Source organism: Daktulosphaira vitifoliae, unplaced genomic scaffold (genome assembly GCF_025091365.1).
Source record: "Daktulosphaira vitifoliae isolate Bord-2020 unplaced genomic scaffold, ASM2509136v1 Scaffold_2, whole genome shotgun sequence".
In the NCBI taxonomy this organism is placed as follows: Eukaryota; Metazoa; Arthropoda; class Insecta; order Hemiptera; family Phylloxeridae; genus Daktulosphaira; species Daktulosphaira vitifoliae.
The window spans coordinates 17,266,903-17,378,135 of record NW_026099573.1 but is presented as its reverse complement, the minus strand read 5'-3'; the positions used below and the strand labels follow the sequence as shown (position 1 = coordinate 17,378,135).

Sequence of the window (111,233 nt, the reverse complement as noted above, 5' to 3'; positions counted from 1 at the left end):
TATTATAAGACATATTTAATGTAAATTATTAAAATTATTAATACAAATAATATACATTTTTTTTAGAGGCTGTTAGAAATAACAATAATCCAGACCACACATGTGTGCGACTGAATTGATTATTGAAAAATCTATGGTATAAGTGTTAACAAGTACTCTTTTAAAAGTTTAAATTATACACAGAATGATTCACTTATCATGAACCACTTAATTAATTGAAAAATAAAAATCATAATAATTATTTTAGCTTCGATGCGAAGCTGAGATGGTATTAATTTTACCATGATGTGTTTTTTTATTAGTTGTTCTTATAGTTTAATGCTTCTCTCAATTTATCAACCATAAAGTTATTTTTATGTTCATCCCTTATACCTGATAAGAATGTCAACTTAAATTTTTCTAATGACAACGCCCTAAATTAACTAACACATTCAATAGATAAGTTCATAAGTGAATCACCATTAATATATTATCTAGATATGCAAAAGTTTCCTTTATTTTTTTATTAAATAAATCGAACAATATAATTAAATTAAACTAATCATTTAATTTTTCAAGTTTGGATATCTAATAATATTTATACTTAAGTATCGAGAAATATATCATTTATTTATATTCATAAAACATCTAGCGAATTATTTTTTATATTATTTTAGAAATATATCAATTATAAATTGTGAGAATGTAATAATTGCTACCAAAGTACATTCTGAGAATATTTTAAAATATTCTGGTTATATTCTAGATATATTTCATTTTTATGTTGGATATTAAGTTCGGGAAATAGAAGGTTGTAAAACTGATCACATAGGTTTAACAATATAAGAATGGATCATAAATATATTTCGTTAAAATCAATCATTTTTTTGAAACATTGAAATTAAAAGATCGAATGCCCTAAATTTGATTTGTCATAACATAAATATGTTATGTTCTTCAAGATGTTCAAAGACATTTTATAAATTATTATGGTAATGAATGGCTAAATCTCTTAGTTCTCTCTAAATGTTTACAAAGTGTGTTCAGAAAATAACGGGAACTTTCGTTTTTTGAAAAAAATATTTATTTTTTCGTCTACACTAATGTTATCGCCTTCAAATAAGTCCCCATTAGATATTATGCACTTGTGCCAACGCACAAGTGAATATGGAGGTTGGGGCATCGTTACAGTATAGTTTTTCGCCAAAATTTCACGATCTAGCAATGAAGAGTGAGCATGTGCATTATCGTGGTGTAAAAGTCGTGTATTGTTTTATCACAAATCCGGATGTTTTTTTTCGGATTGCTTTACGCAAATGGCGTTGAACTTGCAGGTAGTACTCCATATTGACCGATTGACCTCGTGGCAAAAATTCATGATGCAATACGCCTTTAAAATCGAAGAACACAGTGAACATAACCTTTCCTTTCGATCACACTTGTCGACCCTTTTTTTGGTCTTGGCGATCTAAAATGCCTTCACTTGGATAATTGAGCCTCAGTTTCGACGCCGTATCTACGAACTCATTCTCTTCATCACCTGTTATTAAACGTTTCAGTATTTCTGCATCGTCGTTGACTTCATTAAGTGACTCCTGAACAACTTTCATTCATTGCTGTTTTTGTTCGAAGTTCAACAATTTTAGAACAAATTTTGTTGCTACGCGTTTCATACCAAAAATATTCGAAAAAGTTTCATGGCATGATGAGCCAATTGATATTCCAACATCATCAATGACTTCTATGATTGTGATTCGGCGATCATTCATAACCATTTCTTTAACTTTATCCACGTTTTCACCGATTGTTGATGTGCTGGAGCGTCCGTCATCTTCAACATCTTGAAAACACTATACCATTCGTAAATTCTTGTTTTACTCATGGCAGACTCACCATAGTTTGTGTTAACATTTCACACACTTTGTTACGCTTTATTTCATTTTTTACGCAAAATTTGATACGAATCCTTTGATCCATTTTTTATAACAAACGAAATCACCGAGCTCATAAAAACACATCTAACCTTAGCGGCTGCCATTGACAAAGTAATAAATGAATCCAGTTGATAATTTTATCATACTTAAGAGACATGTGTAAAAAATTTGATAATCAGACTCTCCAAACACGCAAAATTTAAAATTTCCCGTTATTTTCTGAACGTATGAAAAAAAATAAAATTTGCTTAATAATGAAACATGTAGAAAAATCATTATAAAACCAATGTGATAAATATTTCAAATGAAAAATTATATCATTTTCTTTCTCCTTAAAATCGTACAATGGTAAAATTTATTTATATAAATAAAAAATACTTAAGAAGATTAGCGGTCATCTATTTGTTTTTGTGTAAGTTAACAGCAGTTAGTTTACATGACTATAATCCTTTAGAGTAATTAAACAACTATTAATATACAAATGTCACACAAAACACGGGACTTTAATAAATAATGTGTAAAGGAATTTTGAATAATTAGTTCGTTGAGAAATAGTAATATAATTATAAACGCGGGCGAGATATTTAAAACCGTTAATAACTATATTTTTTATATTAGTAGCGTGGGTAATTGAATAATTAGACGTTAGTAGTCAGTAGTTAAAACAATTTATTACCTTTCGTAGAAAAACCACTTGAATTTTAGATACATTTTATGCATTAACAGATTTAATGTAATAGTATACGATTTCGTTGTTCATGTAGTACAAAATATCATATTGGAAGTATTTATTCAAAATAATTTTTATAAATTTCTATATTTACATTCATTACTTGTTTATATTATTATTCTCTTGATAAATTTACTAAACAAATTTGTAAAATTAAAATATTTATCTTGCATCGTTTATTTTAAAATCAACTCACATTTTCAACATTGACACACATAATAAGAAATTTTGGTACAAAAGTTTTATTTTTTTACTTGGAATAATGAAACAACAAAATCTTATTTCCACGGTCTGGTATACAAAAACGGTATATTCGTCCAAAAAATTCCGAAAAAAAAAAAAATAATTGATTCAAACTAAACGAAGTCGGAACAATATTAATTAAGTCAGAATTCGCGTTCCCATTAACTCGAGTCGGAATTAAACAAAGTTATTAACTCAATAATCAAACTAAAAGTTAGTTATAGAATTTGATTCAAGTGTACATTTTTTAAGCTAAACATTCGAATTGAACTCCAGGTTATTTTTAATTTTGATATTCTCCCAAGCTTGTTTTTAGGGAAGGAAAATAAAACGTATACAGCTCGAAGGAACCAAATCGAACCCCAACACCGCCGAGTTTATTTGGTTTAGTCCCAATTTTGAACATCTCATCGTATAAAATAAAATAAAATCATAAAAGTGACAGATTAAAAATACGAATGACTCACGATGTTTACATATTTTAAGGCAATTTGTTTCTCGAACAGAAGGTTATTTTCCAATACCAATAAAAATAAAACGGCGAGGTTGAACTTTCTTTGACCCACCGCTCCCACCAAAATAATATGCTATGCGTTGATCAGTATACAATTTGACATGGAAAAAATTAATAATACGCCGAGTCGGTAATATACATGAAAGAATTGAATACACCCAAGTGTCAGAATGTAAATAGTGTATAATTAGCACAGTGTGGTTTTTATAATAAAAATTAAACAGTAATTATCATCGATATAATAAGGAATTCCAGCAGAATTCTTTGACAATACTTTTCAGTTTTTCTGATATTTTATCAAATAACGCTACTTCGTACTTGTATTTTAATATATTCTGCGCATTGATTCGCGTCTAATGCATCTCTAATGACTCAGAATCCACGTATAAATCTCTCATAAGTCATTGATTTCAAACACGGACGTACGATCACAGCAAGTACTTAATTTCCGCTTGGAAAATGTAATTAATAGCAAACAAGTACCTATAGATTGTTTATATTGCCAGAGATAAACGGCACATATGGAACCGGTTGTCCCCACCAAACTTGTACGCTGCACCCAGTTGGACGATATGTTTCAGAATACACCTGTTGAGTCGTAAAGCCGCACAGACGATCCAACAACAGTACTTGTTTAGCGTACACATATACTTGAGCGCCGTATGTTGGAGTGTTCTTGAAGTTTGTTAATCATTTTCATTATAACTTAAACATCTCGTGCAATATATCGCGTGTGCAGTTAAAAGTTGACTGTGATAATAATAATGCAAAATTTGATTTAAAACAATGGTTTGAATATAATGATTTGTCTGCTTATACAAGTATGTATTTTATTCGAAAATAATAAATAATTTTTGAGTAGTGAAATCCGTTTAAAACACGTCTGTCGATAAAAATAAAAACTTAAAGTACACTATAGATGAGATTAATATTCATTGTCTAATCTAAATTTTGTCGCGAAATTTAACGATACGACGTGGGTGATTACTGTTAAAAAATGCACGCAGCATCTACTTTCTACACATGACCGTTGACCATGACATTGCGTGCAGTGTATCCGGTTATCTGAGAGAAAGTTCATACAAGAGTTAGTAATAGAACTACATTATAAGAGTTTGTTTACAGGACAAAAATGCGGAGGTACAGTTTTGTTGGTTTGCATTTTTTGTTGCTCTTGGCATGTGCAGTGGCCCAAGAGGGCAACCAATTAAGTTGTAGTGATGATAACACAGCAGTAACATGGACTTGTATTGCCGTTGTCGTGCTCGCCCTTTTCGTTGTCGGCATGATTGCTTGGAAGCAGCGAGGGCAAAATACATTGTTTTATCTGCCCTGTTGCTGGAAACCAGAGAAAAATCTAGTTTTGGAAACTGTCAATGATAAAACAGAGAAAAACAAAGGTACATTTCCATTGCATTTAAATCACATTAGCACATTTCTGTATAACTGTTTAATAACACGAATATATAAAAAATAAGTAATTGTATGAATTTGCGTTTATAGCGTTATTTGGATATTTTCTTTACATGAATGATAAAACCATTATTAAATATACAGTCTATCCTAAATTCACGAGTAATTGCAACGCAATTAAAAACAATATTGATTTGAAAGAATTGTCTTAATTTATTAAAGATAGAACTTTTATCTCCCTTTTTTAACGCATGATCTCATAACACTTAAAAGTGTTGTGAGAAATAGTTTTAAATATATGTGTTAATAAAGTTCTTTCAATTTTTGATAGCACTTATTTTCAACTACGTCGTTCTTTCATAAGAGGGATAAGATTTAGAGATAAGAGTGTGCGTGTATGCGTTAAAAACTTCCATTACTCATATGTGAATTTTCGAACATTTTTTTTAGTGTGAAGGCCTTATCGTAAATGTTTATACAATAACAATAAAAACTCGAAAGTATGATTCTCTGAAAATCATAAATTCTGATATCAGGGGGAAAGCGTAATGAAACCTTCCACTTTTATGTGAATTAATTAATATATTGTCTCAGGCGCCCCAATTATTACGCATTTTGTATTAAATAGACAAGAGAATGACTATGTTGAAAAAATATTAACACTTTATTATACTAAACATAAAAAGGTATATTATATTTTGAAATGAATAACTCACATTTTTCTGTAAATTTAATGTATTTAATGTAAATTAGGGATATAAGTAGCACAAAATTAAACTATTGCACAAATGTGAAAAATTTATTTATACACTAAAAATCAACCGTGCAGTTCCTCTCAATAAAGTAAACGATTTTTTTATACACTGTGATAAAATGGTCGAAGTATAAAACAAGTATAATTTTATAGCCAATATTCAACCACAATACTACTTACAATTTTTCTGCATTAAATCGAATACACAATGAGACCAAACATAAATTATGAGATTAATAATGAAAGTTTCCGTTTGTTTTAAATTTATGAAACATTAAACTGGTTTGGTTAGAACTTCAAGTTTATGAAAGATTGTTCAATTTATGTAAATTAATGATAATTATAAACATTTATGTTAAAAATTCTCCCCTAATATTCTATTTTTTTAATTCAATATGTTCTTATAGCCATTTACTCAAAAAATGTTAATTTTATACATTAATATAAAAATGTCATTAAAATTTATCAAAATATATTTAAAATTAAATAGGATTCAATAAGTGAACTTAAACAAGAAAATTTGTTATTGCATAAAAAATAATGAAAATTCTAAGATTTATAAGCGTTTTATATACTAATTCCATTATATTTTCCTTCAATATATATGTTTTATTACAGACTTAAATGGTGCTATTCAAATAAGGTTTAAAGCTAGTAAAAGGCTGTGTAAACCACGAGTTGTAGTCATATGAATGAATAATTGCTTATAGAAAACTATTAATCAATATACTTTCTCAACTAGATTTTAACACCTACCTAAAACATACACCTATTAACTAATTAATAAATTAGTTAATAAGTATATGACCTAGATGTAATGATTCATTTTGTTCGAAATAAATATATGCTTGCTAACCTATTAATTTAATAAAATTTTACTCGCAAAAATATTTGAGATAAATAAATGATACAAACTCTCAGATTTGATTACGTGGTAAATTTTATTCAAGTAAATTATTTGTTTGACGTCTTACATTCTCAATACATTTTAAGAATGATCTTATTTGATAAGTAGAGAAAAGATCCTGTATTTGTATCTTAACTTCAAATATTGGAAAATTTTTAATTTCCATATCCTAATAGGTTAACATTTTTGATATTATATATATATGATGATAACATATTATCATATGTTATTGATATTATACTTGATGGCTAAATATCGATAATATTTTTCGTAAAAAAGTTTTTTTATGATAAACTCGCAGATTTTTTAAAAATAATAATCAAAAACCTAATAACTATAATAAAAGATAAGTAGTAGTAAAATTCTTCAAGTAATTAAAACTTCCTGGCGACCAACTAAGCAAAAAAAAAATAATGAATTTAATTACATAATAACTGCATAATAATACAAATTTAAGGTGCAACTATTCTTGAATAAAATCTTCTTTAATTAACTACAAATATTTAATTTTTTATTTAATACTCATAAAAGAATATTTTAAACACATACAACAATATTAAATGGCATCAATTCAAAGATAGCACGTATTAATATAATAGGCGTTCATTTTTATACGCACTTTTATGTTAATAATTTATGTAATTGATAAAGTAACGCAAGTATTCTTATTGTTCATTGCATTACTATTGTTTTTTTTTAAATTCTTCCAATAGCATTGAAATTTATCGTTTTTATTACCAAAACAATTAACAACTTATTGTTCAATAAAACAATGACTAAGAACTTTATTGGCTTTAATTATTTATGTCATGAAAATTCACATTTTTGTTAAATATAAAATAAAAGCCCTAAAATAATACACTTACGTTACCTATTCCCAAAATATGTGGTATTTAGTATTATTAAATTATAGTTAATATTGAGGACGGGTCTTGGTGATAATGCGAAGCTGTATCGATAGCTAAAATCAAAAAATACCTAGTGGGAAAGTCAGCTTTTCTCAAGATTTAACTAAAAATAGTTTTTTTTCTATATTTTTATGACGTATAAATTAAAATAAGATTAATTAAAACAATTCAATTCCCATAAATGAGCATTCATTGTCATTTGTAAGTTTTCGATTAATACCAAAATACTGAGTTTATTAAATAGATTTTCATAGAACCAGTGAGGAATATTAAGTTTTTGGTTTTTTTCTTATATTACATAAATTCTATTTTAAGAAAAAAAATGTATTTTCTATGTCTGTTTGATTGTTATAATCTTTTAATATAATTTTAGAAGTCGAAACAAATAAGAAATTTAATTGAATTTAAATAATTACTCTAAAAAATATAAATGAAATATAATTAATCAATCATTATTTTGTACAAAATGTCTATTGTGTAATCAACTAACTCAGTTATAACTGCAAATTAACTTCCTTGTTTTGTTTTCGTTGTATCTAATTATTTTAAGTATTATTATGCTTCGTTTATTTGTACAGTATTTTACAACAATATCATTATTTTTGTTGTGATTTGTATCAAACGTTAATTATAACTAGAGTGGTAAAACCCACGATTAAAAAGACAGTTTAATTATTCGTAATCATTTTTTATTTTCTTCTCTAAATATTTATACTGAAAGTGAACGTATGCATTTATTTGTTGATAGATAAACCCATATATGATCACCAACATACAAAAAAAAATCATAAACTAATTAATGGTTGGAATAGTATTTTTTTACAAGTTTAAGAAGTGTATATTTTGTCTATTTAGGTGGATAGCTGAAAAAGATCGCAGTATTAAAAAATTATTTTTAACTTAGATTGTTGCAATTGTTATTTTATTAAAAAATACATTTAGTAAAGTTTACAGAGATTATAATCCACAAAATAATTTTTAATATTTATTCTGATAACTTTTGTATATTATAGAACAAAATTAAGACAATTAAACAATAATCTATTTTTTTTACAGAATATAATTCAACAGAATACGCAATTAATAATGGAAATTTTGGTGAAATAACTCCTGTGACGGCACAAGTGACTATAAAATTTGAAAAAACATTAGATAATCAAACTGTGTCAGAACACCGTTTTCTAGACGAATTGCAGTCGTTAACCGCACGTTATCCTGGAATAATTGTTGATGTTGTGCCGAATGATATAGCAAAAAACAATAACAATTCCGTTAAAGAAGGTATAACAAAATATTACCGCAATGCGGTATCAGCGATACGAGAAGTTACTCGTTCCAAAAATAATTCTGTTGTTGTTATGGAAAAAACTACCACAAAATGCAGCAACAACACTGCTGAACAAACATTAGATGAACCTGATGGTAAACGTGAAACGGTCATACAAATTACAGACGATATAAGCCATACCGCACCTCAATATCATAGTCTAGAATATTCTGCAGCTGAACAACCTAAAGAAGACCGCTTAGGAAAAGTTATGATTGATGGAGAAGTTCAAAATAGTGTCCACGACCAAGAAAAACTGCCTGTAGATGTTTTGAGAGATAATGAAAAATCGGACGAAGTTCCGCCTGATGTAGAAACCAAACAAACAGGAAAAGAATTACCAAAGAACGAAATGAAATACAATGGTGAAGTTTCATTTATTAACGAAAAGATAAATATTGGGGAAGACTTAGCTGGTAGTAAAAAAACACATAACGATGAAATTCAAATTATTAGCGAAAAGAGACAACCTGAAGAAACTTTGCTTACTAGTAATAGAAAACATAATTTTACGATTTCAATTAACGAAGAGAAGAATGATTTCAAGGAAGTTCCTTTAAACGACGTTAATAATCTGCAGCATGATGAGCCTCTGGTAAACAGTGAAAATAATCGTCGTGAGGAATTGAATGGCAAAGAGAAATCGCCGCCACCGCCTCCACCGCCTAGAAAACATAGTTTAGCATCAGAATCAGTGAATAGAACTGTTGCATTAGGTAACCGCCAAGAAATTGAAATTGAAAAATCACCGTCATCCGACCACGTCAAAGTTGTTGACAGTATAAATGAAAATGATGAGTTCGCATTGGATAATACAGATAATAGTACAGTAGGCAGTAGCATGGAAGATGGTGTTTCTTATAATATCAATGATATAACCGACAGTGGAATATTAATTGAAGACACTACTATACCATCTTCCGATGAAGATATGGATAACATTTATCCAGTATCGCCTCGGAGGCCTATTAGCTTAAACGGCGATATTCAAAATGATTTCCATGATATTTATGATACATGTGAGGGAGGTAATAAGACTATTGCTTCAAATAATGCAACACAAACAAAAAAACAACCAATCGAAACTCAACCAATCACATTAAGCAATAATTTTAAGTCTGAATCAAAGTCACCCGTAACTCCTGATATCAAAGAGCATCAATCATTTTCAAAAGTGCTACACACGTCAGAAAATTCACCTTCAGAACAACAAAAAATCTCTGCATCCACTACAAAAGTACCTAGAGTAATACAACCCCATAAATCTCCCATTGCATCTACTAGTACGATACAAGGAAATCTTGTAGTATCACCATCTAAAATTCCAGTACGTAGATCGTCTTCTGGAAACAATGGTTTAAGTGTAACAAACACACCTAATATGGCACCCCCTAAAAAATGGACACCGCCAACTAACAGCTCGGTGTCAAAATTAATTAACACCTAATGGTTTGTTTTTATTATAGTTGTAGAATATTATTCTAGTGTTAAACAAGGTTTAAATAGTTTTTTAAATGCCTCCTAGGTATAAGAATGTTTTTTATTGCCATATAATGTATTTTAGTTATAAATATATATTTACCTATATAGATTTAATTACAGTAAGTTTTAAAAATTATTAAAATTGATTATTTTATATTAAGTTACTAATTTATTGTATTACCTTAATAAACTGTATTTGTGCTTTTCTACTTATCAATTAACTAATTCTTATTAATTGTTCATTTGATTACAGATAGTAATTATAAAAAATAATGTTATATGTTAACTTATATTTTACAAAATATTATCAGGGATACAGTGCAAATATTTATTAAAGAAAAGTCACTCAAATTATTTTATTATTTTTCTATAATAAATATTATGTATAAAATTTATTTCATAAAACTTGATATTGATTTGTATACTTTAGAGCACAAGAAATTTTATTAAATTGTAAAGACAACGTTTTAATTATTTTATAAAGTTACTAAAAGCTAGGCCAAATTTCTCTGAAGAATTTCTAATGACTCTTAAATTTTATTTTCAATAATTTATAAATGTATTAATAACCAAGTTCTAGTTATAATTGAACCATAATAATAGTTAAACTATAGATCCAAACTTAAAAATAATATAACTGATGTAAAAGATAGAAGAAATTGCTTTAAAACTGCTCTATAGCTTATAAAATAATAAGATTGCCACTATATGAATCGGAATTAATGGTTCCTCTAATTAAAACATACATTGCATAAAATCTATTTAGAAAATCCTTTGACTAAGAATGCATAAATTCATAATGTCATTTTAATGCATTTTTATTAAAAATACAATTTATGTAAGGCTTGGACAAAAAGGAATTTACTTTCGACCTTATGTCGTTAATTCTTGTTTGAGCCGCTGGCTTAATTCTTTTTCGTCTTATTTGTTCCTACATACTATTCATCATCTACCAGCCGCTCCAAGTTATTTGAATTAACAGTCAAAAGAAACACCAATGTATACCAGACATTCTTTTACATTTACTTCATGAAATCAAATACAAACCGGTTTTCTCAGCTAGACTTCATTTACAAATTTTTATGATACGAATTTAGCATTACAATATATTTAAAATCAGGTATACTTTATAAATGTCGTATTATCTATAATAATGATTATATTCTGAAAGTATATATAAACAGTTTTCAAAAAACCTTTAATAAAAAGTATCATATAAATTATTACATGCTATTTAAGACTTCATTTGTAATACAATATATAAGTTATATAATTCACTATGATTATTAACTTGGGTAATAGTCAAATAAGTTATACTAAAATATATGTAATAATTTTTTTTCTTAAAGTATATTTATTAGCCTTAATTCGACGTAAGTTTAAAGAAATCAAGTTTTTTGAAGTATTATAAAAAATTAAAAAGAAAAAAATCTGATTAGATGATTATGTCCATTCCACCATTTAAGTAAATGATCGGATTTTCAAAAAAAGTATGTTGAAAGTAAGATAACATTTTAATATGACCACTGAAAATTCTATAAATGATTTTTAGACTAATAAATCAATAGCTCCAATTAACAAAGTTTTCGAATACTACTTATTTTCATCTCAAAGTATTTTATATTAGCCATAAATTTATGTAGGTAAAAGCAGTCAGGTATTCGGAATATTATCAAGAATTGAAAAAAAATATTTGATATGATTTTCAAGACCCATAGTTGTTTGGTTTTTCAAAATAATATATCGTCAGTAATGCTAATGTACGAAAAGATATCAATAAAAAATTCTCATTAATCCATCCAGTTTTCAAAAAGTAATTTCAATATTAAGTGAAACTAAAATTATTTACTTTGACTATTTTATGACAACTGTAATTTTTTGGGACATTTCCCTTTTCATAATCATTTCACTTTTTATGTTTTAAAAATATTTTTTTGTTCTAAAAAAAATTTAATTAACAATAGAAAAATGTTCAAAATTGTTGAGAGACTAAGTTGCTGACATAGCTTTACATATTGTTTTATTGTATTGCATACTTTAGTGTAGGATGGTCAATTTTTACTACTCTACAGAGTTGTTAAATATTTGTTTAAAACATCCCATAAGATCAATGTATATTTTGAAATTTTGGGTGTTAAAAATGTGTCAACCCTGCTAACCTAAGGAAAATTTAGCAAACAAGTTTATGGTTAAATAAACGATGAAAGTCTTCTCAAAAATAATTATGTTCAAAATAGTTAAGCACATTAATACTGATAACTCTCCGCATTATTTTTTATTACCAAAATTTTATACGCTGGTACAATAGTAAATATGGAAAAAGAATAAAGTAATATAAAAGAAAGTAATTGTTAAGTTAAAGAATAGACGTTATGCTCACCCACACTTCTCAAAAGTGTTGCCTCTATTCAAAAATACGGCTTAAATTATTCTTAATTTCTTTAGAAACGATAATTTAATATATTTCTCTACTTAAAATACTCATCAAAATATTGCCAAATCATTTCATTTTTAAACTTTTTTTATGAAGAAAAATATTTTTTTCTAGAAGGACTAAAATCACGTTAATTACGATGTTAACTTTAATGGGATTTACGAGTTCCCTGCATAGGTACTCCAAGATGCTATTTAGTGTTTTTTTTTTTAATTCCTCTCAGTAAAAAGTTAAAAAAACTTTATTTATTAAAGAAAAAAAAATTACTTTTGGTATGAAATTACTTAAATTAACATCATTAACTATGAAATATCAAAATGACAGTACTAAAATTAAGACCAAAAAAATATAAGAATTCTTTGAAAAATTGTTAAGCTATTACCTCGATTATCTACTCTCTTAGAATATATAATCGTGGGCTATTACATACTGCTCTATTCAAATATCATTGAAAAATGATTAGATCCGTATATGGACTATAAAAATATGTAATTGAATTTTTATTAAATATCGATAGTATAATAATTATTCTAAAATTTATGTTAATTATTAACATAAATTAAAATTAAATAATAGTACGTGTTACAATTCTATACCATATGGGTGCCAAAGATGGTAGCGTGTAAAACATCTGCTTTTATAATTTTAATACACACACAATATAATTAACCATATAATATATATTTTGTTATATGTTTATAGTGTCAATATTACTACAGATGAGATTATCTTATTTGTGATAGCACGTCTATTTGTAATCAGAGTGGCCGTAAGTACAATTATTATGGTATTCATACCATATTCTTACATGAGGTACCATATAACATAATAATTTTTATAATACACTAAATATTTGAATTCCTAATTTTATCACATCTTTCTGTTACTGAATTTAAATTAATAAATGTACTTGTTTTTATAAATACATATTTTAAAATTCTATATTAAAAAATAAATATAATAGCGATGAAAAATAATTTAATCAAAAACCAGGCAAAAAATATATGGAATTTTGAAAAAAGTACTATAATTTTTCAAGTTGGTAACATCTATCAACCCTGTTTGCATGCATGTGCTCACTATCATGAACAGTTAAAGTACTGAATAAATAATTGTGAAGTATCTAAATCCTACAGAATCTTTCAAATCAAAATTGTTAAAACTATGGAAGATATTTCTTCCGAAGAAATTGTTTCATTAGAATCGAAAAAATGTAAAAATAGTAAGAAAGGAATAGTTTATTTATCAACAATACCCAAATATATGAATGTAACTAAAATCAAAGAATTATTAGAAGAATACGGAAATATTGGAAGAGTATTTTTACAACCAGCTACTAACCGTAATTAATTAATAAATAATTTTATTATTAATTATTGATGTTATATTTTCTTAAATTTTTTATTCTTTAAATTATATAAAACATTTTTATAGCTAAACTAAAGAAGAGGCCTGCCAAACATTTCACTGAAGGATGGGTAGAGTTTGAAAAAAAAAAGGTTGCAAAGCAAGTAGCTGAGTTACTAAATGGAAGAAGAATCGATATTCGTAAAAGGTCTAAATATTTTGACAGTGTATGGAACTTAAAATATTTACCAAGGTATAGGTATTACATATTTTTTAGATATAACATTCGTAAAAGTTATTAATATTTGATTGTGGATCAATGAAACTTTATTTGAAAACTATTTATATTATAAATATATATTTATTTATAAAAGTAAGTATTTTATTTATTCATCTATGATATAATTTTTAAGTTGTACAAATTCATAACTAAGTTTTTTAATTTAAATTATTAAACATTTTAGCTATCATCATTTTCCACTTTTTTATACTTTTACATTTTATTTAAAATAAAACTAAAATTCATAGGTTGGGTTTACCAATTTAAAGGTTCAAGTTTTATCCTATCTTCTTTTGTGTTAGTATGCTATTAAAAGTCAGAAAATTAATCTGTAAAAATTCTACTTAGAATTAAATTAAAATAAAAAAAACTATTTTTTTACCTACTAGGGGAATATTATATTTCAAGTCATTTTTAGTTGCATAATTTTTATTATTATAAACCGGTTTAAAAAAGAAATGTTGTATTATAAATAATTCAAAATACTAAAAAACATTTAAATATTTAAGTAAAAAAGTTTTTTGGACATATTATTTTAAGTAAAATAAGTTATTCTATTGATAAAAATATTTGTTAATAAATAAATTGATATTTGGATTAAGTTTCCTCTCTACTTTTAATTTTAGCAATAATTTAAAAATAAAAAAATATATTTAAAAATTACCTAATGAATAATTACTATTGATTAGTAATATAATAACTATTCAATTAATAGTTTTCATTTTTTAGATTCAAATGGGTTCATTTAAATGAACGATTAGCTTATGAAAAAGCTGTTCGAAAACATCGTCTTAGAGCAGAAGTTTCTCAAGTTAAAAGAGAAGCTAATCATTTCTCTTCAAATATTATTAAAAGTGAAAAAAATAGGATTTCTCGGTGTTCAAATTTAAATGTTCAACAAAGACAAAGACAACCAGAAGACATAATTATTAACAGCAAAAAAAACCAAGATTCAGAATCTAGAATAGATTTTTTGAATAAATTATTCAATTGAATTTTTCAATGTGTTGTGCACTCTTTTAGACCATTTAATTTAATTTTTTTATATATGTACATATACGTGTATATAAAGTATTCAATAAGTTTAGAAGCCTATTTTTAAAACCACTATTAATTTTTTTTATCTATAATTTTTAGTGAGATTAATTTAAGAATAAGATACATCTATTATTAAAATAATATTACACGTTCAATGTATAAAGGTGAAAACATACTCTAACTTAAGAAATTTACTAAGAAAAAAAAATGTATGATTTAACTTAGTTAATTTACTTTTTTTTAATCAAGCTATGGGTAATAGTTTGTCAAAGATATAAGGAAAAGTATTTTCATTATTACAAGAAAAAATTTTTTTATTAGCAAAAAATTAGGTAATATTAAAGGGCGCAAAATAATTTTCACTCCCATATATTGACATTAAATTAATAACACTTTATTTTAAGTCATTAACTAAATTATGAAAAACTTAAAATTAATGACTGAAACACTTCTACATTTATAACATTATTAATTATTTTAATATACAAACAGCATTTCCAAATTTTTCACTATAAGAGTCATATTATACGTTTTGACTATTGACCAATAATCATCCAGAATTCAGATTATAAGAACATATCCACGTCCCAGTTGACAATTATACTTAATTTAAATGTCCATTAATGATAGTTTTATATACCTACCTATGTATAAAAATAAGTAAACAAACTTGAAATAGATATTTGTACTTAAACTTTTTATAATAAATTATTTTAATTATTAAAAAGATATACTTTTTTAACTTTAATCATTACTTTTTTTAGAAGATTAAAAAATTTCAAATAACTTGTTATATCAACAAAAAAAATTGTTTAATAATAATACTATTTATTTAACAAAAATATTATTGGACGTATATCGATAAAAAATTTAGAGCTGTGGCAAAATTAGGGTTTCTTATGGAAATATTAGAAAATTTTTCACTCAATCTCTAAACTAAAAAAAAAAAATTTTATCTTCGCTATATAATTATTTTTGTTATAGTTAGACAGCGTTGAATACAGATTTTTTTTCTATGAATTAGAGCAAGCAGAAAAAAAATTGCATTTGTAAGATTATTCCAAAAAAAAAAAAAAAGTGGTTTTCAATTTAATACTGAAACAACCCCAGTCAATTTTCAAATATAGTTATACTATCATTATCACCCCGTAATTGTCAAGGAAGTTACTAAATGACAGGACTCTAGTCCCCTTTTAAGTTTATCTGGATTCAACAATGTGGAGGAAATAACGCCAGTGTATTTATTTACATTGTTCATTTTACATTTAAATTTGATTAATGAAGTACTTTTGTATCAATTATTGTATTTAAATTTTAAAAAAAATGTCATATTAAAAATCAAAATATTTTATTTTACATCCAAATTGATACTTATGAGACTAAATTTTACAAAATTTAATTTAATAATTCTACTTGTTCTAAAATTGTATTTATAGCAAATAATAATAGTATAATGCGGGTTCTGAGCATTTTTCAAGATAACATTTTACTTTTTCTTATTTATTAAAATTCTTTCTTATAATAATACTCCTTGATCATTGTAAATACTGAATATAAATTAAACTCATTTAAATATTTTCACTCTGGAGAAAGAAAATAATAGATTGAATAACTATGATAGAGATATGAAAATATTATCAGGAGAGAGAATGGATATTATGTATAGCTAAACATTGACTAACTATTTTTAGTGAGTAAAGAACAGTTTAAGAGTTAAAAAACAAGCATGAGCTGGTATTAACTGTGACCAAATCTATGACGATAATATTTAATAATAAAATTTCTAATGTGGAAAAATAACAATAAAACAAAGAAATATAATGAAACAAAATTTTCTGAACCATTTGACATATTTTGAAGGTAAAGCAGACTATTTACATTGCCAAGCACTTGGAAAAAGTTTACGAATGAAAAGAAAGAGAATAGAAAGTCTTTAAAAAGAATAGAGTTAAAAGATAAAAGTAATAAATTAGAAAAGAAATGATAAAGTCTACTATTTCATAATCCAAAATACCTACATAAGTAGAAATTCAATGGAAAAGAACTGATTTTCTAAGAGAACTGGTGAAAGAAATGAGAGATCTGATTTTATAAATAGAAAATTTGGCTGAGATAAGACTTGAAGATATAGCTAAAAGACTTGTTTGGGAATCTGAGGAAATTACATAAGATGTTCTAAAAACAAATAAACAAATAATTTACTAATACAAAAAAAATATTTAAAAATTAATATTGCTGTAGAGTACATGTAAAGTTATCAATTTATTTTTACATTTTTTTTATCTCGTACTTTAATGCTAAAGATGCTAGTTTTTCTGCCATACAAGGTTTAGATTTTTTTTTTGGTAAATTATTTTTTCTGTTTACCATAGGAACAATTTTTCCATTTGTTTCATGTAATTTAATATGTCTTTTATAACATATTTTATACTTAAAATCCCAATCACATCCAACTACATCACATTTATAAATACGTTCTCCATGTCCAACTTTAATATGATCAAGGAGATTTTTATTCAATGCAAAAGTTTTATTGCAGCCTGGTTCAGTACAAGGGAAACAAGGCATATGTTTTGTAACATGTATTCTTATTTGAGACTTGTGAAGAAATTGTTCATTGCAGTGTTCACATGAATAAGGCTCGCAATGATACTTTTCCATATGTTTAGAATATAACAACCAATTGAACTCTCTATGAGATAATGGACAGTCGGGCATATCACATTTAAATCGGTCATGCCGAAGAGAATGTCTATCAAGATCATGATTTGTAAAAAATTTTTTTCCACAAACTTTACAACAATGTCTTCTTATGCGTTCTATAGGGTTTTTTATTCTTGCTTGATGTCGTTGTAAACCCCATTTAGTATTGAATAGACGATCACAATGATCACAAGGTAATGCTTCTTCTAAACGAGGCTGGTTTTGATGAGCTTCAACTATATGTCTTTGTAAATGTTGTTGTCTATGGTAACCACGATCACACATAGGACATCCAAATTCTTTAATTCCTCTGTGGCGTTGAATATGAATACGTAGACGATATGGACGGCTAAAGCTCAATGAACAATTTTCAAATGGGCATAAGTGCTTTACCATTATAACTCAATTTTAAGCCTATTAAATAAATACAAAATTATAGAACTGCTAAAACATCAACTAACTTTTCAAAATTTAGTTTACAGTTCCTATTAGAAGTTTAAATAAATTTTTAATGTAAATTAAATGTATGTATTAAATAAATCTTTTAGGAGTATATATATATATGAATAAAAACTTAATTATCTAAGTTTTGTGTTGGGTTTTTAGAATGGTTAATAAAAATAAAATCTTACTTTTATTCCTAAGTTCGTGTGATGATCACAAAAAATATCAACAAATACAGGTAAATATCATTAAATAAAACAAAATTTCTGAGACGTGGAAAACCAAATACTTTTGTACTAAGTAATTTATAAAAATGTATTTTTATTTTAACTAGTAATAAGTTTAGAATGATATAATAGATTTATAAATATATATATAACGATAAAACTTTGACATGAAAAAGACTTAATTTACTTATTAACTTATTCAATATTATATGAAAAACACGATAAATGCAACAGAAACATAGATTTTACTTTGACGATAAAGACCTATTGAAATTTAATCGTGCCTCCATCTTATCAATAATAATATAAGAACAAATCTTCTTTTTTAGAAAAAGATAACATTTGCCTGTTGTCATTGATAAAATTATATATGTATCCAATACAAAACAAGACGTAACAATACATTCCAAATCCTAAATCTAATATTCAAATGCCAAAATTAAAAAAATTAAAAACCTTTGTAAGTAAAAGTGAGTGTTTCTATTAACAATTAAAAATATTTTTAGTTTATAACTAAATATCTGTTTTTAATCAGCTTTTAATTCAAATAAAAATTTATTTTGTAAATTGACTAATTTTTTAATTTGAGTAGGAACATGCTTGTATAAAAACTCTAAAAAATGGACCATTCAATCGGACCACCAACAACATCAGCTAGAGTAGGTGGTGTAGGACCTCAATGCTATGTTTTAAATGGTACTGCTACCATGCTTCATCAACAGCAATATACTGCTGCAGTTCCGCTTTTACTACCACAATCTATTAATTCATCAACTACCTCACCTCCTTACAACATTCATTCAAATCATCGAAAGTTAACACATGGTAATACATCTGACAATAAGTTCATTAATGGATATAATCAAACTTATAGTGTTGTTCAACAAACACCACAAGTAGTATCTGTTATTACACAACGCAACCACAATTCATCAATTCCACATACTATTAATAATAACTATTACCAATCCAAAGTCAGTAATACAGTTCAATTATCAAATAATGCAAATACTGGTAATACATCCTCCAATTTGTATTACTTTGAAAGTAATGGAGCTACATCTTCTCAACCTCAACCAATAGATCATCATGCTCATAATAGTAACCGAGAAGGAGCCCAAATGCGTTTAAAACAAAATACTACACAAGTTTCAGCATCACCACAATCTTATTACAACGAAAGACTTCCTATAACAAATCGAAATAATATCTCTACTATGTCATCATCTTTCTATGATCTACAACGCTGGCCACAATCTCAAACTCAAACACATCAATATAATAACAATACAACTCAAGTACAAAATACTTATAATAACCCAAACTCTTATTACAGTGGTTCTGTAAATCTTTATAATAATAATGTACAAGTACAAAATCAACAAAATGTTGTTGCACCAATGCAACAACAATTAACTTCTTTAGAACCATCATCAAGAGTTGTTGTACCTGATATTGAATTAGAACTTAGCCATCTTGTATCTATTCCGGTTAATAACAATTTATCAAATAACGTTACATCACCTAGTCTACCAATTGTCAAATGCTCAAAACCTTCTTTTATGGATAGTTACCTAAAATTTTTAAATGGAAATGAAGAAACACGTGAAAATAATGTTCCTCCACCTGCTAAAAAACTTCTTTTACCACTTGCTCAACATAGTGCCAAACCGTTATCTGCTAGTACTAAAAAAACCACATCACCAAATAACCATAATCTAATTAAAAATAATACAAAATGCAACACTTCAAATTCTCTAACACTGGATGATGATCCAAGATATTTTCCTTTAGCAAAATCTACATGCCGTTTTTCATCTTCAGACAGTGATGATGACTGCTGGAGTAAAAAGTCTACTACTACAACTTCTATGAATACCACTGTTAATAATGTTCGTAATTTAAAAAGTACATCAAAAAATATATCATCAAAAAATATGAAAATAAATAAAATAACACCAATTTTGGAATCAAAAACCATAAGTAAGTAATGATTTATTTTTTAAAAAAATTGTTTTTTATCTATGTTTTAAGTTATAAAATTTAAAAAGTTTGTTATTGTATTTTAAACTTGTTAACTTTTTTTTTATGAAGCTTAAATTAAGCTTTATAAAAAAAAAATTACAAATCAACAATAATAATTAATCTAATACTAGAGTTAATTTCTTGAGATGACAATAAACTGAAATTGTGAAAAAAAGAATGATGTGACTAAGTCAGTGGTAACATGGTAATATCAGTTTTAGTATTTTTTTATGTATTTTTAAACTCAAAATAATTTCAAAATAATATTCTTTCAGAATATTTATAAACTTGCTAGTTTAATATATTGATATATAATGTATACAAAAAATATAAGATTCCAACTTTGTCAGTCCTTTTTAGATTTGTATAATTATTTTCAAAAATGAATGACATTATAATCATATATTTTAATTAATAGAAACTCAAAATCGAACATCAAGCCAGCCAAAACGTCGACAATCATCACAGCGTTTAGCTAAATCTAAAACTGTAACTACAGTCAAAACAGCAATAAGGAACAATGTGGATGCAACTGAAGAGTCTGAAGATTCTGATATTGATCCTGCATGGACTCCATAAAATACATCGTATTTTACAAATGATAATTATTATTTATGAACTGTGTACATGGGTTATTTAATTGTTATATTGTGGTAAATTATTTTTAAACCTGGATACTGCATATTGAAAAAAATTATAATTTTAACTAATTTTCATATTTGAAAATTGTTTTGGCATAAAGTATGAAATGAGATTTTTCAAATAATTACTTTAAATCATTAATTATTCATTTAAATGATTAATATTTTTTCCGATGATATACTTCAGTTTTTTACTTCTTTTAAAGAACTAACTATAATTAAGAATGTTTAAAAAAAGGTTAAGCTCTCCAGGTAACATATTAATGTTTTATAAATTAATAAAAGAACTACAGTAATCTTTATCTTAGATTGCATAACTTTATTGATTGTGTAATCCATTTTTAAATTAATAAAAAAATTATTTTATATAAAAACACTTCCTAAACTTTACAACTATTTCAAGGTACTGCACCTCTATGTTACTTTAAATTTCTATTTTTAATTTATATGTATTTATGTATATTAATGATGAAAAATAAATGTTTTATTGAAATAATTGAGTTATTATTTGATTAATTTAAAGATATTTATTAAAAATTAAAATGTGTTTTATTAGTAAAATATAAAATTGGTAAAGATTATTATTATATGTATGAAAAATACAGCATAGATGAGAAATTCTGTAAGAACTAATTTCTTGAAAACACTGTTAAGGTACATGATTAATTATTTTTAATATAAAAATAAGCACTAATTTATTTATTTATTTACAATTACTATTTATATATACACACATATATATATATATATAACTATAATAAAGTTGTAAAAACAAAATAGTTTTTCATCTAAATAATAAACTTAACAATAAACATTTTTTAATAAAATATGTGCAAAAAGTATGACTAATCTGTATTAAAAAAATTATCAATTAAATAATTAAGTATACGCCTTGTATCTCTCAAATACAAAATCTATCGATTAGTAGTCCATCCACGCCATATTGATGCTATACTTGCTGCAGTACTTGCAACAAGGCCTGCTCTTACAACACTACTAGTTGTCTGTAAAGCCATTTGATTATGATCAGCAGGGTATTCAACATTCGGAACCTAAAAATAAAATAAAAATTTAATTTTAGATGATCCAAAAACATTGAATAATTCACTCACAGCTTCCCACTCATAATAATTGTCATCTTCAGAGTCAGAATCGCCACTAAATGAATGTAACTGCATAACAATTTTTTCTTCCAAAGCATTACATAATTTTGCATCAATACTCACTGAGTCAATCCTAAATTTTAATTTATACTGTAATATAACTATTAAATTCTGTTTCATATTTATTTAAATTTTGGGGCAATAGTAAAATAGAACTTTTTAATAATTAAATTAAAGCAAATTCTTAGTCAATTAAATTAGGAAAACACGGGGCTAAAAATATTTAAAAAATAAATAAAGTCACTTGTTTATCATACACTCCAGTATAGGTAATTTTCAATGCAAGTAATAAATTTTGACATAATTCAGATGCATTAAAATAAAAAATTTCAAAGGTAAGCTGATAAGATTTGTAAGAAAAATCAATTTTTATCATTCAATTAATCATTTATTTTATATACTACAACCTGTGTATCATTTAATATTTTAAATTCTACAATAATCATTCATTAATAAAAATTTGAAAATAATGAGATACATATTATACAAAATCTTTCACAATTAATTTAAACATTACAAAAATAAATATGAATAACATACCGTCCTAAATCACTGACATTTGTATTAAGTAAGTGAAGTAAATTTTTCAATGTGTGATCAGGACTCAATAATTTTGGATCAACATTTTGAGAGAAACATAAATATAAAATATTTGCATTTAAATGGGTAACATATTTTGAAAATTTTATTTCGTTTAATTCATTTCCACAAAATTCACTAAAAAATCAAAACAAATTTAATAGATTAAAATGATCTGTTTTAAATTAAAGACAAAACAATACCTTATATTTTGTCGTCTAGGTAAAAATATATCAAGAAAAAATGATAATTGTTTAACTAATTGAGAAGTATAGGTCAATGCAGCACTAATTGTACAAGCAGGATTAGGTTCAACTAATGATTGATGAAAAGCATAGTCTTTATTTTTATCTGAAACTATAATAAAAAAAAAATGTAAAGTATATTAATTAATTGTAAATTAAATTTAAATATTAACCCCATTCATAATATGATGAATAGTCTCCATTTGCTGGTAAGGTAGGAGCAACAATTCTATATCCAAGTTCAGTTTGTCTTGACCATTCATCACAAGTATCAACCCATTGACCACATACATATGTTAATTTAGAAGCTTCTGCTAGAGCATTACTAATACTACTATTTGCCTGTAACTCTTCACTTCTAAAACAGTAACATGAAATGTTACAGCTACTAAATTAATATAATTGTCAAATTTTTATTTTACTTACGGTATAACAGTAGGATGTACTTCATCTAAGCAAAATATATGAGTCACTAACTGTTTAATACGTGTACGTATTATGTTTTTTAAATCAGGTTGTATAGTACACAATTCATTAGTTTTTTCTTTTAAAGTTTCTTCTTGCCCTTTGGTGAAATCTTCTAGTCGAACTACCCGCCTACTATATCGATCAACTCTCGATTTTTGACTATCTATTTCAGTTTTTAATTTTTTTAAGGCACTTTTTTCTAGAAATATAAAGCAAAGTATAAATTTAAAAAAAAATGTTTTAATGATTACGTGTTTTAATAATACAAAATTAAGTTTATGCAAAACCTACTATCTAAAATAACTTTATTTTTATCCATGATTGATAAATTTAATAATTTAATTTTCTCTTGCAATATGGATACCTCACTTCTCTAAAAAAAAAATAGTTTTGTATCATTATAAAATATATTAAATATTAAATAATAACATCCCATAAAAATTTATATATTTTAAATTATAACCCTCAACCAGTTTATCTATTTGAATACAATAATGTGTTTAATTTAAATATTTTAACATACAAAGTTTTCTAGAACACTGAGAGTTGTTTGAACCTTACCTTAAGTAAAGTGTGATGTTTTTTGGTAAATAATTTGGTGCATTCTGTTTTTAGTGATTCGCAACTGCAGACAATATTTTTAAACTTTAAGTGCATTTTTGAAAACCTAAAACAAAAAAATTAACTGTAACATTATTTTATAAAAATGCATATCTTAATATATAAACAGTGTATGTAATAAAATTTAATGATCAGTTACATTTTTTTAAATTAATTTAAGAAACAAAAAGTACATAATGAAATGTATTACATGTGATTCATAATTGTAAATAGTAGCTTTGTTTACAAATATTTTTTAATAAACTCTACTTTCAATAAAATTTTAATTGTTTGCTTAACTTATAATATAATATTTAAATTCGGTCCTTAAAAACATAACAATAATCATTCTCATAATTCAGGGCGAAAACAGTTATGTTGTTCCTAGTAATATTTTACTAATTGAAAAGTTGCTTTAGATCTTATTTAAACAGTAAGGTTGTTTTGTTTTTGAATAATGATTTGGATAATAATATTTTAATAATGCATAAAATATTACAATGAGGCTTAAATAATAAAAAGAAAAAATTAACTACTGAATAATTTCAAGAGATAAAAAAATGTTTGGTAAAAAAAAACATACATTAATATGTGTCCTATATACAGAAAAGTACACAATAGAATTTTAGATTTTATTGGAATTCGTTTTTTACTGAAGTTGACAATTGACAATTTTCAGTTCCCTAAAATCTTATAAGCTTAAAATTTCAAACACATTACTTACCTTCCTTTTTCCAAAGAAGAATGACCAAAATCACCATTGCTTACACAATTTTGACAATAAAATTTTTTTTGAAAATTATGACACATAGGGCATTGTTCAGTACTACAACACCATTTTTGATTGTTTTTTCTAAACTCTCGTACATTATAAATGTCAGTGACTGAAGTATTAGTTTCAGTTCCTAGTTTATCCATTAGATATAAATTTATATAAAAAATTAAATATAACTATAATATAAACATAAAAAACGGTTTTAACATAGATTCTAAAATAATTTTAGCAAAAATAAGAACCCTAGACAACTATAAGAACAAAGCATCATTTATGAGGTTCAAAAGTAAGAAGTTAAGTAAAATGTCAAGATAATGTTATCAATCTATAAAAACATCTGCTATTTGTTATCAATTTATTTTAATTATTTTTTGAGTAAGCTAAAATTTTAATTAACTACATTGTTCATCTAACATAATGCACGAACATTAAATCATTTATTAAGATGCAGAGGAACACAGCAGTTTTAAATAAATTTAAGTTAAATAATTTACATATCGTTTTTATGAAAATCGATTAGCCTTGATATAAATTAAAAATATAGCACAACTATGTAATGTAGGATTACGGATAATTTATTTTGGTGAAAACTAAAATATTTTAATTTACTTGTGTTTTCCAATTTTGAATGTAAAACACGAAGGTTCCTTTGAGACCATATGTGTCTTACATAAAGTATAATATTGCTAAATAGAAATTCGATTCAAGCAACTTTTTTTTGAACTTTTGAAATTTGTTTCTAGATAAAGTAGTGTTTAGAAATATTCCAGGAAGAGAAAGGCACTTAAAATTTCAGCATTTATTTAAAAAGATTTAAATATTAACTGTCTCTTAAAAATAGTTGAAAAGTTAGAAGAGGATCATATTTTTATGATGTTGGGCAACAGGAAATGAAATTTAAAAATGTGAATTTGTGGTCGGAGATTCATATACAAAGTGTTCAGTAAGTAACGAAACAGATCAATTGTTATAAACAGTGAGAGCCCTTTCCTTACTTACTGAACTCTCTAAATATAAAAAGTTTGTTTATGTTTGGACATAACTAGGCACGTCAAAAAAATCCAGGCTCCATACAAATAAAAAAAATTTTCAAAATTTAGTTTCGACATTTTTAAAATAACTTTTTTAGATATTCCTCTTAGCTAAAAAATCACAGACTTATTGCAATAATTTAAGTTACAATTTACTGAAATATCAGTTGTTTATAAACAAATAACATAAAACATTAAATAGTTATTAAAATACATTGAAGTATTAAAATTTTTATTTACATTCACAAAAACTTAATTTATAATAAGTAAATTTTACTTCAACCCAAAAATATTTTTAATATGATTTTTAATAAAACACCTACTTTAACATGATTTTGATGATGATTTAATTTCACGATGGTCCCTACAATCCCCGAAAAAGAATTTTAATGTCAAATTTAAAATTAATTTTTTTTTGTAAGAACTATAATAAAATTTCTAGCTATAAGATGCAAGTATCACAAAACAACAAAAAAGGTATAATTATATTTAATATTATATTAACAATAAATTAATAATTTTTTAATTTGATCTAATAGTGTCATTTTTAGACAGTGTTACGCTTGCAGATGCAGTTTTTAATTGAACTAAAATCAAGAGGTACGTAACTATCGAACCCATTATCTGAAATAATATCAAATGATAGTTTCAAGGAAATTTTTTTAAAAACGTACATAATATACACTCACTGAAATAAACATGGCAAAGTCAAGCTGTATAAAACCATAAATAATAAAGTCAATCTTTAAGTCTAACATTTCTAGAACAAAGTCATTTACCTGTAAATAAAACTTTAAATATAGTAAACTATTTAGTTCTTAAATTAAAATAAAGTAAATTACAGTAACTGATAATCTATGTAAAATTTTTAATTTTCAAAATTGAAATTAATTAAAATCCCATACAATTTTCAGTCTATTAATAAACAAAGAAAAAAACTATTTGTATTAATACACAGAGTTCGGATTAAAAAAAAAAATAATTCCTTGAGAATAACTTTATTAAAACATAAATTTATTAATCATTTTTGCACTGATAATTAAAAAAAAATACTCACTTTTTTTTTAACATTACATAACAAAGAGTAACATTCATTGTTTTTCTGTTGCAACATAATTGGAATTGTGCGAGCCTGCGATATTTTTAAGCAATTTAATGTGTGGTATATTAATTAAAAGTTATTTATAAGTTAAACATTTATTATTTAATTATTATAATCAAATATTTTATAAGTTACAAATCACAAGTTCAACAATAGTTTTAAATTATAACTAATTGTTCAACTTAAAAAATTAATATTAATTAATGTTCTGTTGAAAATTTTAATGCATCATAATAACACTAAAACCATAATTGAATTTAAAGCCAAGAGAGGTGCTAAAAAGGCTATTAATTAATTATTAATTAGTATATAAATGATTCTTGTAAAAGCATGAGATAAGCAAAAAAAAGGTCTTAGCCACCTCTTTAAAAAAATCTTGTCGATGTCAAATTTTATGAGTATGGCATCACGAAATAATAAAATAGAGAGAAAAACACTCCAAGCCTGTGAATGGGGAGGTCTGTTTTTAATTTATTTATGTACATCCATTAATAATAAAATATTACACCTCGTTTTTACCAAAAATATGATATAACAAGTCATTTAAAAATTATTATAAACTTAAACGTTTTATGAAAATTAAAATAAAAAAATGATCTCAAATATTATAAGAAACAGCATCTAAACTTCTTTTAACAGTGAATAATGAATATTTGTAAATTAATACCCCAACGAAAAGATAATTTCAATTTTTGAAGAACATTTTTTTATCATTGTTTTATGAATCACATCCCTTAATTCCTGAATTAATATTAGTATTAGAAAACCAAAATGGTATATAATGACTAAGTTTTTTTGGAACAATAATATTTAATAATTTTAACGTACTTGTTCAGAAGTTGTGTAACATACATACACTATAAAAAAAATTTGAAATGCTCTCACAATCGATTCGTAAAGACAAGATAAAGTAATGCGAGATGAATTTATTTCATTAGACATCAATATGTTGTTTGCAGCGAGCATCATAAAAGTTATTCCATATACGTTGTCAATAATGCATAAGAACAATTGAGTTTGAAACACTTTCATGATTATTATGCAAGTCTTATGTATATCTAAATACATTGATCGTATAGTTGAAAAATCATTATGAACATAATGGCTCGATGATGATAGACCGTATAAATTTATAATTTTATTAATTAATACATGCAGTAGCCTAAAATTAAAAATCAACAAGATATATATTAAACTGTAAGATGTAAATTGCTATTAAAATAAAAAAAGCGCATTAAGCTAAAGTTTCGTATTTTGGAGCGGAATTGAGGGTGTAAAGTTTTTAAGTTCAAACGCACTAGGGTAAACTTCCAATTGCCCGTGTTAAACCTGCTTAAATAAAAATTAAAATAAAATGTTTTATTACAAAAAATAATAAAAATATACATATAACTTTCATTAAATTATACTGTATATTTTTTTGCATTCTATACAGTTAGATTATTATTATTATTTTCTTACTGTATTTACTATATTTCTTCTAAGACATGTATCAATTGATAGTAATGTTTAATATTTAACTGACCTTTTCGTTAAAAGTACATTGTTCATAAAAATATTTGTGACATAACAGTTGGCTGTAACCGACATTGTCTGTATTACAGTCGTCACTACTAAGTTGTACCATTTATCGTTAATAAACTCCAATATTTGTATATACTTAAGAATGAAATGTACAGCCGCTAAGCATAACACCCATATACTTCCACGGCGTTCTATTGTTTGTCTACTTTGAATCAGATATACTCTGTCAAATTTGTCGTGATATCTACGCAACCTCCTTAAGTTTTTGGTTTGTAGTAAGGTCAAACTTAAACTTGTTAAACTCAGCACACACGTTGTCAACATTTGTATTTGACTGGTCAAGCTTCCATTATTGACATACATAGTCCCTGTGACTAGTGACACAATAATATCGATAACCGAAAATATTTGCAATGTCAGCAGAGCAAACATCACAACCACTGAACAATCCATGACTGTTTTATTGTAACTGACTTTTCCGCTTTCTATAGTTGCAACTATTATTTCTTAAGTACCCGCTCGGTCAATATCGCCGTGAGTATGACTTTGAATAAACAATTGAAATAAAAGGCTCGAATGTTATCGATCATCCGGCATTCTGACGGGTCAGGTTTATTGTTGAAGGCTGGTGGTCATAAGTGACAGGCTGTTAAGTCATCGAAATCACTTTATTATAACTGTCGTCGCGTGTCTCTTCTTATAACTTAATTTTCGGTGAACGTTCAAGGTTCAATGCTTGCGAGCAACACTTTATGCAAGCCATAACGGCTAGACCGAAAAAATGAATGACAGACGTTGCAGACTAATGCAGAGCATGTATGGTGATGTAATAACTGATAATAGCATAATGTGTATTAAAATTGGTCGACAGATGCTGGTGTACCCTCGTGACGCGAAAGGTTGAATGATATCATAGAAAGAAGGTCAGGTATACAGATCTTAACCAATTTATACGGATATTCCGCATCTACCGGTTAGTATATAACGTTCAACAACTCCGTTACTACACTAAACCGTATCGTGGATTACATTATCGGTATAAGTGCGTTGATTGAATAATTTGTTCTTCAGCAAAATAGAACTTCAAGCAATTTTCTTTACTATGGCAAAGGTAAGACGACTTATAATAACTTGAGTTTATTTAACTTAATTTAATTTAATAAAGTTTATTTATCTCGTCTATATTAAACATTTTAATTAATCTATTTTAAACAAATTTAAGGGTTACATTGAATATAAGAAAAAATCATTTCAGTAAAATTTATAATGAATTATAAATTTATCTCGATTTTATAATAATAACAATATAAAATCTATCATAAAAAAAACATTGAGTTGTTTTAAATTAAATATTTATTTTCTTAAATAATTGATATTTAATTTATTTTTGAATAAATTATAGTGTAAACTTTGAATTATTAAACTTTATATTATTAATATAAATTTATTTGACACATTTAATTATTACGTACTCGCTACATACAAAGGGTAAAATGAACAAACTAAATTTGTTCGCTTTAAATTTATCAAAGTTAGTTAATGTAAAAAACAGAATACAATTTACTTTAATTATTAATGTAATATTGTTTCAGAAACTTTTAATCGTCGCATGTTTGATGCGATTATGTATTTGCGAGCCATATGGTCAACCTGGAGGACAAGATTCGTCATCAGGTTCCAATAAGTATGGACAACAGGGAAATCCTGCTGGTGGATTTGGTTTAACGAGCCAAAATGGTTATGGCTCAGGAAATGGATTTTCTGGCCAAGGTTTAGGTGGTCAAAACGGAAATCAAGAATCTGGTTATGGATTTGACGAAAATAATTCCGAATTAGGAAATAATGGCGGATTCGGAGGAAACAATGGATATGGCCAAAGTGGTGGTCTATCAAATATTAATGGTAATGGCAGAGGCAATGGCGCCGCAAATTATGGTGGAAGAAATGGAGGATCAAACAACGGTGCATATAATGGTGGCCGTGGTGGTCTAACAGGAAACAACGGTTATGGAAACAATAGAAACGGCGGAAGTAGTTCAGGTTACGGCAATGGCAACAATGGCTTTGGAGGAGTCGGATCACAAAATAATGGCGGAAACGGAGGTTATGGTAATGGTGTAGGAGGATTTGGTGGTGGTCAAGGAGGAAATGGAGGATATGGCGGTGCTGCTGGAGGTTTCAGTAATGGTCTAGGAGGAATTGGAGGATATGGCAATGGAGCAGGTGGAATTGGTGGTGCTGCTGCTGGAGGATTCGGTAATGGTCTTGGAGGAAGTGGAGGATATGGGGGTGCTGCTGGAGGTAATGGACGATATGGTAGTAGTCTGGGAGGAAGTGGAGGATATGGCAATGGTTTAGGAGGATTTGGTGCTAGTCAAGGAGGAAGTGGAGGATACGGCGGCGCTGCGGGAGGTGTTGGAGGATTTGGTGGTAGTCAAGGAGGAAGTGGAGGATATGGCAATGGTGCAGGAGGATTTGGTGGTAGTCAGGGAGGAAGTGGAGGATATGGAAATGGTGCGGGTGGATTTAGTGGTGGTCTTGGAGGAAGTAGTGGATATGGAAATAATGCAGGAGGATTTGGTGGTAGTCAAGGAGGATATGGCAATGGTGCAGGAGGATTTGGTGGTAGTCAGGGAGGAAACGGAGGATATGGAAATGGTGCAGGTGGATTTGGTGGCAGCCAGGGAGGAAACGGAGGATATGGAAATGGTGCAGGTGGATTTGGTGGTAGCCAGGGAGGAAGTGGAGGATATGGCAATGGTGCAGGAGGGTTTGGTGGTCTAGGAGGAAACAGTGGGTATGGTAATAGTTTAGGTGGTTTTGGAAATAATGGAAATTTCGGTGGACCCAACGGAGGAAGTTTTAATCCAAATCAAAACGCTCCACCAGCTGCTAAGGTATCTTTCAACAGTAACTATGGCAACTCTGGCAGAGGTCAAGGCCAATTGGGTGGACCTAATGGACTTGGTTCACAAAACGGAGGTTCTTTCGGCAGTCAAAGTCGAGGTGGACCCGGATCATATAACAATCAATTAAATGGAAGCCCAGAATCATATGGTAATCGTTATGGTGGAAATCCATTAAATGGTCAAAATGGAGGAAGCTCAGGATTGTATGGCGGTGCTTCTGGTTCCGGACTATACGGAAATGATCCAAGCAGTGGTGGTTTTGGTGGAAGACAATATGGTGGAAATGGACGTGGTTCAACTGGTGGTTACTAGTAAAATTAGGTGAACCATTTAGTTCGAACAGAATAGTTGTTTATTAATGTAATAAACAGCAAAATTAAAATATCTAAATTCTAAATTATTTGTAAATTAATATTTATTTATTTATATGAAAATGTTATTTCATTATATAAATGTTTAAATAAATTATTTAATTTAAACTATAACTAGTTCTTTTATAAAGTAACTTTACTTTTTATGCTGTTGTTTCGAAAATATTTATACATAAATCATCTTATGAAATATTTTTTTCATGTTGACAGCATAATACAAAAAATTTAACTTCACATGTTAAAACATAAATACATTGTTTTATTACAATACAATATCAATTAAAATAAAAAACAAATAACAATATAATTTTAATAATAAAACATTACGAAAGACAGGTTAAAAAAGAAATTTTATTTGAACTAAGATTTACAACATTAAGATGTCTATTATCATAAAATTGGAACGTAGGCTCATTTTGATTAATAATGAAAAAAATGCTGCATGACGGTCAAATATATTTGTGATGTTTGTTATTGCATATAATTTCATACATTATGCTTCCAATATTATAAGATACTATACAAACTTTGTGTTGAGACAATCGCAATGAATAATTATCTGAATCAATAATTATAAAAATAGTTTATTTTAATGTGATACTTTTTATCGTATTAGCAATGTAACGGTTTACTTGAACTTAGGTTAAAATACTTATGTTAGGATTATATTAAAAAAATAATTTTACTCTGTAGCTATATAGTAAAAATTAACATTTTGAGTTAATACACTACCGTTATGATTGAACAATATGTTCATAATAAATGTTTTTAACGATTTATAGGATTAGAAGTATATAATAAGATTAATATTAGGTAACATTAATTAACTGCCCTGAAGTAATGCCTAATGGCAGTTCCAGGATGTCCCACAATAATGTAGGGTGTGAAAAAAAATATATTAATTAATATTAATGTTTTGAAATGATATCTATTGTTATCAAATGTGAAGTTTACAATATTTAGTAGTATATCTAGGCTTCTTCAATTGGAGTAAAGGTTAAAATTTTAAGGGTACTATTTTTACTCATCTACCCTTACGAGTGTCAAAGACAGAATATAGAGTGATCGGCTTATCATTAACTATTCGATTATTCTCTTTATAAATACAATATTGAAAAAAAATGTTATTTTTTTAGTAACATATATTTATTTATTAGCTATTAAATACTATTTAGTATCATCCCTTATAATTAATAGAGATGTCAACTTCATTTTTAAAATGGCAACATTCAAAATTTTCTTTTTTATTTTAAAATAAAGGTCACAGCAACAAAGGTCATTGATTGTAATAACATGTATATCAAGTGTATATTACAATAAAATAGCTATTTAAATAATTAGATTAGGTTAACAATGAGAGTGAATAAAAGTTGAACACTATAACAAAGTTATACAGATATTATATTAAGTCAAAAAGTTCGCTNTAGATTAGGTTAACAATGAGAGTGAATAAAAGTTGAACACTATAACAAAGTTATACAGATATTATATTAAGTCAAAAAGTTCGCTAACCTTGAATAATTTTGTTGTCTATCGTAAAGAGTTAAAGGTGTTGATTCAGTGATTGGAAGAGGTGGTGAGGTATCCCTGCGATACAAAAAAAATTAGCTTATAAAATAGAAAATTATTTAATTCAAAAAATGACTATCCAATAATAATATAATAAATAATAAATGTTGGATCAGTACTTCAGAAGTTATTCTCATTTTTATACTTAGGCAGGTGGAAGAGTACGAATGGAAAATGTCTAGTGATAAAAATAATAGCAACCACTCTACACCTCTATTTATTACTTTAAATGTTAATAACCTTTAAAATACTGGTCCAAAATTTGTTATCAACCAGTCATTTTTTTTAATTAGATAATTTTTATATTTTATAAGGACCATTCATTTTCTTTATTGCAACATTATCAATTAAACAAATAAGTTAAATATGTATATTGCCATTTGAAAATATTAAGTATCAATATATAATATAAAACCAACCTATGCATTATGAGAGATGATCCTAAAAATAATTAATAGCTAATAAATTAAAAAATTTATGTAACTGAAAAATATCAAACATGTATTTTTTCAAAGTTGTATTTATTTTTGGAGTAATCGAATGGTTTATGATATACCAATCATTTTGTAATACAGGCACCCTAAATTAATAATTAGGAAAAAATATATATATCATATAAATTAAATTAAATCATATATAATATTATGGTTTAATCTAAAATACAATTTTAAAAAATCACCAAATTGTTTTGGTGATTTTATGTCGATTGAATATTATAATTATATAATTTTAATCTATTTATAATTTCATGACGAATTGAAATTGAAGAGTTTGCTGCAAAAAAGAGGGATCTACACTTTTGGAACATTTAAGTGTGTATAATATTTATTTAATATGTGTGTAACTAGAAAAAAATATATTTTGTGATGGGGCGAAAAGGACTATACCTCTAAATCTTTTTTTAATACGCCTATGGTATAAAAACTGTTTATTTATAACAATATTCAATTAGGTAAATATTAAGCATGTTTAACTATTAAATATAATAAGAAAGTTTTTTAAGCTCTAATTTTTTTTTTTTGTAATGATAACTCTTACTAACAGACAATGTATCTACACTCCACAGTCAAGTAGCCCCGTTATTTTGTCGGGGCTTAGAACAAACGATTATATGTAAAAAAGGTCATCGTTTGATGATAAAAAAAAATTTTAAATATATTACAAAGATTAGCAATGGACCTATGCATAAGATTAGGATAAATATATTGTTTATCATTGTAATGCTATAGTTAATATAGTTAATATTTAAAAATTAAATTATAATTAATTTTTATACTTATTCATTAATTTATTTTTTTTAATAAGTGAAATTTATAATAGATTACAAACATCATTGCCAAAAAATTGCGAAAAATCTGTAGAAAATAATATATAAAACTAGAGGAAATTGTAGTATTTAAATATATAGACATTGTAGTTTTCTAAAACTATCTAGTTTCTCATAAATTTTTAACGAAGTGTTAGGATGATAATTTAATTTGTTCTATTTCTAAAAGTATTTATAAATAAATATTTAAACAAAACTTAATATTTAGGGTGTTATGATAGCATTGAAAGGTTTTAGAACCCTAAAACCTCACCAGATTTTGTAAAAGACGCTAAATTAATACAATCCGTGACACTGTAACCATTTTTATTATTAGATTTTAAATCCAGTAATAAATAATTATTTAAATATAGTAATTATATATTAATATAGGATAGCACTACATTATAATAGGTACTGTTTAGTATAGATAAAAATATAGATACAAAAACAAATTTACTTTCACATAATTCTAAGTTAATTTTTATTTGTACACACAGTTAAAGATATTTATACAACTATTTTTAACCTGTTTAGAAACTTTTTTATAATTATTTTGTTAAAATTACACAAAATGAATTTTATTATTGATGGGTAAACCTAGGATAATCTGAGAATATATTTCCAGATACATCCATTTTTTTAATAAAAAATAATACAGTTGATACAAAAATGAAAACAATTTTAACAAAACACAATTAATTAGTTTTTTTCTTTACATCACTGTTAGAACACTGTTGCAGATTAAAAAAAAATTAGTAACTTGGTTTGAAAGAATTAAAGAAATATTTATAATATGTACACTATAAATATCATAGACATAACCAAATTATGTTGTCTCTTAAAACTAGTTGAATACTGATGATATGAACAACGAAAGTTAATTAATTTCGATTTATTTTAAAACAGTTTATTTTTAAATTACATGTAAAAAAAATAATCGTAAGACATAAATTGCTTAATATTATACTTTTTTTGTTTTCAATTGAGTTTGTGGTTGACATAAAACTAAAGAGGTTTTTACTCGTGTATTTGGGTATTGTAACATAGATATATTGAACTTGTTTCATTATGATTGAATGATGTTTCAAAAACAGACTAAGAATTACAAAAAATAACGTTTAAAACGTGCTACAAAATAGCACATGTAGATATTGGTTTTGTACTACTTTGGGTAATGTAACACGAAATTAATAACGTAATGCGTTATTGAAGAAGCATTAAAACTAGATCAGTCGTCCATTATTAATAATACAATGGTTTCAAGTGAGCGGTAGGTGAGTTTTGTTAAACGCTTTGCATATCATTCAATAGATTTATCAAATATACTAACCATAGGTTCGTAGCAGTAGCAACACAGTCATTGCGCAATTGGTACATGTACTGCGTGCATATATACACAGGGCTGTCGACAAGATCGAGTGAAAGATGAGACATGTCGTGTCATTATTATTCCCATCATCTGTTGAGTCCTTGTTCGATTGTAGCGTCCCAACTCTTTTATGCGACGTTCTCATTAACAAATCCATCTATGATATCTTGCACAGGACTAAGATACTCCCTAAAACACCTTCAATGCTTTAATATGTGGCTCCCTACTCATCATACGCCATTATGTAAAATATCTCGTATCATCACCAACCATCGACTATATAGACCGTCGGTACATCCCTAACAGCATTACTTACAAATCGTTCATCAACCAGTGAGTATCACTAACAATTTCATACTCGTACAATATGAAGGTAAGAGAAATTTATTAATAATCATTATTAATAAAAAAATGGAATTTGGATAATATACTTACTGTCTTTTAAGAATTTAGTTGTTTAAACAAGACAAATACTCTTTTAAATTTTAATATTTATGACTTCGAACTTTTTTTATTAACAATTTTTAATAAAAACTAATTTTTTTTTTTTTTTTTGAATATATCGCAAGTTTTAAATTAAGTATATCATAACATGTATTTTTTTTTTTTAGAGACTGAATATAATAGTAAATTTTAACTGCAGAAGCTGAATATTTTTATTCATATTTCACAAAATATCTAAGAATACTTGTTAAAATTACTTTATTTTCTTATGTAAATTTAGAGAAAAAAAATTATTATTATTATTACTTATTCAATAACTATTTAATATCTGATAAGTAATTACACAAATTAACTTAAAAAATATTTTTAGTGTGCACTTTTGTTGATTTTATCAATAACCTTCGTGGTAGCAGAATCTCAATCATACGGGAGCAATGGGGAAGGTAGCAGCAGTGGAGGAAATAAAAATGGAGGTTATGGTGGTAAAGGTCAATATGGAGGAAGTGGAAGTGGTTCATCGTCTTTAAGTCCATTTTTCAGTGGAGCAAATCAATATGGATCTCAATTTGGAGCTGGGAACCGATTTTCTTCATTAGGATCTAAATTCGGAGGATCCCGAGGAAGTTATGGGGGATCTGGATCACGTAATAGTCGTTACGGAAGTAACGGTGGAAATTCAGCTGGTGGTTATGGTGGATCATCAGTTGGAGTAGGTGGTGGATATGGCAGCGGATCCTTTAGTGGTAATGGGGTTGGATACGGTAGTTCATCTTCCGGAGGATTAGGTAGTGGATTATCTGGAGGTTATAGCAGTGGATCTTTCGGAGGTAATGGAGGCAGTCCAGCCGGCGGATATGGTGGATCGTCTTCTGGAGGATTAGGAAGTGGTTCTTTCGGAGGTAGTTCAGCCGGTGGATATAGTGGTTCGTCATCGGGAGGATTAGGAGGTGGATCATCTGGAAGCTACGGCGGTGGATCCTTTGGTGGTGGTTCATCTGGTGGATATGGTAGCAGATCCTTTGGAAGTATCAGCGGTGGTTCAACTGGTGGATATGGTGGATCGTCTGGAGGAGGAATAGGAAGTGGATCTTTCGGCAATAACGGAGGAAGTTCAGCTGGTGGATATGGAGGATCATCTTCAGGAGGATTAAGTAGTGGATCATCTGGTAGTTACGGCAGCGGATCTTTCGGTGGTAATGGAGGAAGTTCCGCTGGTGGATATGGATCATCTAATGGATTTGGAAATGGTGCTTCAGGTAGTAATAGTGGAGATGGTTTTGGAGGAGCTGGTGGCTTAGAAAATGATCCTCTTTCAGTAAGTTTAATTAACGTATGAATATCAATATACTTTTATTAGTAAATTAAATAATAAATATTAGTAAACTTTAGTTAATGATAAGTATTGCATTTATAGACTAAAGAATGTGTTTATAGAATTGATAAAACAATATAACATTTTCATAGGAACCAGCCAATTATGAATTTTCTTATGAAGTTAATGCGCCCGAATCAGGAGCTATTTTTGGTCATAAGGAAAGTCGTCAAGGTGATGAAGCAACAGGTGTATACCATGTACTATTGCCAGATGGCAGGACACAAATTGTAGAATATGAAGCAGATGAAGAAGGATACAAGCCAAAGATTACGTACACAGATCCAGTTGGAGGATATGCGGGAGATCGTCAATCTGGTAATGGTGCTAATGGTCAAAACGGCGCTGGTAATTATGGAGCAAATGGTAATTCAGGTAATTCTGATGGTTTGTATGGAAATGGAAATGGGGGTAGTTCAGGTAATTATGGACAAGGAAGCGGCTCTTTGGGAAGTAGTGGTATCGGAGGTTCTAACGGAGGCCAAGGTAACTCGTATGGTGGTATTGGAGGTTCTAATGGAGGCCAGGGTAGTTCATATGTTGGATCCAGTGGTAGTGGTAGTTTTGGTGGTAATTCTGGAGGATCTTATGGTGGATTAGGAGCATCTAATAGTGGTTTAGGTGGTTCTGGAAGCGGAATAAGTAGTTCATATGGATTACCAAGTGGTTTAAATAATGGTTTAGGAGGAGGTTACGGTGGATCTGGTAGTTCAAGCAATGGATTGAGTAGCTCATATGGTGTACCAGGCAGTAGTAGCGGTAGTGCATCAGGGGCATACGGTTCATCTAGCGGTTCTGTAAATGGTCTAGGAAATCGCAACAGTTTAAATAGTGGATCATCGTCTTACTAATTTCTTTTTATTGCTCAAATTTAAAATGTCTTGTCAAAGAATTCTATGGGCGAAATATAATTAATATCATATTTGGTTCAAATTAATTTTCGCTACTTACTTTATAATCTATTGTTTAAATTTATATATTGTATTATACTTGTGCAATCATTATTTTCTTTGTACTTAAAGGATAATATTAAGATAGATTATGTTGTTTTAATTTATTCTTCAGTAACAAAATTTGTTATACATTACAGAACTGAATTTGTATTCTTCGTTAACTTTAACTATTATTCTTGAAATCTTGACTATTCTGTAACTTCGTTAATAAATAGTAATCATATACCTCTGTATATTATTTGGAAATATATGTGACTATAATGTATTTTATTTTGAATTAATAAACGTATTGTTAGTTATTGACTATCTACAATTTGATTCTATGTATTTTAATAAATAAAAAAAGTTCCTATATAACTCATCAGGAGATATTCTTGTTTGTATTTTAGAAATCGAGTAGTGATTAAGGTTAAAACAACATTATTCAGCTTGTTTACATTATCAAATTTTACAATCATAATACACATTTCATATTTATTAGTCAGAATGTTATAATAATGACTAGGAAAAAAAATGTGATAAGTATAATTAATCGTAGGAATTTCTTGTTTCAAAAATAAAATGGACACATCAATAATATAATAACATAAAACTCTTTGAAAATTAAAATTAATAATTTTAAAATATAAACAAGACAAAATTTTACTTTCATTATTTTTACCACATAATAGGGTATCATCAATATTTATATCTAATTCTATGCTGTATAATGCATAATTATTTGTCCAAGTACTAACTAAAGTGTATTAACTAATTTATTTTGATAGTATTTATTTTAATTATGAAATAATTTTCAATATAGATCAAATATAACATTAAGTTTTTATATACTTGAAATAATTGACAAAAAGTAGAATCAATAACATAATGGTATCCATAACTATCTGGGCGTGTTAAAAAAGAGAAATTAATGGAAAAATATTATTTTTTAGTATTTTATAAGAAGATTTTTATAAAATTACACAAGTTGAATTTTTCTCCTTATATAATTTGATTTAATTTTTATACTATCCTAATTCATATATTTTTTATATTTTAATTAGTTATCCTAATTTATCTCATAATATAATGTTTCCCTACTAATGAAATTGCAATGTTTGGTTTGATTAAGTATTAAGCAAATAGAGACCAATAGAAAATATGTTTGGACATATTTAACCTAAAAATATAATTGACCAAAGTTGAAAAATTCTCTTTACAATAATTATTTTTAATTTCCAATATTCACTTTTTACAATTTTTGGTAACATAAAATATTAATTTATTATATAATACACAAAAAGATAACATAGTATTATAACTATTATACTTTTTACTTTTCCTTATAATTGTCAAGCTAATTATTATTAAATAAAGGCTATAAAAAAAAAAAAAAACACAAGAACAACAATATAACTTAAATTATTATTCATAATAGTTCATAAGCTATAAAGTTTTAAATCAGTTTTGATTAAATAATTATAACAAAAAATAAATAAATATTCAATAAAAAAGAATCATATTCATATGTATTCTTACAGTTTTTGCTTTTAAATTTTATTTAAATATAATTATTAAAATGATTTATGATTACAGTATAAATAATTCATAGTTCTAAAATATTTTATTGTATAGTATATTTATGAATTAACTTAATGTTAAAAAAGTTGGGATTATAAAGTATTATATAAAGTAAATTGTCAAAGTAAATCTATATTTTATAGTATAAATAACAGTATTTAGAATAAAATTAATTAGATTGATTTTTTCAAGTACTCGTCAAATAAATAGAGCGACAAGCTAGGATCAGGGTTATTTCCAATCAAATGTTTCAAATCATTTGTATGACCAGATAACTCTCTTACGATACTTGAATGCTTGTGTACAAAGTTGTTTTCCAAGTAAGATGCAACCTAAGGACAAAAAAAACAGTATATAATAAATGTACACAAATTCTTATACATAAAATGTTTTATACATTTTAAAAAAATTTAAAATATACCTCAGGATCATGCTCCTTTTTACGTGTAACCTCAGCATGAATATCAAAGGCTTCAGAAGCTAAGCGTTTTTGCATATCAAGTGCTTTGGCCATACTTCCCAATTCATACATTTCATAATCAATAGCCTAAATATTTATCATTTATTCAATGTGTAATAACAATGAATATAAAAGATACATTCAGGGTAGAATAAATCTAACTGATTATATGTACGATGAGGTGACACGAATGATGCAACATATGGGTGTCTAGTATACAACTGATTTATTAAACAAAAAGATACCACCGAGCAGCGTTAACAATTCCGATAAACCAGTTCAAATACATATCAACTGACAACTCTAACTTTTCATACAATAAAAATTTTGTTGAATTTTTTTTTCTGAATTTATATTTGCTCAATAAATATTTATTTCAAATTGTTGTTATCGACCCATCAAAATTTTTTATAAGAAAAAGGATAAAATTTATCTATTTTGAAATATTAAAAAATTTAAAATATAAAATAAAAATATTTCATTATTAATAAAAAAAATACAGCAAAATGTTAGTTGTGTCAAAAATTATGGCCAGTCAAATTTGTTCCACCCTCTAAATATTTTAAGAAAATATTAATATAAACCTTATCACTTTTATCTTCACCGATCATACGGAAATCCATATGCCCTCCACGTTTTGTTATAAATTTCACCATATCAATAGCTTGATGCCAAGTATCATCAGACAGTTTTCTATATAATTTCTCAAAACCTTCTCGGTTTTTTTCATAGTTTCCAAAATGAGATGACTGTAATTTTTTTATTACAATATTAGTTTAATATACAAAACTATAATATATAAATAATTGGTTGTAAAATAACACCACTAAAACAAAACTTTTGAAAAAACAAAAATATTCAGAAATGTAAAAAAATCCATTTACTTGAAATACTAGTAAATGTTTTTTAAAGAAAAGAAATTTGAAATTTTCAATATTAACTTACCATTAATAAATATTGAAAACTGCGCATGATGTGCTTATTTATGTAAGATTGGAAATTTACAAGTATATCTTCTCCTTTTAGTGCACCATACTTTGAATTACAGTTTTGTACCTCTCCACCTATGCATTTATTTGAGAAAAAATTATATTACCATCAGGGCTTGAAACAGTTATAAAAAAATAGGTATAAGATTATCGGTTTTGTAAAAAGTAGTATTTAGTAACCACTTTTTCAAAAATTAAAAAGAAAATTAAATTAAATATTGACTGCTTAAAAACAAATATAATTTTTTCAAATACAGGTAAAAATCGGTTAAAAATAAAAAAAATTTTAAGCACTTCTTTTTACAAACAAAAACAATTTTCAGAGGGAAGGGTGACTACAATAATGAATGAAAAGTTAAGAGTTTTTCATATTTTTAAGTTCTTTATTAATTTATTTTAATGTTATGCTCATTAGCTAATATATCTGATTTTGTATTAGATATCTATTTGATTTGTTCTTTCGAAAATTCTCTATAGTAATAATGTTAAAACATTTATAATTAAATAAAACAATAATTTTAATTATAAATTATTATTGAAAATTAAAATTTTTCAGTAAATGAGAACAGCTAATGTGATATTAGATCAAAAATTGAAATATTAAGGTAAATAATTATATAATTATTTAGTTTAAAATGCATTGGTATTGCCACTTTATTCATAAGAAAATTTTTTACTACTCTCCTTTCCAATAGTATCATTAACTAATAACTATTTTGTTCATAGGAAGTTGACACAAAATTAATGCTGTTGTGATAATAACTACAGTGTTACAGTTAAACATTTGTTCCAAGGAGGAATACATAAAAAATATTTCTTTACTCCCTCAAACGAAAAATAAATTGTACCTTCACAGTGTAATTATTTTTTTTCTTTGACTAAATACTTTTTTTTTACTTTTGTTATATTTATGAAAAAATTATTCTAGTAAGAACAGGAATAATGGTAAATACGAAAGCCTTCATATAAAAATAGTCAAACCAATAGCTTCCCCAACCTGAATAACTATACTAACCAACTAACCAACTTACCAACTGGACTACAAGCTCCAACAACATCGCTGTAACAGTATTCAGCACTAGCATAACCAATGCAGACAATAAATATTGCTAGAATCTTAATTTTCATTTTTTCCTAAAATACAAAATATTAAACAATACATTTAGTTGAATATAAATATATTGATGAACATTTTAAAGTTAAGTACAGTATGGTAATGGACTAATGTAATGGAATTGAGATATTATTTAAATTAGTATTCATTCATATTCGACAATAAAAAAATTCCATAAAACCAATAAATCTTAAATTTGGCACAATAGATTGTAAAGGTTCAAAAAAACCCACTAAATTTATATACAAGGTACATTATAAATTATAATATTAAATGATAATTTAGTACGCAAGTCACATAACTTTATAATTAATCATCAAACATTAAAAAAATGAAAATTCAATTTCCTGTTAACCAAAATCAAATTTTGAATTTTGAAAAGGAACTTAAAATGTGTACTATAGAGGTTAATAACTCTGATAACATTAATTGGGTGTTATAGCTTAACATATTTAATAATTTTTAATCGATTAAAAATACTGTCATATTTTAAATAATTAATAAACTAATAAATAATTCAATAATTAAACTAATGTGAACAATTAACATTAAGTCAAATTAATGAAAGTTTAAACATAAATTTTCAAAAATCTTTGTGTACATATTAATAAATGAAAAATAGTTTATTAAAACGTTAGACAATAAGTAACGTTAGACTAAAATAATGTCTTGAAGATAAAATAATAATATACTTACGGGTTCCTACTTTAATTTCTTAAATAAAAATGTCCAATGGTACGGACGAATTAAGAAATGTCACAAAACAACAGTACTGCACAATTAGATATTAACGACCAAATATTATAGAGTAAGAATTTCAAAGTACAATAAAAAATTATTATTAATTATAGATAAGACGCATTTGTAAGTATTTTCCACTCTGCAAGATTAGCAAGACAAATAACAGTGTTACGATTATGTACGTATAGCGAAATATACTTACAGTGGCCACTAGGCACATGCACTTACAAAGAACAAACACGCACACGCTCGTCTAGGAACAGACAAAAGACAAGGTCGAAGTGGGGTACTGATAACAACAGAGTCTGTCATTTGTCAATTATTCAATTTCATTGTCGTCGTCGTTCTCTGTTAAGGAATGATCAACAATTTATAAAGTAAATTTTGGTTCATTATTGTTTTCTTGACCATTTTAATTAATAGTCTATTAATCATAGATGTTGAAGTCATTTCTATGTAATAAACAAATATAATTTTATATTTTTCAGTATTCGGAATACTGTCAATAATTTTTATCGCGCTGAAAACTTGAAGATTAAAAATGTTAAAAATTACCTTTTTTGTCGTTGCAATTTTTGTGGTGGTTAGTGACTATCAAGTCCAAGCTAAAATGCAATGTAAGTATCCATGTTTTTTTAAATTATTTTTATAACATTTTATGATAAGACAGGTTTACTTATAGGTAAATTACCTAAGGTTCAAATTCCTGATGACTGGATATCTATGGTTGATCCTTGTACAAAAAAATTGAAATCACAAGTCCAAGAAGAACTAATTGCGTCAATGACATATTTTGCTATGGTAATTTATTATTTATATCTATATTCTTTTATGAGACACATGGATGTATAATAAATTAATTTTTAATTTGCTATCCTAACAACAACTACACATATTTGCAAATTCTGAATTTTTATATATTATATTATCAAAATAACTAGAATATTTTTATATATTTACTCATACTCTATTATTTAATGAGTAAAAAGTGGTTTAGTTTATATTTTAGTAAATTTTTATAAGATTTTTCAATTATAAATTATATCTGAAAATAATTATTTTGCCAATAACTAGAATAACATGAATATATGGATCTAACATCTGAGTCTATTAGATTTTATAGATTTATTACACTATTAAGTCTATCTATTATGACTTAAGTTGAAAGCTGTGTAAATATATTTCTATACAATCACGTTTTTGTTTATTAATGTTTTAAATTTTTCTACTACAAATAAACTATGTTGTTCTATTAATATTTCTATAAGAGCATTAAATCTACGCTCTAGTAGCATTTTCCTAAGACTTCTGAATATATTTTACTATTATTAGTAATGTCAACATTTTATAACAAAGATTTAGAGAATTTTATTGTTTTTATGACCATTTTGAAATTCAATTTTAATAACTCTGTTGTATAACAGAAAAATAAACTTCATTTATTTATAGAAGAAAATTATACTTTACCCTTTGACTTACAGTGTTGTCTAGTGCATTAAATGTTTAAAAAATATTTTGTTTTGACTCTTGTTTCTATTTTTAACTACAGGTATTTTGTTATTGTACATAACTTATTAATCATCCCTATTTATAAACAATTGTATAGTAAGTTTATTATATATTTCATTTATACTGTCTCTCTTATTAAATAATGTAAGCTAAAATCAAATATGAAATTTTTAAAATATATTTATGTACAATTTAATGAATCTCCTATTTTAAAAAATAAAAGTAATCAGTGTGCATAAAAATATTTGTTAATATAATAATTTAGAAACAAATAAGTTTGGTTGGATATTTGCCATTCTTTGAATATGAATACTTACTAAACAATGTAATTATATTCTTAGTCCTAAATTTGTAATGTTCATTGATGCCAATTTCCCATTTTATTGATTCTTGCATTTTAAATGATTTTTTTGTTAAAATATTTACTTTAACTATAAAGTAATAAAAAAAAATAGTTATCATATGTTTTGATTTTTTTACTTGAATGAAATTTTTAGTAAGTATAAGGGACTTTTGAGTTGAACAATATCTTTATTTATTCATTAGTTGACTTATATATCCTATAATAATATTACATTGTCAAAATAAACATCTATAAGATAATTTTAAAGGCATTATTTTATATTAGTAAGTATTGTTTGTTTCTAATTAGAAAAGAATGCATAGAAAAAAATATTTGGATGTATTAATTATACTATATATTAACTTTTAACTGAAGTGTATAATACTTGTTGTACCCAAGCTATATTATACTTAATCAATAATTGTTATCATATAATTATTTTTTAATGGACTTCAACTATTATATTCTTCTCTAAGCTTATAAAAATTAATATAGAGAATAAAAATTGTACCATAGTTATATTATGTATATAAAATTAATGTTAAAAGTTTTAGGGTTTTAATTTTATCATAAAATAATAGGATAAGGTTTATTTTTATTTACTAAAAATTTTTAAGCTATATTTTACCTTCAGTATAAAATTTTTTATATTATTTGAATTGGTATAATTATGTATAGGGAGCACATTTTTCAAAAGACACAGTGAATCGTCCAGGATTTGCAAAAATATTTTTTGAAAGTGCTAGTGAAGAACGAGAACATGCCATTAAAATTATTGGGTATTTATTGATGAGAGGTGGTCTTACGCAAGATATTAGCCAACTAATTCGTGACCCTGTAAGTTCTAAATAATAAATATTTTAATGAAAAATTGAGTAGTAAGTTTTCAATTAATTTTTATAACAAAGCAACCACTAGCTGAAACATGGGCCGATGGATTGAGTGCATTAAAAGATGCTTTAAAATTAGAAGCACACGTAACTCGTAAGATAAGAGACATTGCTAGTGTTTGTGAAGAACCTGGACGGGAGGGACAAGATTTTAATGACTATCATGTAAGTAATTACAACTTTTTGTGTTACGTGACTGAAAACCTCTAAATTACTCATCATTTTTTTATGAATGGATTAAAATATTTAAGTATATCTTCAGATAAATTCTTTAGTTAATTACTTTTTATTAATTATCATTTGAAGTGTTCCTGAAAATCACTTAACATTTATTTATATTAGCCATTGATTTATGATATAGTGTATCTATCTAATTATTTTTTTATTTAGAAACCTGTTATTATGCTAACATACTAGTTACTATATATATAAAATTTAAATAAATTAAAAATAATAAACCATAAAATTGTTTATTTTTCTATGAGTATATTGATTAAAAAATTGATATTTTTAAATGTAAGTACATATTTATAGAAAATAAATTAATTCAATAAAGATACAAAATAATAATTTAAAAAAAAATCATTTTTTATAATATCATGCCTTTATTATTGAAAGTAGCATACATTATAATCAGGCATTTCTCAATTTTTTTATTTAATTGGAAAAATTTTGCTTAATTATATTTAGGTAAAAGAATTCTATGGCAAAAATAATTAAATTTATATTAAATTAGAATTTGAATATCTCTCCTTTTATAACCACTTGCATATATCTGTATTTGTACACATATTTCAACTGTAATTAACAGGTGTTATTAACACTGTAAATAACAGTAATGTTATTTACAAATTTAATTATACAAATATTTAAACAAATGATTCATTTTTTATACTATGAAATCATGTCATAAAGTTTAAATAATTTTGCCTTTCTTTTAATTATTTAATTCTATAACTCTTAATAGTTTAATAGTGTGAGAAAAATATATGAATACTCAATGTAATTACAAATGATTATAAAACATAAAATATGTTATAACACATTTTCTTTGTATTTACATAATAATTATATATATTTTTTTTTTTTTTACATCTTCAGTTGGTTGATTGGTTGACTGGAGATTTCTTGACTGAGCAATATGAAGGCCAACGTGATTTAGCTGGAAAAATATCAAATCTAGGTAAAATGATGGATTCTCATGGAGCTCTTGGAGAGTTCCTCTTTGACAAAAAACTGTTGAATGGAGAGTCATTGTAATTGTAAAGTAGCCTTATTATAGCTCTATTTTTTTCTATTATATTGTATTTATTTTGTATAATTATTATTACTTATTTAATTTATATATATATAAAAAAAAAAAAAAATTATATTACCAATTTACAATTTAATCTTATGCCATATAATTTGAATTTATAATTTATTTCCATTTTATTATTACAGCACTTGTTAAAACATAAACAAGTTGCTACAAAGTATATTATTTATTAATCATTACTATTTGAACAACTAAAATATTATTACTTTTATCATTAATACGTAACTTTAATTTTACAAAAAAAAAAAAATTATAAAATGAAAGATTAGTGATACTTTTTTTTTTTTTGTATAAAAATATCTCGATGTTGACTGTTGGTAAATGTTCAGTCTAATCATTATTTTAGATTTAACACTAGTATCTTATTCAATAATAATGAAATCAAATGAGCAGAACTGTTTAGAAAAGTTTTTTAATTTATTATTTTCAATGTTTAATAGTTGAAATTATAAATGCTTGTTTGTTTATTATTCAATTCCAATTATTTTTATGTTAGTTATTGTTACAATCTATATTTTTTTTTGCAAATAACCCATTAATCATTCATTCACTTTTTAGAATTTATTTTTTATTATGATTAATTTACACAGTTAAAAGAGGATATTAAATAGAGAAATGAGACATTTGTATAATTAACAACATATTATGTCAATAATTGTATTTATTTATAATCAATATACAAAAATATAATAACATAAAAACATTTTCAATATATCAATATTGAGATGTTTTATAAATAAATAAATTAAAATTCTAATTTTACTATAAAATCATTTCAACAAAAATAATTATCATCTATCAAATAATACTACTTCTGTAAATTGACTAATATTCTAAAATTAAACAAATTTAATATAAATAACTCTTTTCTGTATATTATTTTCCTCATTTTTACATGAAATACTTAGTTTATTATTTCAATAAAGTTAAGTTGTAATAAAAAGGAAATCGTTTTTATTCAATAATTTTGTTAAAAATAAACTGTAGTTACTATTAAGGTTACAAGTAAGCTTATTTTTTATCTTATAATCTTATTAATGTACATAAGCTCAACTTATTTTATGGGTTACCGTATAAGCCTGATATGAGTAGTTCAATAAACTGTTAAGTTATATATAAAGTAAAAAATATTTAATTTTTTTTCACTCATAAATATTAAACATTAAAAATAAATACCACACTTGATGCCTACTAACCAATTTTTATCAAAACTAATTTTCACTAAATAATACATTGCATCTTCATTCCAAACAAATTTACTATAAGATTTAAAATACAAAATATTTTGCCATATTAATTGAAATGGCCATAAACAAAAGTATTATTTTTTAAATAATACATTTACTCTATTTGAGCTGTGCTTTAGTTCAGATCTTTTATTAAAAAATATCACAATAGTTTTAATTTCTATAAAAAGATCTTAAAATTACTTAGAAATAATAGGTAATTCAACATTTTTATTTTGTTGATGCCTATGTCTAGACAAAAACGTTTGACTATGCAATAATCCTTGGTTCATTACTCTTTGATCAACTGATTCCTGCATTTTCATTTGTGCCTAAATAAAATAATTCTTTTTACATCATTTTTTTTAAATGTAAATATAATGTGAAAATCCAAAAACTATATTCGCCATACTTTCTATACTTGCAATTAAATTACATATAATTGAAAAAAAGTAAATTATAGTAGATATCCAGTAAAATGGGAGACAAGGCATTTTTTAGTTTAGTATTATTTGATATCCGACATTGTTTAAAATTACTATTGTACAACATTGATGCATATGTGAACAAATTAAAAAAAAAATTAATATATCTACCAAAAATTACATGGTTATTGACTTAAATGGTTGATTACTCAATGTTACCATAACATTTTTAATATCACGATACATTAAACAGGCTTTAAATTAAAATTATGTAAGCACTCTGTTACTATGCAAAATATAACAAAATCAGCTAATTTTACTAAATATTATGATTATAATTCCCAACAACTCCTAGAATCGTGATTTCATAGTTTTTCTTTTTTCATCTTAAAATACATTATATTAGCTTTAATTATTGTAGGGTCAGAGAGGTAGGTTTTTTGAAACATTGTCAAAAATTGTTCATATGATTTTAAGTTATCACAGTACCTTTATTAATGATTGAAATTTTCAAAAAAAACATGTCAACATATAGTCAAATGTTTGAAGTATTATCAATAATAATTTCACAATAATCCATTTAGTTTTTAAAAATATATTTAAATATTAAGTGAAAATTAAAAATACCAACTTTGAATGTTTTATGACAACTGTAATTTTTTGGGACATTTCTCTTTATTACTGAGGGGAATTTTTTGGTGCTTCAACTAAATACTTTTTTTGTGATCTTTTAACAAATTGTAAAACAAAATTAGTCTAGCAAGAACAGGAGTAATGGCGTATATGGACACAAAAAAAACAAAGCTAATAGCTTCTTTGTTACACATAAAAAGTATTATATAATTGTATAGTTATTTCTGACTTACTAGCTTATAAAAGGCTGTAGCCATTAATTTTTCTTCGTAGTCTTGTGTTACTTTATAATTTTCTTGTTCCTTCTACACAAAAAATATTTAAAGTTTAAAGAAATTTATATAAAATATTAACTACCTTTAATTCAGTAATTTCTTTATTAGCTTTTAATAACTTATTATGAAGAATATTTGCATCACTATCTGATGCCAGTACATTTTTTATATCCATTGATTTGACAACAAATTTTGCTTTTTCAATACATTTTTTATTTTTTTCTTCCCATTCTTGAATTTCTAAATCTTTTTGATTTATTGTAACTTGAAGAAGATTTATCAATTGATCTACATAATTTAAATTAATAAATTATATAATTTTTTACCAATATTTAATATACTCCTTTAAGATATATGCACACCTTTTTCAGCTATTGTAGCATTTTTCTCTTCTATGTCCATTGATCTTGTATCTTTTTCACACTGAAGTTTACTTTGAAGCTCTTTTACCTTTATTTTCCACTCATTTGAATTATCTTCTGAGTGTTCTTTTAATTCAGATTCCAATTCCATTATCTTTTGATTAGCTTTTCTGAAATAATTATACAATGTTTTCTAAAATTATAAAGTCTACTTACATAAAAGAAAATATTTTCAAAATACCTATTATCTAATCTCAATTGGTTATATTGTTGTCTTGTGTTATCCAATAATGTTTGTAGTACAGTAACTTTATCTTCTTCAGGATCTTTCTGATTCATTTTTAGCATTGTATTTTCATGTTGAAGCCGGACTAATTTTTGCCTAGAAAAAATATTAAGATTAAAAATATTCAACATATCAAATATTTTACTTACTTTAACTCCATAACAGAATCCATATCATCACCAGTAGTTGCTTGAGAATGATCAATAACACTACTACGTTTTTGTTGGGTTTGGCAACATTTCAATTCTTCATTTGATTCTTTTAAAGAATCTCTTTCTACAATTAATCTCTAAAAATATTATAAATTAACACAATGCAATTTCATTTCAACAAGTAATTAAACATTGTATTACATCCTTTTCTTTTTTCAAAGTATTCATACTCTCAATTAGTTTTTTAGTTTCAAATTCTAATTTATCTGATTTGTTTGTTTCATCATTAAGTGATTGATGCAATTCAGTTACTTGTTTTTTGTAAATTTCTAATTGTGATTTCCAAACAGAGGATTTTTTTATCTCCTAAAATTTAACAAATTAAAATTATAACATTCATTATATGATGATGATGTGAAATTACTTGTTCTAGTTCCATATTTTGTTGAATATAAGCTATATTTTTTGTTTCTAATACTTTGACTTGTCTTTTTAGATCTCCAAGTTCTTCAAGTTTCTTTTTGTATGATTGTAAGGTTAATTCATATTTCTCAACTCTATCAGCAGTATCTCGAAGAATATCTAATTCGTCTTTTAATAATCTGGCTTCACCAGCAGTTTCTTGTAATTGCTCAAATTTTAATTTTAAGTCAACTATTTCTCTTTCTTGTGTTTCAAATTTTAGTCTAAAATCATCTCTAGCTGTAATAATATAACACATATTATTTAAACAATGAGTTTAGTCAATATTATATTAATAAAATGAAATAATATTAGGTATGATAAATTTTTCAACAAAGTTTTAAGCTCTATGGGATAGATCTATTGCTATATATTGTACATGCACCTTCATATGAAAGTAAATTAAATTTTTTTTTTATTCATAATGTAAAACATTTATATAACACAATTTTGTAAAAGAGAGATTAAGAGATTACAAAATAAGCATTTTACTTTACTGTATTCATAGAATGGCATAATTATATAAATAAGGTTTAATCAAAAGTTAATTATACTAAATAAATAAATAAATATTTTTTCATTTTTGAGCTATTATCGCTATATTATTAGTTATTAAGATTAAACTAAAATATTTCCAATAGAATTATATACATGTCTCAGCTTTGTATAATTCTTCTTTTAATTCATCAATTTGCCTCCTCATTTGTCCATTTCCTTTTAAAGGATCTTCAACACTTTCCAATAGCCTTTCTTCCAAATGTCTTTTTTCATCTAATATATATGTTTTTTCTTCTTGTAGTACGCTAATCTAAATACAAAATTAGAAAATTAAGATTCATATTATTTTTAGCATTTATAAAATACAGATTAAAATATTAATAATAATTTGAATAATTTATAAAAGAATATTTTATAAGATAAATAAAAATTAAAACTTCATTTATTTACCAATGTTAGCCATTTATAAAGAATGTTTAATTTTTTTTTACAAATAGAGCCTTGAAAAAAGGGCTAATTAATTGTTTTTTAAACAAAAATGGTAATAAATAATAAAACTAGTTTAAATGAATTGCTTCAGTAAAAATTATAAAAAATTTTGAATTACTTGTGAATCAAGTTCTAGACAACGCTGAGTCATTTGATCCCGATCTTTAGTAACTGCATGAAGTTCATCAATAAGTTGTTGAACTTGATCCTGTTGAATAATATCAATACTAAGACTATTAGTAAAACTGCTTTGTGTGTGTCCTTGAATTCTTTCTAAATCCTGTATCGACTGCATTATAACAGTTTGAGAATTTTCATCCATTAACCTTATCTTTGTAATAAATTCTGAAATACAAATTAAATTTATTTTATCTTAAATTAAATTAAAAAACACAAATATAAAATCATCGTTTTTAAAATTAGTTAAATAAAATATAATTTCCATTGATTTATTTTAGTTCTTGAATTTTTTTTTTTTGTTTTCATTCATTAGAAAAAAGAAAATAAATTATTGTGATCAATATTTGTAATATTGTAGACCAGTTCTATTATTTTTTTTATAAAACTTTAATTTTAATAAAAAATTAAAGATAAACTATAAAAATCTCACTAAGAGGATAACATTTAAGTGCAACAATCAACTATATATACTAACTATATACAATAATACCTATATCAACTATACATTTTTTTATTTATTAAAAGAAAAAAATTAAATAACCTTAACAATTATGGTTAAGTGTGGTAAATGTAAATTCATTTTTCCCATCAAATATTTAGCAGATTTTATTTTAGAAATCAGCAACTAAAAACATTTTTAATTAGTTTAAAAAATAAAATAAAATACCTTGAGCTTTTTGACAGTTAACAGCACATCCTAAAATAAGTTGCAGCAAGCGAGCTAATTCTAATTTATTTTCTTCACCACCTAAAAGGTATAAATAAAAATTATGCTTGATCAAAAATATTTTATTTAAAAATCATGCTAGAAACATATAAGAAAATGTGAACATAGTTAAAAAGATTTATTTAAAAGTTATGTAGTCTATTTATACAAAAATTAAGATAAGAAAAATGCCAATCTATGTAGTAACATGTTTCACTTAATAATTAATAAAATCACAGTACAATTTATTATTAGATTCTAATAATAAATCAAATTAAATTTCCATAACAAGGTAAGACATAAATATTTTCACAAACTTTGTTCTTAGATAAACTATAATTAATTTTAAACATCTCTATTATATATAATATATAATATAATATAATATATAATTAACAAATAATTTTAATACAACAAAATATGGATTAAAAAATAGAAAAATACTAATTTTTAATTTTTTTTAGTCTCTTTTTTAGATGTGAAGGAATAATATAGATTTATAAATTTTATTGATAATTTATAGAACAGATATGAACTGAAATAATATTTAATCTTTATAAAAAAAAACACCTGATTTTATTTAAAAAGTAAATCTAACATAAGATATATTTTACGAAATATAATTACCTATTTTAACAACATCTGGAGCGGAAAAGTTCCCTATGTGTTGAGAATCATTTTCTTGATAAAAATCATGAATTTTTTCTACTATTTTTTTCAAATTACTGACCTACAAATAAAATATTATACTGAGAATTTTATTGATAATTCAGTCAAATATTGATGTCATGCCACTTATTTTAGTGTAATTATATCAATAATTTATAAACAAAATATTTAAAAAATATATATATAAATAAATAGTATTTGGTAAAGGTATATATATAAGATTTATAACAAAAATATTTAATATATTTTAAAAATCTTTATAGTGTCAATATTATTTTTAATTCAACATAATTTTAGAAGCCTACAAAATAGTATATAATATTTCTACTTATATTAATTATATAGTTTCTAACTTTAAGTCTCCAATTACTTCCAACATCTTTTTTAATTTTTGAAAACCAGTTCTCATCAAAACATTCAGGTGCTCTAAAATCAGTATATAAATATTTGTTAATTTTATTGGCAAATATTTTTTACTTAAAACTTATAAAATATATCACACTGGGCACATAACTCTGAAGTTTTCATAATGTTTTAATCTTTAATCCAAACCCAAATCTTAAATTTAAATAAATAGCATAATTAAATAAAGGTTAACAATGACACCACATAACTTAAATTATTATAGATCATTAGCTTAAATTAAATTTCATAAATGTGCCAAAAAAACAGCATCTATGCATTTTAATGCATTAAATATAATTAATGTATATATTAATTTATGTTTTTTACAAAATTATCAGTAACACATGTTAAATAGCTAATCCATTAAACTAATCCAACAGTAAAGAAAAATTATAAACTCACATTTGATTAAGTGCCTCAGCCATAGCAACACCGTCAGATATATCATGTAAAGTCCGATGAGCTCCTTTAAGGGAAAATGTTTGTAACTTAACAAAAAAGTACACATTAGTTATTTTTTATCAGATAAAAAATAAGAATAGTTTATAGACAAATTTTAATTAGTAAATCATATATTCATTAGTTTAACATATTAAAACAATAGTAAACAAATATATGATTATTTATTATTTGAAGAATTATTAAATTTATTTTCTTACATACCCATTTCAATAATACATTGCAAAGATCTTTTTTTTCTAAACCAGACTCTTGAAAATTCATGATGTGGGAATTAAATAAAAGCTATATAAATAATAAGTTATATAAAAGCTTGAATATCAAAATAATTTAAAAAATCTAAAGGATATTATTGACCTAAAAATAATTAGAAATGTGCAATAACTATTAATTGAAATGTAATTATTAATTTGAGCACATCTTCATTCTTACAAAATACCTAAAAATCAATTTTTTCAAATATTTAAAATCATTAACAATCATTTCACAATTTTTTTAATTAATATATTTGACAACAATAATTATATTAAATTGAAATATTTCAAAACTATAGAAGCAACTTAAGCTTAAAAAATAAACTTTTTGTTATTGAATAACTCCTATTTATTTTTTTATTTCATATCAAGACAATGTATAAAAATATTGCCATGAATTAGATATCATTTAATGATATCTATTTATGATAGCGCCCACTCTCACCACGAATTGTGATTATTAAACTATCTAAGCGACCCGTAAGTTATGTTGCCTATTGTTGGATAAAGGAAAATTAAATTTTTTTATGTGTTCAATTATTTTCAATAAACCATAGTTGTTAATGAAACAAGAATAGTATAGTAAATTTAAAGGTTTTTAATTTAATAAATAAATAAACTTAAAAATTAACTTAGCTCTTCAAAAATACTTAATCAAGTTAAATCCAAAAAAAGTATTCTAAATTATTAAAAAAAGAAAATTAAGCACAACAACTTGGCTCTTATTCTTTGAAACTATGACATTTTTATTGCATAAGAAAGTACATAAGTAGATAATGTTTAAATTAAGTCTACAACAAAAGACTAATTGTAAAAAAAATTCTATCTTAAAAAAGTAAGTCTAATAAAGTAATGATATCAATATTTTAACCAAGTCTACTCATTTTTTAGCTAATATCCTACTTTTATAAGCAACATTGCCAGAGATGGACTGAAATATTTCTGTGCTATAGAATAGTGTCCAGGTGATCATTGTTTTTACAATAAAAAAGCGAACGGGTAGAGTAGTAAGAAACTGCTGCGGCCACAATTATTAACAATTAATTTTTTTTTTTCATAACAATTCATTGGCCAATAATTGGTAAAATGTTTAGAGGAGCTAGAATTTTAGGTTAAACTCGTGTCTAGATGCGACTGATAAGTATAAAATAACAATAGATACGTAGAATGTCGGAACACTAACTAGTTGGAGTAGAGAATTAGTAAATGTATTAAAAAGGAGGAAAGTCAATATTTGTAGTGTGCAGGAAACTAAGCGGAAAGCGAAAGATATAAATAAGGGGTATAAAATAGTATACTTAGGTATGACAAATATAAAAATGGTATAGGAGTAATAATGGACGAAGAGATGAAAAGCAAAGTAGTAAACGTATTCAGAAAAAATGACAGAATCATTGTGGTGATATTAATTGTTGAGGAAAAAGTGAGTGCCTTAGCACCACAAGTAGGATGTGATGAAATAAACAAGGAGGTGTTTTGGAGAGAGATGGATGAGATGATGCAAGTAATACCAAATAATGAGGATGTGGCGATAGGTGACGATATGAATGGACATTTGATAATGCGTGGCGGGGATTATCTGAGGGGAAATTCAGTCCAGGTAATCATTTTGTTCAAGCCATATTATACACAATAACATTTCTGGCAGTGAAGGCCAGAAAACCATTTTAGCAGTAGACTCTCTCGGTAACCTAGCGGATCAAGCTGTCCCTGATGAGAGAAGAGGGTATGATTTTAGCGAGAAAAATGAAACTAAAATAAGAGTTCTAGATTTTACTGTAGTTAAGACCTTTTGTAGGAAGATGGAAGATATAACTTATAAGAGTGAAAGTAATAAATCACAAATTAATTATTTTATGTGGAAGAGAGAGAGTGTAAAGTTATGGTATAGAGGAAAGAATGTATGGAAAAATAGAAAGAACAAAGGAAGAAAGTCGTGGATTAGTTAGTGAAAATTAAAAGATGAAAAAGAAAAATTCTTCACCTAACAAAGGTGAAAGAAAGAATAGTGTAAAATGTCATGGGAAATATAAATGAAGATGGAATAGGATTGTAAACAATACCGCAAATGATATTATAGGTGAGAGTAAGAATAGAATGCCTGGAAACAAAAAAATAATAACAAAGAAACGAGGTGGTAGGATGAGAAATTTAATTAAATTATAGTGAGGTAGAAAAAACAATTTAAAGTATCGCAGAAGAGTAGAAGGAGAGAAGATTGGATAGAGTACAAACGTTTGTGTAAAGAAGCAAAATATGCAGTAAGTAAAGCAAAGTGTAAGAGATATGATAAATTAGGAAACAAAGGAACGTGAAAAAGAAAATTATAGATTAGGGAAAACTAGAAAGAAACCAAACGACCCAAAGATTTTCTAAATGTATGGTGTTCAAAAGTTAAAGTGTGTACCGGTCAAGTTCCCCACATAGCTCGAATCGCATTACCCCTCTCCATGTAATGACGACACTCGTGTCCGGCACTACCGGCAGTTTGCCGTCACTAACTACGTCGGTGTACGCGATTAAAGTCGTACCGAACCGTTTGGGTCTGATGACTCGTGGCCAGTGAGCTGGTATAGTTTTTTTTGTTGGGTTTGTGTCAGCCTGTATAGGCGAAGCCCCAACATACGGTTACTAAAGGTTCAATCCATATTTGGAGTTGGTGTCCTTAACGTCCACACACTGGTGGTGTTCCTTTTCTGTGGTATTGTCAAGTTAGTGCGTCTTGTCAATATAAAATTAATCGTGGCATTCAGGATTGTTGGCGTCGGCCAAGAAGTATTGTTGTGGAGATGTGTCAAGTGGCTGGGTGATGTTACTCCTTTTTCTTATTACTTAATGTTAATATTATATGTAATTATTTAATTTGTGTATGATTAAAAGAATCGTATCATTAGTAAAAAAAATGTGTAGATTGTGTTTTTAGCCTATTATTCGTCTGTGTAAGTAAACCCCCGATCCGTCATTTATATTAAGATATTAACTTAACGTTAAAAGTATAAAATATTGAAAGAATTCACTCTGGGATTTGTAAAGTTTCAGTACAATATATTTTTACATATAGTACATAAAAATTTATAATAGTATGTTAACAAATGATGAGGATGTGAAAAAAAGATGAAAACAGTATTTTGAAAATTATAGAATGATAAGTATCTAAGAAATGCTTTAAAAGTCATTACGTGGATATTTAATTGCAGGTATTTGAATATTTTCCGTGACAAAATTTTCAAAACACTCGTTAAAATAAAACCTAGTATATGGTTAAAAGTGAGGTACGTCTCTCCTCACTACTATCAAAAAACTTCTTTATGATTATTCGAAATACATATAATTTTATTGGTAATTAAAGCGTTTTAAATTGTGTAGTAGTAATCGTTTATTTATGTATTTACGTTAAGTACTATTCTAGGTTGTCTATTAAAAATAAGTGTCATACAACTTTAATGATACGCCCAAAAAGCATATATTTCGAAGCCATCAAAAGTTGAAGTAACAAAATTTGTTATACTGTAAAAACGAGCCAATTTTACCCATAATGCCGGCAGAGGGCAACGAGGTCGTATTTTACAAGTGTATGAAAACGAAACAGTTACTGTTCTTCATCTATGGCGATTTTAGGTCTTATAGGAAAAAACACAAATGTTTAGAATAAAAAATCAAATATTGGAACTACTAACGGAAAGTTGGTAAAGTGATATTTTGGCGGCTCTCTAAATATTTTTTGTTAAATATAATGTTAAAAAACATGATAGACTAGCAGTATTTTTTTATTATATTGAATACTATTGCTTATTTTCATTTTTGTGATGACATATATTTTTGTTCAATAGACGTTTTTATAAAAAATTCTTACAAGTGGATGTGTTATTCTGATCACACTAATTACGCGCATAGTTAGAGCGCGCTGTTCTCCCAAACGGACGGTGCCTTTATAAAATAAATATTTATTTCTAGAATATGTTAATAAATAATTTGTTGTTTGTATACATGTGTAATGGTCCCATAGATATTTTTATTATCTTAATTATTTTTTCAAATTTAGCCATATGCTCATTTAATAATTTTTCACCAGAGATACTTATTATTTTTGTCCCAAGGTTAACCCTGGATACTACTCCCAAGGACTACATCAACATAGTATAAATAAAGGCCAATGCAAGACGTTAATTAAATGACTACTCAAGAAGCAGTCACATCGGTTTATACTATTATAGGGTTTATGTATTAGATGTTCTTAATTAATTTCGTGTTATTAAAAGTAATAATTAATTAAAACTCGTTTGTTCGTTCTATTTATTTAGACCTGAGTTTTATTCTTCCTTTACGCCATCCCGGCTATTACACATGTAAGTATAATAAGCTATGACTGTTACTGGAAAAATTTTCAAAGGGAAGGAGTAACACCAATCATAAGCGTAGGGTAGACAATTTTTTGGAGGAGCGAAACTTATTTTTTCCTTCCAAAAAATAATTTCTTTAAAACAAAACATATAATTATTCTAAATTTCTGGAGGTCTAAGCCTTTTTAGTTAACCTCATCCGACGCATATTAAACAAAGTCTTATATTTTCATATAACAGGTACGCGTTTGGTGCCAAATGTACACAAAACTAATTGGGATATCTTGTTCAAAATGAGAAAACAATATAAATACGAGTATATTGTCGTGATTGATAACAATAATAGACTATTTTTATTAGTTCACACGGGTGATACGATTACACAATAGTATACTAAACAACATTTATCGTGCACTCGTGTACTTTTGTACGATAATAGCATTAGATGTTTATACATACATTTGTCTCAATACTAGTGTTGTTCGATGACTAATAGAGTTCCTATTGCAAATTTTGTTTGGTAAATTTTTTGTTTTAGACTATTAAAAATTTAATTATTAATTTTGTCTTCTTTGATCTCCTTAGGGGGGTAATAGAAATGTTTTTTAAAATTCCATTACTAAAATATTACATATGGGAAATTTAAGTAAATAAAATTTATTTTTTGTATTAAACTTAAAAAATGTGTAGTATAGTCAGAATCCAGCGTAGTGAAGAAAAAATATTTTTTTAATTAGTATTGATTGATATCTAACAGCCATTTTAATCACTTTATTGTTAACCCTACATTGTTTCATTATAACATGAACAAATTAAAAACATTTAATTACCCGCTAAACGAATATTTTTCCATTCTATAATTCTCTTCAATAAATTATGATAAATATACTGAGTAAGGCCATACAGTATGTTTTATCGTATAACTATTTTTAACTATTATAAGTTTTAACCAAACGCATGAAAGCTAAAATAACGAGAATTTTCTTGCTACTTTAAACTGTTATATAAGTCTATTCTATATTTTATTTAAATATTTTTGTTGCGTATACATTTTGATTAACAAGATAACATTTACATCGACGTAAATTTAGAAATCAAGTATAATCATATATTTTAAGCTATCTCATACACTTGTAAAAACGGAATAAAGGATGTTATCTGAGAAATTTAAATCACTGATTGTTTCTAGTATCAATGTGGGTGATTTTTCCTCTATAAATAGTGACGACTGACCCAATCTTCATCCTAGCAACGGTTGCTAAGGCGCTACCTACGTCATCCCTTCGATTATTACATTTAGTACTATACTATGCCAGATATCCTTCAGGGTGTGATGTTAAAATATTATCATAATATTTCTAAGAATGTATAGCAATTCAAACAATATTATTCTATCCATGTTTCTCAAGTGCAATTTTAATAGGAATAATATTGATTCTTTATATTTAATTTAAAATAAATTTGTGACAAAAATGATGACTCCTGGCTTATGGCCATGTAAAAATCTTGGAATATAAAATTATTTATTTTCAACTTGCGATACTAAATAAACGCGGTAAACGTGTAAGTAAATTATTTTAATTAACTATTATTGTTTTCTGTTCTACAATCTATTCATGTGGAAAACGATTTTATTCTACTTGTACTAAGCAAATGATACTTTGGAACATTATTTAGAATTATTTCCCAGTACTGTCATAAAATCTGTTTTTACAATTTTTTTTTCTTTTTTAGAGTTTAATAATTATGCCAAATTTAAAAATAACTTATAAATTAAGCACATGACGTAAATCATTTAAAAATATTTTATAGATTGTTATCTTCCATCAAAGTTTTGTTTCAAGGAATGATCATATATCTGCTTGACATCTCAATAATATTAATGGGTATATTTCATGGTAAGTAAAAATGTTAACAATTAATATTAATAAAATTAGATGCTACATAATTAAAGAATTAAAGATAACATATATATAACAGAGGCAGACTTAGACTAAAAATCTAGTCTCGGTTTTAATCGAACCATATAATTATTATTCATTTCATATGTGAAAATATAATTAAATTTTCGTTTTTAACCAAATAAAAAATAGGCAATTTCTATAATTTCTATAGCAATGACAAATGTTTGATAATGTAAGTAAAAGATTCTTTAATCATGAGAGGAACAAGGTTTTTTTTAATACACTTTAATAAAAAATAAATTTGTTAAGTTTTTCGAGTTGAAAAATTTATCTTAAAATGGATTTTATAATTTTTTTAAATAAAATTTGCACTACATAATAGTATTACACTACATATAGTTCATAATAATTGTGTCATCTAAATTAAATTTGTTGTTAATTCTTACTTTAGGTACGTCATGTATAAATTGTTTTAAGTGTTCTTCATTAAATGGAAGTAATACAGATTGTGAAGATCCTTTCAACCCTGCAATGTCATCATATATAGAAAAATGTATGGTTCCTAAAAGAGGCCATGTTGGTATGTTTCCGGCAAATTTCTGCACTAAAATAGTCGGCACAAATGGTAAGAATAAAAAATAATCATTACTCAATAACTATCTAAAAGGATTAGGCCGTGCCGGTCTATACAGCCGTCCTTGTGTAAAATGTGGAAAAGCAATTATAATCCTTCAATCGATGATTTCCGTTTATGTGTTTTCAACACATTATAAGTTTGGCAAAATAAAAGAAAGTAATTTATATTAAAATGACGTCCCTCGTCGTTATCAAATGTCCTTATTCTTTAAACATTTTTAACGCTTGGTTAGCACGTCCTTGACATTACCTGTATAACAGTAAAAGTATTGTAGCTAATGGCGCGTTTATAAGAAGGTACGGGATATAAATCTTTCCCATTAAAAACTTATTATGGTAGCTAGAAGTGTACGCAAACTAAAAATCATATTAAATCGTTTTTTAATTTTAAGTTATAGGCTAAAAGGATGCGCAACATAGAAGAATTCTTATCAGTGCTATATGGTAAAAATAGAACGTCGTTAAACGCACAACACCAATCCTCACCTTTTCTTAATTTTTAAATATTAATATCTCAAAAATGTTACAAGACAGGTTATGGACCAATCGAAGTTTTATTTAACCCATTTAATAATAAAAAAAACGGTAGCACAGTGGGGTCGAGGCACAGTGTAGACAAGGTNAAAACGGTAGCACAGTGGGGTCGAGGCACAGTGTAGACAAGGCATAGATGGGACAAGTATAGATGATATTTGACAGTGATTAAAATCACTATCATAAGAAACGCTTCGATGCAAATCTGTAGATAGCCTTTCATTTAGAGAAATTGGTGGATTATTCCAAAAGCAACATCAACTCTTATTTCTTTGATTATATCCTAATTAGTAGTTCTTTGATTTTAAAATATAATATATGAATAAATACTAATTATAATTATTAAATTTAGTATGAAATTGATATTCAATAATTTAATATTGTAATTTAAACGGAGAAATTATAAAAATAATAAAGAAGTTGTATTTTGCTTTATTTTTACGTGTATAAAAATTTAAAGGGTTTGATACAATAAATTTCAATAAAAACTGTTTGTTACTATAAATAAATGCACTGAACTACAAGGAACTTTCATCAGTAACAAAAATATACCATTCTAAATCAACTTTTCGCGATGTTTTCAAATCTGCAATTAGACTTTTTCTATCACTTCTAAGTTTTAATATTATTAAAAATTTGCATCGAAGCTAAAAAATTGGCTATTTAAGCTAACTCAAATTTAAAAATTACTTTTTCGACTTTAAAAAAGTAAAAAAAATTTAATAAGTTTAATTTCTTATGTCTTATGAACTTTATTCTATGTCAATTAAATTATATAATACTCATGAAAGTCAATATATTCTCCTAATAAGATATTATAAAATAAAATAAAATACAAAACCTAAAATTTTAATAGAAAAATAGCATATTTTTGAATACGGTAGCCATTTGCGCATAGAAGATAGGGCGTCGGGACAAATTTTTTTTTTTCATTTTATAGTACATAAAATAAGCTTTAATTTGATATATGTTTAAAAGACGCAGTATTTCTGGAACATTTTCAAAAATTAAGTTGAAAAAGTTAGTTTTTGTAAAAAAGTTGCTATTTTAAATCCCCCCCAATGAGCAGGTTAAGTGTTAGATTTTCAAAAAATGATATCAAATGAAAGGGAAATATCTAAGGTTTTAGTATAAAAAAAAATTATGTTGATTTGTTTATTTTTGAAAAAGTTAAGGAAGTTTTAAGAAAAAAAAGTGAAAAAAATGACAAAATTTACCGATTTTTAAATTTGTAATTTTTTTGGATATTTCCCCCATTTGCAGGGAACGAGGGAAAATGTTTCAATTTTTAAGGGTAATGTCTTCAACTAGATACGATTTGTGATCTTTTGACGTATTGTTGAAAGAAATCGGTCCAGTGAGAGCTGAGAAAAAGTGGCAACAGAAAAAAAAAAAAAAAACACATCATAGTAAAATTAATACCTTCTCAGGTTCGCATCGAAGCTAAAAAATAATAATAACATAATATAGTTCATAAAAATAAATCAAATTTTAAACTGTTTTTATAAAAAAATCATAATTTTATGAAAAAATGAGAGTTTAATATATGCCTGTATATATATACAGTGTCCCATGATGTTCTGACATCTTTTATAACTTTTAATCCAATTATAATTTCGTTGAATTTTTTAATAATTAGAATTCGTATTCTTAGAATACGTTTAAAGTATATTTTTCATTATTTATCACTAATTAGAAAAAATAATCTAGTTTTAAATATCTCTATGTAATTATAAATGTACACTAAACATAAATGATAGTCGTAACAGCTAGTTGTAAATATAATAAATAAATCTTATTTTTCTCAAAATTTTGAAATATTATAATTTTAGGCTTTTTCTTGTAAAAAACATTTGATGATCCGATAAATATCTTGGAACATTATGAAACATAGACAAGTACTTGATGAGTACTTATCTAAAAATTATAAAAGACCCATTAAAACTTTTTATATGAAAAGGACTAAAAAAAGGCTATTTACAAAATTTTGAGAATATAAAAGTTTTTATTTTTTTTTTCTCGCAATATACGAGGTTTTATGATCATTTTGTGTCACTCAGTTGATCTTGAAAAATGTTATCTATAGACTATTTACGTTTATAATTAATAATATATTTACAAATCCTCAGTTAGTATAATTTTTCAGTTATTACGCGTGAAGTTATGGTAATCAGACAATGTGCTATGAAGACTATGGATTCTCAGTGCGGAGAGTTTAAATACCAAGATAATACGATGGATGGATGTATACTTACATGCGATTTTGATGGATGTAATTCAGGCTATAAGAACACATCAAACACTATTCTTCAACTGATATTTCCCGTGTTAATTTTAATTATGATGACAATTTATTTCAATGGATCATCACAACCATGACAAAGTATATATTTTGTCATGATTACAATTTAAAAAAAGATTAGCTAAAAGCTAGGATAATAACCGATATGTTATTACATAAGGTTGTAATTAATAATATAACAATAAACAACTCCATGAAAATTAAATTTTTTAGAATGTCTTTAATCTTAATTAAGGACTTTATCTAACTAATCAATTATATTGTAATCATTGATGATCCGAAATTAAGCAGTTTTTTGGAGGGGAAAATATAATCAGACATTTGATCGATATTTTAATTTAAAATTTAGATTTTGGCACATCATATAATTGCTTATGTGTATAATTATAATGAATCTTGAAAAATCCTTCAATTTCAATATTTAGTAAAAATGTTCCTAAATATTAACTTTATGATCTTAACATTTTGAAGGATTCTCTTCAAGAATCATTTTCTGAAAAAAGTCGATTAATTAAGAATGTTTTTACAGCAATTGAAAAATTAATTTTTAACTTACATCTTCAATAGAATATATTAATTTTTGAGATGTTTCATTAGAAAAAATTGTTATACATTTTTCAAAGTATATTAATTATTTAAATAGTTATAAAAAGTAAATTAATATATATTTTAGAATATGCTAATGGTGTATATAGTTCATAAATCGCCTAATTTTCTCTTGGTTGTATTACAATAGGTTACATTTCTTAAGTACTTATGTAAACAAATATTTAAGTGAATGAATACTTTTATAATCTATTTGTAAATTGCTTTCTTTAATTAAACAACAAAAAGGATACGACATTTTATGAAAACTTTATTTAGAAGTTATACTCGTTATTTTTAGTTGGTAGATTATTGAAAATAATTTGTAATAATTACGTTATGTTATCTAATTAATTCTAAGATATATTCAAATTGTTAACAAAATATGTTATGTTAATGATTTAAACCAATGCTGTGATTTTTTTTATCTAAAATTTTAATTGTATACAATTTATAATTTAGAATTACAACTTGTTATATCTTTCGCATTAGTAAGTTGTAGTCCTCATTTATAATATTTTGTCATAAAACAAATTGTAGTTTTATTACACTTCTTTTTAGAATCTTATTAAAATGTATTATTATTATTATAAATTTTATTCAGAACTGAAATACTCTTTCAACGTGTTGTACTAAAATTATAATACAATTATTTTATTTTTATTTTATTTTATGTTAGTTTATTGATAATATTCTTTTAGATGCAGCATTAGTGTTTCTTTTGGGCAATTTTCTCCAAAGATGGTTTAGACATTTACTGGAAGGAGTACGAGTTCTTGGAGAAATACCTGAAAGAATCACTGATATCATAAGTTAACCTATAAATTTGAAGCATTTATATTTATATTTTTATAAAAAATCCTCATTTAAATAAGTAGTAAATTGAACCTATGTAATAGACATGACTCACAATGTTCATCTAGAATTCTTCATTCTTCTAAATATTTGATTTTGGAAAACATCTGAAGATCTTATGTATAAAAAAAGTAACATTAAAAATATTTCTATTATACATGGTAATTGAATTTAGTTAAATTTTATTTTAGATTATAAGCCTTTAAGTATAAAATAAGGCATTCAAAAATTGAATTACAATTCATAATTTATGGACATTAATAACAACAAAAAGAAGAGATAAGAAACGTCAAACAATTATAACTATTTAATGATAAAAAAGTACTTCTACTAATTATTAGCTAAAATAGTCATAGATTTTCAGACACTATAATAAATAATATTTTATAAAAAATATTTATTATAAAACAATTATTAACACTGTTCATTAAGTTTAAATTAAAAAAAAAAAATTCTGACTAGTTAACAAAAAAATCCTTATCAAAGTTTTTCAAATTTTCTTTCAAAAACTCTGCTTTTTCCTTCAAAATTTTCGATATTTCAGTTGACTGAACTAAAGATTGTAATTCTTGATCTAGAAGTTCCAATTGTTCATTCAGATCACTAGCAGATTCATCCACATGTTTACTTAATCTTGCAAAAGTAGTTGATAATTGTTGTTGAACTTGATGACTACAGTTTGCTGATGTTACATCAATAATCAAACGAAGTTTACTGGTAGCATGTTCGACATACTGTCTTTTAAACTCTCTTTCTTTTGCTTTAGTTGTCCAAGATAATTTTTCATATAGATAAAGACATCCATAAATAGTTCCTGTTGTTACAATTAAACGCCAACCAACAGTTTTCAACATCTTAAAAAAATTGTTAAGCTCAAAATATAACAGTTACATTTGGAATACATATAAGTTTTAGAAATTTGAAAATAAAAATAACTCACAAATGCAGCTAATATAAGACCACCCATAGTACCTTGAGTACCTAATGATGCAGCTAATAAACGAGATATCATTGGCAAATTTTCTTCAACTACAGACTGATGACTATTGTAGTCATTTAATGACTGGTCTAAATGATTAGTAGACTGGTTATTAGTGGGAGATGACTAAAAGTTTATGTAAAATTTTTATAAATAAGTAAGAATTTTTTATTAAAGTAATGGATTAAAAAAATTACCAGTGTTCTTGACTTTAGTGAATTTTTTGTTGCTAAAGATGATACTCTTCTTACTAATGAAGATAAACCCCAAGAAAATTTAAATTCCAGGTGTTCATGAAAATCGCCACATAAATTATCACAGTTAAGATGATAAAATACTTCAAATGGTTCTAATTGAGGATTTACTACAGATATATTTTCTGGTAATAATTTAGAAACTTTTTCAACCATGTCCCTTTGGCTTTGTTCCATGTTCATTGCCAAAGCCGTAGACAATTTGGCTCTTAAATTACTACCAAGACCTTTTTCAATATAATTATTCAATTCTTTTTTATAAACGTTTAAAACTAATGGATCTGAATGAAAAGGTAAATTAAACTCATCAACTAAAATAGACAATCGACGAATTTCATCACTCAAAGCAGTGGAAACCTATAATTTATAATTTCTATTAAAACATATGCATTAAAAAAAATTATTTTCAATTATACTAACTTTTTTTTCTACATCATATACCATACTATTAATTTTCATTTTCATTTGATTGGTTATACTAGTAAGTTGCTGAGTTATAAGCGTAAGTTTCTCTTGGAACTCTTCTTTTTGGTATATTTTAGATTTAATTTGTTCTTTACTTCTATTGTGAATTGCATCCATAATTTTGAACATTTCTCTAAAGACGTTATCATTAGATGTGAATTAATTTATTAGTAATATAAAATATATGTAAAAATTTCTATTACGTATTGAAAAACAAATCATAATAAAGTTACCAAAATATAAAACTAAGTAAATTGTTTAAAGTTATCTTACTTGACAACATCTTTTCCTTGTTGTGAATGATTCATAAATTTTGTTTTGATAGCTGATTTTGAAATACATTCTTCAAAGAGTCTCTCAAATTTTTCAAATTCCATATATCTTGATTTAAAATCATTAGCTAAGTCTCCATTGCTAGCAGATAATCCTTTGCGTTGTTGTAAACGAGCTTGTAAAACTTCTTTAGCGGAAATAAAAAATATTCTAGAAGGTGCTTCAGCAGCTGTACAAACTTTTAATTCTTTTACTAAAAAGTCAGTAGCACGCTCTGTATGTTGTTTACGTACCTACAAATAATGTAATGATTTTATTTTTAAAACTAAATTTAAAAATAAACGTATTTCCAGCCCAAAAATCATCATAATTATAATTACATAATAAAAAAATTTAAAGAAAGCATTAACAGTTAAACTACAAATATTTAATTATTTATTTTTAACTTGAGATATTATGATCTATTAAATTAAGACTTAATAATTACTTTTATAATAACTTGCTTTACAAAAAAAAAATTTAATAAATAAATTATTTGTAGCTTAAAGAATACATACAATCTACACTTACTTGTTCTTGATTATTAAACTGATAAAAATGAGAGACAGACAACATACATAAACAAAAGTTTAAAATTTCAAACTAAAATTATATAAATTATCATTACCTCATTTAAAAATTCTGGTTCATTTGCTGATGCATCCCAACGATTATGTAAAATAAAAATATTAGGCTTTGATAATTTTTTAGAAACATTGTGGAAAAACTTTTTTTCCTAAAAAAAATTCAAAATTATAATAATAACACAATCATAAAACTTATAGAATATTAACATTAATAATATATTTTGATAGGATTTCCTGTAAGTCTTAAAATACCTTTCTTTTTTGCAAACTTAATATTTAATCTACTAAAAATGATTATTGATTTAAATGTAAATTAACACAAAAAAGTTTTAAAATATTAATAAGTTATACTTAAATGACAATGGTACGATACCATAATTTTTAAATAAGATATTTTGGTTTTTTATTTTACTTAAATAAGATATAAATGTTTCTCTACAGTTATAAGATTTGTCAGAACAAGAACATCAAATATACATATATATATATATTTGTTTTTCAAATAAAGTTTACCATTTTTATTTTATTTTAATGAAATGAATATCAATTTAATGCATGTTCATTTATAATATAATCTTGTACAAATTTTGTTCGTCTTGCTCTTAAATAACAAACTATTACCCTTGCAGTTTGTTATAATGTGAGTTGATTGAATTTATATAAGTTTATCATATTAATATAATGATTGGTTTTTTAACTGTAAGAGCTATAAGATGGTGTCAGCATTAGTAGCACACATTAACTAAATGATAGGAGAATTAAGCAGTTGTGATATTGTACAGTGAGAACATTAATTGTATCAAAAGTTATATAAGTTTTTAGTAGCCATAGATGTTTAAATATATTATATGTATATTTATTAGGGTAATTCAATGATATTTTGTTTGACATCACTTCGACAGTTTTGGATATTTTATCGAGATAAATTGATTTTCAATACTTTACATAATTACATTACAAAATTGGTAATTCATTATTAAAATAATCATGAAAATTTAACCTCAAAAAAATAACTAAAATTTCAAATGAGTTTTATGGAGGAAATGTACATTATTTTATGACTAAGAAAAATAAAATAATCTAAATAATAATATCTGTAAATATTGATTGTTTATGTACATCGTAGATATGAATAGATATGATTCAATTCTTTTATTAAAACTATTCCCTTTTTTAACTAACTATCTTCATTAGAGTCAACTATTATACTTATTTATTCAGATTCCATATTTTTTATAATAGCAAATTTAAAAATTTTTTAACTAATATACATTTTACTTTAAAACCCAATAATATAAAGTGAAAAAAAAGAAATTTATAATTTACAAAACATACATAATTACATAAAGACAAATCAGTATATTTTTAATTTAACTTAATTTTATTGAAAATGTCATTAATGACTTAATGAACATAATCAGAGCAAAGCAATTACTGAGATATATGAAAAAACAATCATAGTGAAATTAATACCTTCTCAGCTTCACAAGCTAAAATAAATACATCAAATTTTAACACAGAATTCACAAAAAAAATTAATTTAAAAGCATGTACATATAGAAAAAATGATTTAGTATATTTACAATTTGGGTTACTGGAATTTACAAAACATTAAATTTAATAAATTTAAAAAAATAATACTTAATATCCATACATACACAATAATTATAAGAAACATACAATAAACACAAGTATGCTCGCAGAACAGTAAAAAGTAAACGGAACAAATTAATTTTTTCATGACAACTCAGAAATGTCTCTGGGCGAATTTGGGAAAACTTTTGATCTTAAGTCGCAAAATTCTAGGATAGACAAGCACTTTTCTTGAAAACTATCAAAAATAAAAAATGCTTGCAGATGAGTGAGAAAAATGTTCAAACTTTGTCAATAATTTCGTCTAAGTCATGTAATTGAGTACTTTCATTAAAAGAAATCATTGTAAAGCGGAACAGACTAAGTATTTTTCCCAGAAAAGCATATTTTCCTTGTTCTATTATATAATACGATTTTCTTAAAAATATACAACATTGTATAGCTTAAAATTAATATATACATTTTAATTTAATTTAATATTTATGAATAAATTTGATAACAAGAATTTTTACTTACAGTAACCATTAGGGTAGATTCAGCATTTGCAACCAAAACAAAAACATCAGCGTCAATACAATGAGCATCAATCCAATCATCTAAATGTGGTGTTACATCTACACCTGGAGAATCTACTAATGCAACATCATCTCTTAATAAACCACACTTATCTTTAGGCCAGTATATGTGTACTAATTCATTTTCATTCAATTGTTTTTCATGATTTAATGCATGAGCTAAATGACTTATAGACTAAAATAAAAAAATTGTTAATGAAAAATAACTTTAAGCCACTAAGAAAAAACTATTTTTAATTCTCATAGATTTACTTCAACATTTTGTTTTTCCTCACTTCCTTCAGTAATTAAATAGGCTTCACCCGTTTGAGAGCCTTCTACTTGAAGAAAACAATTGGTTGTGTGGCCAATACCACTTGGTAGAACTTTATCCCCCAACATAGCATTTATGACTGTACTTTTTCCATTGCTGGTCCTGATTTGAAAAGTAAAAGTTGAGTATTAAAATAAATAAACTACAGGGTTGGGCACTGAAACAGCTGATTTTAAAAATAGTAATTAAAATAAGAATTCTCATTAAATATTATTAGATCAAAGACAACATGCCATTTAGTAAACATGGAAGAGTGGAGTGGTGAACAACGTTCTTATGCAATAAAATCGTTTTTACAAAAATAATGAGTTACATAGCTGCACAGCGTTCATTTCATACTCATGTTATGTCAATATGATCAATAATTTTTTGGTCATTGAACTAAAAAAGTTTCCTCAAAATGATAACTTTTGGTTTAAACAAGATGGCACAATATCTCACACGCCCTGAGTATCAATTAATGCTATTTAACAAATTTTTAGAAATCGCATTATTTCTAAAAGTGGTAATATTCATTGGCCACCTCGATCACCTGATTTATCAGTATGTGATATCTTTTTGTGTGAATATTTAAAAAGTAAAATCTATGCATAGATCCTTGAAATATTGATGAATTAAAAACCGAAATTAAAGAATAAATCGCCAGTACACCTTTGAAAGTGATATAAAGTGTAGAACGAAAGAAATTTTTTCAATTTTCGAGGGTAAAGTCTTTAACTAAATATAATTAGTGATCATTTAAACGTATCGTTGAAAAAAATCAGTCCAATGACATCTGAGAAAAGTGATGACAGACATAAAAAAATCAAGTATAATGATACCTGACAGTGATTAAAATCGCTATCATTAAAAATATATTTCGATGCAAATCTTTAGATAGTGTTTAATTTTAAAATATTGGTGAATTATTCCAAAAGCTACATGATCTGCTATTTCCTTATTTATATCCTANTTTTTCAAAAAGAAAAAAAAAGTTATTGATTAAAAATTAAAGTAAAAAGTCATTGAAAATTCTCAATTTTATTTTTTAAATTTTTAACTTTATAATGCTATTATTATATATATATATATATATATATATAATAATAGCATTATAAAGTTAAAAATTTAAAAAATAAAATTGAGAATTTTCAATGACTTTTTACTTTAATTTTTAATCAATAACTTTTTTTTTCTTTTTGAAAAATTATTAAATTAGTTTAGTAGAAATATGTATCAGTTCAGTTTGAAAATCTAATTAATACACAATAGAAATTTAAAGCGATTTGGTTTTACATTTTTTTCTCAAGAACATGATATTTACACATATTAAATTATCTATTAAATATTAGTATAACCTATCACTATAACTTATTAGCAAGAAGTATTTTTTTACTGTGTTTCAAATGAATATAAAGTTTTTTCTATTTTAATTAAAGAATAATGCTTTTTTAAATTGAAATTTGTTTTTCTAATACCTTCCAAAGAAAGCAACTTTCATATGATTGCGAGCTAAAACTTCATGAATTCCTTTCAATTTGTAAGTGTAATCAAGTATTGACGAAAGTTCATTTTCAGTAACTAGATCTGGACATTTTGTACTAACATCTGAAAAATTGATATTTTATATTAAACTCTATAGAAAATATATGATCAACTCACCAGTTATACGCTCAGAAGCATCAATAACATATGACTGAATATTACTGAAAACAATATTTATATGTTTTTTAGCTTGTACAAAAACTTGTAAAGGAGAATCATTTTCATCCCCTGAAATTTTACGACTACCAGTATTTGGACTATTATGGGTAATATTCCGATTGATATAAATAGACATATTATACCTGAAACATTAGAATTTAGTAATTTAGGTATAAAAATTTAAATAAAAAAATTAATGTTATATGATTGTCAATGGGTTGTCAAATATAGATAAGTTTTATATAATTACCTTTTATATTTTTTTAACTCAAAATGTTACTTATTAAATTAGCAATTTATTTAACATATCATAAAAAAGTTCAGTTAAAAACCAAGCAGAATCTTATTATGTAATTAATAACTAATTACAAATAATACTTTTACACATTTAAACGATTTTTTTTCTTACCAATTTGTTTCTCCCGCAATAGAGAAATGTCAACTCGCTTGAATAACAGTCGCAAAAAACACAGATTATATGAAACTAATAATTTCATATAATCTGTGAAAAAACTAAAATCTAACCACAGAACAGATAATATCAGTATGGTCACTCCAAAGGGAGTGCGTAGTATAGTCGGAAATATTACTATCAAACCGTATTTTGGCCGAAAATTATTTCAGCCGAAAAATAAATTGATCGAATCGTATTTTTGTCGAATAGTGTTTTAGCCGAACCGTATTTTAATCGAATAGTATATTAACAGAAATGTATTACATAAAAATGTAGTCATCGAAAATATTTAAGCCGAAAATTGTATTTACTTTATAATTGAATCGGTAAACTTTCAATGTTAATCAAATTATTTGATCAATTAATTAAACTTAAAAATAAATATTTTAAATAGAGTATTTGGATTTTACAATTTACTAAAAAAAACTTAATTTTCATGGTAACTTTTTTGATCAGAAACTTACAGTAACAGTTGACTTCTTTACCTATCATTTGGTATATTTTTTTTTTATAAATCTGACCCCTTGCCTGTCCACAAGGAGGGATTTAAAATTACAACTTTTTCACAAAACATTAACTTTTTCAACTTAAATTTTGAAAGTGTTACGAAAACTCTTTTATATATAACTTAAATTATAGATAATGTAATGTACTTTATTATGGGAAAAAAAATTTCGCACTTTAGCTTGTTTTCATAGTGAAAATAGTTAAGCTGAGAAGGTCTTGAATAGTTCTTGTAATAAACTCGAATTTAATTTCAATCACGACAGTAGTCTAAACTTCGGTTTTTATGTTTTCAAATAAATAATATAGACTAGGATTATAAGAATACTTTGTTTTGTATTACTATTATTCATGTAACCATATGTTATGTATATATATATAAATTTCTATTTACTAATTTATAACTGCGTTCTATTACCCTTTAAGGGTATCATAAATAAATAAAATATTTTTAAAAATGTGTCATGGAGATTCAAATTTTTGCTATTTATTTAAAATACCATTAATATTTATACATGCATAACCAATTATTTGATACAATAATTATAGTAAATGATGCTGTACAATAATTTAAGTCCTTGTATGTGCTGATACTGTATTAAAACAACTTTGAGTTATTGTGTTATCAGTAAATTCCAAAGTGAACTATCTGGTTTTATCTTATCTGTGGTATCATAGATTAAATGTATTTAATCTATTGTGGTATCACTCAATATTATAAATCACTCAACAGAGGTCGTAACAGTAATTTAAGCTCATTTTAATGCGTTTCCCGCGCAATGATTTTCAGCTCATCTCTCATGTTGTAATACGTAGAGTATTGTAGAAAATGTATTCGAACCGTCGTTACGATGAAATTGAACCTCGTCCTGTGCCCAAACCCACACAGTTTCAAGTAATATAAATTATATTTTATAAATTGTTTATATTCTATTTCTAACGAATAATTATTAAATAATATATATATGGTAATTGGCCTCTTAATATTTTAGGAGATAACTGCTAGGCCTGAGGTTCCAGAATTATCTCTTGTTTTTGATAATGATAACTTGAAGAACAATCCTAAATTAGTTTCCAGTCAAACTAAACAAGAAACATATAACGAATGGAAGAGTCGACAGGCCCATTCGCCTGTCTTTAAACAAAATCATTACTATAATTCACATGAGAACCCTTACTACGCAACATCATCTTTTAGTGATTATAACCAATATGCATACAATCGAATGCCTAATGATCAAAAAACAACTTACAAACCAGAAAGAGAATGTCATAAATGTTCATTTCAAAACAATATTACTGTGAAAGATATATATACAATGATGCAAATGCAAAATGATCAAATTAAGTTTCTATTAGAGACAATTCAAAAGTTATTAGCAAACATATTGACTAATCAACAAACTTCTCACAAATGTTGTCCTTTTAATCATGAAAACTGTGAAAAAAATGAGAAAATATTTCAAAAAAATGAATCTCCACAAGATAACTCAGATAAATCTGATATTTCTTCAAAAGCCATCAATTTAAAACAAAATGAAAAAACACAGAATGTATTTAAAATAAATGAAAGTACTAAAAAATTTAATGATACCAATAATAGTCCAAAGCCGTATCATTCATCAGACCATAATATTAATGAAATGAATAAAAATAAAAAAATTTCCAAATGTGACAATGAAAAAGAACTATGTAGAGAAGAAGAAAAGGCAAATTCTATTCATAGGTAATTATATTATCTTATATCTCGAAAATATTCAATTGTCTAACACAGTGGTCGGCAACCGGCGGCCCGCGGGCCGGATACGGCCCGCGTGGCTATTGAATACGGCCCGCTTTAAATTCTAAATCGACTAATTTAATTGAATATCATTTTGTATAAATATAATTGAACGTTGCGTTTTTGGTACGGGTATTTTATATAAGTCATATTATTATTTTAAGTTTTAGATAGTATTTTTTTGCATAATAAATAATGTAATTATAAATTTTTTTTTTTTATCTGGCCCGCGAACTCTTTTTAATTTGTAAATGTGGCCCGAGAATTAAAAAAGGTTGCCGACCACTGGTCTAACATATATACTTATATGATTTCAAGATAAAAAAAAAATCTATCGATATTTCATCATTATTGATTATTTAATCAAATTAATAAAAATATTTTATTATTGATACTTATTAACTAGTGATGAATCATTCGAGTTAAATGCAAATGATGTTAAAATAAATGAAATTCCAATGTCACCTGAACCATCAATTCATATTGAAATGAATTTGTCATCTGATGAGAGTAGTAGTAGCAGGTATCTTTTTATAAAATTCAAAAAAAATTTAAATAAAATTAATTTTATGCTTATTAAAATGTTTTAATACTTAAGTGAAACTGAAGAGCAGAATGATAAAAAAATTGAAGTAGGTTGGACAATGTACAATAATATCCTTGTAAGTTTCAAATAAAATTGATAATCAAAATATTATTTTAACATAAATCTTAGTTTATTCATAAAATGTATTTACTACTTAGGGCCAAGTAAATAATTTGTTAGGTGATAAAAGTGAAGCTAATTCTGAAACAATAAAATCAACAGAAACTGTAAAACCTGTAGTTTCTAAACCAATGTGAGTAATACTTTTAATAATTATTAAACTTCTTACAGCTTTAGGAGTTATTTTGGTTAGTGGCTACAAAATAAACTTTTTTCAATCTCTCTCTTCAGAGTTGCTTTATAGATGTTTACTTGTTGTTATAGTTCCTTTTTACTTTTGTCCACTCATCTCTGGTTTGGTCTTTCAATCGATATTTTCCTCTGAGAAATCCAGTTTACTACATCATCTGCTATTGATTTAGCCCTTAGTACATATTCAAGCCAACTGAATCTCTTGTGTCGTATCTCAGCTATTATGTTTAATTTTTCCTGTATTTCTTTGTTAAATTTAGTTCTGTTTGTTTGGTCTTCGTTTCTTTTTGGTCCGTAAATCATTTTGAGGAATTTTCATTCCATGAAAGGTAGTCTATTTTTATTTCCTTGGGTCATAAGCAAAGTCTCTTATTCATACAATATTAAGTTATTTTTTTACTTTTTTTCAACAGTAACTTTAACTGTTTAAATGCTTCTCCGAATTCTTCAAAAATCATTTTTTCTTTTGTTATTGTTATACTTTATTATTATTGTACTTGGTTCATGTTTTTGTTAGCTTGTATGTTATTTCAAAAAAAGTTGTGGATAACTAGGTATTCCTCTTTAATGTTTTTTATTTTTAGTTATCATTGAACCATTTATTATGTTTTCTTCTGGTTTCAAGTCAAATAGTTTCTTCCATTGTTATTTAATAATGGTTCTTAGTTTTCCATTTTTTTTTTTTGTAATTTCTTACGATTCTCTCATCCTTTCAGTTTTATTATGTTTTAAGCATTCGGGTCCATTGCCTTGTTAATTTTAATTGGAGTAACTAAGAAGTGATCTAAATGGGCTCTACTCTTTTGTGACTTTTTACATTCTGGATTCAGTGTTTTATTATATTATATAACTATTAATACTAAAATAAATTTAATGCTTTTATTTAAATCATTGATATAAATAATTATTTTGTTTTAGAGATTTTGAATCTTATAAAAAGTTCATGTTAACAAAAAACGGTGAAATGGACTCTAGTTTACAGATGCAAGCATTAGCAATGCAATATTTATCACCTGAACAAGCTATAAAATGTTAGTATATTTCTTAAATAAAATTGGTTAATTAATCTATCCATATTGTCAATTTTACTATTTACTATTTAGATTTTTAAATAATTTGTGCTTTATAAAGGAAAAAACTATTTCTAAATAAATATCTTTATATTTTAAGGATCAAGTATAATAAACACTGATTACCATGCATAATAATCCTTTAGAAAAACAATTATAAAAGTAGTATCTAATATTTAGAATTCATTACTAAAATTATTTAGTTTCTAGTGTTTCCTGAATAATTTATTAATATGGAGATAACCGGTGTTTGCACTGGAACTTAATTTAAAATTTTATACATATATAAGGTGTTCAATTAAAATTACTTATTTTCTAGGTTTCTTACTTTGGTAAATTTTATAAATAGTTTCTTAATATTTTTTATTTTGGTTATGTAATATTTTATTGAAAATATACTTGAGATACTTAGAATAACTTAAAATATATAATAAATAAACAATGTCTAGCTAGAAATTTAATTCAAACAATATGTTACATGATAAACCTAATCTCGAGAGTGTGACAAAATAGATGGGTTTTACATTATATGTTCATATTATAATGTTCTTAGTTAACTTAGCACCAGGGTCATGGTTAGTTGATTTTATTGTGATAATGAAATAAGTAAGATAGAGAATTTAAATCTTAAAAAATAAAAGAAATATGTAAAAATTATTTAAAAGCCATTATATATATATATATATATAATATGTTTTAAAAAGTAAAAAGAACCTAAATATTTAATATGAAATTTATGATTTGAATTTATTCTAGTATAAAACAATTTATATCTAAGAGGTTTATTTTTGTGTATATGCAAAAAAAGGAATTTAAATTCTTGAAGTTTTTTTATTAATATTTCTGAAATACTTAGTATAAAGTTGTAGTTCATAGTTTTGTCTTAATTTTTACAAAAAATAATAGATAAAATGTCTATAAAAAAATTGTTCTGCATTCTTATTAAATTTTAATTATAGTTGATATGAACAAACATTTTGTGCCTGTGTCACAGCCTAACATACGATCTACCAATAATTTCTCATTTGCTACATTACAATACATGGAACGTTACCAATTAATAAAACCCCAAAGCAAAAATAACTCAGGTAAAATACTTTCTAAATTTATTTTTGTTATGGAATAATCTTTAATATTTTATTTTTAATTTAGAGATGATCCCGGAATTATCAAAAGAATCTTTGACAAAAAAGAAAAAGTCATCTCGAAAAAATAAAGTTCAATCAAAAATACTCAATGTAACGGAACTTAAACAACAACCAAAGTTATTATAACTGAATTTGTATATTATACATATATATATCAAATATTTATAAATTAGTTTTTTATATGTTTCGTCCTAAATTTACATTTTATTTACATATGTTCATTATATCTTAATTATTTTTTTTTAATAAACATTTTTTACTATATTAAATTGCTTCAAATGTTGAGTTATAATTTTATTAAAATTACATCAAGCATAATTTTTAAGTTATTATAATAATATTGATTTTATTTAAATTCCTAGAAACATTCTATAATTTATTTTATGTAAATTATTTATATACATCATATATTTATAAAATAGAAAGTAGTTGTAGAAATTTGTATAACTGGTGTGATTGAACTACATGTGTATTCTATAGTACACAAATATTTTCTTAAACTTGAAATAATTATAAAACTAAGAGTTTTTCAAATTTATGTACGTCAAACTTGGTTTATAATAAAAAAGCATGATGACTTAAAAAAAATTAATTTTAAGTAGCTCACTGTATCTATCATCTTATTCTTCTTTTTTCTCGCATTAATCCCAACTTAGGGTCGGTGACTCTCATCTTATCCTAATCTATAACTGTTCTTACAGCTTCCAATTCCTCTATCCTCATAACAAACCGAACCATCAAAGTCTATTTTCTCTCATCTTATTCACAATTAACGCAACACCTAAACTCCTTATATGTTCGTTTCTTGATAGTTACTTCTTAGTTCGTTCTCTAGTCACTCCACTTATCCATTCTCATCTCTGCTACTCTTATTATCTGTTCTACTTTCTTGTCAACAGCCCAACACTGAACCATACATCATAGCTGATCTCACTACAGTCTCATAGAACTTACCTTTCAGTCTCATTAGAATTCTTTTATCGCATAACACACCAGACGCTTCTCTCCACTTCAACAGCCTGCACTTAATCCTTTGACTTACATCCTCGTCACTACCACCATTCTTTTGCAAAACTGACCCTAAATATTCAAAACTTTCCACCTTTCCTGTTACCTTCTTGTCACAGATCTACTCATTTCACCTACCTCGTGTTTATCAAATTCGTACTCTATATACTTTGTCTTACTCCTACATATTCTGAAGCCCTTTTATTCAAATACTGATCTACACCACTAACCTTGGATTAATTTTCTCCTATTAACACTATTTCGTTAGCGAACAACATGCACCAGGACACTTCTCCTTGTATTTCTCTAGTAATTACATTTATCGTCATGAATAAAGCTTATGAAAAATTTATGTGTTCACTTGTATTGATCAAAATATCAAGGTTTACAAAAGAAAAGCAAAAAGAATAATATCGCTTATCCCCAAATCATACACTAATAGAAACAAGAGAGACCGAATTAACTTTGTCGGATATAGCACTAAATTTGTCGGCACAGCGAAATCTGAGGTCGTAAATGCATTAACACAAACCTTTTTTTTTAAACACGTTCGGCATTGTTGTAAGTCGCCTAGGAACTGTCGTTAGGCATTACTTCAGGGCGGCCCACGCCCTCTTAATAATTCACACCACCACGTTGTGAATCAGCCCGAAATTAATCAAGAGCTGTTTCGCAACGTGGTGTAGCCCCCTCCCATTAACCGAATCCCAGAATAGGAACCGTTAGGAGTGTTGACAAAATAACTCACAAAACAAAACATAAAACACAAAAATAAGAACCTAAGGCACCGGCCTAAAATAGCGCCTTAGGTCCTCATGTGGTGGTCGGCGTGGCTGCCTCTGTCTCAGGCGTTCCGCTTCCTCCTTTTTCAAGACGGATTCAACGAACGTCTGGACGAGCAATCGCACTTCCCAGCTAACCAACATCAGGTCCACCATGGACCCGACTCGGAACGTTGACCCTAGTCGGGACTCCAAAGAGTCCCGCTTTTGAGCCAACGCCTCGCATAGGAAGAGGGTGTGCAAAGCGCTATCAGCTTCTCCCAGGCGATCCGAACAGTGGTCGCACGTCGGCGCGGCTGCTTTACGAATACGATGCAAGTACTCGTTAAATCAGCCGTGGCTGGATATCACTTGGGTGAGACAATAAGTCATCTCACCGTGAGTCCGGTCCAGCCGATCGGGTCCTATGAGGGACCTGGTCCACTCTGGTTTCCTCCGAGAGGCGAGTCCGCCACCGGAGCATGGTCATCCGCCTGAGCGCCAGCCGGTCCTCGGTTTCGAGGGACCGGCCGCATTCTCAGCGGAGCTTATGGCTGGCGGCGCGTTCCTCGGCGAACAGGTCGGCGGGCGGTTGTGACGACAGGATTCGTTCGGTACGCCGAAACTGTCCGGATCGCCCCCCGCCTCTGCACCCTGAGCTGGGCTTCACGGTATTTTAACGAATATTCAAGAGTATCCGCCCAAACCGGGGACCCGTACAGGAGGTCAGAGTGTGCGACGCTGACTAAAAGTCTACGTCGCATCTCCCTCGGCCCTTCTAGATTGGGTATGAGTCCCGTCAGGCTATTCATGGCTTTCTGAGCCCGCTGGGCCGCATGAGTAATGTGTGGCCCGAACTGTAGACGCTTGTCTATGACAAGGCCCAGATAAGTCATGGAGTCCTTAAGCGGGATCTCTACCCCCAGCACGGCGAGCAGTGGAGGAATGAACTTATACCCGCCCGTGAACAATCCTGTTTCAGTCTTGTCCAGGGCAGGGCTCAGTCCACTCCTCTCCTGCTGGATCCAGGTGATGACTGCGCTGAGCGCGCAGTTCGAACGAGATCCAGTCTCCTCGGACGAGGCACCTTCCGCCACCACCAGCGTGTCGTCCGCGTAGCAGACAACGCACACGTGCGGTGGTAGTGGAACGCGGAACACCGCGTCGTACACGATGATCCACAGCAGAGGCCCGAGAACTGACCCTTGCGGGACGCCGTCCGTAACGGGTCTGATTCTCGGGCCCGAGACGCCATCATGACGTCACCGAGTTGCCCCGCCTGCTCCCTGGCAAGATCCAATCCCGCTGACAGCACCTCGTCGGATTTTTTTTTTTTTTTTTTATACACCGCCGGCATGCTGTGGACCGCCCTGGAACTACCGCGAGGTATTGCTTCAGGGCGGCTCACGCCGTCTAAAAATTGACACCACCACGTTGTGAATCAGCCCGAAATTAATTAAGAGCTGATTCACAACGTAGTGTGGCCTCCCCCGTTAGCCGGACCCAGAGTGGGATCCGTTGCCCAGGCCGCACCACGTGGAGGTGGGGGTAGGACTTTGCTATGGTTGGGACAAGTAAAACTCACAACAGACAGTCACAAAATCACAGAACCTGACTTTCAGGCCTCTTTGCCCTTGCCGGGGTAGTCCTTTGCCACATGGCCCATCCCTTTACATGCGAAGCATGCGCCAGTAAGGTTTGGGCCCTTGCAAGTACCCTGCACATGGCCCCGCTCCAAACATCTATAACAGCGCGGTCCTTTGTCATGTAAGAGACGCACTCTACACGACGTCCAGCCAATAAGCAGGCGGGTTAGCCCAGCGAGTGGAGCCGCAGCTCTGATGGGCACCTCGCACCGTGCGTACCGGCCTTTCCCGCTACCAAATAGCCGGACCACAACGGGATCGGCTACCGAAGCACCATTCGCGGTCGAGATGATAGAGGTCAACGCTCCCTGAACGTCCTCTTCCTCTATCCACTCCTCTACATCGAGAAGCATGAATGTGCACATCATCACCGGACGATGGACGCGCACATCCATGCCGTCCAGCGCCTCCACAATCTTAGTGGTCAGCAGGTCGGCTTGAGCCCCGGTACCTCGAACCTCCAGGAGCACTGCTCCTGACTTGGTTCTGCGGGTACCGGAGACCACAATGCTCAGCGCCTGGAGATCAACTTTCTCCATCACCGTTTTAATGACTGCCGAGTATTTTTGGTCCTCTTTAAGAGGACCAATAATAACGGCTTCAGTTCGCGGTGCTCTCACCTTGATAGCAGGTCTCCGTGCTGAGGTAGGAAGCCCGGGATTAGGGCGAGGTTTGGCCGTCGCATTTGGGGCCTTGCGGTGGACCACCTCTGACCACGCAGCCGGCGGTGGAACCTTAGGCACTACCACGGTCTGGGGCAGCGGTACTGGGGTGCGTGCTGCCTCTACTATTACTGAGTCTGGGGCAGGTTCCCCTCCCCCATCGACGCTCTGATTCAGCTTCTTGCGTCGCCTTTTTCGCACCCGCTTAGCCACCTTGGTGGTGGAAAGCAGGCCGACGGGCGCCGCAGTCGCGCCTGGTCTCGTCGGTACGGCAGGCTCGGTGTCCAGGTCGCCACCGATCATAACCGTGGTCACCGAGGAGTCCTTCGCAGTTTGCGTGCCCGCCTCTTTGGTCGACCTAAGTAGGGCCGCTCCATCGGGAGCTCGTGTCCCGAATCTTCCCTCGAATGGGGCCCGATGGTCCTCGCCGCTCAACGACGNGCTCAACGAAGGCCCCCTTCTCCTTTCCCTCTCCAGTATTGCCTCGAGTGTCCTTGTCGCTTCCTGGACCTCTCTATGAACTCCCATGCCCCTCCGTTTGTCAATGACACCACGGAGTACTTTGACTTGGTCGGCAACTTCATTGACCATGGTCGCAGTTGTTTCCTCCGTAGTATCATTCCTTCTTTTTTTGCGAGGCTCGGCTGAGCTCCTTAGATCAGTCAGAGCCTGGCACGACAGGGAAATTTGCTCCAGAAGGAATGCCAAATGAGTGTTTGGCACCTCCTTCATGATGCTCCCTTCTACCTCTGCGGATCTGGAGAGAGAGACGAGGTGGTTGAGGCCGACTTCAAACGCCTCCTCATCATCACTCTCATCCTCCCGTACTGCCGCTCTCCTCTTCCCCGGGTGACGCTTTGGGGGCGTCTCCTCCCGGAGGGGGCTGAATGCCGGGGACTCTTCCCGTTGTAAAGCGGACATGCCTTCTTCTCCCAAAGACGGCTCCGCCTCATTCCCTCCTAGTCCGTCTCCGGCACGCATGACTTCATCTTCTTCGTCCTGCGCAGCGGCGACGGAAGATAAGAAACCTTTTCTCTGGCTCGCCTCACAGTCTCCTTCTGCTTGGTGGCACTTATATTCATACAGCTCAACCGCCTGTCGCAGTCCGTGTCCCATTATTTGTATTATCTTGCTGTTCTTGTAGCGGGTGAGTAATTCGGTGGCGACTAGTCGGGCTACACTATTGACCCGATCTGCCGCACCCTCACCTCGAAGGCTGGAGATGCAGCTATCCATTAAGCCGGCTCTCTCCTCGTCGTCCTCTACATCATCAAGAGGATTATACCTCTCTTCCTTCACCGGTGCGAAGACTCCACCATCCGCAAGGTTCTTCTCCATCATTCCCAACACCGTCAGTACAGAACTCCGGAAGCCATCCGGGTTTCTGAACCTCCTGAGTGGGAAACAATGACTCGTGACTTCCACCGAGGTCATACGCTGGTGCAGGTGCATCCAGCGGCCATATTCCGACCGCGTCAACGGAATTCCGTCGCAGAAGCGATCCCGAATGTCCGCCCAGTCTTCGATCATCTCTGCAGAGATCGTCAGATCACCAGCAGTTACCTCAGTGACCCGAAGGTCACTGGAGGGTGCCTGCTTGGCACACCCTCCGACAGTTACTTGGGCGCGAACGCCCCCTGGACCCTGCCTCACCAGTCCCACGGTTTCGATGCAGTCGCTAGATGACGACCGGGTCGAGCCTGCAACAGCACTCTTCCCAGCCGGTCCTGAAGGATCCGAACCTTCTGGAACCGTAACGGTTTTTTTACACTGGTTTCCTTCCATGATTGGTTTTTACGGGTGTCCTTCCCTGCGTTTTACCTACCGCCAGGGGATTTGTTTTCGGTGTTACCTTCACCTAGGTGGTTGCCTTACCAGGCTATCGGGCCCACCCGCCCGTTATGAAATTACCCTCGATCGCTACCGCTTATTCGTCCACTCTAGGAGTGGCTTATATCACGGCTACCCTGCATATCTGCAGGGTTAACGAGCGAACGAGGGGCTCGCTGTCCGCGACCGCTTATTCGTCAGTCCAAATTAATGGACTGCTTATTTCGCGGCTAACCTGCATATCTGCAGGCCGTTCCTATATCCGCAACCTGAGGACGCGCCCGATTCCCCGAGCTAGGGAAACTGCGCCCGTGCCGACGTTTCGTAGCCCCGTAGAGCCCGATCACGCCGACACTGTAGCGCAGCGCAACGGGACCTCGTCGGACCTGCCAATCACCCTATTTGATGACCCGTCGACGTTGAAGAAATCAACTGCCGTAGGGCCACCAGCTTAGGCTTTTTGGCCAATACCGGCGCAGGCGTCGTCGGCATGGGGACGGCCGCGCTAGGTGGTGTATCCTCCTGTTTGATTTTTAAAAATAACCGAATGATTATACTCTTTTTTTATAGATACCTTAGGTATTCACATATCATTTTATATATTTTTGTGAACATTTGACCCTTTACAAGCCCACAGGAAGGGATTCAAAATGGTAACATTTTTACAAAAAANTTTTAAAATCGGACCATTTCCCTTTATACAGGGGGGGTGCAAACCTTTTAAAATGCGTATAGAAAGTAGAACTTTTTCAACTTAACTTTTGAAAATGTTCCGGAAAGACTGACACTTTTATATATATCTTAAATTAAAGCTTATGTAATATACTTTAATTTGAAAAAAAAAAAATTTGATATCTGGATTTGTCTTCGTGGTAAAAATGACTACCGTATTCAAAAATATCCTATTTTTGTGTTAAAATTCTGGGTTTTGTATTTTATTTTATTTTAAAATACCTAACAAGGGGAGTACATATATATTATATAAATAAAAAATTGATATAGTATAGAAAGTTAAATTTATTTAAATTTGTTTGCTTTTTGAAGTCGAGAAAAATAATTTTGAAATTTGAACTAGCTTATTAAAGTAGCCAATTTTTCAGCCGACGGTAGCGACGTACTGTCGCCAAGTCGGTTAAACTTGTGATTTTGCGCTTCGGGTACAAAGTTCCAACCCGCACATAGCAATGAATTTTTTGCATTTTTTCTTAATTCTTTTTAAGTTAGAATAAATTTTCAACTGCTTTGATTTTTATCTCATTTGGATTCAATAACTTCAATAAAGATCAAGGATCACTGTAATCGCCACTCGCAAGAAGAAATTTTTTATTCATATTAAAATTATTTTACTATATTTTAAGTTTTCGCATCGATGCAAAGCTGAGAAGATATTTTTTTGTGACTATCATTTATTTTCTCTGCTCTAACTTGACCTACTTTTTTCAACGATACATCAAATGACTACAATTCGTATCTAGTTGAAGATACTACCCTCAAAAATTGAAAAAAAATTTTAATTTATTAATTAAACAGTTACTTATCCCATGTTCTCCACACAGACAATTAAAATCATTCATTTCTTATGTTTTCAAAATATTTATTGACGAATCAAGTGTCGTGAACGGCATCTTGAAATATGTAGCAATACTTAATAGTCTTTTAAATTAGATTTTAAAGATTATATTTTAATGGTGTTTTGTTTACTTTAANAAACTTTTGGACATTCACGTCTTATATAAATATAGAACTCATAGAAAATAAGGCTCTTGAAATAAGTAATATGTTAAAAAAATATCGAGCCATTAAGCAATAAAAACATAATATCTAAAAAAAATCATAAACTCCTTCAAAATATAAATGAAATCTTAGAAATTAAAATATATTATAATAATAAAAAGTTAATTACTCTTATTAAATTACCATTAAGTAGAATAAATAATTATATATTATATCATATTTTACCAATATTCATACCCTTTAACAATAATAACCAATTTATACACTTAACTAAAAATATAAAATGTCTTTTAACTGATAATTTAGTGTCTCATTATATAATATTAGATAACCTAGATAATTGTAAAATACTTAATAATATATATGTGTGTAAGAATAGCGACTTCATATCTGGTACAGAAAAGGTTCCAACTTGTGAAACGGAACTGTTAAACAATAAATACTCCTTGCCGTCCATATGTGATGTATTTGTTTCAGAAATACAATCAGAGAGATGGTACAGCTCTTATTTTCCAAATAATTGGTATTTTGTAATTATTAAAGATACAATAGTCACAATTTCATGTGACTCAAACACAGAAGTAGAGAAAATTGTAGTGAAGAAAACCGGGAGGCTATCTTTTAAACAAAACTGTAGAGCCATTACACCATCGGTGACTCTAGAAGCCACACAAACTAATCTAGAGTCAAACTTCAATGCAATCCCCCTAGAATTTAGTTTGCTCAATTCAACTTGTTGCAACAATTTATACAACAAAACAATTCAAAAGCCCTTGCATCTCGAAAAAATGGAAAATATAAAATTAGATCAAGCAGCCCTAAATAATCTGGAATCTCAATTAACCTACCAAGAACGTATTAGTGATTTGCTTACACATAAACACATATATGAATTTTATAATAATAATAGTTTTATATTTAATATACTTATTAAAATAATCGGATTAGCTATAACAATATTTATAATATATATTTATGTTAAGTATTGTAAAAAGAATATACATACAGTACAATCTGAACAAATACCATTAGCTATAGAATCAAATCACATTGTAAATAACCCTGAACCAGAACGTAGAATTTATCGTACTAGATTTAGACGAAGGCTATTAGAAAATTTGTACAATGAATAATAATTATACTATTTTAAATTAAATTTTATTTGTACTATTGAACTATTGTTACATAAAATGTATAATTAAAACATATTGTAAGAAATAATATATTTTGTATATTATTTCACTTTAAGGGAAAGGGTGTCGTGAACGGCATCTTGAAATATGTAGCAATACTTAATAGTCTTTTAAATTAGATTTTAAAGATTATATTTTAATGGTGTTTTGTTTACTTTAAATGTTGTCTTAACCTTGTATTAATTCGTAATTAATCATGTTTCTTAAAATATAAAAAGGGACATGAACACAAATAAAATGATCAGTACTCATAGTGAATGTTACACTGTATTTTTACTTTGACTCTTCCTATTGGTACTCTTCCGACTGGCTGAAACTGGACTTAGAAACCCAGTTCACCACACAAGTTTGATATGATAACTTTCAATTACAAAATTAAATCATTTTACTTTGTAATTTAATAATTTTTCTACTCTAGAACCCTAAAACTTAGTCTATCAGTTGGATAAGGATATTGAAAAATAAATTTAATTAGCTTTCACATAAGTTTTCAACTTAGTTATTCCGCCATTCAAAAACTAAATGTTCTATTATACATTGTCCATAGAAGATAGAGCTTCTTGTTCTAAAATGTATTATTAAGAAAAGTCGAACCAATGTAGTAAGAATGAAAATGATTGATTATTACTAATCAATATTCAACGATATTTCTACAAGATTACTTATGGGTAGTGGTAATAATCATTTACATTGATAAAATTAATGATTTATTACAATAAAAATAATATGACGACTAAAAGGTTAACTAAATTAAAATCGGATTCTTTATCGGACGTACTGATAATTGAAATCGGTCCTGTGAGAGCTGAGAATTTGTATGGACAAACATAAAAAACACACACACAAGACCAACACTTTCTTAGCTTCGCATCGAAACTAAAAAATCCAATCAATAAGATATTAAAAAAGTTTACTCAACTGAGTGTATTATAATTGTAAAAATGCACTTTTAAATTCAGGTGATCTTAATTACTTTTATAATTATGATTATCCCTGTAGATTGGGGATAAAAATACCAGTTGTAAGAGGCGACTAATGAGGTTGTGCCAAGCAGGCTTGTTGATAGAGGTGGAGGAAGGGTAGGATTTCTAGGGTAGCACAAAAACCATAGGTAAGAATTATTATTTTTTAATAGTTTTAATGTAAAATAATTAATATAATAAAAAACGAATCTTATAAACGGGACGATTTTTTGAGGAATTTATCGACAAACGCGGTCGTAAAGACTAATTGATTAGTGTATAATATACACTACATTTTATTTAGAGTTAGTGGTAGCNGAGGAATTTATCGACAAACGCGGTCGTAAAGACTAATTGATTAGTGTATAATATACACTACATTTTATTTAGAGTTAGTGGTATAGTGGTATGACATTATATTTTATTGAATCCTCAGTTTTATAGACAAGGTCCAATCCATCCAAATTGTAATGCCAGAATGAAAATTTGACCTGCAGATAGTACCACAAAATGTTTTCTTTACTTTTAATCAATTGGTACCAGCCGTAGAACTTATGCAGTAGCTGTTTCACTATTCATGTGTACAGATCTACCAAAGCTTGTAGTGTCAACGAAGTAGGGACATTATCACTCAACTCTAGGCTGGACTCGATAGATACAAAGTAAGAATACGTACGTGGAATGTTGGAATATTAACTGATAGAAGTATTGATGAGGAGAAAAGTTAACATTTGTTGTTAGCAGGAAACTAAGTCAAACGAAGAGAAACCAAGGGAAATAGGTGAGGGTTATAAAATAATATATTTAGGTAAGACCAATATAAAGAATTGTGCAGGGATAATAATATATGAGGCGATGAAAAGTAAAGAAGTAGAAAGAGTTAGGAAAATTAACAAAATTATATTCATAAAATTAATTTTTGAGGAAAAAGTGTTCAATGTGGTAAGTTCCTATGCACCACAATTAGGATGTAATGATTTAGACAAGGATGTGTTTTGATGAAAAATAGATAAGGTGATGCAAGGAATATCTGGTAATAAGAATGTGGTATGTAGATGGAAATATAAATGGACAATTCGGTAATGAGAGGTGAGGATATGAAAAAGTACATGGAGAGTATGATTTCAATTGAAAGAATAAGGCTGGAGAATCTATCTAAATCCTGGATTTAACAGTATCATATAATCTAATGTAATGCAAAGTATAGGCATATATTTAAAAAAGTAATGATGAACACAAAAATATATAAAAATAATATTTTATACTAAAAAAATTAATGATACATAATAAATTATTTAATTAATATTGTATCATAAAGCACTTAAAATTCTATAATATGAAATCTTATTTGTTTAAAGAAGAAATTGCTTTTTCAGCAGCTTCATCTAAATTGGAAGCAAATTGAATAAGTAATCCAGAATTTTCTAAAAGCTTCTTTCCAGCAGCAACATTTGTCCCTATAAAATGATTCAAAACATTCATTTTAATTAAATAAGTAACAATAAATGGTAAATAAAAACAATTTACAAGATAGTTTCATAAAAATAAAAATGTCAGTCATTATTAACTTTAATTTGTTATGAAAAGAGTTTAAAATAAATGCAATTAGATAAGTTATAAACTCATTGTATTAAATATAAACTTTTGTTATTAATCTTGAGTTTAGATTTTTAAATACTTATCTAGTTATTTTTACTACTCTAAATTACCACTATATAATAACATTTATTATAATTGAAATATTTAATATAATTTTAATATTACACAATTAATACTTAAGAAGAAAAAATATCACACAAAATAAATCTGATTCATATTTTTATTAAAATAAAAAATATGTAAAATATATATAGAAGATAACATTACTAAATAATGGCTGGTATACTATTTTAAATGTAATTTTTTTTAACTTCCTTATTGAATTATATTTTAGTATTAAAACATATTAAGGAGTTAAGTATTTATTTTATTATTAATTACATTTTTATAGGCAAGTGCAATTTTAACTTGTTTTATATTTGTTAAGATAGTTTCATTGGAAAAGATTTTTTTTATAATTAATAACTAAACAAAAAAAAAATACTTGATACAACACAAAAAAAAAAAATTAAGAGAGGCACAAAAATTATTTAATTGTAAAAAAATGTTTACATATTTTACTTGTCTAACCTTCAAGTCTAACTACTAATGGTACAGTCATATTTAATTTTTTTGAAGCATTAATTAATCCTTGAGCAATGGTAGCACAATTAACAATTCCTCCAAAAACGTTAACTAATATTGCTTTCACAGATGAATCTAAAAAATAATATTTTAATTTATAATTATAATTTAAAATTTAATAAGATTAAGATCTAAATATTACATATTTAATATGGACCAGCAAACCCATATTAAATTTCTTAAATGAGAATAATACAATTCTTTGAAAATGCTATTCAGAGTGGTTTTATATTTTCTGATAAATTATATAACTTTTGAAATATTTTGCTGAATACTTTGTTTTTAAATAACTTTACTTTTTTTTTTATTATTTAGTTTTCTGAAAATAATTTTAATTTCCAACCCATTTTTATGGAATATTTTTAAGTACAAATGTTTTTTATTGATTGAAAATAATTTTATTGACTATTTTTTATACTTTGAGAGGACAAATAGTGCAGGTTAATTTTTACAATAGCACTTAGTAGATACTAGCCCTAACTAAGAGGTGGGTATTGTTTAATATATGACAAGACCAAAATACTTTTGGAATCATATTGTTAATTTGACAGCCTACTAGCAGTCAGGAACACATTGTGTCTTGTGTTATTGTTAATCTTTAACATAAGCATAGATTTTGAGAGAGAATGTGTAAAAACAAAATAAATTGTTGTAAAATACCATCTAATACAAGAGTGTCACTTTTACCTAAAGTTAAAAGGTTAAAAGCTTCATATACTTGATTTTCATTGACATTTCCACCTACATCTAAAAAGTTTGCAGGGTCACCACCATGCAACTTAATAATATCCATAGTTGCCATTGCAAGACCGGCACCATTGACTGAAAAGAAAACAAAACAATAGAACTATAATGGGCAAACTTAATGTTAACAAGTATATAAAATTATTTATATAAAGAGAGAAATTATTAACAATTAGATAAATTATACATAACTGGGAAAGTCAAACAAATAACAAATAAATTTGTTATTAATATAAAATTTGTCAGCATTTTAGTCTCAAAATATTATTAAGTGATACAATTTATTGAAAATACAGTACATAAACTAGCTATTGAGTTTATATAAACAAATGGTAGTGGGACAGTGTGGCCAAGTCGATAAAGCAGCAGTGATCAACGTTTACCGCCTAGAATTCAAAACTTTAGTCACGGGCAACTTTATTTGCCGAGTGAGAGATTAGTTTGATAACTGGAGTTGCCATCCCACTCTCTGGCTAAGGACTAACCATCCGTCCCAAAGTATCAATGGTTAAAAAATTTCCCCTTTGGGAAAAGTTGTTATGGCCTTTAATTGGCCTAAAAACCAAAAAATAAACAGATTTGAACTTAAGTCATTCATCAAATAAAATATGTGGTTCACCTAAACACCCAATGTTACCATCCATGCCTATATAGTTTAAATTGTGTTTATGAGCTAAAACTTCACGTGGATCTGATTCACTAGTTTCATCTAATTCAAAGATATCTTTGTGTCGAAATTCACTGTTATCATCAAACTGAATTTTGGCGTCAACACATACAATTTGATTACTAGAAGTTTCAACTAATGGATTTATTTCTATTTGAACAGCATCTACAGCCAAAAAAAATGTCCATAATCGTTTGATTTCATTAGCAGCCTGTTGGAAAAAATAAAAATTAATTTTGAGTAAAAATAATGAGTCAAATTAACTATTACAAGCATTTACCTGGTTCAATAATTGTCCTTCGAATTTTAGAAATTTTGCAACATCTAATGCAGTACAATCAGTTATTCCTTCATGAATATCAATAGGAATTTTTTTTATTAATTCAGGTGAATTAATTGCTACATCTTCAATATCCATTCCACCAGCTGGAGATGCTATGAGTACAGGACCATTTTGATTTCTACAGCAACAATATAGTTTGGGGGAGCATTTTACTATTTCTATAAACTTCTTAAATTTCTATGAAGAACCATATTTTTTAGTAGATCTTTTTAATTTGGATGTCATGTATCTCCATGATAAGTAAAGTTATGCATATATAAAAAAAAATTATATACATTAAAATAGGCATTTTGTGAAAAATTTAAGATTTTTAAAAAAAAATTTTAATGGTGGCTCAATATGTTTTTAGTATTTTGACCAAAAATACCCCCAAAAAACGGTCTCTGTTATTCAATTTTTAGTAAAATATTATGGTTAATATATCAAAATTGTTTGATTTTTACTGTAGAATAGTTTCAACATTTGTAGTCAAAAATTGATAGCGTGGATATCATAATTAGTGTCATTATATGGTATATTTCTGGTTAATCTCAAGTAAACTTAACATTTTTTTGTTTTATGTAATTTGGCTGATATTTATGTATATTATAAGTAGAAAAAAATTCTTCATTTATCTTAAAAACATACTTTTTTTTATAATTAATGCATAAGTTAAATTATAAGATATTCTTGAAAATATGAATAAATTACTATTGTCTTTACATACTTTTTAAATATATTTTTATTATTAAACAATTCATTTTTTAGTAAATATAATATAATAAAAAAGTAAGTTTCATTTTATTGGTAACATTAAAACTGACTTCTTGGGATTATAATAAAGAGTTGTTAGAACATTGATATTCATTGAAAAACCGGACAAAAAAAAATTATAATCCATCTACCAGGTGCAATTCATAGAGCAAGATAGATGGCAAAAATAATATATTGTCTTAAAATTTATATGTTCCGTAAGTAATTTAATTTAACAGTTTCCGAATTAAGGAGTATTCGGTATTTCAATTCATTTGTTTGAATAATTTATATGAGATATTGGTTCGAAAGTTAATATCCAACAAAAGCTCCAAATAATGACCTTAAACTACGATGAGAACTAAAGCAATGTAATAATATTAATAAGTCAGGTAGTAATAAAAGCTTTTTCTGAGCATTTATGATATTTCAATGAAATTATTGTTGGATCATTTTTTGACAATGATTTATCGACAGACGTAAAAATTAAAATGGTGCAAGCATTAAATAAAAAAGGAGAACACAATCCAAAAAAAGGAATTGTAATCAAAACAGTAACGGGTAATGAGGGTATACATCAATTTGTCATAGAAAATACTAAACGAATTTTTTTAGCTCTATAATTCAAACTATAATTTGGCAAAAATTAAAGTTTAAACTTTATTTATGGTAAATGATCCAGAAGAAAGAGGGATAGCTTTAATACTGCAATTAAATGATTACATAATAACTGATGAGGTCCTAAAGCAATATTTACTTCAAGTTGTAGAAAAGCATCGTAATGATTACCCAGACTGTAAAATGTCAGTTTTAATGTTACCAATAAAATGAAACTTACTTTTTTATTATATTATATTTACTAAAAAATGAATTGTTTAATAATAAAAATATATTTAAAAAGTATGTAAAGACAATAGTAATTTATTCATATTTTCAAGAATATCTTATAATTTAACTTATGCATTAATTATAAAAAAAAGTATGTTTTTAAGATAAATGAAGAATTTTTTTCTACTTATAATATACATAAATATCAGCCAAATTACATAAAACAAAAAAATGTTAAGTTTACTTGAGATTAACCAGAAATATACCATATAATGACACTAATTATGATATCCACGCTATCAATTTTTGACTACAAATGTTGAAACTATTCTACAGTAAAAATCAAACAATTTTGATATATTAACCATAATATTTTACTAAAAATTGAATAACAGAGACCGTTTTTTGGGGGTATTTTTGGTCAAAATACTAAAAACATATTGAGCCACCATTAAAATTTTTTTTAAAAATCTTAAATTTTTCACAAAATGCATATTTTAATGTATATAATAAAGTTAAAATGGTTCTCATTAAAATTTTGAAGGTAAACTAATAATATGTATATATAAAATTTACAATAATTTACATTAAATTTGTTTACCTATCCATTAATATACAAAAATATGTTTCACGTTTAATATCAACTGACTCTGCAACCATGACTTTATTTACTAGAATGCCATCTTTAGGAGTTTGTTTAGTAATTAACTTGTGGCCTAACATATTCTTCAATAAATCATGAATTTTTGATCGACTAAAATTTTTATTTTATGTAGATTACTTATAATTGATGATAGTTAAAAATCTAATATAATTACTCATTTGTGACATGAACACCTCCTTGAAATCCATTACTAAAATGTCCTAGTCCTCTACCTCCAGCTAAGACTTGAGCTTTTAATACATACTCTTGAACATCTATAACATATATATATATATATCCATAAAAAAAATCAATCTTAAAATATAGGAATAATTTTTAATTTCAAGAAAATTTAGTATAAAAATAATATATATTAATAGTATTAGTTGTAAAATTGAATTAAAAATTCATGAATTATGAATTCATTAAAAATGAATGATAATCCCTAGATCCTTAATTACTCAGTGTGGGTTAAAGCACATGCCATTTATCATACAGCCAGTTATTTCCAATTTTTAGGATTGATAGGTAGAATTGCAAACACATCTGATTGTAAATGTTAAATAAGTCTTCCAAACCCTCATTATCAAGTGAGACAGATTTATCAATAAGGTATACCATTAGATAAAGTTGACATTTGAAAAATTCTATGGAACCACAAGCATACCATAGAATATATTGTTTTAGCACAGTATCAAGCTCTACTATAGTGGACATTTTTCTTGGCTTCTTATGGGGACCCCATATATATAATACAAGAAGGAATAATTTTGTAAAAATCAGGGATTCAATTAAGGAAAACCTCTAAGAACAAGAATGTAGAAACAGTGAGGCTTCATAGAAGATCATTGGAAAATTTGATGTTAACAGTTAGGCATGTAATAATGAACCATAATAGTAGTAGAGCACTAATAATAAAACACACTAACAGTGGGACACTTTATGGTGAAAAATCAAGCAGTCAGTCAGTTAAAAAATAAACAAATCTTGAACTATTGGTTATAGGAGTCAAATCACCAACTGGAATACTTAGTTAATTTAGCACATTATATTTCGGTGAAAACCAATTTTTATAATAAAATTTTAGGTAGTATCCATGTTCATTCTTCTAATAAGTAAAACTAAAACTTTTGAATCAATTAATTAATTATTGTAGCAAATAAAATATATTTTACTAACCACTTAAACTTTATAATCTCCATTTTTGTTTTATTTTAATGTAGAAAATTTGACTATTTGTATTTTATTTAGCTAAATATTTTTAAAAAATAAAAGTTATAAAAAAAGTTTACAATATTAACAATAAACTTACTAAACGATTTCAAAAGGTTGTTTGTTTCATCAGGCCTTTCTACGATTCTAAATTTTTGTACTGCAACTCCATGTTTATGAAGTAAATCTTTGCTGTGGCATTCCAATAAATTTAAACATCGAAACTGAACAGTCTATATTTAATTTTAAAATAAAATGAATACGTAAGAGTCTACATATAAATTAATCAAAAGAAAGCAAGTCAATTCATAACTGATATATAGTACTAAGTATAATTTTACTTGTTTTCAAGAATGGTTTCTAAATAAATTTAAGTGAAATTATATAGTTGTACAAATGAAGTCTAATAATTTGTCTACCAATTATAATAAAAGTCTAATTTAATCATAATAGCGAAAAACCCATAGTAATACATAACTACAATGGCACTGTAATTTAAGGTTATATTAAAACAAAGTTAAAATAAAAAATTTAAAGTTTAATAAGAAATAATTTTTTTATTAATTTATATTTCTTAACATATGTATAATTATAATAATTAATTAAGCTATTCATTACTTTAAAAGGTAGACTTTGCAATGATGTTGTACTATTTTTATTTTTGAGTAAATGTTTCATTAACAGAGACATTCTTAATACAATTCACACTCTAAAACAAATTGTTTAATCATTTTTCATTATTCTCCATCAAAGACTTTTTCAATTATATATTAAGCACAATGTACATTAGGGTGACCCTTAGCTATATGAGAGGTTTTTTTTTTTTTAATATTTGTAAGTGCCACCCCCTAGAATTATTCAAATACATGAAAAAATAAATTGTACAAAATTAGGTGACGATTGGTCAACTCTAAGACGTGCTCCAAGGGGGTTAAAAATAACCCCCCAAGGGTGATTTTTTAGTTTTTTATGTCTATCTCAAAAAATTTAGCTTTTGCGAAAATGTTTATTTGGACTTTTTTGTAGGTATACAATTTTTCTATAAAAAGTATATTTATAAAAATTTTCGAAAAGTTCTTATTTAGCCCTGAAAAAATAAAAACGTATATGTTCTATTCTTACCATTAAAATTGTTAATTTATAAATCGTTCACTGTAAAAACATAAAAAAAATTAATTTAACCGTTGTTTTTAATTTAATTTTCTATACATTTTCAATTCGACATTTTTTCTATTATTTACTATTCAAAACCTACAATTTTTTTAATTTTAATTAAAAAAAAAAAAAACAGAGTAAAATTAATACCGTCTCAGTTTCACATTGAAGCTAAAATAATGTTAACTTACAAATTTATATATAAACAGAGACTATATAAACTTGTAATAAAAATACATAATGAACGAATATTATTTAAGTATTTAACTCTTTGATTGACAATTCAAATTGGCCCCGAAACAAAAAAAATTTCAAACAATAATTAGCCTTGGCCATCCAACAAACATGATGGATTGGGCCAGGAATTTTAAAATAAATTCTATGTAAAGGTGTTTCACCAAAAAATATTATGACCAATTCTAAAAATTCCTTATAGTCATCTCGAGATTGGTATTTTTGTAATTGTTCAAAATATCATCTTTTTTTGTACTAGACTTACCACAGTACAATAAATACATTTTTTAATAAAATGAAACCAATATGACTTTTGAGAAACATTTCTAAAATTTTCAATAGCGGTATTTAATTTTCTTAGGCTACAATAAACTCATGACCGGTATTTATGTCCAATTGACACGGGATTTAATACACAATTTATTTTAACTTAGTATCAAGAGATGTCTAAGCAAGATTTTAAAATAATGAAAATATTCCTTAATATCATAAAATTAAAAATATTGTGTAAGAACCAAAATAAATAAATTACTCAATTTTTTATTGATTTTAAAAAGGTTAAATTGATAAAAAAATATATTGAAAATTTAAATAAAATTTATATTTTTAATATATTAATTTTTTTCTGTTTAATATGGTATGAAGTTGTATAATTAAAAAAAAAAAACTATAAAATATATAATATTTTATATATATTTTGGATTTTTAAGATTTTTTCATAACTTAAAATTACTATTGAGTTAGTCAAAAGAAAAATGTAATTGAATATATTTTGAATAAATGTTCTATTTTAGAATCTATTTCATAGTTTTTCATTTACAAAGGTAAATAATAATTGAGATAATAAATAAAAAAAAATTTCTATTAACTAGATCATTTCATTAAAAGATTACCAGTATCTTTTCATCACTAAGATCTTAGTACTTACAAAAATTATACAATTAAACAAGTAATTTACAAAATATATATTAGAGAAATAATAAAAATGAAATCTGGGATTGTAATTAGTAATAATTACAGTTGCTAATAATCTTGAATAAAATTGAACAAAAATATAAATTTTAGAAACGTAATTGTAATAGTATTCTTACCTTGCTTATTTTAAATATTAATCCTAAAATTAAAACTATTGGCTTATCAAATTAACACTAAAATTTTATAAGAAATTAATAGTACTCTTCTAGTATTCAATATTACTTAATAGTTGATAGACACAAAATAAATCATAATGTAAACAACTTAAATAATCCGAAAAAAAATTAGTGACCGGCAATCTAATGATAAAGTTTATCAGTCTCGGTAAAATATATAATTAAATCTACGTTAGGTACATTCTGTGGTCACTTCTAGTAGTGATAAAAAGTATAATGCTGCTAACTATTGTGTAGTGGTTGCAGGTATCGCTATAATTATTTTCAAGTAGCAAATAGTTTGATTAGAATTGTCAATTTAAACGTCCTTGTTGAATTTTTTGTTTGGGTATTTAATTCATGCTGTAATTAAATAATACTAAACCAATAAAAAATAAAGTCTTGAGATATATAAAATTATTGAAACCAAGTATTATTTAGTTGTAATAATTTTCATATAATATAGATATAGGTGTATTTAGTGATTTTACGTCCTAAGTAGTGAAAATAAATGCATTTCCCAAATGTCTACAACAAAATAATTCTAATTAAAAATACTTAATAAAATAATGCACATTTTTTGGATCTTTAAGAAACTAAAGTAATTTTAGAGATATACATATTAAAACTCTTAGTGATACATACAAGTGTGATAATTTTCTTATTAATTACAAGGTCAAAGTACTATTTATTGGCACATTATAATAAAAGTTAATTATTATCATTTATTTAAAATATCTATTTTATTAAAATATTGTATTTTCAACATCTCAGCACTTAATCCTTTTAACTTCCAAAAATTTGTTTTCGAGGTACATGACTAATCGATAATGACTCGCTAGTATTTCAAAAATTATTAACAATTTAAAGTAAGGACTAGAAGTGCTGCTATTTTTATCACTAGTCATTTCCTGACTGTACTTTTCCCCTAGCTAAGGTATGAAAATGAGAATAAGTATTGATGAGGAGAAAAGTTAATATTTATTGTGTGCAGAAAACTAAGTAGAAAGGAGAGAAATCAAGGGGAATAGGTGAGGGCTATCAAATAATATACTGTGGTAAGTCTAGTACAAAAAATGGTGTAGGGATAATAATGGACGAGGAGATGAAAAGTAAAGTAGAAGAAGTAGCTAGGAAAAATGACAGAATTATGGTCGTAAAATTGATATTCGAAGAAAAAGTGCTGAATGTAATAGATAAGAGAATAAGAAATGAGACATTGGTATCTAAAAACCAGTTTGGATTTATGCCTGGTAAGTCAACAATGGAGCCATTATTTTGTGTGAGGCAACTAATAGAAAAGTTTAGGGAAAAAAAGCATTGTATGGTATTTATAGATTTGGAGAAAACGTTTGATAGAGTGCCGAGAGAGGTTTTAAAATGGGCATTAATGAGAAAAGGAGTCCCGAAAAGGTACATTAATATAATAGAGGATATGTATGATGACACTTGTACCAGGGTAAAAAGTGTGGAAACAGTAGAAGAAGGTTTTCGGGTAAGAGTAGTAGTGCATCAGGGTTCTGCTTTAAGCCCTTACTTATTTTCTATAGTAATGGATGAAATTACTAGAGAAATACAAGGAGAGGTGCCGTGGTGTATGTTGTTTGCTGACGATATAGTGTTAATAGAAGAAAGTAGGGAGGAAATTAATCAAAGGCTAAAGGTGTGGAGATCAGCTCTTGAAGAAAAGGGTTTAAGAATAAGTAGGAGTAAGACAGAGTATATAGAGTACGAGTTTGACAAAGGAGAACACGAGGTAGGTGAAATAAGGAGACCAGTGACAATAAGCGAGGACGTGATTGGAGAGGTGGAGAGTTTTAAGTATTTAGGGTCAGTTGTGCAAAAGAATGGTGGTATTGACGAGGATGTAAGACACAGAATTAAGTGCGGGTGGTTGAAGTGGAGAAAAGCGTCTGGCGTCTTATGCGATAAAAGAATTCTAATGAGGCTGAAAGGTAAATTCTACAAGACTGTAATAAGGTCAGCTATGATGTATGGTTCAGAGTTTTGGCGGCTAATAAGAAAGTAGAGCAGAGATGAGAATGCTTCGATGGATGAGTGGAGTGACTAAGGAAGATAGGATAAGAAATGAGCATATAAGAGGGAGTATATGTGTAGTGTCAATTATGGATAAGATGAAAGAAAATAGACTTAGATGGTTTGGTCAAGTTATGAGGAGAGAAGAATCGGAAGCTGTAAGAACAGCTATAGAAATGAATGTTGAAGAAAGAAGAGGTAGAGGAAGACCCAATAAGAGATGGAGGGATGCTATTGAATGCGATTTGAGGGCAGCTGATGTGAGCGTAGAAGATGTGGGAGATTGTGTCAAGTGGAAGTTTAGGATTAGGGTGGCCGTGCCAAGTAGTTGGGATTAAGGCGAGGATGAAGAAGAAGATTCGAGATACAAAATGAGTAATATACAGTATTTAAAAATTAATTGTTTTATTATAAAATTTTAATTACACTTATAATTTAAACAATTTTATATCAAAATATTAATAGTGCAATTAATCATATTTCAAACAGGCCAGTAAAATATTTTCTAACTGTGTTTCTAAAGGTAACATTAAATGAGCAGGTTCATTGAGTATCTGAAAAATAAATAAAATATGTAGAGCATTTTAACAGAATCTAAGTATTACTATTTACTTCAAAAGCAGATTTTTCATCAATAAATGAATTGTACTGGGTTTTTTTATAAATATTTTTGTTATTGCTTTGAAACTTATTAGAAATGATTCTTCCCAAGGGAGTTAAATTGGTAAAGTTGTCATCGACATAAGCTTCAATAACATTTTGAAGATTATCAGTCTTTTCAAATTTCAATAATTCCTAAAATATTTAAATAAATCTTTATTAGAGTTTATAAAAATTAAGTTTATAAATTATACTTGATGATTGGTCAACATATAAAGTGTTGAATTATCTAACCAAGAATTGGTTTGTCCATTTTTAGTATTGGACTTTGGTGCAAATATAGCCCATAAAATAGATGTTTGTTTACTATTTCCATCAAAAATTTTACATTTTTTGTAAACTATTTCTTTACTATTTGGAGTAAATATGTAAACTAAAATCATATAATTCAATATAATTATTTTTGTGAAATATCATAAAAATATAACTAAAATAAATTCAATTTGATTTTATAACAATAAATCAGTGTTGGAAAATTAATTTTTAAATAATTTTAAACTTCCTAAATTAAAAACTCATTTTCCTTTTCATTCATTTTTAGTTCAAAAAATATTTAAAAACCTTACATAATTTATCCCCATTCCTTATTCCTAAAATTTAAAGGAAGCAATTCATAGCTTTATTCTTGCAAAAAAGAATTTGTTCCAGGAATCCATTCTTTTTAGAACTAATTCCTTTCTAACACTACAATAGATAAATCAAATATAGTCAATTGAAACCTACGGTCATTTTCTGGTGTGAAAATTGCCATATATTCAGAAATTGGGTCAGCAATTAAGAGGTCTACTTGAATCCAAATTGTCGTTAACAATGTTTCACTTATGATATTCCAAACCATAACTCGGGTGTTAGATGCAGAAACAAGCATCCAACTACTTGTATTTTTACCAAATTCTAGAAATCTATAAAAAGTAATTTTATTTAGATAATTTTAATAAATCCTAAAAGAAAAAGTTTAAAAAATATATAAATATTTTAAGGTTAGATGGTACAAACAAACACAGATAAAATAAAGTATTACATTATCTATGTTATAAGTGTGGTTTTGGATTAAGTGAGTCTGCTATACAATTACAGCAGACTCAATCACTCATTTAATGGCAGCCTACCTAACTTACTTGGTAAAATGTTGTGTCTTGGTACATAAATATCAGAATTTAATTTCATTGAACTGAGATATGTAGGATTTACCATTCCCTCTGGTACAAGAAATAGCTTTTAGAGAGTATGTTAAACATGATAAACATAGTCTGTTATAACTCATTTTTAAAAATTTGATACAATGTACCATTTAGCAATGGTCAAATACCGTTTTTTTTGCAGATGATTTCAGCTAAACGGTTTACTACATTTACTATATAATATAGTAAATGTAGTAAATAGATTATATTTTAATAATAACAAATAATGAAATAATATTATAAATTATTTAAACACGATTTTATACTTGCTTCAGCACATTTGTGTATGGGGTTTAGTTTTAGTTTTAGTCAGGTGAACATAATGCCTATGCACTCAGACCTGTTGGTCCATTGTGCACACCTCATACAGAATTGTCTTGATTTGGTTTACACACCTAAGTTTTATTACATTATACCTATGATTGTATAAGGATGGACTATCAAGACACCCCCTGTAGATGACCAAAGAGTCCTGTCTTTCAGGCGAAATTAAGTATATCTTAGGTTTTTAATATCTTCTTTTTCAGGAAAAGGTTTACTCAAGTAATTTGATCTTAGTGTGGATAAGACTTCACAATCACACATTATGTGAAAAGAGTCTTCCTCTTCTATTCCACACTTCCCGCACATTGGTGATTCCGTTACCCCTATTGCGTAAAGATGTTTAAGCAAGTGATCATGTCCTGTTAGTAGACCAGTCTAAGTGCTTATTTGATGTCTAGTCATGCTTTTAAGATCACCCCGCAATAGACCGGGAGTCTTGATAAACATTTTAGATTGTCTAGGTACTATGTGTATGGAGTTAGTGTGATACCGATTGTGTAGATCATACAAATAATTTCATAATTAGGATTATTTTGGTCAGAATTCATTGTTTTTATATTGTTATGTCTAATTATCTAACCAATAAAAATGTCAACATATCAGTTAAAAATAAAACTTCAATATTAATATTGATTAAAAAAAAATCCATAACTTTTAAATTGGAGTAAATGTAAATTTATTTTTTCTCTTGGAATATTTAGTAAATTTTATTTTATATTAAAAAGTTCTGGTTCTTATACGTGTTGCTATAATACTAAATGTATGTTTAAAATAAAAACATGAGCATGTACCTAACAAAATATATTTATAATTACTACTAATTACTACTAATTATATAATTTATTTTATATTTGTGTTAGATAAATTTTATCATTACACAGAATAGCCCACTTAATGAAATAATTTAAAAAATATTTAATAATATAATTTAATTTGCACTTGCCCATTTATTAAGGCAAGTATTAACCTCATTTTTTTTACTTTAATTAAAAAGATTAATTTTAATTTACTTTGATAATTTTTATGTTAAAGTGTACACACTTATCCAACCTCACTTTACAGTAAAATTATTAAAAATATTAATACTTTATATGTTCTGATCCATGAGTTAGGCTAGTTTTAAAATCACTCGAGTCTTGAAGAACTTTAAGAATTATACTTGGGCCAAAAGATGCTGCAAGAACACAACCATCTTCTGAAAAACTAATAGCTTTCAGAGGTTGATTGTGGTAATTTATGCTGGTATATTCGTGTTGCCATGATTTCATTTTACCTGTAAGATTAATTTGATTATGTGACTTTAAAAACATACTTTAATTAGGATAAAAAAAGTTTATATTTTTATAATAACATAAAAAAATTAATAAATAAAACAAAGAATGTGATAATACTTTGCTTCATATTTTTATCATTTTCTATAAATGTATAAGGTGACCATAGCTTGTATACATTTCTATGAGTTGTAATGACCATATGTAGTCCATCATTATCAAGTAAAGGTCGAAAATAAACATTTGAAATTCTATCAACAGAGGTTGTGTATGTGTTAAGTGAATACCTGCAATGAGTTATTCTCATTTTCTTAAGAAAATCTTTATAATAAAGTAGGTTAAAGTTTCTAAAAATATATTTTTAACTTACGTTTGTTGTTTTTCATCAAAAGACCAAAATTTAAGTACATCATCTACAATATATTTTTCATTAAATGATCTTCGTTCTACAGTAGCTAACCATAAACTATCATTACTTATTGCTAATGAACACACATTAGCATTGAATACATCCTTATCTCTAGTTTGAGTAACATAATTTTGACATACAATATCCAACTAATCAAAAAAATATAAAAGTTGGTAGTGTAATTGTAGACAAGAAAAAGAAACTACAAACATTGAACTTTAATTGTGTTTGGTCTAATGAAAAAAATTGAATATGACCTGGCCACCCATTGGTAACAAGTGATCTAGAGCGACTATCAAATGCAACACCAGCTGGAAACACTTTTTCAAATTCTTCAGGCTAAAGTTAAAAAAAATAACTTTAAAATAGTTCTTATCAAAATGTTAAGCTTTTAAGAAAAAATATACTTTTTTATTATGAATATATTTTTGAATTATTTGAATAAAATATACATTTTATCATGATTAACATATAAATTAAAGTATATTAGAAAACTAGTTCAACACTTACAGTAGATGCATGTACACCCCAAGTAAATTTTTGTATAGTTGAGTGAATTCTATTTTGTGAATTCACAATCAATATTCCTAAAAATAAATAAATGTGAAAATTATTGTTATATGATTTAAAAACACCAGATATTATTACAAAATTTCAATAGTTAAAATTAATAAATAAATTACCATTGTCTCTGGTAGAAATGGCAATATACAAATTATCTTTAGTAACTGATAAATGTAAAATATTTGCTGGAAGCCTAGGTAAAAAATGTCGAGCTTCAATATTTTCACAAAACCATTTAACTAATACATTTTCAGCACCACCACTGTAAAACTGGTTGCCTATTAAAATATAATTTAAATCTTTATTGGCTTATGTTTTAAAAGTAGAGTTTCCACATTTATTTTATTAATCTAAATTCAGTACGGGTTTTTTGTTTTGAAAGGATAAGAAAATTTATTCAGCTTTGTACAAATTCTATTTTTATTAGTATAAGTGAACATACTTAAGTATGATATTTTCCAGATTAAATAAAATAAGTTGCCTAAGGGGTATATAATAAATTATAATATGATAAAGTTACCTGTGTTGGTGAAAATTACATCATTTACAGGTAATGTATGCCAATGATAAACAGTTTGTGTTCTACTTTTTTTTTCTGTCACATTGTAGTACAAAACTACTCTTCCTGTATTATCTCCAACTGCTAAAATGTTAGAAACAGGATGACAACAAATAACGGTTGCCAGACGATTAGATCCTAATTTAATCCTGAAGCAAAGTTGTACAATTAAAATTACATAAAAACTTGATGATCTTTATTTAAAAAAATAGATATTTTATATTTAAATTTAAGTCAAAACTACAAGTTTTTTATTTTATTTAGTTTTTAAATTAATACATTAGAGAAAATTATTCAAAAACAATTAATAGATTTATTAGTACCAAGATTTGTATAAATTATAGTTAAAAAAAAACTTACTTGTTTTTCTTATATGATAATAAATTATAAATGCGTATTATATCATTATGAGCTGCTGCTAGAAATGGAATATTATCAAAACCTCCAATCGACCATATATGAGGTAAATCCGTAAAACTATAGTAAAACATATATATGTAATGATCATAATTTACCTTAAAATTTTATGTTTTTACATTTCATTAAAACTATGAAGTAATGATCCATTATTTAAAGAAAAAATTCCTATTTTTATTTCAGTTTTATCATTAGAAGGTAGTTTAAAAGATAAAACAGCACAATCAACATTATGAGAATTGCAAGTTTCTGATAGACACATACCATTTTGAACATAACATTCTTCTTGATTTATAGACTGTAAAACAAAAAAAGTATTAATAAATAAATATTAACAAGTAGAATTTTAGATTTCTTTTCAATATTTCAAAATGAAATCATAAAATCATTACCAGACTTTTAATTTTTTTAGCTGATTGTGAACCAACTAATTCCCAAAAAGAAACAATATTCCTACAATGGAATACAACTAATTGTTTATCATCAGATGGATGATAACATATGTTTTTAATAGTTCCAAAATTTTCATGAGTTCTGTAATTAGCAACTAACTTTCCTGAATTGACATTGTAGCAATTAATATCTGTCCCACTTCCAATATAAATACATCTAGTCAAACATAAATAAAATAAAATCGTGCGAATAAAACAAATAATTTTTAATAAGAAACATTTAGTTTTAACTACTAACTTAAACAAATATATTAAATATTTTACTTACCTCCCATCATTTGAAAATAATGGAGGATGATTCAAAATACTTCCACCCTCAACTTTTTTCACTTCAATATCTGTAGTAAGTTCTACCATGATCACTTTTTAATATTAAGATATTTCTATATTTTTAACAATCCAAATATAAAAAAAAATTGTACATAAAATCCTTCAAACCTTCAACATGTACCCGGGCATAATACACGTGAGACTTATTATCAAACTTTAATTGATAATAATAAATATCAGGTTGTGGATCAAACATGCAATAGATATTTTTACAGTATCTTATTACGCTATCTACCGATTATAACTTGCACTTTGAAGTAAAGTTATCCTCATAGAGTAGTATTGTATTATAAATATACAATATAAATATAAAGTGTTCAATAAGTAAGTAAACGTTTTCTAATGTTCTCATTGTTTGTAACAATTGACATATTCCTTTACTTGCTGAACATTCTGTATAGTACAATACTCTATGGTTATTCTATGAACAATTTTTATCACAGTTTGATAAAAATGCTAATATGATTAAAAACAGTAAAAATTGCAGTGATTACTACTTTCTGCTACTTTTATCTGAAATCAGAGAATTCGAAAAAATTATGGTATATTCTCCAAAAATATAATGAATACATTCATATTATTAAAATTTCTGAAGCAAAAAGTTTCAATGAAAATTTACCATTAATTTAAATTCATAACTTGCTCATAAGAATAACATACCAATAATTGGTCATAGATAAATTATTTATCTATGACTAGCTAGTCACTATTTTGAAAAAATCTGCAATAGAATTTATAAACAATAGTAATCGCTAATATTTATCAAATGTCAGCAAATAATAATTTTAAAATATCCTCGTGTCATTTATTACAATAAGTTTCAATTTAAAGATGATTACTGTATTTTGCTTATAAAATCTTAAATACTATTAAATAGACTAACTTCAGGCAGTTAAAAATTATACAATTTTACCACTCATAGATAAAGTACGATCTTTAAAAAAAATTTACTTTTAGAAAAATTATAAAATATGTTTTTAACGTATTTTAAAAAGGAAAATATTGTTTAAAAATATAACAAGGAAATAATTGGAATAAGTTATTGGATTTATCATATTTTCATGACTCACCTTCAGCGACAGGAAAGAACGCGCTCATGTGTTTATTTTTTATGAATTTGGACGTAAACTTAGTTCTTATTTTGTATGGACGTTTACGTTTTTGGTTCGCTCATTGTAAGGTTCATTTGTCTGGCTTCTATCATTTAAGTTTATATAATTTTAATTTTAATATCAATATCAATATTGATTGTAAATGAATTTATAAGAAGTAATATATCTTAGTGTGTTAACGATAATTTTTTAATCTTAAAATTTTAATAAAATTATGGTTAGTACCATAGTATACAACAGGGTTTGGAATGAATGTATTTGTACGAATTCATTAATTTCACATAAGAATTGAATGTAACATGTGTGGTAGCTGTTTCACCGGTCATGTGTACAGGCCTACCCAACGTTTGTAGTGTCAACGGTGTATGGACATCACCACTCTACTCTAGGCTGGACTCGTGTATAAGGGAGAAACATAGATACAAAGTAAGAATAGGTACTTGAAATGTTGGAACATTAACTGGTAGAAGTAGAGAATTAGTAAAAGTATTGAAGAGGAGAAAAATTAATATTTGTTGAGAGCAGGAAACTAAGCGAAAAGCGAGAGAAATAAGTGAGAGGTATAAAATAGTATACTCAGGTAAGTCAAATATAAAAAATTGTATAGGACTAATAATGGACGAGGAGATGAAAAGTAAAGTAAAGTAGTAAAAGTAGTCAGAAAAAATGACAGAATAACTGCGATAATATTAAGTTTGAAGAAAAGTAAGATGTGATGAAATAGACAAGGAAGTGTTATGGAGAGAGATGGATGAGATGATACAAGAAATATCTGGTAATAAGAATGTGGTATATAGGTGGAATTATAAATGGACATGTAGGTAATGAAAGGTGAGGATATGAAAGAGTACATCGAGAGTATGATTTTAGTTGAAAGAATGAAGCTTCTACAGCTTCATTCTTTCAATAGAATGATAGATAGATTCTACATCTATCTTAATCCTGGATTTAGCAGTATCGTATAATCTTGCTGCGGTTAATACTTATTTTAGAAAAAGGAAAGAATATTATATAACTCATAAGAGTGGGAGTAATAGATTACAGATTGATTATTTTATCGTAGAAAGTAAGAAAAAGCAGTTCAATGTATGGCAGAAGAGCAAAAACAGAGTAGATGGATGAAATATAAACGCTTGTGCAAAGAAGCCATGTGTACAATAAGGCGAAGTTTAAGAGGTTTGACGATTTGTATGATAGGTTAGGAACAAAGGATAATTTTTTTTTAACTTAATTTCTAGTAATATTACCCTCATACCATTCTGCTTCTTTTATACAGCTGGATTCTTTTATTTGATTTTGAAGCCTGTTGCTTGCTGTACCATAAGATTGGAGATGATTCGTTTGAGATAGTCTTCATGGTGATAAAACTGGTGTGGTATTTTTAACAAATTTTAAATTCAATGGGTCATGTATATTTATCATAACACACGCCATGTATTTAAGTATCTAAAAATTAAAATTAGGATTTTTAATTATAAATATTTTAGATAAAAAAAAAACTGGCAATGCTCTAATCTGGTAGACATTTTTAGAAGACAGAATTCTTCTTTTAAATTGGAAATAAAAATACATAGACATGAGCTTTTGTTAGAACAAAAATGTTTAACATATATATGTGTAATTTTTATTTAATAAAATAAACTATTTTTATTAAGGTATAAAGTTTAATGAAATGGTATTAAGAGCAAATTCAAATTATAGTATTATTTTTAAAATGAAATAATAAAACAAAATAAATATTACTAATAATTAATTTAAGCAATTTTTGTCATTGAGTGTTTTAATCATATGCACTCCATTATAAATTCGGGCTTAAATAGGATCTAATTATTTATGTAAGTACGCAAAAATATACATTATAGTAGAACATTCAGTTATACATGCGTGAATTTCAAAATATAATATCTAGGATATTAGGATTTGGTGTTCCTCATTTAATTATTGCCGACCGTTATAATAGATAAGTACCCTCAGCCGTTTAAGTGAAAGGGTTCCCAACTTTTATGAATATAAATTTGTACACATTTTTTTTTTAAATAATAAACAACTTTTAGTATTATTTTTAAAATATTTCTGAATAATTTTATTTTTATGACGAAAAAATAAAAGTACTTAATAATTTATTAATTGAGCATTAAAAAAAATTTTATTACAATTTAAATTAAATTCTACAATTAATCTTAATGCTAACAATGTGTTTGTCAGCATTTCATTATTACTTCGAAACTTGAAAACAATTGATAACCGTACTTATTTTTCTTTTTTAGACCAATACTTAAATTTCAATACAGCTGCTTTTACAAATTGCTGAAAATCCTTCTTCACACAATTAAAAATTGCAAGTAATATTTACTCCCTGCTTTAATCTACTATAACATATACACTTAAATTGTTAACAATAGATGTACGTATTTTTCAAAATTATTTATTTAATTTCAATTTAAAAAGTTAATATTTTTTTTAGATAATAAAAAATATAAACAGAATGGATAATTTTTAAATAATTTTTTAAACTTTTATTAATTGATAAAAACTAAATTATAGAATTTAGTTATCTTTATTAGTATACTGCAAAATTAAAAATTTTGACTTTTCTTAATAAAAACGGAACCTAAATTACATAGGCGTAATTAGAAATTTGAGTCTACGGATGATGAAATCCAATCATTTTTTGAGTCAAGTTTAATGTTGTACAAAATCTCAAGTATGTAATGTTGAGCAAAAAGAAATTTGTTGTTTTTTGCAATTGAGAATAATGCCTATATTTTCAGGGCAGAGAACTACAATTTCTTTTTTTTTTTTATTGCTTAAAATAAAAATAATCTACCAAGACACAAATCGTTTTAAACTATAGCAAATTCAAATAAAAAATTGTGTCTTATATAATTTTTAAGGTATGATTGACATATTTTATATCTTTT

The 111,233-nt window shown here is 27.0% G+C and overlaps 14 protein-coding genes and 1 long non-coding RNA gene across 25 annotated transcripts; 7 read left to right on the top strand and 8 right to left on the bottom strand.

Annotated features, from left to right (window-relative positions):
- Window positions 1-3,990: 3,990 nt before the first annotated feature.
- LOC126898034 (uncharacterized) lies at window positions 3,991-15,255 on the top strand. The gene is made up of 6 exons (XM_050671984.1): window positions 3,991-4,221; window positions 4,526-4,800; window positions 8,439-10,150; window positions 13,730-13,967; window positions 14,060-14,225; window positions 14,982-15,255. Exons 2-6 carry the CDS (start codon window positions 4,533-4,535, stop codon window positions 15,244-15,246), a joined length of 2,649 nt encoding a protein of 882 aa, XP_050527941.1. The 5' UTR covers window positions 3,991-4,221; window positions 4,526-4,532; the 3' UTR covers window positions 15,247-15,255.
- Window positions 15,256-17,502: 2,247 nt separating this feature from the next.
- Window positions 17,503-18,885, bottom strand: LOC126899967 (transcription factor IIIA-like). The gene is made up of 2 exons (XM_050675273.1): window positions 18,626-18,885; window positions 17,503-18,407 (listed from the first exon to the last, which is right to left on the bottom strand). The coding sequence occupies exon 2, from the start codon at window positions 18,387-18,389 to the stop codon at window positions 17,559-17,561; it is 831 nt and encodes a 276-aa protein (XP_050531230.1). The 5' UTR covers window positions 18,390-18,407; window positions 18,626-18,885; the 3' UTR covers window positions 17,503-17,558.
- A 101-nt stretch (window positions 18,886-18,986) lies between these two features.
- On the top strand, window positions 18,987-21,826 carry LOC126899965 (putative uncharacterized protein DDB_G0282133). 2 transcript variants are annotated; one of them, XM_050675271.1, is made up of 3 exons: window positions 18,987-19,124; window positions 19,257-20,647; window positions 21,108-21,826. In XM_050675271.1, the coding sequence occupies exons 2-3, from the start codon at window positions 19,285-19,287 to the stop codon at window positions 21,266-21,268; spliced, it is 1,524 nt and encodes a 507-aa protein (XP_050531228.1). In that variant the 5' UTR covers window positions 18,987-19,124; window positions 19,257-19,284; the 3' UTR covers window positions 21,269-21,826. The 2 variants fall into 2 exon arrangements, with proteins under 2 accessions (XP_050531228.1, XP_050531226.1); XM_050675269.1 differs by having other exon boundaries at window positions 18,998-19,134.
- A 188-nt stretch (window positions 21,827-22,014) lies between these two features.
- On the bottom strand, window positions 22,015-25,451 carry LOC126899966 (beclin 1-associated autophagy-related key regulator). Its single transcript, XM_050675272.1, has 9 exons — window positions 25,110-25,451; window positions 24,347-24,452; window positions 24,077-24,158; window positions 23,744-23,984; window positions 23,491-23,675; window positions 23,276-23,429; window positions 23,034-23,210; window positions 22,443-22,566; window positions 22,015-22,382 (listed from the first exon to the last, which is right to left on the bottom strand). Exons 1-9 carry the CDS (start codon window positions 25,301-25,303, stop codon window positions 22,245-22,247), a joined length of 1,401 nt encoding a protein of 466 aa, XP_050531229.1. The 5' UTR covers window positions 25,304-25,451; the 3' UTR covers window positions 22,015-22,244.
- A 135-nt stretch (window positions 25,452-25,586) lies between these two features.
- Window positions 25,587-29,534, bottom strand: LOC126897602 (uncharacterized). The gene is made up of 5 exons (XM_050671320.1): window positions 28,819-29,534; window positions 28,122-28,455; window positions 27,249-27,323; window positions 26,881-26,970; window positions 25,587-26,815 (listed from the first exon to the last, which is right to left on the bottom strand). The coding sequence occupies exons 1-5, from the start codon at window positions 29,268-29,270 to the stop codon at window positions 26,714-26,716; spliced, it is 1,053 nt and encodes a 350-aa protein (XP_050527277.1). The 5' UTR covers window positions 29,271-29,534; the 3' UTR covers window positions 25,587-26,713.
- Window positions 29,535-29,787: 253 nt separating this feature from the next.
- LOC126898033 (uncharacterized PE-PGRS family protein PE_PGRS54-like) lies at window positions 29,788-39,322 on the top strand. The gene is made up of 5 exons (XM_050671983.1): window positions 29,788-29,928; window positions 30,410-32,030; window positions 32,880-32,887; window positions 37,159-38,103; window positions 38,253-39,322. Exons 1-5 carry the CDS (start codon window positions 29,920-29,922, stop codon window positions 39,009-39,011), a joined length of 3,342 nt encoding a protein of 1,113 aa, XP_050527940.1. The 5' UTR covers window positions 29,788-29,919; the 3' UTR covers window positions 39,012-39,322.
- A 1,176-nt stretch (window positions 39,323-40,498) lies between these two features.
- LOC126899903 (ferritin heavy polypeptide-like 17) lies at window positions 40,499-44,101 on the bottom strand. The gene is made up of 6 exons (XM_050675161.1): window positions 43,933-44,101; window positions 43,154-43,256; window positions 42,079-42,197; window positions 41,718-41,882; window positions 41,095-41,220; window positions 40,499-41,005 (listed from the first exon to the last, which is right to left on the bottom strand). Exons 2-6 carry the CDS (start codon window positions 43,248-43,250, stop codon window positions 40,847-40,849), a joined length of 666 nt encoding a protein of 221 aa, XP_050531118.1. The 5' UTR covers window positions 43,251-43,256; window positions 43,933-44,101; the 3' UTR covers window positions 40,499-40,846.
- A 107-nt stretch (window positions 44,102-44,208) lies between these two features.
- On the top strand, window positions 44,209-48,116 carry LOC126899904 (ferritin subunit). The gene is made up of 6 exons (XM_050675162.1): window positions 44,209-44,354; window positions 44,466-44,594; window positions 44,660-44,778; window positions 46,508-46,666; window positions 46,738-46,884; window positions 47,821-48,116. The coding sequence occupies exons 2-6, from the start codon at window positions 44,519-44,521 to the stop codon at window positions 47,977-47,979; spliced, it is 660 nt and encodes a 219-aa protein (XP_050531119.1). The 5' UTR covers window positions 44,209-44,354; window positions 44,466-44,518; the 3' UTR covers window positions 47,980-48,116.
- Window positions 48,059-56,451, bottom strand: LOC126899902 (protein Hook homolog 3-like). Of its 3 annotated transcripts, none has more exons than XM_050675158.1 (16): window positions 56,422-56,451; window positions 55,469-55,549; window positions 55,208-55,293; window positions 54,754-54,826; window positions 54,359-54,461; window positions 53,693-53,773; window positions 52,964-53,190; window positions 52,510-52,666; window positions 51,821-52,098; window positions 51,598-51,762; window positions 51,394-51,533; window positions 51,200-51,340; window positions 50,959-51,128; window positions 50,679-50,884; window positions 50,555-50,626; window positions 48,059-49,595 (listed from the first exon to the last, which is right to left on the bottom strand). In XM_050675158.1, exons 1-16 carry the CDS (start codon window positions 56,434-56,436, stop codon window positions 49,464-49,466), a joined length of 2,127 nt encoding a protein of 708 aa, XP_050531115.1. In that variant the 5' UTR covers window positions 56,437-56,451; the 3' UTR covers window positions 48,059-49,463. The 3 variants fall into 3 exon arrangements, with proteins under 3 accessions (XP_050531115.1, XP_050531116.1, XP_050531117.1); XM_050675159.1 differs by lacking the exon at window positions 56,422-56,451 and adding an exon at window positions 55,704-55,825 and having other exon boundaries at window positions 55,469-55,621; XM_050675160.1 differs by lacking the exon at window positions 56,422-56,451 and adding an exon at window positions 55,622-55,640.
- Window positions 56,452-57,942: 1,491 nt separating this feature from the next.
- On the top strand, window positions 57,943-66,487 carry LOC126899905 (U-scoloptoxin(05)-Sm1a-like). Of its 5 annotated transcripts, none has more exons than XM_050675163.1 (4): window positions 57,943-58,324; window positions 61,671-61,756; window positions 62,214-62,387; window positions 65,079-66,487. In XM_050675163.1, exons 1-4 carry the CDS (start codon window positions 58,308-58,310, stop codon window positions 65,309-65,311), a joined length of 510 nt encoding a protein of 169 aa, XP_050531120.1. In that variant the 5' UTR covers window positions 57,943-58,307; the 3' UTR covers window positions 65,312-66,487. The 5 variants fall into 5 exon arrangements, with proteins under 5 accessions (XP_050531120.1, XP_050531124.1, XP_050531121.1 ...); XM_050675167.1 differs by lacking the exon at window positions 57,943-58,324 and adding an exon at window positions 58,337-58,355; XM_050675164.1 differs by lacking the exon at window positions 57,943-58,324 and adding an exon at window positions 59,479-59,864.
- Window positions 62,394-63,155, top strand: LOC126899907 (uncharacterized). Its single transcript, XR_007702743.1, has 2 exons — window positions 62,394-63,018; window positions 63,063-63,155. It is a non-coding gene; the product is annotated as an uncharacterized LOC126899907 (long non-coding RNA).
- Window positions 66,488-66,839: 352 nt separating the features above from the next.
- LOC126899901 (transmembrane GTPase Marf) lies at window positions 66,840-74,001 on the bottom strand. 3 transcript variants are annotated; one of them, XM_050675154.1, is made up of 12 exons: window positions 73,845-74,001; window positions 73,394-73,578; window positions 73,210-73,339; window positions 71,692-71,854; window positions 71,381-71,614; window positions 69,313-69,420; window positions 69,216-69,233; window positions 68,646-68,938; window positions 68,328-68,505; window positions 67,851-68,264; window positions 67,615-67,779; window positions 66,840-67,528 (listed from the first exon to the last, which is right to left on the bottom strand). In XM_050675154.1, the coding sequence occupies exons 2-12, from the start codon at window positions 73,569-73,571 to the stop codon at window positions 67,133-67,135; spliced, it is 2,277 nt and encodes a 758-aa protein (XP_050531111.1). In that variant the 5' UTR covers window positions 73,572-73,578; window positions 73,845-74,001; the 3' UTR covers window positions 66,840-67,132. The 3 variants fall into 3 exon arrangements, with proteins under 3 accessions (XP_050531111.1, XP_050531112.1, XP_050531113.1); XM_050675155.1 differs by lacking the exon at window positions 73,845-74,001 and adding an exon at window positions 73,686-73,838; XM_050675156.1 differs by lacking the exon at window positions 69,216-69,233.
- Window positions 74,002-75,120: 1,119 nt separating this feature from the next.
- Window positions 75,121-79,556, top strand: LOC126898588 (homeobox protein 2-like). Its single transcript, XM_050672800.1, has 8 exons — window positions 75,121-75,288; window positions 75,386-76,119; window positions 76,580-76,696; window positions 76,772-76,835; window positions 76,918-77,012; window positions 77,990-78,102; window positions 79,101-79,229; window positions 79,294-79,556. Exons 1-8 carry the CDS (start codon window positions 75,223-75,225, stop codon window positions 79,413-79,415), a joined length of 1,440 nt encoding a protein of 479 aa, XP_050528757.1. The 5' UTR covers window positions 75,121-75,222; the 3' UTR covers window positions 79,416-79,556.
- Window positions 79,557-90,277: 10,721 nt separating this feature from the next.
- LOC126898354 (succinate--CoA ligase [GDP-forming] subunit beta, mitochondrial) lies at window positions 90,278-99,225 on the bottom strand. 2 transcript variants are annotated; one of them, XM_050672305.1, is made up of 10 exons: window positions 98,958-99,225; window positions 97,096-97,186; window positions 96,578-96,710; window positions 95,441-95,540; window positions 95,224-95,376; window positions 93,000-93,180; window positions 92,672-92,930; window positions 91,996-92,130; window positions 91,255-91,383; window positions 90,278-90,542 (listed from the first exon to the last, which is right to left on the bottom strand). In XM_050672305.1, the coding sequence occupies exons 2-10, from the start codon at window positions 97,165-97,167 to the stop codon at window positions 90,430-90,432; spliced, it is 1,275 nt and encodes a 424-aa protein (XP_050528262.1). In that variant the 5' UTR covers window positions 97,168-97,186; window positions 98,958-99,225; the 3' UTR covers window positions 90,278-90,429. The 2 variants fall into 2 exon arrangements, with proteins under 2 accessions (XP_050528262.1, XP_050528263.1); XM_050672306.1 differs by lacking the exon at window positions 98,958-99,225 and adding an exon at window positions 97,600-97,629.
- A 2,189-nt stretch (window positions 99,226-101,414) lies between these two features.
- Window positions 101,415-107,365, bottom strand: LOC126897880 (WD repeat-containing protein 75). The gene is made up of 15 exons (XM_050671821.1): window positions 107,139-107,365; window positions 106,811-107,027; window positions 106,538-106,716; window positions 106,362-106,478; window positions 105,963-106,150; window positions 105,562-105,720; window positions 105,389-105,465; window positions 105,089-105,217; window positions 104,840-105,027; window positions 104,590-104,756; window positions 104,285-104,471; window positions 102,417-102,595; window positions 101,888-102,066; window positions 101,646-101,828; window positions 101,415-101,587 (listed from the first exon to the last, which is right to left on the bottom strand). The coding sequence occupies exons 1-15, from the start codon at window positions 107,225-107,227 to the stop codon at window positions 101,504-101,506; spliced, it is 2,322 nt and encodes a 773-aa protein (XP_050527778.1). The 5' UTR covers window positions 107,228-107,365; the 3' UTR covers window positions 101,415-101,503.
- Between the last annotated feature and the right edge of the window lie 3,868 nt (window positions 107,366-111,233).

Coding starts and splice junctions, on each gene's coding strand:
- LOC126897602 (XM_050671320.1), bottom strand. CDS start 29,270: ATGGATTGTTCAGTGGTTGTGATGTTTGCTCTGCTGACATTGCAAATA. Junction 28,456..28,818: donor AATGTACTTTTAACGAAAAG/GTCAGTTAAATA, acceptor TTTTAATTTTAG/GCTACTGCATGTATTAATTA. Junction 26,971..27,248: donor TATGTAATGTTAAAAAAAAA/GTGAGTATTTTT, acceptor TTTTATTTACAG/GTAAATGACTTTGTTCTAGA.
- LOC126897880 (XM_050671821.1), bottom strand. CDS start 107,227: ATGGTAGAACTTACTACAGATATTGAAGTGAAAAAAGTTGAGGGTGGA. Junction 106,151..106,361: donor TTATCATATAAGAAAAACAA/GTAAGTTTTTTT, acceptor ACTTTGCTTCAG/GATTAAATTAGGATCTAATC. Junction 105,466..105,561: donor CATTTCTACCAGAGACAATG/GTAATTTATTTA, acceptor ATTTATTTTTAG/GAATATTGATTGTGAATTCA.
- LOC126898034 (XM_050671984.1), top strand. CDS start 4,533: ATGCGGAGGTACAGTTTTGTTGGTTTGCATTTTTTGTTGCTCTTGGCA. Junction 10,151..13,729: donor CGGTGTCAAAATTAATTAAC/ACCTAATGGTTT, acceptor TTAAAGTACTGA/ATAAATAATTGTGAAGTATC. Junction 13,968..14,059: donor TTTACAACCAGCTACTAACC/GTAATTAATTAA, acceptor ACATTTTTATAG/CTAAACTAAAGAAGAGGCCT.
- LOC126899905 (XM_050675163.1), top strand. Junction 61,757..62,213: donor ATTAATGGGTATATTTCATG/GTAAGTAAAAAT, acceptor TTCTTACTTTAG/GTACGTCATGTATAAATTGT. Junction 62,388..65,078: donor TAAAATAGTCGGCACAAATG/GTAAGAATAAAA, acceptor ATAATTTTTCAG/TTATTACGCGTGAAGTTATG.
- LOC126899967 (XM_050675273.1), bottom strand. CDS start 18,389: ATGGTAAAGCACTTATGCCCATTTGAAAATTGTTCATTGAGCTTTAGC.
- LOC126898588 (XM_050672800.1), top strand. CDS start 75,223: ATGTATTCGAACCGTCGTTACGATGAAATTGAACCTCGTCCTGTGCCC. Junction 75,289..75,385: donor CCAAACCCACACAGTTTCAA/GTAATATAAATT, acceptor TTAATATTTTAG/GAGATAACTGCTAGGCCTGA. Junction 76,836..76,917: donor CAATGTACAATAATATCCTT/GTAAGTTTCAAA, acceptor TTTACTACTTAG/GGCCAAGTAAATAATTTGTT.
- LOC126899966 (XM_050675272.1), bottom strand. CDS start 25,303: ATGGATAAACTAGGAACTGAAACTAATACTTCAGTCACTGACATTTAT. Junction 23,430..23,490: donor TTCATCATATTATGAATGGG/GTTAATATTTAA, acceptor TTTTTATTATAG/TTTCAGATAAAAATAAAGAC. Junction 23,211..23,275: donor CCTAGACGACAAAATATAAG/GTATTGTTTTGT, acceptor TTGATTTTTTAG/TGAATTTTGTGGAAATGAAT.
- LOC126899965 (XM_050675271.1), top strand. CDS start 19,285: ATGGACCATTCAATCGGACCACCAACAACATCAGCTAGAGTAGGTGGT. Junction 20,648..21,107: donor TTTGGAATCAAAAACCATAA/GTAAGTAATGAT, acceptor TTTAATTAATAG/AAACTCAAAATCGAACATCA.
- LOC126899902 (XM_050675158.1), bottom strand. Junction 54,462..54,753: donor GAAGTAATTGGAGACTTAAA/GTTAGAAACTAT, acceptor TTTTATTTGTAG/GTCAGTAATTTGAAAAAAAT. Junction 50,627..50,678: donor AAGAAATTACTGAATTAAAG/GTAGTTAATATT, acceptor TTTTTTGTGTAG/AAGGAACAAGAAAATTATAA.
- LOC126898354 (XM_050672305.1), bottom strand. CDS start 97,167: ATGTCTCTGTTAATGAAACATTTACTCAAAAATAAAAATAGTACAACA. Junction 95,541..96,577: donor CAACCTTTTGAAATCGTTTA/GTAAGTTTATTG, acceptor TATATGTTATAG/ATGTTCAAGAGTATGTATTA. Junction 95,377..95,440: donor GGTGTTCATGTCACAAATGA/GTAATTATATTA, acceptor TAAAAATTTTAG/TCGATCAAAAATTCATGATT.
- LOC126899901 (XM_050675154.1), bottom strand. CDS start 73,571: ATGTCTATTTATATCAATCGGAATATTACCCATAATAGTCCAAATACT. Junction 73,340..73,393: donor TGCTTCTGAGCGTATAACTG/GTGAGTTGATCA, acceptor TCAATTTTTCAG/ATGTTAGTACAAAATGTCCA. Junction 71,615..71,691: donor AGGAAAAACAAAATGTTGAA/GTAAATCTATGA, acceptor TTTTTATTTTAG/TCTATAAGTCATTTAGCTCA.
- LOC126899903 (XM_050675161.1), bottom strand. CDS start 43,250: ATGAAAATTAAGATTCTAGCAATATTTATTGTCTGCATTGGTTATGCT. Junction 42,198..43,153: donor TGGAGCTTGTAGTCCAGTTG/GTAAGTTGGTTA, acceptor ATAAATGCATAG/GTGGAGAGGTACAAAACTGT. Junction 41,006..41,094: donor AAAAGGAGCATGATCCTGAG/GTATATTTTAAA, acceptor TTTTGTCCTTAG/GTTGCATCTTACTTGGAAAA.
- LOC126899904 (XM_050675162.1), top strand. CDS start 44,519: ATGTTAAAAATTACCTTTTTTGTCGTTGCAATTTTTGTGGTGGTTAGT. Junction 44,779..46,507: donor CAATGACATATTTTGCTATG/GTAATTTATTAT, acceptor AATTATGTATAG/GGAGCACATTTTTCAAAAGA. Junction 46,885..47,820: donor AAGATTTTAATGACTATCAT/GTAAGTAATTAC, acceptor TTACATCTTCAG/TTGGTTGATTGGTTGACTGG.
- LOC126898033 (XM_050671983.1), top strand. Junction 38,104..38,252: donor TAGAAAATGATCCTCTTTCA/GTAAGTTTAATT, acceptor ACATTTTCATAG/GAACCAGCCAATTATGAATT.